General features: G+C 43.0%; 13 protein-coding genes, 1 long non-coding RNA gene and 1 pseudogene across 15 annotated transcripts; 8 read left to right on the top strand and 7 right to left on the bottom strand.

The window, feature by feature from the left end:
• Window positions 1-1,276: 1,276 nt before the first annotated feature.
• Window positions 1,277-3,792, bottom strand: LOC102711460 (aspartyl protease family protein At5g10770-like). The gene is made up of 2 exons (XM_040527515.1): window positions 3,462-3,792; window positions 1,277-3,004 (listed from the first exon to the last, which is right to left on the bottom strand). The coding sequence occupies exons 1-2, from the start codon at window positions 3,616-3,618 to the stop codon at window positions 1,659-1,661; spliced, it is 1,503 nt and encodes a 500-aa protein (XP_040383449.1). The 5' UTR covers window positions 3,619-3,792; the 3' UTR covers window positions 1,277-1,658.
• A 2,089-nt stretch (window positions 3,793-5,881) lies between these two features.
• LOC102711182 (probable folate-biopterin transporter 6) lies at window positions 5,882-11,182 on the bottom strand. Its single transcript, XM_006661184.3, has 5 exons — window positions 10,768-11,182; window positions 9,543-9,802; window positions 9,344-9,442; window positions 8,704-8,877; window positions 5,882-6,912 (listed from the first exon to the last, which is right to left on the bottom strand). The coding sequence occupies exons 1-5, from the start codon at window positions 11,180-11,182 to the stop codon at window positions 6,310-6,312; spliced, it is 1,551 nt and encodes a 516-aa protein (XP_006661247.2). The 3' UTR covers window positions 5,882-6,309.
• Window positions 11,183-12,903: 1,721 nt separating this feature from the next.
• LOC102717366 (pentatricopeptide repeat-containing protein At4g30825, chloroplastic) lies at window positions 12,904-16,946 on the bottom strand. Its single transcript, XM_006660574.3, has 2 exons — window positions 16,776-16,946; window positions 12,904-16,571 (listed from the first exon to the last, which is right to left on the bottom strand). Exons 1-2 carry the CDS (start codon window positions 16,791-16,793, stop codon window positions 13,674-13,676), a joined length of 2,916 nt encoding a protein of 971 aa, XP_006660637.2. The 5' UTR covers window positions 16,794-16,946; the 3' UTR covers window positions 12,904-13,673.
• A 3,806-nt stretch (window positions 16,947-20,752) lies between these two features.
• LOC102710903 (putative leucine-rich repeat receptor-like serine/threonine-protein kinase At2g24130) lies at window positions 20,753-24,264 on the bottom strand. The gene is made up of 2 exons (XM_040527607.1): window positions 21,365-24,264; window positions 20,753-21,280 (listed from the first exon to the last, which is right to left on the bottom strand). Exons 1-2 carry the CDS (start codon window positions 24,249-24,251, stop codon window positions 20,862-20,864), a joined length of 3,306 nt encoding a protein of 1,101 aa, XP_040383541.1. The 5' UTR covers window positions 24,252-24,264; the 3' UTR covers window positions 20,753-20,861.
• Window positions 24,265-25,286: 1,022 nt separating this feature from the next.
• LOC121055398 lies at window positions 25,287-27,386 on the bottom strand. The gene is made up of 4 exons (XR_005812526.1): window positions 27,297-27,386; window positions 27,008-27,158; window positions 26,729-26,869; window positions 25,287-25,443 (listed from the first exon to the last, which is right to left on the bottom strand). It is a non-coding gene; the product is annotated as an uncharacterized LOC121055398 (long non-coding RNA).
• Window positions 27,387-34,115: 6,729 nt separating this feature from the next.
• Window positions 34,116-39,968, top strand: LOC102717091 (AUGMIN subunit 8-like). The gene is made up of 7 exons (XM_006660573.3): window positions 34,116-34,311; window positions 36,123-37,440; window positions 37,842-37,961; window positions 38,605-38,721; window positions 38,832-38,921; window positions 39,237-39,344; window positions 39,484-39,968. The coding sequence occupies exons 2-7, from the start codon at window positions 36,196-36,198 to the stop codon at window positions 39,547-39,549; spliced, it is 1,746 nt and encodes a 581-aa protein (XP_006660636.1). The 5' UTR covers window positions 34,116-34,311; window positions 36,123-36,195; the 3' UTR covers window positions 39,550-39,968.
• A 599-nt stretch (window positions 39,969-40,567) lies between these two features.
• On the bottom strand, window positions 40,568-45,385 carry LOC102716805 (cellulose synthase A catalytic subunit 9 [UDP-forming]). Its single transcript, XM_006660572.3, has 11 exons — window positions 44,991-45,385; window positions 44,666-44,895; window positions 44,147-44,243; window positions 43,919-44,048; window positions 43,189-43,801; window positions 42,837-43,100; window positions 42,530-42,742; window positions 42,217-42,421; window positions 41,940-42,136; window positions 41,488-41,841; window positions 40,568-41,358 (listed from the first exon to the last, which is right to left on the bottom strand). Exons 1-11 carry the CDS (start codon window positions 45,259-45,261, stop codon window positions 40,771-40,773), a joined length of 3,162 nt encoding a protein of 1,053 aa, XP_006660635.1. The 5' UTR covers window positions 45,262-45,385; the 3' UTR covers window positions 40,568-40,770.
• A 20,956-nt stretch (window positions 45,386-66,341) lies between these two features.
• Window positions 66,342-71,684, top strand: LOC102710618 (putrescine hydroxycinnamoyltransferase 1-like). The gene is made up of 2 exons (XM_040527400.1): window positions 66,342-66,843; window positions 70,515-71,684. Exons 1-2 carry the CDS (start codon window positions 66,409-66,411, stop codon window positions 71,394-71,396), a joined length of 1,317 nt encoding a protein of 438 aa, XP_040383334.1. The 5' UTR covers window positions 66,342-66,408; the 3' UTR covers window positions 71,397-71,684.
• A 1,248-nt stretch (window positions 71,685-72,932) lies between these two features.
• Window positions 72,933-75,917, top strand: LOC102710329 (translation initiation factor IF-2-like). Its single transcript, XM_040527828.1, has 4 exons — window positions 72,933-73,090; window positions 73,308-74,143; window positions 75,169-75,470; window positions 75,612-75,917. The coding sequence occupies exons 1-4, from the start codon at window positions 73,000-73,002 to the stop codon at window positions 75,727-75,729; spliced, it is 1,347 nt and encodes a 448-aa protein (XP_040383762.1). The 5' UTR covers window positions 72,933-72,999; the 3' UTR covers window positions 75,730-75,917.
• A 1,730-nt stretch (window positions 75,918-77,647) lies between these two features.
• Window positions 77,648-78,681, top strand: LOC102710050 (annotated as a pseudogene).
• Window positions 78,682-81,050: 2,369 nt separating this feature from the next.
• LOC102709768 (UBP1-associated proteins 1C-like) lies at window positions 81,051-82,991 on the top strand. The gene is made up of 3 exons (XM_015841131.2): window positions 81,051-81,114; window positions 81,455-81,639; window positions 81,864-82,991. Exons 1-3 carry the CDS (start codon window positions 81,051-81,053, stop codon window positions 82,812-82,814), a joined length of 1,200 nt encoding a protein of 399 aa, XP_015696617.2. The 3' UTR covers window positions 82,815-82,991.
• A 134-nt stretch (window positions 82,992-83,125) lies between these two features.
• On the bottom strand, window positions 83,126-84,888 carry LOC102716526. Its single transcript, XM_006660571.3, has 4 exons — window positions 84,348-84,888; window positions 84,014-84,084; window positions 83,661-83,859; window positions 83,126-83,572 (listed from the first exon to the last, which is right to left on the bottom strand). Exons 1-4 carry the CDS (start codon window positions 84,489-84,491, stop codon window positions 83,381-83,383), a joined length of 606 nt encoding a protein of 201 aa, XP_006660634.1. The 5' UTR covers window positions 84,492-84,888; the 3' UTR covers window positions 83,126-83,380.
• Window positions 84,889-94,142: 9,254 nt separating this feature from the next.
• LOC102709488 (phospholipase D alpha 1-like) lies at window positions 94,143-97,751 on the top strand. The gene is made up of 3 exons (XM_040527626.1): window positions 94,143-94,343; window positions 95,148-97,044; window positions 97,118-97,751. Exons 1-3 carry the CDS (start codon window positions 94,224-94,226, stop codon window positions 97,567-97,569), a joined length of 2,469 nt encoding a protein of 822 aa, XP_040383560.1. The 5' UTR covers window positions 94,143-94,223; the 3' UTR covers window positions 97,570-97,751.
• A 1,114-nt stretch (window positions 97,752-98,865) lies between these two features.
• Window positions 98,866-113,211, top strand: LOC102708925 (kinesin-like protein KIN-7I). The gene is made up of 31 exons (XM_006661178.3): window positions 98,866-99,089; window positions 99,202-99,291; window positions 100,154-100,272; window positions 100,734-100,847; window positions 100,924-101,005; window positions 101,083-101,150; window positions 101,232-101,306; window positions 101,433-101,578; window positions 101,668-101,770; window positions 102,652-102,732; window positions 102,827-102,895; window positions 102,971-103,030; window positions 103,113-103,274; window positions 103,540-103,596; window positions 104,301-104,525; window positions 104,631-104,798; window positions 104,874-104,978; window positions 105,688-105,777; window positions 105,937-106,086; window positions 106,694-106,807; window positions 106,887-106,973; window positions 107,045-107,248; window positions 107,407-107,574; window positions 108,797-109,003; window positions 109,116-109,205; window positions 109,282-109,419; window positions 110,055-110,152; window positions 110,585-110,654; window positions 110,902-111,021; window positions 111,105-111,176; window positions 112,429-113,211. The coding sequence occupies exons 1-31, from the start codon at window positions 98,963-98,965 to the stop codon at window positions 112,657-112,659; spliced, it is 3,690 nt and encodes a 1,229-aa protein (XP_006661241.2). The 5' UTR covers window positions 98,866-98,962; the 3' UTR covers window positions 112,660-113,211.
• Window positions 113,212-115,394: 2,183 nt separating this feature from the next.
• LOC102708647 (deoxyhypusine synthase-like) lies at window positions 115,395-119,799 on the top strand. Of its 2 annotated transcripts, none has more exons than XM_006661177.3 (7): window positions 115,395-115,726; window positions 116,315-116,482; window positions 116,633-116,851; window positions 117,480-117,563; window positions 118,148-118,253; window positions 118,331-118,566; window positions 119,225-119,799. In XM_006661177.3, the coding sequence occupies exons 1-7, from the start codon at window positions 115,478-115,480 to the stop codon at window positions 119,333-119,335; spliced, it is 1,173 nt and encodes a 390-aa protein (XP_006661240.1). In that variant the 5' UTR covers window positions 115,395-115,477; the 3' UTR covers window positions 119,336-119,799. The 2 variants fall into 2 exon arrangements, with proteins under 2 accessions (XP_006661240.1, XP_015696476.1); XM_015840990.2 differs by having other exon boundaries at window positions 118,085-118,253.
• The last annotated feature ends 2,097 nt before the right edge of the window (window positions 119,800-121,896 follow it).

Genomic DNA, 121,896 nt, shown 5'->3' with positions numbered 1-121,896 from the left:
AATAAATCTACTAATAAATCTACTCTAACTCCAGTATAATACATTAGTGAAGTATACTCCTTAAACTTCAGAGAAACTTTAATGCCCCAAAATCTGAGTAAGCCTCCAAACCAAGAAGCTTATGTTTATATACTACTAACAAAAAGAACAATGAGCTGCCTAATCAGTCACTCCCTGCCTTAACCTGATGTGCATGCTGAAGAACATGCATCCTGAGCTGGAGGATGCATATGTTGTTTGGCACGTCTCCAATGCACGCAGCCTGATCCACCAGCTGTGTTTTCTTGGTCTCTTGTGCTGTCCGCGAGCACCGAAAGGCCAGCCAGCATGTGGGTTTTGGGTGGATGGATGCTGTGTTTAGGGCGCCGCATGCCATGGCATGCCCGGCCGGGACACTGTCAGGTCAGGTGGATGATGAGCTTTCTAGTGCTTAGCGCGAGACTGTACCCTGCACTGGTTTTTAGATTCTGAATCCGTGATTGTACTACTTCTGTTTTGTATTCTATTAAAGAAAATATCTACTCTGATTATTCACTATTCTTTTTTCTGAATGGATATATCAATATATGGATCAACCGATCCCTTCTCGAACTCCTAATCGGTATAATTTTTATAGAACTTTTTATATATGAGAGTATGATTTTGGGTCTACCTTTTGACTTTATAATAGTTAGTTCATTCGTTTGCATCCTTAAATAGTTATCACAAAACAATCATCTATTCAGTCCTTTATTAATAACACACAGACATACCATGGTATGGTCTAGCTCAGTGGTTAAAACTGCTTATTTGTGTGACAGTTTCTTCTTGCGTTCTAGCCAAAACAAATTAGATAGTTGAAAGAAAAGGTGAAACTTTTTGACAGGCATGTAGTGGATCATAGGCAAATTTATCTTGTTCATAAATCATAACTACCAGTGATTTTGGCAGTGCTCATGAGAATAGCATACCTGTAACCACTGGTGCTCACATTCCAATTGGGTGATGTGAGAACTGAGAATGAGATTCTAGCCTTCTATATTCTTTTTTCATTTTTAATTTTTTTATATCTGTAACTCTGGCGTACGATTTGATCTGTATCCTGTAAAAGCACATTCTGCATAGTGTATATTCTCTGTCTGCTGTTTCTTGCTGATGTCTTCATCAGGAAAGGTCGTGCCGACCTCATGTGTCGTGTCTGATTACTATAGGATCGGCATGTCCTGATCTGCTTTCCAGTCACATTAATTTTCTAATACTGCATTTTCTCATGTGATTGTAGAATGGTTGTGCGTTGCTCACTTGTGCTTAATTTCTTTCATTAAAAAGAATCATAAGCACTACTGCTTTTCCTCTAAATTACAAGTTGGTATTGTGCTTCTTGCTGCCAATATGCATTGGATGTTCTACTATAGGATCTGGAATTACAACAGAGTTAGGAGCTAATGAAACAAGAAGAACCAAAAAAATCCACTTGCTTCTTGCAAAGATATTAATCTAGGATGAAGCACAAAGAAACAGCAAAGAAAAACGGACAAAGCAATTATAGATGCTTGTACATTTGACAATAACTAATACTGTACTACCATTGCCAATCACCAGAGGTAATCTCAAAACAGATTTCCAGGTATAGGGATATTCACATAGCTCATGCCCCCCCTTCCCCCCTCCAAATCATGTCAAATATAATCACAAGTCTCTTGAGCAAACCCAATTTGAGATCCTAGAGTGTCAAATATGACCCTCAAGTTCTTCTGCTGGTAATTACCGACGATTGAAGTTTCATATTCAGATTTCAGTGAGGCCAGAGCCAAGCACACCTGGGAAGAATCACTGCTGACAAAGTAGAGCACTCCACTGGAATCCACCTCCACTTCCACATTGCCCTCAAACACAAACTTCAGGCTGGGAATCTGCACTTCTCTGAACCCTGCCAAGTTGAAGCAAGTGTCAAGAATGGAGAACCCTGGCGCTTGCGGATACTCCGCGAACTGGCTCAAGAACTCTGCCTTGACTGCATTGTACACCGAAGGCACGAGGCTCGTGATGATCGTTCCCGAATCGACGATGACTTTGTTAGCCGAGAACCCTGAAGATTGAACCTCCTGGCCTCCAATGGTGATCCCGGTCAGGTTAACAAAGTAGAAGGGTCCTTGCAATGGGTCAGAAACCATGGATGTGTACACAATTGGGGTTGAATTCCGGTACACCGAGGTGTCGTCGCCGAGGACGAGAGATCCTGATGATTCAGACTCCTTGAGAGGCAGGCAGTAGGAGAAGACACCACCGAATTGATCCATGGTTTGTGATATCAGTGAGAGCTGGCTCCGGCCTAGCCCCATCAGCCCGGAGGTGCCACCGAATGGCCCCTGGTTGCTGGTGCCGCAGCCGAACACGAAGCCGTCGATGACGTCGCCGGCGAGGCTCAGCTTGTCGTGCGCCAGGACGCCCTGGGAGTAGGAGCCGTCACGGTAGCTGAGGGTGTAGCTGCAGGAGGAGGAGGATGGCTGGTCGCCGCCGCCGCACGCCCCGGAGGCCGAGCCGGTGGCCACCTGCAGCGCGTCGCAGGAGGAGGAGTTGCACGGCAGCACGGCGTAGGACGGCGACGACGACGGGTCGAACAGCGGGTCCTGCTGGTCGTGGCACGACGCGCACGGCGCGCACTGCACCCAGGTGAGCTCGCTCGCCGTGTCCACGATCACCGTCGCCTCGCCGCCGCCCAGCCCGACGGTGGCGACGTAGTTCAGCGTCCGGAGCCTCGCGCCGGAGGTGACGGGCACCCGCCCCTCCGCCCTGGAGGTCGCCGCCTCGTCCTCCGCCCAAGACCCGACCTTCATCCCCTGCTCGCCGCCGCCGCCTCCGCCGGCAGCAGCGACGCGCCGCTGCAGCGACGAGACGCGCGCGGCGTCGGAGGAGAAGAGGCCCCCGACCTCCTCCTCCCTGCTCCTCCCCCTGCTCTTCCCGGAGCTGGAGTAGCCGCCGCCATGGTGCCTCAGCTCCAGTATGGTGGCGCCACTCGCTGCTCCTGAAAAAAAAGGAAAACTTTCAAAGCGTCAGACCGTCACCAACCACATGGAAATTAATCCGCCGGCTCACGCACTATTCCCATCATTGTTTATGCAATTCTTCCCATGGCTGAAGGTTACATTGGAGGCGTACTACTTTTGGCAAGCTTCCCCAGCCGCTGACTGACCAAAGAACACCGCAGACGGAAGGAATTCACATTCATGGCGCCGTCACATCTCGGCAATTCGCATACCTCCCATCTCCTGCCAAAATGGCTCATCTTTTTCGAACGATATGCTGCACTGGCAAAATCTAGGAGACGCGAGCATCATCACACCAACACATTGCAGCTTACCGTGCTCCAGCACCACCGCAATACACAGTGAATCCCATTCCATCGAGGAGCAGCAAGAGAGTAGAGGAGAGAAGTGGACGAGGGCAATGAGCAAGAGGGGATCAATGCAAAAGAGACTCACTTGACCTCAGGTGGTACCTCCCCTGCTGCAACTCTCTCCTGCTCCTCTTCGCCTCCAGGCAATGCACGCCACCACCACCACCTCCGGCAAGAACCACCGCCACCACCATCACCACCAGCAGAGCGACGGCATTCACGGCGCAAGCACCCCACGCCATCACTCAGCCTCACCTCACTAGAGAGCGAGCGAGAGAGACGGAAGAAGAAGACGAAGACGAAGACGACGGGAGCTTGGGGGGAGAGAGAGAGAGAGGAGATTCTTGGGGCTGGACGGGAGGACGTGGGGTTTCTTGCGGCGCATGGGAACAAAGGCGCAGGAGCTGGCTGGGCGGAGGAGGAGGCCGGGGGGGCCCCGCGGCGAGGAGGAGGGGGTGGTGGTGGTGGTCGCTGTGGGTGAGAGAGAGAGAGAGAGAGAGAGAGAGAGGAGGAGGAGGAGGAGGAATTATTGGGTGGGGGGGCTTCACATGCATGTCCTCTTTCTTGCTCGGCTGCGGCGGGCGGCAGCAGCAGCAGCAGCAGAAGGCAGAGCTCGCAGTCGCAGCGCGCGCGGGCAAGCCGCACACGAGCCCCCCGTCCCTGGCAAGGTGGGGCCGGTCGTGGGCCCCACGGGCTGGCACTGACTGACGCAGTGGCGTTTATTTTAGTGGCGCTGGGGGTGGGGGTGGGTGGGTTTTATTTTGGGGGAGGGGAGGGAGGGGCGGAATTGAACACGGGGCGTGAAGAGGCATTGATGGCTTTGTCAGCGCAGCAAGGGAAGGGGAGGAGGGGTCAGCGTGGCACGGCGCCGGGGATCCAGATCCTCCGACGTAGTGGATTTCTATGTAAGAGGGACGTCCAACGCTGGATCACCGTTCCTCATGCATCCGACGGCAACGTCAGCTCTGGTTCATCCTCAATCATTGGAGCCCACAAGCAACAAACGTATTGTCCAGTTTGCTTCCCTCGGGCCATTGCAGCCAGGAATCCGATCATCGTCGAGAAGTTCCGGCCGTCATTGGTGGCGATTGATCTACTCTAGAGTTCGTCCTTTGTTGATTCATGGCTAGAGATTCGTGGGTCAACAGCTGAACTCTCTTGACGTATTCTTACCAACAGGAAAAAAATTGTCGATCTTTGTCATTTTTACTGCAAACCACCCTCGCTCGCTAAGCTGCATTCTACTGTGAATTTGTTAGCAATTTTTCTTTTTAGTAGTTTCTGGAACATTAATAACAAAACGAAGCCCCTATCATTATTTTACATTTCAACCAAATACTGCTTTCATGGGAAAGAGAAATCTTAATCAAGTTTGAAGCAACCTGATGGTGGAACTTCGATCTAGTGTGGCCCGTCCTAGCGGGAGGAGGCACTGTATGTGGGCAACATCAACGACGGATGCACTCCACCAGCAAGAGAAAACTTGAGCAGTCGACAAGTGGCTCCGCCGGCCAATATACCAGCGCCGCCGCTCCCCGGCTGTGAATGGGCCAAACAAGCATGCTGAACCCCGCGGTGCTGGCCCAAACGACGGAGAATGGAGTGGAGCGGATGCTACCGTCGGATGCGCGAGGAACGGTCATCGGCTTCGGACGTCCCTCTGACGTAGACCTACGTCAGAGGATCTGGATCCCGGCGCCGGTGCAACTTGGAGGGAGCTCGGACCAGCTCAAACCTCAGTGCACGTATCGGCTCGTATCAAGCGGAATCGACTCGAACTCGTACTCCTAATTATTTTGACGAGCTGGAGCATTAGCTCGTGAGCATAAGCCTTAACGAGCCAGCTTGCGAGCTACTCGTTTTAGCTCAAAAGCAGTAAAGATCGATATTTTCTCGTTTCATACCATAAGACTTTTTCGATTTTATCTAGATTTATATATGTACCAATAATTTTAGACACATATAAAACATATTCATTGATAAATGAATAGATATAGACAAACCTACAAAGTTTTATATTATAAAACTAAAGGAGTATATTTTATATATTTAGAATTTATTAACTAGTGTTTAGCCATATAATCATATCCAAACTATTATATTGAGTAATTTATTAGTTAGTGTATATTTTTATGTTTATATATAATAAAATAATAAATTTATAAATTATAGAGATAATTTTAATGAGGCTTAGCTTGATAACATTTTAGCTCGAGAGATGAGTTGAGCTAGGCTTTTTAGCTCGTTAACGTTTACGAGCTTGAGCCCAAACAAGCCAAGCCAGCTCGTTATACACCCCTACAGCAGGACGAAGAACAAAACGTCCGAGGTAGGAGTGAATAGAAAGAAATTTTTGATAACTCAATCAATGATAAAAGTTGAGGTACCAAGTTATATTGCAAATTTTTTAGAACTCAAGATATCTAGTACCTAGAGGTACAAAGTTTTTAATTAAGGAAATGTGATAACTGGCACTATTTCAAAAATAATAAAAAAAACCCATGCATTTCATGACAGTTGTTATAAAGCAGGGATATACTGTGACCTGAGATCCAAAGTTTAGTGCTACCGAGTATGCATCTGCCAAACACTTTCTGGAATAGCAATATCATTTTTGAAACAAAACGAGAGTTCAGTATCACTTCACAAACTTTTCCATGGTCTTCCTATGAATTTACCAAGCTTACAGAAACAGAAACCGTACGCCCCAGGCTCGCAGCTCATCTTTGCACTCCGGGCTGTCCGTACAGAGATGCCATTTTTGTCACCGGGCAACGTTTCATCAGAGTTTCAGAGACATGCATGCGCGCCATGAACGAATCTCTCAGAGCTGCATCGTCTCACCTGACACTGACAGCCACCACACCCACTTCTGCACTTCACCGGAGGCCATTTTCCTTTTGCACGGATGCAAGATTAATGTTCAGCTATGTTCAGGCGTCGTCGTCGACGTGATCAGTGAGTTTCGCGAGCTGTAGCCTCTCCTCGTCGTCGACGGCGGCAGGAGAGGAGCCGAGGAGGAGGTCGCGCGGCAGCAGCACTTCCGTCTGGTCGGACGTGGGGACGAGGGAGATGGCGGCGAGCGTGGACAGCCGCAGCAGGTTCCTGACGAGGACGGCGAGCCAGAGGCGGCCGAAGTCGGTCCTGGTCACCCGCAGCGCGCGCAGCACGGCGGCGCCGCCGGCCTTGGCCGCCAGCATGCCGACGCTGTCGATGCACATGAGGAGGGCGAAGAAGGTGCCCTCGGCGCCCGGCGGGCACAGCTTGGTGCTCAGCACCATCATCGGCATCAGCCGGACGCGGCCGACGACGCGGGAGCAGCACTCCTCCAGGGTGACGAAGACGGCGTCCGGCACGCCGAGCAGGAGGTTCCACCGGAGAACGAAGGTGAGGTCGAGGAGGCCGGACACGCCGTACAGCAGCTGCGCGTAGAAGAGGATACTCCGGAAAGGGTAGTCCTTGAGGTACTTGTGGTACACGAGGACACCTACCATGGATGCAACTGCACCGATGGCATGGACCATCCCAACGAATTCCTGCATGCAATGGAATAGTGCTACTTATTTTTACCATTTTTGCTATTGATCAAACGTTTGATTTATTTTCTTTTGTCAAACACGCTTGTAATGCATGGGGATAGGGGAGAGGGTGTATGGAATTTTTGACTTATGTATATGTCTTTATATTATCATGCATCGGCAGTGACTGGATTTGATCGATAGAATTAAAATTTTTTAAATATTTAATCACTACACGGACCCTATTTTTACTCTAGTGAAAGCCTCCGCATTTGGCAAACAGAAAGCGATTAGATTTGATTCCCTTCCAATTAGGCAGGAAAATTATTATCGAGTTTTTTTACCGTCCTTGAAAAAGTTTTTAGTGTAAAAAGTGTGGTAGGTATTTTTTAAAATGATAAAAAAACCCTTATTATCCCATAGATTTCTATAGCCCCTGCCAATTACAAGGGATCGAGCTACTGGAACTAATTTCTATTCACCTCTAACAAGGATGAGGTTTTTTACCATCCTTAAAAAGTACCTCAAGTTACCACACTTTTTAGTGTAAAAGAGGTTTGCTTCAGTCTAACAAAAAGTATCTCAAGGTACCGATACCTCGCGGTACAAATCGTTTCTGATCATTGGATCTAACAATACACATTTTACTCAGCTAGATCTAATGGTGAAAAATGATTTGGTACCTCGAGGTACTTTTTGTTGGACCGGAGTAAATCTCAGTGTAAAAAGTGTGACGTCTTAAGATATATTGTACCTTAAAATACCAAAAATTTATACTAAAATTCATGGTACCTTGAGGTAAAAAAACCAACAAGGATGAATTCCTATTCACCTTAACAAAAGTGTGAATTTTCACGATAAACAATCTCCTTTTTAACCCTTGTGAGGGATGCTTTATGCATTTGTTTTCACAATTCACAAAACATACTCATCATGCCTTGACTTTATATTTGTTATCTTCCAGCATAAATGTCTAGGAATCTGGAGAAAACCCAGCTCTTCAAATGGGACCTGATTGCCTGAGCTTTAAGGAACAATGCTATTGTAAAGTTTCCATGCAACACTTGAACATGGAGAGTGTGTACAAGCTCCAGATCTGGGGCTGGAGTTGATTCATGAAGATTAAGGAATGGTTTTTATGTGTTAAGCTTAGATTCTGAGATAAGGCAAAGCAAATGAAACATTAGGATAATATAGTTTATCTAATACTGAGGCATCTTTTAGAGACATTGAGGACAGCATCATGGACCAAGCAAAATTGTGGGGACAGAACCTGCATGAGTGCACCCTAGATTCCCAGTTTCAAGGAAAGGGCACCCTTTTCTCTAGGTTTTCTTTCTGATATACCCTGATTGTGTTATTTTCTGTTGTGCGCAAGTGATTGGTGATTAGTGAGTACACTCAACGTAGCATAACCTGTTGCCTCTTTGCCTCATTTCTATTATTTTATTGGCAAGTATAAACAAATCCTTTGAGCAAAAAAAAAAGGTAAGTACATATAACAGAAAGTAAAGGGCATTATAAAGATATGATGTGAACTTGAGAAGCAATAAAGGAAATTGCTGTTTCAAAGAGCATCTGTTAGCCTATGAGGTCCATGGGTTCCGTATTATTATCATGTGTAGAAGTGTTGAGAGAAAATCACACATTGTAAACTCGGTTTTCCCAGTCCAGAACTCTATGATGTTGTTTCAAACTTCCAATATGAAGTTGGGTTAGGCCTTTTGTCCAAAGAAAAGTTCTTAAATTTCTTTGTTCAACCAATATGCTAATCAGCAATAGCATTAAGATCAGAAACAAAACCCTTACCTGAGAAAATCCAGGATTAGGTGGTTTCTTGTTAGTATACCAGTAGAACTGTCCCTCATGAGTGCTGATACTAAGCGCCAGCGAAAGAAACATGTACAAGGATGGCTTCCATACTACTGGGTACTTTATTGTTTGAGCCATCCCTTTCACTGCGGTATGAATCTTATTCAATACCTGCACATAAGCATCTCGGTGAGAAACTAACATTCTGTATATTTTGTATTTCTTTCATCATTATATTTTGTACCAAGATACTTAGTTCTGCCTATGCTTTCATACACAGTCCGTTGAATTCATTGATTGGGTTTGCTTGAGGTTCAACCAGTAAGTTTTGTTTTATTCAATAAGACCTTTGATAAATATCTGTCACTCAAGCATTGGATTCATTTTATTCTGAACTTTGATAACATGTTATGCATGCAAAGGCCCACACATTTCAGGTTGGCCAAGCCCAATTAGCATGTGGCAATAACAAATAAACCATCCTTTATATGTCTGACCATATGAAGACACCAAAAATATATATTCAAATTCAAAACCTGATAAATTTCAATGCAGGCGAATAAAACATGTCACAAGTGAAGGGAACAAAATTTCAATGCAGTAAAATAAAACTGTTTTGCTTTTCACTTCAGCATACCTTCTCTTTCGCATTATGCTGGTACATTTTCAGCTCATATATGAAAAATCCTAGGAAAACCAACATTGCAGGAGGTAAAGCCATCACTCCTAATGCCCCCTACAAAAATATCATGCAACATTTAAACTACCAATGAGGCAACATACAAAAATGAAACTTGGCAATTCAATAAGCTTCAAGAATTTAGGCTACAAGCGACCTGTGCTCCAAGATGGTGGACAAACATGCCGCTTGTAGCATAACCGATAAGTGCGCCTAGAGATGATGAGAACGCACAAAGGCTTTGCATGTCTGGGACTAATGATGGCTTATCAATACCATTCTTCGCAATGCATGCATCTATTGTGACATCTGCAATGGCAACTGCCGTTGATATTCCCACAAAAGAAAGTATAGCGGAAGTCATCGGCAGTCCATTAACCATGGCAACAATAGCAGCTGAAGCCGTTCCAAGTACTCCTGCCAGCACCAGAAATAAATAAGGATTCAGTCGTCAAGTCTATAACTGCTGCAAAAATCGACAATATGATAGTAGCATATAAATTTCTGAACAACGTGTGACCATGCTGGTTGATCCTTGGTCCCTGTATTTTGATTGAAGAAATAAATGGTAATTGCTTATGCTCCGTGTCATGTTTGCTACTTTCTCAGACTCACATTAAATACTTGCTACAACAACAACATGTTATAAATGATCATACCAAGCGATTTTGTGAAGTGCAATAGCACAGACACATCAACTGATACTTCAATTGTTCTAAGAATTGGCAAGATATCACCTTATTTCAAAACTTGCACCTGCTAATTAAGATCTGGCTTGTAAAAAACAATGTATATATATCTTCAAACAAACTCAACATGACAACATGGTAGTTGAACCAACACATTGTCATCCCCCACTTTCATCCTATGAGCCGCGAATACCTTTTGACCCCATAGTACCTAAGGATAAACAGATCCTCCCTTGCCTGGAACTACCTCTCCACTCAACATTTCTCCACAAAAAGTCTAAATGTCAGTATCACCAAGGACACATATAAAAGCACACCATCTCTATCCATTATTACTGAATTATCAATTCTGTATTAGCCGCCAACATTTTCTTTAACCTTTTGGAAAAGCTGAACTAGCACTACCTTTTCAGTTATCAGCACATCAAGACCAAAATACATTTACGAAGAACATGTATGCCTACCAATATGTCATCGTCTCTGCAACCAAAGATTTCTCTGACGCTATGGACGCCAGATGAATACAATTCCACAGCGTCCTTACCAGCAACTGCACTATTGAAATTTTCCTGAATTTTTGTTCAACCATGAACATACTCTTATCGACAGACAACAAGATTAGCCTATTTATTATCTATGCACGCAAATTTAATCGCATCAATTCTCATGTTCAATGCGGATTCAATGGCTGACCTGCAAAGAGGAAGTAGGGGCGGCGGCGGTAGCCGCGGACGGGGAAGACGTCGGTCATGATCCCCCAGAGAGGCTTGAGGACCCAGGGGATGAAGAAGAAGACGGAGAGGAACTGCACGGTGGACGGCTGCACGCGCTGCACGTCCTTCCAGTAGTAGTCGGACGCCACGCGGAAGAAGGAGCCCGCGAACCCCTGGCTCAGCCCGTACACCAGCACCACGCCGGCGACGAACGTCGCGCCCAGCTCCCGGCACAGCATCCGCACCCACCGCACCGGCTCCAGCGCCGCGCTCGCCCATCCGCCCCCGACACCGATACCGCCGCGCCCGCGCGGCTCGCCGGCGCTGTCGCCGTGGCCGCCGTCCGCCTCCATGGCGGCGATCCCCTCTTCCTCCTCCTCCTCCTCCTCCAGCATTGACCTCGGATTTCTTGCTCGGCTTCTTGGAGAATGGAGAATCACCTGCTCGTGCGGGTTCTTCCGCACGAGTGCGGGCTAGGAGACGGATATGGGGGCACGGGTGCGCACGCGCAGGCGCCTCACCGACGAACTCGAGCACTGCGACTGCAAGCAAGGTCGCATTTGGATTAGTTTGTCGGGGGGAGGAGGAGGAGGAGGTGTTCACCGGGGAAGCCTTGAGCTCCGGGAGGTGACGCTCACCTCACCTGCATCTGAGGAAGCCAATGCGTTGACTAAAAGGCATGGAGGCGACGTCAGACGTGGGACCGAATTTTCGGCCAAAAATTTGACCTTTGGTATGGATTGCCATTGCTGTCTCATCCTTTTTGACCATTCATAGGAAAGTTTGGAAATTTGATCATGGTAAGTCAAAACCAAGCGGAAATGTACGACTTCTGATGAAAATCCTGAATGCGTCCTCTGGGGACAGTTGAATTGGAGTAAAACTGATGAAGGAGACCACACGACAAATGTAATGACAAAAGAAAATAAGCATCTCCTTTTCAGAACAAGAAATTGCATATATATAAACTATTTCCAACAAACTCAGAAGCATCAAGTGCTGCATGCAAACTCTTCTTTTTGTTTTTCGTTTCTGCCTATTGCTTAACCTCATCTCTTCGTTTTTTATTTCTGTCTATGCTTAACCTCATCTTTTTGTTTTTTATTTCTGTCTATTTTTATGCTTATTGTCAAAATTTTAATTTTTAATTTGGATTTCATTTTGAGATTTTTTTACCAATTTTATTTTTTAGCATTGGTTTTTAGATCGTTAAGAATATATATATAAATGTTATTCATAAATTACTTTTTATTTACAAATATATCATTTGACTTTTTTTATAAAAAACAAAATAATCATCCCAACAAAAACACAGATAAGCATTTTGGCGCTCTGCCCGCACATTCATAGCGTCAGCAAGGTACGCTTCAACAGCAATATTTACTAGAAATGCAAAATATACCAAACAAGCCAACAATTGGACATGGCCGATGCAAGCGGAAGTATTCCTCGATCCCAAAATAAAACAATCTTTCATTTTTTATGTATAATATTTGACTCTTCATCTTATTCAAAAAATATTTGCGATCAGCATTTTTATTTTTATTAGATGATAAATCATAAATAGTACTTTACATGTGACTAATTTTATTTCAATTTCTTAAAAAAATTTCAAATAACGTGGAGCACGGGAACCGAAAGTTTGGTTTATTAAGGGACGGAGGAGTAACATGTGCAATTTTTATATCCTCCTAGCCTGCATCAAGGGTCTAGTGGGATCCGTTAGGTTCAACCCATTTATACACTTCAACCTAGTTTTAGTAGATTTAAAATAATGTTTTTAGAATTTAAATGGGTCCATGGTTATAACATTAAGAACCTCGGATCCATTTATCGATACTTTCCGTTGTTTTACCCATTTTAGCCACTTTGTTCATACTAAATACCCATTTAGTATGTATAAATTTTGATCTAAAATTTTTAAACTCATGTTCGTATTATAAGATTTATTAAATTTACTAAAATTTGATGGGGTGATTTATTATGTAAAAGGAAATTTGTACAAAATTTTGATTTGCTTTACATATGGAACCTATATATATCTTTTCTCCTACTAATTGGGTTATCCATGCATAACCTATGCAGAAAGTGAGCTCGGCATGAATTAACCCTATTATAACAATTATTCATGAACTCAATAAAAAAAATTTACATTGATCCATATCCTAACCATTTTCGTACCTGCCGGTACAACATCAGTAGGTACTACATGAAAAGGAGGCAAAGTTTAATTTCAAATGATAATCTTTTTTCTTTGGCAGATGCCAGACAGTGTAAATGGTCAATTTACCTTTGTCTATTCTCTTTGATCACCTGAAGTGCTCTCGGAACGGCGAGACGATGAGATCCCAGCGTGCTTGTGTAGATTTATGATGGCTGTTTGCAGGCAGCGTTGGGATTGTTCGCTAGGAGGTCGCCTCGTCGCGCTGCAAGACGACGGTGGTGTCCTCCACCTCCGCCCGGCGGCGCGCGCCGGGGCAGGAGCAGGACACGGCGGCGTAGTGCTGAGCCCGCCGGCGAGAGGCGTCCGGGATGGAGGCTTCCCGGATTTCTAGAGCATCGTCTCACCGCGCGGCCTCTGCCGGAAATGTTGCCCGAATTCATACAGCAGAAAAGCACGCGGATTTCACAAAACAGGAGAGGCACAGAGGATATGCAGCTTGGGTTTTTCACTGAATCTTTGATCCATTATCAGAAGCTCAGACCAGTTTGGGTAAATTTACAAATTACAATTTTATGAAAGGTATGACAAAAAAAGCTCCTATCTTGATTTACACTTGTTGAGTTTCATCTAGCAAGAGAATGGAATTTCTGAATCCCCCAGTCCCCACAGAAGAAACTGTAGAACAATCAGAAATTGTTTCTGTACAATGCCACTCACATGTATCATGCAACTCCTGTTTGCTTCATCCAGAGAGACCACTTAACTGCTTCCAGGAAGTTTCCATTCCTCTGCAGAGCCGCTATGAGGTTAGTATAAGTTATTCGATCAGCGGAAATGCCCTTAAGCCTCATCTCTTGCATCAATTTAACAGCATCTTCAGGCATTCCCGCTATCCCATATACTTTTATCAATGTGTTGTAACTGTACAGATCTGGTTCAAGACCACGACTCTTTAGCTCTGCAAGAACATTTGCAACTCCTTCGATCCAACCCCTTCTCCCATATATATTGATCATAATGTTGTAAGTATAATGATCCAGGTCGCATCTTGCTCTCTCCATTTTTTGCAAAACAGCAGCAAACTCCTCCAGTTGTCCTGTCTTGCCATAAGCATCCAGCATACAATTGTACGCCTCGAGAGAAACAGGAAATCCTGCCTCTTGCATCCTCTGGACAAAATAAGTCATGCTACGAAAATCCCCATTTTTTGCATATGCAGCAATGATGGTATTGTATGATATAATATCTGCCAGCCCCTGCTTACGAGCCATGAGAAATACCTTTTCAGCCCTATTAAAAAGACCGGCTTTGCCATATATATCTAGCAACACATTGAGGGTGACAGTATTGGCCAAGTGCCCTTGTTGGATCATTTCATCAAAAATCCTTGAGAGCTCATCAACTGGTATTGCCCGACCACAGCAGTTTATAATGCAGTTGTACATGGCTTCATCCAATTCAACTCGACTCTTTAGTATCCAGTAATATGTATCAGACAACTTCTCGAGTAGGCCACATTTTTGGTATGTCCGAAGCATGTCAAGGAAAAGGTACTTATCAGGAACTATTTCATTTTGTTTCTTCATGTCTTCCAAAACCAAACAGGCATCTTCTGGTCGCCCAGCTTTACTATACATCCTCACAATTATGCTGTAGGCAATCATGTCAAGAACACAGGACGATGCTTTCAGTTCAACATATAAAGTTTCAGCATCAGCAAATCTATCCATGATGCTGAAAACATCAATCATACTGCAGTAAATACGTAGATTTGGATGTGTTGCAGACTTAGGCATCTGATTGTATATCCTGACAGCATCATCACAACTGCCAGCCTCTTTGCAAGAACAGATCAACGTATGATATAGATTGTCTTCAAAATCAGAATCTCTCCACTTCTTTTCACGCAAAACACACAGAGCTTCTTCTATTAAAGAATGTTGAACAAATGCTGTTACTAAAATAGAGCATGAGGTGGCATCAAACAAAACATTCTTGTAGAAACATGCTTGTAGAATCTGAAGAACTCTATGCATCCTTCCTACTGATCCATATGCCCGGACAAGAACAGTGACAATTGATGAACACTGGCAGCCTGCTGCCCTCATGTCCTCAAGAATCTCTTTTGCACCTTCACTGTCATCATGTCTTGCTAGTAGGTTAATCATTGTATAAAAGTTGGATGCATTTGGTTTAAATCCAGATTTTCGGAGTTTCTGGTAGTATAAAATTGAGTCTTTGTATTTGTCTGCTCTACCTAAACCTTCAACCATTGATCTATAGGTTGTCTCGTCAGGAGCTAAACCTGCACTCTTAAGCCTATTAAACACTTCCATTGCTTTCTGCATGTCAGAAACTTTTCCATAACCTGTAATTAAGGTATTGTATGCCACAACATCCAGGTCGATTCCTTCATCTACCATGGATCTTAATACCAATTCAGCCTCTTCCATTTTGCCTTGTTGACTATAAGCATTTAGACGCACTAACCAATTTTCCTTGCTTGGAACTACTTCATCATATTTCATCAGAGTAATAACCTCCTCAGACTTGGCAAAAAGGCCTGCCCGTGTATACAAAGTAATCATCGCTGAGTATGCATTAATACACTTAATGCTACAGTTTCTCATTTTTGCAAAAGTAAATTCAGCTTCCGGAAGGTTTCCGGTTCTCTGGTATAGCCCCATAAGCATACCGACTGTAGACACATTAGGCTGCACCTCTCTTTCAAGCATCATATGAAACCACTTTGTCCCCCAAGGAACAAGCCTCCTTTTTGCACAAACATATATAAGACCATTAAATGCTTGAGCGTCCAGTGTGCAACCTGAATCAGCAACCATTTCATGAAGCAACTGTCCAGCTATTTCCCAGTCCTCCTTCCAGGCAATCGCTTGAAGAGCTAGGTGATATGCCTCAGGATTTCCCTTCAGCTTGCCATTAGCTTTCATCCACTCAAAGAAACGAAGAGCTGTCTTATCATTGTGCTTCTCGAGACGTATGAGAACAGAATTGCACTCCTCGATGCTAGATTCATATGTAACACTGGACAAGATTGCACTGATATCATCCTCGCTCAAGAAAACTCTCTTATCTTGCCCACTCTTTCCATTGGAACGCCTCGGAGCAGTATACCGTGCCAGTTTGTTTCCACCCTGCACTCTCCTCCTGAATTTCATTCCCTTCTTTCCTGCAGAACTTCTTGAAATACCACCAATGCCATCCACCACGTCTCGAGACGGTGCTAATTTTCCACTGAAGCTAGCATCTTCAGGTGGATCAGACACGCATAGCGTAGACTCCCTGCTGCCACTGTCCTCCAGAGAGGAAACCCCACCATTCACCAAACTTGCCCTCGGATAAATCTTCCTCCTTCCACTGCCAACATACAAGAGCCCATGGCAAGTAGCAGCTCCACCAGCTGCTTGTCTCCGGTCCACGGCATATCCGGCGCTGATTGGCAGCACCCAAGAACTGAACCCAACCGAATCCGATCCAAACTGACCCGCGCTCCCAGCCGCAAGATTGCCTCTTCTGGGCTCCGGAGCACCACCTCGCTTGCAGATCCGCAGGGCAGCCATTCGGATTGGGGGAATAACATAGACTCTGGATCGAACAATCTTGCAAATCAGAAAAAAAAAATCACAACAATGTGATCAGCGAGACAGAGGAAACGAGATCACCAGAACAGGACCAAACCAAAATACACATAATGACAAAAAAAAAAGATCGACTCTTTTGAAAGATCAGCCGGTCAGCTCGCACATTCGGCCATTCGGGCTCTTCTTGGCACACGTACAGAAGGGTCTCGGTGCGGGTGGTACCTGAAGGCAGGCAGGCATGACGGCGGACGGCCAGCCGGCGCGGAAGAAACCGGGGCACGTCGGAAGCGGGCGGACTGAGGCGCTGGCGTATGTGGGGATGGCCGCGGCGGCGGCGGCGGCCGGGCGGAGGACGAGGTGAAGCGTGGCGTGGCGCGAGGACGCGGGGATGGGGAGGGTTTTGGGGATGGGAATATGGGATAGCCGGATAGGGAACGGGTGACGGAGGGAAAGAGTCAAAGCGGGTTGGAGCTACGGATATTTAGGCCGTTTCGGAGCATCTCTAACAGCTCATCTAAATTTGGTTATTTATATTTTAGTTTGGATAATTATCTAAAATAGTTTTATTCTTTATATATTTATGTGTTTCAACAAATCATCCATATTAGAGCATCCATATTCTAGTTTATTATATTTTATTGATACATGTAACTACCATGTATTTGTTTTATGTTTTATAGTAACCAAAGTGGGGACAAATGAGTTTTAGATGAAAGGAGTGTAGATGTTCTCTCAGTAGATGTTCTCTCCTAATATAGAGGATATCTAAAAATAAAATAAAGGATGTAATAGATGTTCTGTTAAAACACTATTTTTACTCTTCATCAATAGATGATGGGATAAAAGAGCTATTGGGATGCTCTTAGTTTCCAAAATTTTAGCGTTCATCCGTCACATTGAAATTTTGTCATATCTATAGAACATTAAATATATTTAAAAATAACTAATTATATAGTTTAAAAGAAATTTATGAATAACCTTTTGAGTCTAATTAATACCTGATTAGCCATAACTGCTACAATAATTCACATGTCCTAAGGCTGGATTAATTAGGTTTAAAAAATTTGTCAAGTGATTTTCTAGCACTCTATGTAATTAGTTTTTTAATTAATCGTTGAAGTATTCTTTTGACATTCGGTTAAATATTCAATGTGACACTCGATCAAAAGGTTTCACGAGTTAAACAAGGCCTAACTATACGCATTTAGATTTGTCATTTGACCGATGTATACAGGACTAAATATGTGGCAAATATATAAACATTGTACTGTAGTAGTGGTAAAAAATCGAGTGCTGGATGCAGGCGAGTCGGGCCAGCTCACCAGACGTCCTTAAATTTAGAGTTTTTTTCTTAGTTTTTTTACATTGAAGTATATTATTTTAACTTTGGCTTTTAGATCATTAAGAATAAGCATAAAAAATTATTCGCAACTTATTTTCTTTTACAAATATATTGCTTGGCTTTTACATAAAAGAAATCAAACATTCACCCCAACTTTACATAAAATAAAGAATTTTTATTGTTTTCACCCAAGTATATATATACAGTGTGCTCTAAGAAAATATTACTCCCTGTAGTTTTTAGTTTTTTAGTTGACGTCATTGACATTTAAATCTAGGTTTGACTCTTTGCATTATTCAACTTTTTTAATAAATATGCAAAATTATAAATCATCAAATATAAATATCTATTAAATAAAAATGAGTATTTGAGAATCTAGAAATATTTTGTTCGCATCATCTTTTCATGTGAAATGAGTAAATTTCTTAATCTGTAAAATGATGCATCACTGCTGAATACTTTTTTAATCGTTGAATGATATATGCACTCCCTAATAATAATGAACGGGAAACGTAACTTATGAAAATAGTAATTTCACTTTGTTAAAAATTATCATATATTTTTAAACTAAAAATATGTTATGTGATAAATATTTGTTAGGTATTATATGATTACTTAATATTTGATTTAAGTATAGTTTTATGTAATATAATAACACACAACACAATTTTGTTTTTAAACTCATAATTTTTTTTTGACTTTGGATTATGTGTTGTTTGAAATTGCATAGTTGTTTGGTTCATTTGATATATACAAACGTAAACAAATTTTTATTTATTACAAGAAGACAAAAGATTACATTGGATATAAAACATGATTTTATAAAGTAATTTTCATTAACTTTAGCTTTATAGAGTTTAGATTTTAAAATAAAGTATTTAATTAAAAATATCCTTACAATGTGTGAACTTGATCATGTAGTGATTCAAATAATATATCAATTTGTTGTTGCAATATTTGTAAAATTAGTGTATAAACTTGGCCTTGCAAGTCTAGAATTGTTGTCCAAACTTGAAAACTTATAATTGCAATCATATAATTAATTCTGCAAAAGCTACGATAGTCATTATTAACGGGGGTCGCTGCTATTTTATCAGAGTTTATTTAAATAATAATTAGATTAACAAATAATGGATAGTCAAACTTTGAATGTTTGATTTATATGATTGCATTTAAAAGAGTTTATGATATCTTATTTGCTTTACTCGATTGAATCGTAACATTAGCACATGTATATTATTAGTTTATAGAAGTGGCTAGAAGGGGTAATTAGTGGCATGTTTCTAATTCTAAAAAGATACCCTGACATTGTTGCGAATAATAGAATTGTAACTATATTTTTCTAAACCAGCAAATCTGTATTGACTCGAATCGGATTAACCAGTATTTTTCGGGGGAACCCACAAGGCCTTAGCCGCATGTTGTGCGGGCTGGGCCACCAGTTAGATGGGTCGATCCAGCTCACCTTCATGGTCGCTGGTTTGCAGCTGTGGCGAGACTTGCCAGCAGTGATGATGAGTGATCAAATCGCTAGTGGACCTTGATTCTAATTCTGTGTGAATTATGATTTCTGAATTTCTGATGGGATTGAGAAGCCTGAGAGCAAGATGGAATGGACCACGAGAAATGGCCTATATTTGCGTAATACATGCTTATAAAAATATTGCGTGAAAAAAAAAAGTTCACCGGGCTGGTTGAAGAAAAAAAAACTGAAAAAAAACTACTTATGCATCATCTAGATATTTTATCTCCGGCCCAATCATCCAAGAAAATACTTTTGTGACGAATAAATGTACATGGAAGCTTCAGCAATGATCAAATTTCACTATGGACATGGAAAATAGCTTTAAGAATATCCAACGAGAATCCTCATTAGTGGACCATTAGTAGACTAAACATGTGGTTTGGATAAGACCACAATAATGATATGCATTTTCTGCATTAGCGGATATGCATGATCAGGTTATTGCCCTCTACTGTATTACTACTATATTTGCTAGACTGGTCCATTTTTAGGCATTGCTACCACACCACATCCTCAAACGTGCTCATAACGCACGCCTCGGTTTACTTGAACAACGCATACAACTTTCCAATAACCAGCTTTGTCACCAGCCTATTCCCTTATATATATGTGCTTAGAGTCGTATAGACCAGAATTTGGTCTGAAAATTTTATGTGCAGCTATACCCTGTCACTCCTGACCTAACTCTCTTTGTAAAGCCTAAGGAGAGAGGTGTCAAAGCTATTAGATTTTTTTTTCAACCGGCCTTTCTGCTACTCATTTACACTGAGACTAATTTTTGTACGCCTAAATGGAGCATTACAAATACATAAATATTTAAACTAATTACATAGTTTTGGAGGAAATCGTGAGATAAATCTTTTAAGCCTAATTAGTATATGATTAGTCATAAGTGCTACAGTAACCCGCATACGCTAATGACGGATTAATTAGGCTCAAAAGATTCGTCTCGAAGTTTTTTGATGGAATTTGTAATTTATTTTGTAATTAGACTACGTTTAATACTTTAAATATGTGTCCGTATATCTAATGTGATGTTTTTAAAAAACATTTTGCAAACTAAACGGGGCTGATGTTTCTTGTTAGAGGTGAATTGGCATGGGTGGCTTACTTTATGTTCTTCAGTGAGAACACCAGATTGAACAGAGATAGGAAAGGGAGAACATACATGAGCAAGACAAAACTTGGGACTAATTAACTCCATCGATTATCAGTGGTGAAAAATAAATTATGAGTAAAACTTTTATTTTTCGTTTATGCTTATAACCGAAGCTCACACTATATGATTAAATCAGATACTTCCAAAGAATCCTATAAATTCGCAATTAAATATTTCTGCACAATTGCACGCCTTTTTTGGACAAATCTTCACGTCTCTTATAGCTAAATCCCTAGATATTTACACGTGCATTACGATCCATGCATCCATAGGGAGTTGCTGCTACTCGTCGAAATCTTCAAATGTTGTGGACGAGAAGCCCAGCGACGAGGCGAACGTGGCCGTGGTCTCGCCGCCGATGTACCGCTTGAGCCGGTCCAGGTCGTCGGCGGCGTCCATCATGGTCGGGCGCACGGCCGCGCTCTCCTGGGTGCAGAGGATGCCGAGCTCCAGCAGCTCGCCGATGGCCACGTCGGACATCCTCTTGACCTCCGGCGTCTGGTCCCGGACCATGCGCGCCAGCGCCTGGTCGACCACCGCGTCGGCCCGGCCGTGGTGGTGGCTCTTGACCCACTTGTGCAAGCTCAGCCCGGCGTCGAACATGTCGTCCGTCGGCTTCTTCCTCGTCACCATCTCCAGCACCAGCACGCCGAAGCTGTACACGTCGCCTTTCGTCGTCGGGTTCGAGCCATAGCCGTACTCTTCCCGATCATCAGACAAGAATTGATCAGACCTCGCAAGGAGAGTGAATTTGTCACAAGAGAATTAGTGGATCTTGTGGTTACCTGGAGGGATGTATCCGATGGAGCCGCAGAGCATGTTGGCGGTGGAGGCGCCGACGTCGGCAGCGTTGGCGACGCCGCCGACGCTCATGACCAGGCGGGAGATGCCGAAGTCGGAGACGAGGGCGGTCATGTCGTCGTTGATGAGGACGTTGCTGGGCTTGAGGTCGCAATGGATGACCTTCACCGGCGAGTGGTGGTGCAGGTAGGCCATCCCCTCGGCGATGTCGCTGCAGATGTTGACGCGCTGCACCAGGCTCAGCTCGGCCGGCGGCCCGGCGTAGAGGCACCGCTCGAGGCTGCCGTTCGCCATGAACGGCAGCACCAGCGCCTTGAAGTCCGGCAGGCTGCACGCCGTGACGATCCGCATGAGGTTCCGGTGGCGTATGCGCTTCAGCACCTGGCACTCGCGGTTGAAGCTCTTGGTGGAGTTCCCGGACTGCAGCTGCAGCACCTTCACGGCGACCATGGTGCCGTCGCGCAGCGTGCCTCGGTACACCCGGCCGTAGCTGCCCGTGCCGACGAGCCGGTCCGGGCTGAACTCCTCCGTCGCCTCCACAAGCTCCCGGTACGTGATCCGCGGGAACTTGTACTTCATCACCGGCGACGAGCCGCCGCCGCCGCGTCGGCCCCTCCTGAACTCCTCCCGCACAACCGCCAGCCGCTCCCGGATTTTCCGGATGCTGACCGCGCAGAGGATGGTCAGCGCGAACGCCAGCACGGCGGCGCAGATGCACATGACGGCCAAGAACTTCCGGGACTGGTACCACCGGTGGTGCCTCCCGCACCGGCGCCGGACCACGGCGCCGCAGAGCCGTGGGTTGCCGAGGTACGACGTCGAGTTGAACCGCGTGAAGACGCCGGTGGTGGGCACGACGCCGGCGAAGTCGTTGTACGACAGGTTGAGGTAGGTGAGCGTGGTGCATTTGGTGAGGGTCGACGGGATCTCACCGGTGAGGGAGTTGTCGGAGACGTCGAGGCGCTCAATGCTCTGGAGGCCGTCGAGCGACGAAGGGAGGACGCCGGTGAGCGAGTTGTGCGACAAGTCGAGGACCTGCAGCTCGGCGCAGCCGCCGAGCTCCGGGAAGATCGTGCCGGTGAGATTGTTCCATGACAGGTCGACGACCTCCGCCTGCTGCAACATGCTGAGCCCCCTCGGTAGGCTGCCGGCGAGCAGGTTGTGCGAGAGGTTCAGCGACCTCTTGGCAATGCCGGCAACCACGTCAGGTATCTCGCCGGTCAAACGGTTGCCGGAGAGGTCGAGGCGGAGAATGCCGCCACACCGGCCGAGGCTCGCCGGTATCTCCCCGGACAGCTGGTTCCCACGCAGGGAGAGGTAGAGGAGCAGGGTCAGACTGCCGATGCTGCTCGGGATGTTCCCCGACAGCGCGTTGCTCGCCAGCTCCAGCTCGCCGAGGCTCGCGGCGTCGCCGATGCACGCCGGCACGGGGCCGGTGAGCCAGTTGTTGGACAGGTCGAGCTGCTGCAGCTTCTTCAGCCGGCAGATGGACTCCGGGATCGTCCCGTTGAGCAGGTTGCTCGACAGGTTCATCAGCGTGATGTTTATCACGTCGCCAATGTCGGCCGGGATAGGGCCCTCGATGGCGTTGAGCTCGAGGTTGAGGTGGGACATGTTCGGCGGCAGCAACCAGCCGAGGAGGCTCGGCAGCCGCCCGCGGATCTTCAACGACGCGGCCTCGATCTCCAGTATGCTCGAGCAGTTCGACACTGCCCTGAAGAACGGCTCCAGGTTGGTGTTGCCGTCGCCGCTCGTGAACCGGACGTTGTAGGACAAATGCAGGTACGTGAGGTTCTTCTTGCCGGAGATCATGGCGGTCGGCAGCTCGTCCTCGAGCGAGTTGTTCTCCACGTCCAGCAGGTAGAGGATAGTGCAGTTGGCAAGCCACCGGGGAAGCCTCCCGGTGAGCCTGTTGGAGTAGAGATTAAGGACGGCAAAAGTCTCGGCAAGGTTGGGCGAAGCGTCGCCGGGGATCTCGCCGGAGATGTTGTTGTCGCCGAGGTCGAACACGCCCATGTCCGTGCAGTTCGTAAAGATAGCGGCGGGGATAGTACCTGACAGGTTGTTCTTCTCGAGGCTGAGGTAGAACATCCGCGCCAGCTCGGTGAACGACGGCGGTATGCCGCCGACGAGATGGTTCTGGCCGAGGTTGAGGGCTTCCAGGACGCGGATGTTGGAGAGCTCGCCGGGGATTCGACCTGTGAGATTGTTGTTCGACAAGTCGAGACCCTTGAGCTGCGTAAGGTTGCCGAGGGATGGCGGTATGGCGCCGACGAGCTGGTTCTGGCTGAGGTTGAGGTCTGCAAGGTCGCGGATGTTGGAGAGCTCTGCCGGTATTTCACCCCGGAGAAAATTGCCGGACAGGTCGAGGTTGACGAGGCTCGTGAGGTTGCCGAACGACGCCGGGATGGCGTCGGAGAGTTGATTCGCGGACATGGAAAGATCCCGGAGCTGCGTGAGGTTGCCGACGAACGGCGGGATGGCGCCGGAGATGTGGTTGTCGGAGAGGTCGAGGTACCGGAGGTAGGACAGACGGCCGAGCGCCGGTGGGATGGCGCCGATGCTCATGTTGGTGAGCTTAAGGCTGACGACGTGCTGTCGCCTCCGGTCGCAGGCCACGCCGGTGAAGCCGCACACGTCGGCGTTGGACTCGTTCCAGTCAGCAAGCAGCCCCGGCGAGAGCATCGCGAAGCCGCTCTTCATGGCCAGCAGCGTGGCCTTCTCCTGCATCAGAGCCTGGAGCCGCCGCCGCCGCCGCCACCGCCCGGCGCTCGCCCCCGCCGGTCGGTGCTCATCCACCGCCGCAGCAGCAGCTGCGAGGAAGACAAGCGCAAGATGCAGGAGGAGGACGGCCGCGCGCCTCACGACCATGGGAGGAGGAGCCCTCGCCCTCTCCCGCAAAGCCATGTACTTAAGCCAGTGGTGGTGCGCTAGTGATGGACGTACTACTACTACTACCACCACCACCTCACTACTGCTATCTACGTAGCCCTAGCATACTAGCATCTAGAGAGAAACAACATCGATGAAGAAGCTCTTGTTCATGCACACTAGGAGAGAAGATCAGAGGAAGGCATTGAGGGTGAAGAGCTGCACAAAAAGATGGAGGAGAAGGTGGTGATACGATGTCAATGGCGAAGGGAAGGGAATGGAGGAGGAGGGGGTGTTCAGCGATGGCTATGATTGTGCTGCGCACGATGCGTGGTGGGGCTTTTTGGCGTTGGGTTGTGCATGATGAGTGGGCTGCCGGCCGGGGACGGGACGCGAGTCGCGCAAGGGGATCGGCCGAAAGGGACGGGGCTCGGCGCGCATTCACGGCGACGCGCGGTGGGCTCCGGGAGCCTGCGCGCGCGCGCGGCCGCAACGGCATTGTGGGAGAGGGAATGGCGCGCGAGAGCTTACCTGCAGCCTGCGGGTGGAACGTGTCATCTAAAAAATTATTAAAAATATGAAAAAGTTGATAAGATATATTAATATGAGTTATACCACTTCACAAACATGCAAGCTCAAATTCGACTTCTACATATTGTAACAAAAATAATTATGAATATACGTTTACTTAGTATCAGATTTTGTTTTTATATAATTTATAGAAGTTAAATTTAAACTTACTTATTTGTGGAGTGATATAAGTCATATTAATCTATCTTATCATTTTTTTTTTCATATTTTTAATGATAATTTAGATGACATGCAAGCACACAAATAAACATCCACAGGTGCGTTAAAAGCTATTTCCCATCTGTGGGTTTGTTTCGGTGTTTAAGATACCTGAGATTTGAATTTTTTCAATTTTTAATAGCTGTTTGGGTATATGAACATCTTAATTAACTAATGTAAAGTGAAAAGCTTATTTTAGCTAGAAAGATCGTATTACGATCGAACTTTTATATAGAAATTTTTTACTCAAAATATGCTTAAAATGCGTACCCATAAAAATCGATATTCCATAATCGAATAAGAACGCAGCCTTAATCTTGGGGCAGACCGCACCTTCGCGCGCCCACACTTCGGCAGTGCGTCAAGCCGGCTTCGGTGTTTGCCGTGCCAATTGCCAAGCAGCCTGCAGGAATTAGACAATTAGTTTTGTGCTGCCTCCATCAATGCACTCTAGCTTCTTAACTGGGATTGCACTAGTGATTAATATGATAAGAAAATATTGGAGATCTTAACTCTTATACCCATATGCATAAATTCACTTGTGATCAACACTTCAACTGCCAGATAGAGCTAATCCATAATCGATTTTAGATCAATAAGATTTCCTTTTATAAACTGTCTACGCTAGGATAATCGAGTCATGGCTGGCCTAGATAGTTTGAGCCTAAACCAAACCATAAAAAATCATAAAAAAGCAGTGAAAATTCAGAAGTAACTTTTCCCTCCCACGAAGGAGGCAAAAGGAGGACCGAATTATAGCTCGTTGGCGTTACGTATCTCAAACCATTATCTCTCTACCCTCTTTTTTCTTACTTCTCAATTCCATTTTTAGGGGTTTATCAGTTCATTTTTTTTTCTCAGGCAGCATTCATGTAATATATTGCATGCGTGTCAACAACTTAGGAGCACAAATAGACATACCCCTGGGTCACACATAAGCTGGCTTCAACCAACTGAACTATCAGGGGATCATCATTTATCTGTGCCTATTGGCATCAAGACCCAACTTCGCAGGGTATGTCTATGGGGCCCATCCATCATGCCAAACATGCACACTCATCCCTATGTCCAGCAAAGACTTTCATCTTTCAAAAGGTTCACATATGATTCACTATCAGATTTTCAACGGTTTGGCCCATGATGTAACTTGCAATTCTAGATTTTTCAGGAGTATAAATTTCAGCCTACTACGAGAGTGACCTTTGCTGCTACGCACGAGCGGTGGGCCAAAGGTTAACCTATGACACTCCCCTTTTTTTAACACCTAGGTGATCAAGAAAATGTCAAAGAATGATTAGCACACTTTGATATGCAGGAATGTGTAGCTAGAAAGATCTGCCTACATGTCTAAGACAGTTATTAAATGATTTGTTAGGTACATCACGACAGCCCTTTTAACCAAATCTAGTGGGGCACTCCTGAGAGTTGAGAGTGTTTCATTTACCCCTTTTGAGTTCCTAACCAAAAGAAAAATGTTAAATTTGCACATTTCTGGCACTATTCCATGATCAAAGATATGGCGGTTGTGAAGAAGATTGTGCATGCTATTTATATTGAGAGTTGCATGCTGCTCCCATGAGCTTATACAAAGAGAAAACACATGCCAGTATGCCACTATCTTTCCAGAGTAGCTACTTCATAGCCTTATCGGTGACCTACAAGATAAATTAGCAAATCCTAGTTCTGACCTTTATAGTGGAAGTGATCCATATTCACAAGCGTGTGACTGTGTGAGTGGGCGTCCTTATGTGCTGTCAACCACTTCAGAACGAGAAAATTGCACCTTTTGTTCCCTGCCAAGAAATGTGATGACTTGGTAGGAGAAGAACCTACATAAGGGAAAAGAAACTCCTAAACAGTCCCATTGCATTATGATAATCACAAATATATCTACTGAATATTGAACAATGATCATAAAATTCCCCGCCGTCTAGTTGAAAAACAACTAAATTTGAGAAGCCGGTAACCTGAATTTCCTTGAAGGGTCCGACAAAGTAGCAGTTCCATGACTCCACGACAGAGACCAAAGCCCAGCAACGGCTCTGCGGTGAATAGGACGGCACTGGAAGCACACGTGAATCATGACCGCACTCTTCGATGACTTGGTAGGAGAAGAACCTACATAAGGGAAAAGAAACTCCTAAACAGTCCCATTGCATTATGATAATCACAAATATATCTACTGAATATTAAACAATGATCATAAAATTTCCCGTCGTCTAGTTGAAAAACAACTAAATTTGAGAAGCCGGTAACCTGAATTTCCTTGAAGGGTCCAACAAAGTAGCAGTTCCATGACTCCACGACAGAGACCAAAGCCCAGCAACGGCTCTGCGGTGAATAGGAGCACACGTGAATCCCCCCCCCCCCCCCACCCCAACACCAATGCGCGTAAAACAGGTAGCGCCACTGTGGCCGGCTCTGCTCGCGCATTTGCACGAGCAGGTGGCGAGCGTCCCAGGGTGGGCGCCCGCGCCCCGGCCGCCGGCATCTGCGGGCGGGAGGCTGAGGCGCGACAAAGCCTCATGGGGTTTGTGGTGGTCTGCCTTCAACCGCGCCGCGGCGTTGCGCCCGGCCCACGCTCGGCGGCGCAGCTACTCGTACCACCGGCACGGCGGCGAGCCGGGGACTCGCGCTCCTACCCGGCGACTCGGCGGCTAGACTCCAAGCCCATCCATAAAATGCTGTTTGGTGGGCTCCCAATCTACCTGAATGGGCCGAATTTTATTGGCTTATTGGGCCGAACAGTAACTCCTCTAAAGTCTGTTGGGCTGTGTGAGTTAGTTGGGCTTGTTTGCTCTCTCAAAAGTAAGTTGGGCCACTTTGTTAATCGAAAAAGGAATTGGGCTACGGTTTGCTTTAAGTTTTTAGAGAGAGAAAAGAAATAAGAATGGTTCAATTTTTTTATCATGTACATAAAAGAAACGAACGCATGCACATAAAAGATTGGATTATGGTCTTATCATGTAAAATCAAATAATTTCTTAAGCTAACTTATGGACTAATTTCTAGTTCTTTCTCACTTGTATATATACGTGTGTTTCGAATTTTATTTATTAAATAATTTATAGAATTAATTTCTCATTTTAAAAATTCAAAAATCTAACCTCCTATCGTCCTCCCGGGGGCGGAATACCTACGTGGCAGACGGCAGGTCGACCGGCACGGACGAGCGATAATAATGGGTGGCGATATTTTTCATTTAGGCCTGGCAAGGGGCAGACTACAAAATTATTGCACGAGCCTAATTTTTGATTGAATTGTGGTTTGATATATTATAACGTATGTAATTGTTTAATCATAAGTTATCTCAAGCTATCAGTTTTATTTTCTAAGAAAAGAATATCATAAGCTGATACTCTTTTAAAAGCATATCATGGTTATCCCCATGCATGAAAAGAAAACCATAGGGATGCATGCATGCCATCATGTGAAAGCTGGGTGCCTTAAACCAGCACGATCGATGATTACTCTTGTAATATATCCAAACAAAGTGTCAATGCTTTGACATGGTCTGGGTAAGACTGACAAAGAGATCAGCATCCAGGATAAGTTAAGAGATATGCACCCTCGTCTTTTAGTATTTGCTTATGCTTGTAAGCTAAAATTTTAATTTTTAGTTTTAAATTTATGGTTGATTTTGAGGTTTTTCTTATCAAAATTTATTGTGCAGTCAAAGCTTTTAAATCGCTATGAACATATTTATAAAAAATTATTCACTAATTATTTTCTATTTATAAATATATCGTTTAACTTAAAAAAAACCCAAAAGATGATCCTACGGTCAGGTACACAGTGTCATTCCATGCACGCGCTCGACCAAACTTTGATTAATTTTCTCTCATGAGAAATGCATGCATTCCTGGTGGCATCTGGCATATCTGATCGATCACATTTCGCCCAGTGACGATCAATCCGTTCACGCCATTGGCCACGACTTCAGGAAAGAGAGGAGACAAAAACAGAGAGAAAACAGAAGAAAAGACAAGAATGTACTACTATAGATCGTACATCAGCCACGCTGTGTCATCAAGGACGGACCGCGGCGATAATTATGGTTGCCGCCTCCTTAATTTAGATTGCCGTGTTGTTTCCTTTGCTGCTGTGCAGTACGTACTTATTAAGCATCAATGCGTTGTGTGTGCGTGTGGGTTTTATTTTTCTTTTTTCTAAAGGAGCACGGGGATAATCATAGTGCCGTGCACGTTGGTTCCGTTTAGATCACCGTATTTTCATTTATGCTTATAACCAAAATTTAAAATTTTTAATTTTAAATTTAGATTTTAGGGTTTTTTCTATCGTTGTTTATTTTCTAGCATTGGATTTTAGATTAGTATAAAACATATATGTATATATATATATACACACATATAAGTTTTATTTATAAATTATTTTTTATTTATAAATATATCGTTTGTTTTTCCATAAATAAGGTAAATAATCATCATGCTAATTTGTTCTCCATTCTCCATCCCAAAAGGTAATACTACTATCGAGTACTCGAGCAAACCCCGGCTTGTCTACTTGTGTACAGTGATCCCATGAAACACTACACGTGTGTAATAGGCCAAGCTCGTGGGTTTTTTTCATAACTCTATTTAATTCTTAAAAAAATTTAACTCAAAATTTTGTACAATTTTATTTTTTAACACGTTTTAAACCCAATCCTTAAATTTTGTAGGTAAAATGATTGGGTCTATTACACCCCTAGATGGGACGCAAAAGATCGGGCGCCTGTCCTCACCGTTCAATTTACACCTCATCCATCCATGATCTCCAATCTATGCATTGTTTTATTATTGATTTCAAAACCTATATATACATATGCATGGCTACATGCAAACAGGAAAATAGCATATATATGCATGTATACCTCCTGCTTTAGTAAAATTTTAAATTATGATTTCTTTAAATATATTTTTGATTTTTAATCCAATTGAAGTGTTATAGTTTGTTGTAATTAATGCTTTCCAACAAGATCTCACGTGACCACATTTCGGATCCCTAAAGGTTTATGTTTCATCCCATATGAAAAAAAAGTTCAATTATACACTGGAAAATTTTTCAGCTGTTAAATTATGGAAACACGGTTGCATACTCTAAAATAATTTTTTAAGGTATAGTATGAATAATCAAGTTCTATCTATTTAAAACAATATGCATTATCCATCAAAACAAGGAAAAATAAATATAATAGAAAAGTCATTGCAACATTTTAACTTAACACGAATGAACATCGAAAATATATTCAATGAAACATCAGCAAATTGCAAAGAGTAATATTTCAGATTTCGTTCTTACTCGTCCGTAGTGTGCATGCATAAAACCTCATCAAAAATATATAGTAGAACAGTCTAATCCAACCCAAAAGAACATCGAGTCATACCTATTGAAACATTAAAAAAAAACTTACTATAAGCCGCCGCAACATTTTAATTTAACACAAGGGGACAAAGGAAAAACATTGCCTAAACATCACAAAAATAATATCATTTCATATTTGTCTCTTCCTCTTTTCCATTGCCTATGAAACATCTATTGGAGCATCTTAATTCAATAAAAAACATATACTTTGTTTTCTTATAATATAATTATATAGTATCTTGTTATTACGAGTTAATTACCATACATAGAGTGGTCAAATCGGATCATAGGTCGGATAAGTAGTTAAGAAGAATATATTCTTTGAAGTTTACTAACAACTTAACTGCATAAATGCACGAGGTCGTTACAAGTACACGTATAAAAGGCTCTTGTTACCGTCTCTATCACTGTATGCTCGCTAACGTGGAATAGAGAATATTCATTGACGTGGAAGAGAGACGACAGGAGAGAGAAAAATGTATTTTGCATAGAGTGAGCAAATCATCGACGAGAAGTCAACCAGAAAATCTGCTTCGTACGTGTGCTGACTTTAATCAGAGATACCGACCAGATAGAATACAAACGAGGAATTAATTAGTTTATAATTATAAAGAGTCAGCTCGAGAGACTATCTTTTGTATGATAATTTTTTTTCTGCTGACGTGACTTAAGATAAAGCTCGTAATAGAGGCTACCATTTCACATGCCCTAAAAGATCCTAAAAGATGGTAGATGGTTGCATGCATGGTAAGCAAAAAGAGCCAAATAGCAGAGCTGTATGCACAGGTTGGTGGCGCGCACGAGAGATGTATTCTGAGCAGATCGCCCAGTTCTTTTAAGCAGCGTCGGACAATCGCTCAAATCATTATCGGACAATCGCTCAAATCATTATCGGTATATGTGTTGTTTGATTCCATGAAAGTGAAATCGGCTTTGTCGTTAATTTTAGAGCACGGCTAGAGCATGGCATCTCGTTGGATGGGATAATTAAAAAATAGGTATACAACAGTCCAGCGTCGGTGCATAAGACAGTTATTAGCAAAGTCATTTAACAATCCCGTCCGAATGGAATGCCGTTCTTCAGTCTTTCTGTTAATTTTAATCTTTTTGTTTCTGAGAACTTTATTGTATTTATTGTATAGTAAATCATTAGGTGATCATATGCTGGTCACATTAAAGCGTCGACGATACAAATATTTATACTTCTCATAATTCTCTAAAAAACAGCGGTGATAAATCTACCGTCCCAACTACTCCTTTTATCTATTTTGCAAATTACCGTCAGTTTATTAGAAGATAATCAAATCTAAGTTATATAATAGTTTTTTTATTTTACATTCTTTTATCCGTACTCCGTAGATTACTAAACTACGGGTATTCAGCCCGGTTGGGGGAAGTGGGCGAAAGTTTCAGCGATGGATAAAGCCGTCGCTCTGCGACAACGGGGGGCGCGCGCGCGGCGCGGTGCTGGTCGTCTCGTCGACCCGGTGCCCGCGGCGAGCGATGATCTGATCGGGGAGAAGTGCGGCGGCGCGGCGGGGCGGGGCAGCATGTGCGCGCGCACAGATGGAGGCGGTGGCCCTCCGGGGAAACGGGGCGGTTGGCGACGGCGGGCGGACGGACGTGGCCGCCACGATGGGGCCCTCCCTGCCGGGCCCGCGGCCTAACCGCCTCGCTGTTATGGAGGCACGTACCAATGTGGCCTGATTGGAGCAACGGCCGGGGGCCGGCCACGTGTGTCTGCTTACTGTTCTTCAGTTAGAAACATCAAAACATGCATGTGGTGGTATAAATTATAAAACTAATCATTCTTGGCAGTGATATTGTATATATTTATAGGTGTTCCGTCGTTCTCTAATGGCAGGAGAATTAATTAAATCATTTATTTTTTCAATTCTATTTATATTATCATGTTAACTCTTTTTTATAAACCATAGAACTATAAATTAGCGGTCAAAATTCTTATACCGTTGATAATGGAGTGCTAATAGTGAAGAGCACGTAGACTCCGTAATTAATCTCATACATTTAATTATCCAGTCTACAAGCCAGATGTCTTCGATAATATACTAATATCAGTGTGTGCGTACAGTATATGACTATAAAAGTTGACCAGCATAAGTATACGGTGTCTACAGGGGGTGTTTCCTTTTGATTTGGATTCTTCGTTGAACCCCCTGTTCCTAAAATGCGACCAGCCGCCTGGTTTACTGGCAGGCAATTGAGTGTGTCCCAGCGATGATAAAAGATTGAAAAGGTTATCGTGAAAGTAAGGCGTTTCTAGCTGGGATTAGGTCAACTAATGAAGCCTACCGGCATAATTGACTAGGCTTTGTTAAATCGTGTTAATTACTTTTGGTCCAAGGAGATGAGCTAATCCGGGAAGAACTTGCTTGCTTTCCTTTTCCTGTGTTATTGCTTCCGTTGAGCAAATCAGTTATGATGAATGAGGTCCCACATTTCTAGCTCCAACTACGAATCTATACAATACTATTCCGATTGTCCCTTAAAAGCATAAATGTTTAACATTTATTTATTATGGTTCAATTTACCATTAAAGTTATTTTAAGTATGACATGATTGCACAAGGTTGGGCAATTCTTATATGGTGGGCTGTAAACATAATCCTCATGATTTGACTGTGTTTATGTGAGAAAACCGTTTCAATGCTGTATAAACAGTTAAAAATCTAACACAGTGACTCTAATTTACTTGCTCATCTCTCCATTTAGGCTATATATATGTCTTATTAGTGTACATACGAATTTGAAAATGCTACACCATCTTATAACCTAATAAGTGGTTTTCAAGTGATTTGTGTTGCGTAACTTATTATTTGAATTTGAAGTTCGGCATTTAACATTTCTATGTGATTATATTGCAAGGATATCATTTTGTTTTGCTGGCGTATATTTTCTGTATCAATGAGTGATGATAAATCTTATAGCATGTTTGGTATAGCTCCAAATCGGAAATAGATATACAGTAAGAAAAAAGTAACTCCACTTTCCCAATTACTTTGTTCTCGAACAGAAATTGGTTTGGTTCACATCAACAATAAAAATATATATCTAATAAACTTACCTACGAATTTAGAGTTAAATATAATTTCTTAATCTACAGCACAAAATATTTTGTATCACTCTTAATTATTTTTATCTATCTTGTGCAATAAAATTTATTTCAATAAATATTTAGAGACAATTTTAAATCATTGTTATCATGTATACTAATAATTTTTGTTTTTTTTCTCTATATCGTCGTTTTTACTCACACGACGATAAGAAGAGTTAGTTCATATAAACTCCAAACTTCTGTATACGTGACCTTACGTGGCTTCGTTTCTATTTGCCCATCTATACATGAACATTAGTGAGTCTTGTGAGGCAGTCCTCCAACTCGTCGATCATTGTCTGTGCACCAATAAACCTGCCGTTAACCACGGTGAGACAGCCAGCCAGGAGGGGAGCGCTCTGGGTACGGAGTTGCGTGTGCACGAGGGAGAAGCGCAGGTCCACGGGCCCACCTGTGCCGCCGGCGTGGTCTCCGCTGCCACTCAGCGCACACCCGGCGGGGTGCACGGTCGGGGTACACGTACCGGATCCCCCGCTGTGAAGGTGGGGCCCGCTTAAAGGTAATTAGGGAGCCGTTTGGTCTCCTCTAAATCTGCACTTTGATGAGTAATAAACGCACGGGGCTGAGCGGAGTACCGCCCCGCTGCAACCGCCCCTCTCCCTCCTCCTCCCGCGGCGCTGCGGAGTGCGGAGCCCCTCCCCTACCCTCTCCTCTCCTCTCCAAGGGCAGTAGTGGCGGCGAGGCCCTGACATCCCACGACGCCTCGCTGAGGAGGAGGAGGAGGAGGAGGGGGACCAACTAGTTGGGTGTTGCTGCGAGGGGAGTTCTCGAGGTGAGGCTTCTCGTGCCCGTTCGGTTCGGTTTGATTCGGCGGAGCGGAGGAGCTGCGCGATTTTTATTTTATTTTTGATGGAGCTTGTTTGGTGCTGCGGGTTACGGTAGTTTGATTGGTGTGGGAAGAAGCGACGCGGGTGTTCTGCGTGATGATCCGGTTGAGCTGGGGGTGGAGAAGAGACGTGGGGGTTTGGAGCTCGGATGATTTTGGATGAGCCCCGCCGCGGCGTGGGTTTCGACGGGGAAAGAGCATCGGCGGATCCGGCTGGCTTCGCTTGGGGTTCGTCGTCCGTCGCTGTGCTCGAATGATCCTGTCGCGTGGTTTGGGTTTCTCGCGGTCGCGGCGGATTCTGGGGTTTTGGTTCTGTCCTAGGGTGTTATGGGGCGTTAGCACTGAGGAATCTGGTTTGGCTGGCATGGTTTCCCTTGGATTCTTGGTTGTGTCCCTGTCTAAATAATTTAATTTCACTAAGTGCGCAGTAACCTCTGCTCCGTACGTTGAACTTTTAGGTTATTTTGATGCTTGCTTAGAGCATCCCCAACAGCTCATCTAAATTTAGTCATCCATATCTTTATTTCAATAATCATCTAAAACACCTTCATCCTTCATATCCCTTTGTACTCCAGCAGATCATCTATATACGACATCCTCTGTATCTATTTGGAGGATTGTAGAGAGACCATCTAAATATATCTAAATATAGAGTTTCTCTCTCCTAATATGGATGACATCTAAAAATAGATGATGAAATAGATGTTCTATTGGAGCTCAACTTTTACTCTTCATCCTCTATTTCTAGGATAGAGGATGGGATGGATGAGCTGTTGGGGATGCTCTTAGTCTACAGTGCATTCTTAGACACTTTATGCTTGTTTTTTTTACAGCACTTGATGATTGATTGCTAGTTGAACTAATTAGGTGACTTCTAGGCGATCGAGCCGTACAAAACCCATGTCGTGAATCCTTAGAGCCGGGGATATGCTTCCATCCATTCTATACGTGTTGATTTGCTCTTGCTTGGTGAATTCTCTTAGTAAGGATTATCTTATTTAAATCTAAGCAAATGCCAGCATATGTTGTTGCCTTAACGTTGTTTTGCGGTTTGATCGAAGAAAATTCCCGGCAACTTCAAGTGAACCATGCAATTTTATTTGATACTATGCCCACTGTTATATTTTCCCCTTGTCTGTATTGGAGCGAACAAATCTCAATGCATGTGCATGGTTCATAAGTGGTAAGCATTAAAAAAGGCCCCTGTTTCCCATTCTGCTTCTGATGAGAAATTATTAAACTTATAGGCAAGAGATTCGTCTCTCATCTCATGCATGTGAATTGTCCTGTCTGTTCCAAAACCATCAGAATCTCCATAAACAGTTTCTTTATTTTCTTTGTCCTTTCTCGAATGCTGCATGATCCCATGTAGCAGCTTCAATTTACCCAAAAAAATCCTCTTTTTTATGTTATATGATGGATGTGTAATGTATTTATAAACACTTCCTCCCTTGCTTCCAAGCATCAATAGATCACCTCCCGTTGGCTATCTGGTTTTGCAATCCCTGTGAGAGGAATTGCAACAACACAGCTGTAAACATTTTTGGTTCTGCTGGTATAACATTATTTCAGTACTCAAATCAGCTATCGGTGATATTTGCATTGGCTAGGATCAATTCTTTGGTTTTGTTAATTTGGCGAATTTCCTTTTTACTTTGTATGTTGGAACTTTCTCTTGATCATTTCAAGTTAAATAGATGGATGATTTTTTTACTTGAACCTTCTGATTGTTGTGTTCCTCTTTGGATGTTTGGTAGATCTTGGTTTTTCACGGAGATCAAGTTTCATGATTCATCTTGACGGTGTTGCTACTGGAAGCTGCTATTCTTCATGGATGCCCTCACGAGTGATGTGAAGAAGGCTGCTCTTGTCAATGAGACTAGACCGCCACTAGTTCCATCTGAGAAGCATAATGCATCTCCAATAAACCGTGGAAGAGATGTTGCTTCTAGGTACAAGAATGGTCTATCTACTCATTCTGCTGCCGCCACAGCAAGGAGATGCACATCTCCAAGTCCTGGGCAGACCTCTGCAACTGAAGGCACAACAGAACAAAAAAGAACTCAATCAGCAGACAGAAGAAGGCCGTCAACACCTTCAAGGCCTTCTTCTAGAGTATCAACACCCTTCACCCCTGCATCAAGGTCTGTCACACCAGTTCGTAGTACTGTTACAGAGGGACAAAAGAATTCTAGGTGTATAACAAGTACAAGGAATCCTGATGGCTTGTGGCCAGCAATGCGAAACCTATCTTCCTCCTTCCAGTCAGAATCTATGGTGACCTCCGGTAATAAAAAGGATAAAGTAGTCTCCAGCGGATCTTTGGATCGAGCAAAAGGGCAAACTAGTGTTTTAGCCGAGAGGAAGAGGAGTCCGCTGCGAAGGAAGAACATTGCTGAACATTGTGAGAATGCTCAACCTTCAGAGGACTTGCCTAGGAGGGTAATGGAACAACAGCGTTGGCCAGCCATGCTTACTGACCGTGTGACCAGCAATATTTTGTCAAAAAGTATTGACATTTCTGACAAAGCTAGCAGATCAGTCCCTTTAACTACTATTTCTAGAGGTCTTTCACCAAGGAAGATGCCTGATTCTGAAGGCATGGGCAAAGGGTTTAATAAATCATTGGATGAGGTAGCAAGGAGATTGGCTATTCATGCAGGTTTAAGTGATGCCAAATTAGACTCTGGCTGTGATGGTGATTCACAGTCAACACAGAGATGCAAATCTGTTAACCGTCCAAGTAGGGCAGTTACTTTACCTGTTCCTGTTCTTCATCACTCATCTGCACCAAGCAAGGACTTGTCAGTTACCTCCTCTATTTCTAGGTCCTTTCAGAGCCCATCTCGGAGAAGGCCTTCGACACCTAGCCGATCACAAAGTGCTGGAAGTATTCAATCAGGTGTTTCTTCTCCTATTATTAGCTACATGGTTGATGCAAAAAAGGGAAAGAAGAATTCCAGCCAAATTGACAATATCCACCAACTGCGCCTGTTTTATAATAGGCACTTGCAATGGATCTTTGTAAATGCTTGTGCAGAAGATAATATTTCTTTCCAAAAGGCAACAGCTGAGGTAAAGTTAGCATTTTTGTGGCATAAGTTGTTTCAAGTTATCCTGCATCATGTTACAGTCTTCCTTGTTCCAATCAATTCCTCGTTCTATGGAATATGGATACCAACACAACAAAGGTCCATAAGTATGTTTGTGCAATAATTTGCTTCCTGTACTTTTCTTATGATCAGTTCAAATATGTTTCCAGACTATAAATGCAACTAAGTAACAAAACATAAGTTAAATCTACAAGTGGACATTTTTTTTACTTTAAAACAGAACAGATTTTGCATTGAAATTTGTTCATGCAATGGCCCCTTCGGTGTATAGTTCATTAGGTGTACTCTGTTTGGATATTTGTCTTTCTTTTTTGTGTTATCTTTAGTTGTTAAAAGTTCTTTATATGTTGTCATATAAAACAGAGTGTTATCTATAATGTTTGGAGGAATACTTTGAACTTGAGGGATGCTGTTAGTATGAGAAGAATCATGTTGCAATGCTTAGAGCAAGAGTTGAAGCTCGATGGCATTCTTAAAGGGCAGGTACGCTCCATTCTCACTCATTAATGATTTTTATATTATATAATCTACCAAGGTCATTGTAAATTCAATTCATCTCCCATTTACACATAATCCCAATTTGTGTCAAGTTCACATGGACTTTCTATAATGCTCATAAATTCACAATCCAAAAACAGCCAGTGAAAGTGAATACAAACAATTTGCTATGTGGTCTCTTCTGTGAAAGATAATGACTGACTACACACAGCAGCAGAACTCTTTTGATGAAAATAGGATAAACTTAGGATAACTTAGCAATGATGAAATGTATACATTGAACTGCAGAATAGGGGACATGAGATGTGAAGGTAGGGGTTTATAAGATTTCATGTAATGATCATCCTCTATTGAATGGCGTAGAGATCATTTTATTAACTCCAGTGGGTCATATGACAACACTTCCGTGTCAATCTTTGCAATCAAAGCAGTGTCGGGAATATTCAAAATAATGTGCTTAGAAGGCACAAAGGTTAAATATTGTGTTGTATCAGGGAGGCATCGGTAATATATACACATTTCAAGTATGAAACACAATAATTGGTATCTACAATAAGTCAAAAATAGGAAAAACATAAACTGTCAAATGCATACGACAATATTTTAATGTGCTGTTATTTTGATTCAGATTGATTACCTTGAACAATGGCCAGCACTTGAAAAGGAAAACAATATTTCATTATTTCGTGCAACTGAAGCTCTAAAAGCGAGCACATTGCGTCTTCCAGTTACATCAGGAGCAAAGGTATGTTGTAGAAAGTTGCATTAATTAAATTGCAAACAGTTTTGCATTTTCTTCATACTCAACTACCGCTTTGTGATTCTGGTTAATGGCATTAATTGTTTTGTTAACAGGCTGATGTAGTTGCTCTGAAGAATGCTGTAAGCTCCGCTGTTGATGTCATGCAAGGTTTGGGTTCAGCAGTTTGTTGTATGCTTCCAAAGGTCAGATAACAATGTACATACAACTGAAAATGTTATTGTCCATTTCTCTCTCTTAGAAAGCAAGATATGTTATCCATATGAAACTGGTATCATTAGCTTGTTGTTTAGTTCATATTCTGAGCAATAATTACCTTTTATAAGGAAAACTGATCTCTGGTAACATGTTATGATGTTCCATGCCCATATGTAGTCATCTTTGTGACAGTTAGATATCTCCAATTTTTTTAGAAATAAAAAAGGACCCCTGCCCCTCCATCTTCTGTCAAGTTCTTTACATGGTTCCTTAGTTTCATATTATATATATTATGTTACCAGGTTGAGGACAGGACATATTTGGTATCAGAACTTTCAGTTATAGCAGGACAAGAAAATGTCATGCTTGATGAATGCAGAGAACTCTTGGCTATGGCAGCAAAACTTCAGGTATTTACATTGTAATCTCATGTTATCTTTTCTACATGTAAGCAGAGCCCTTGAGTGTCAATAATATAATTTCTCTCCACCTGACTCTGAACTGGCGATGATAGACAAAGCCTTATCTAGCTGTTGTATTTTTGTTCAGGTACAGGAGTCCAGCCTGCGGACACATCTCACACAACTGAAGCCTGTGCCTGGTCATATGAATTGACGATCTGAGTATGTAAAAGTCCCAGACCAACCTTCTGAACAGGTACGACTCTGCAAGTTGACCGCGGCAATCTGAACATATTGTGCAAACAAGCAAGGAGTCTGCAGAGATGAAATAATAGGCCAAACAAATGTTAATACATCCCCTGGTGATCATGGTGTGATGCTGTGCAGCTCACAATTCATGGTGCGTAGAGAGATAGATTTACTTAGAATGACTCATGTGTAAATGGTTCTCACCATATAGACAACTATCCAGGTCCCACCCACCTCTCTTTAGGTTTTAAAATTTAAATTTAGTTATTACATTTTTCAATGATAGAGCTTTGTTCTTGACTTCTTTCCAACTGTAACTTTTTGGCATCTGGAAAGAAAATACAGATATGAAATGAAAGGGCTAAAGTAATGAAAAATATATTTCTATTTTTCTCCACCTTGCACTTTTGTTGCTAGATTTATAGTTCTGTAGCTTTACTCTCATTGTCAGCTTAACCAACTTTACGTTGGGTGAATGCTGACATCTCACTCGTACCAATATTTATTTTCTTTGAATTGCAGTTTACTCCAAATAACACTGGTGCTGGACACATTTCAGTTTGTTGAAATGTCGAAGTACCTTGTGTAGTAGTTGTTGAACTTTAGAACAGAAGAGTTGAATTCTTATGAGATGACCTTATGGGTTATTGGATGCTCTCAGGTTCTGTTTACTCTTCTCCCCTGTCTCTATTTGTGCTAGGCCTTGCCTAACTTCTTACCTAGCTTCAAGACTCACAATTCTAGTTATTCTGCTTAGAGGTGCTTTGCTGACAGTGGCTGGCATGCCCTTATTTTAAAAGCAAAGCTACTGATGCTGCAGTCTGAAAGCCATACTCCTTGTAAGGATATTAATTAGCCCTTGACCAAATAGATTAATCTAATTTAAAGCAAACACACTACACCGATTTTGCTCCAAATTAACCAACCAGATACCACTACACCAGCAGTAACAATGAGCAAACACATCTGCAAAAAATATCTAATAAACAAGGAATGAATCACAGCAGCTGTTGATTAGTAACATTAAAACCTGGTCCTTTGTTCATTTCCTCTCCAAAAGTTTTAAACCATTTCTGGGCCCCAAAATATTACGGAAAGGGACAGCACGAACTCAACATGAGCCATACAAAACTTTTACAAATTGATCTTGTTTGTTTGTCCCTATGCACAAATCTCCAGAAATCGCTCAGCAGTTGATGCCACACTGCCTGACGTCGGGCCCCTTGGCCTTGACGGTGAACGGATCGATCCTGACCCAGAGCAAGGAGAAGATGGAGGCGAGCAGCACGGACCAGATGACAACAATGGTGGGCGTCCTGTTCTGCCTGCCCATGAGGCCCTTGAGGAAGGGGTAGAGGTGGACGATGACCCAGAAGGCGAAGAAGAGCTTCCCGAAGAGCGGGCCCCACGACTGGTACCCGTTGTTGATGGCGTCGGAGATGCCGGCGACGACGCCGATGATGTTGAGGATGAGCAGCGTGGTGGGCGGGATGAGGAGGGTGGTCCACTTGAAGGCGTAGAGCTCGGCGAACTCGTCGTCCTCGTCGCCGGTGGCCTTGGACGTGACGGTGAAGTTCGTGTCGATGCCGGCCAGCACCTTGAGCAGGCCCTGCACCACGGCGAACAGGTGCGCCGACACGCCGCCGATGACCCAGAACTGCTCGTTCCTCCACCACTCCTCGATGCTCACCCCGCTCCACCTCATCTCGAGGATGCCCGTCGCGAAGATGGAGATGAAGAGCGCGATGAAGAACAAGCTCGCGAACGTGCTAATCTGCAACATGTTACCACCAACAACACAAACACGTCAAACATTTTGAACCTGCAGTTTTGGCGGCAACAGCCACGAAAGAAGAAGAAGAAGAAGAAGAAGAAGAAGAAGAAGAAGAAGAATGGCACTGACCGGAGGCATGATGAACTTGCCGGTGAGGAGGCAGACGGCCGGGAGGGTGCAGTAGGCGAGGAGGGGCAGCGAGGTGAAGGGGTAGATGGTGGTGTTGATGTAGGAGAAGCGCTCGAGCCACTTGAGGTTGCCGTTCTTGTAGCCGTAGAGCAGCGGGCTGTGCCGGCTGAAGAAGATCTCGACGGAGCCGAGAGCCCACCGGAGCACCTGGTTGAGACGGTCCGACAGGTTGATCGGCGCCGACCCCTTGAACGCCGCCCTCTTCGGCATGCAGTACACCGACCTCCACCCGCGGCAGTGCATCTTGAACCCCGTCAGGATGTCCTCCGTGATCGACCCGTAGATCCACCCGAGCTGCATCCATGGCGTTCACATCGATCGATCGATCACCCATTGCGTTCGTTCACTCGCAAGAGATTGATAATGGCGGTAGTGTTGGTTAGTTAGGTTACCTCGAGGCCCCAGTCGGTCTTGTCCTCGTAGCCGCAGCTGATGACATGGATGGCCTCCTTGAGCAGCGCGGCGGGGCTGGACGACGGCGGCACGCCGCCTTCCTCCATGAGCGTCGACGTCACGAACGCCGCCGACTGCCCGAACCGCTTCTCAAAATTCATCTGCGACATGAGAATCTCCTTGTCGCTGTCCATCCCTGCATCACACAAACTCTGTCCCGTCAACATCTCCATCAATATCCATTTCCTTACCTTGTTGCTTTGGATTGGGACTCACCGGCGTCGGCCATGGTCTCCGGCAGGCCGTCCTTGGCGTGCTTCCGCTTCTTCCGGCCGAAGCAGGGGCAGCAGTCGCAGGTCACCATCTTGGGCCTCTTGGGCCCCTTGGGAGGGTTGTAGCCGTACAGCGCCTGCCTCCTGAACACGCATCCCGTCCCGACGTACACCGGGCCCTGGATCCCATCCAGCCCCTTCATGTTGATCTGTGGTCTCAACAAGACAAAGATTTCAGTCACATTTGCTCGTTGGATCTGGATCAATTGAAGAATGTTCATCAATATCTAGGTAATTAATTAGCTGGAGGGGCTCACGTCGAAGAAGACGGTGTTCCGGTTGGCGTATCGGTCGTGGATGTCGATGCCGTCGAACCTCTGCGGGAACTGCACGTAGCACACCTTCCGGCCGACCTGCGGATCCATGAGGAAGCACATCGACTCCCGGATGGCCTTGCTGTTGTTGATGTAGTGATCGCAGTCCAGGTTGAGCATGAACGGCGCGTTCGTCAGCACGGCCGACACACGAATCTACCAAGAAAAAAAAAGAAGTTTTTTTTTTCATAAAGTCGTAAGCTTTTTTTAAGTTTTAGAGAACAGTGTGGTGTGGTGGAGGTGGGCGTACGAGGGCGTTCATGGCGCCGGCCTTCTTGTGGTGCTGGAAGCCGGGGCGCTTCTCACGGGAGACGTAGACGAGGCGGGGGAGCTCGTTGCCCTCGGTGTCGTGGCCGCCGCTGTGGCCGAGGAACACCTGGATCATGCCGGGGTGGTCGCGGGTGTTGTTCCCCGGCCACGGCGTGCCGTCCTTCATGATCCACCCCTCCGCCGGCACCTTCTGCGCCTTCGCCACCAGCGCGTTGATCCTCACCTTGAACTCCTCGTACTCTCTCTGCTCGATCGAAAACACGGCCAGAATGTGTCAAAAGCAATGCTCCGGCATGCATGATCGGGCAATGGCGACGCGGCCGGCTACCTACCTTCATGGCGCGGCGTTCTTGGACGAAGTTGGGGTGGACCTTGTCCTTGAGGTAGTCGACCTTCTGGGAGAAGTAGAACTCCGGGGCGCGGGGCTCGATGCTGAACTTCTTGCAGAAGGGCACCCACTTGCGAGCGAACTCCGCCGTCTCCGACAGCGACTCGAAGGTGAGCATGGACGCGCCGTCGTCGGAGACGTAGCAGGACACCTTGTCGACGGGGTAGTCGACGGCGAGGATGGAGAGCACCGTGTTGGCCGTCACCAGCGGCGGCTCCTTGAGCGGGTCCACCGTGCTGACGAACAGGTCCACCGCCGCCAGCAGCGACGGCTCGCCCTCCCGCTCGTACCGGAGGGAGAGGCGGTCGAGGTACGTCTCCCGGTCGATGGGGAACCACTTGGGGAACTGGTCGAGGATCCACGAGAAGGCGAACCAGATCTCGCAGATGATGGAGGTGAGCCACAGCGGGATGGCGTCCGGCACCGGGTGCAGGATGCGGTACCGGAGGAAGAAGCCGAGCACCACGAGGCGGAGGATGATCACCATCCGGTACGGGTTCACCTTGCTCGACGCGATCGCCACCTTCCTCGACAGCGGCTGCCTCGCCTCGTCGTTCCTGCACGTTCGCCGCCGGCCGTCGCAGCCAGCCATGCATGGCGCGCTAGGTGAGTGAGCAACAGCTCGTGCAAGCTCGCGTTAGCACGGTAGATGATCGATCGGTCAGCGTACGTACAGTGGCACGTCGGCGTCGTAGTCGTCGGGATCGGCGGCGCCTCCGCCGGCGACGATGCCCTGCTTGGACTTCCAGTCGTCCATCCTCTCCTTCCAGCTCACCTCTTTCTTCTCGTCCCACTTTGCGCTCCCTGGTCGAATTCATCGGTAGATGATCCAGTGATCAGTGTGTGTTCATCATGAACATTGATCAGTAATTCAGTACACTGGATTAGTGATAGGTACTGACCTGGCTCAGACACTGGGTAGGGATGGATGCGCTTGTGCAGCGAAGACGAGAACTCGCCATGGCCATGGCTGTTTGATATCGGGAACTCCCCACTCACCTGAAATTTTGCACGGTGAACAGGTTTGTGAAGGGTTCAATCTATCAATATTGTGATTTATTTCGGGGTACCGAAATTCCGAAATTTCGGAAATTTCGAAAATATTTCGGAAATTTCGGATGAAGTTTTCAAACAAAATTTGATTTTCAATTAAAATTCGATCGAATTTTCTGAAAATTTAATTTTAAATTAATAATCCATCAACTTCCTAAATCAATGATAACAACAAACAACATTTGGATTCATAAAGTGCATCAGGAATAAGAAAATATAGGTTTCTAACCGAAATTTTTGGTCGAAATACATTAGCTATTGGGACCTACTGTAAACCCGAAATTTCGGAAATTTTGGTCCGAAAATTTAAACACCCGTGGTGAGAAGAGTTTTCCGGCGGAGAGGATTTGACGGAGTGAGGTGTGTACCGGCACGGAGCGAGCGCCGGTGATGATCGGTGGGAGCGGTGTGCTGTTGCCGTCGCCGTCGTCGGGGCCCCTCCCGTAGCTCATCTTGCCGTGCAGCATCGCCTCGGTGATGTGGCTGTTCTGCATGCCCTCCTCCTGTTGCAGCTGCTTCTGCTTCTCGTCGATGTTGAACTCGTGCTCCAGGTCGTCGATGTCCTCCTCGTCGTCGTCCCCGGGCACCCTCGGGCTCCCTGAACAAAAGAAGATCACAGCGTAGAAGCAGCAAATCAGCGGACCTTGCGATCGACATCAATGGCGAGGTGTTGGGGTGTTTAATTAATTTTACCCTTGAGGCGCTTGTAGCGGGTCTTGCACTGGGGGCAGTTCTGGGTGCCCTCGCGGCGCTCGTACTCGTAGCAGGGGCGGCACACCGGGAAGCCGCACTCGTTGCAGGCGACGAAGAGGTCGCCGTCGACGGTGAGGCCGACCTCGTCGCCGCATATCTCGCACACCTGCCCGCTCAGCGCCCGCAGCGGCTTCGGCTCCTCGTGCCCCCGGATCAGCACCAGCTCGTTCCGGTTGTGCGACCCGGCCACCAGCCCGGCGCTCGCCTCCATGGCCGCCGCGCCCGCGCCAAGCTAACCCCGCACTACCGGCAACCCGCAGCTAGCCTGTGGCTGAGCCGTCGGGCGACGGAGGAGGACGGAAAGAGGGATCGATCGCTTGCTCGACACCGCTCATGGCAGGGGCTATATGAGAGGGAGATGGGAGTTTCTTTGGCGGGTGGGGGGGAGAGGAGAGGTGAGCGGTGGCTGTTCGCTCGCTCGCGCGTCGCGTCGCGTCCGTGGGCGTCGGCGCGCGGGCGCGTGTGGGAGACGACGGAGGAGGAGGACGGTGAGCCGGAGGTTGGGTGCGGCGTCTCCGTTGCCGCCAAGTGAAGCGAAGAGCTTGCTTGCTCGCTCGCTTGCATGGCGCGCGCATGCGTGCGTTGGCTGCAGCTGCTGCTGCCGTTGTTGTCAGGCGGCGTCCCGGACCAACCCTGGTCACCAACCGATGCTTGGCTTTCCCGTCATCTCCACATTTTTTCCCCTCTTCTCTTTGCTCTTTTTATTTAAGACAAAAAATGTGTTGTACTACTAATAGTATTAGTGAGTGGTAGACTATTAGTAGTACCTGTGTTGAACATTTAAAATTTGATGCCTGGGTGCCAAGTAATTCTCGCTCGAGATTTGCTTCCTGATTAGTTTGAGTACGGAAATTTGTTTTTTTGAGGTCCTCTAGCTAGGCACAATGTTAGACTCACACATCGACGTAACTATGCGTCTAAGATAGTACAAGGGAGTGATGGTTCGTTTTTTAGAAAAAAAAAGAAATAAATGACATATTTATAAATTAAAAAATAATTTATGAATAAATTTTTTATATGTATGTTCTTAGCAATCTCGAAGTTAAGGCCGTAAAAATAAACTACATAAAAAAACTCTAGAATCAACATTAAATTTAAGATTAAAATTTTAAATTTTGATTTATAAGTATAACTAGAAGAAAAAAAAGAAGATGATGCAATTTTTATTTATTTTTTTTTACTTCTGGTGCACAAATAGTCGTTTCTATCACCTGAAACCCAACTGAAAATTGCTGTTCATCAAAGTCTAGAGTAGGTTGGTCTGTCCAATGCAACCCACGTTTCTGGCCATCGATCATCTTACAGCATTGAGCCAGAAGCAAACGAGGCATGGATCCACCCTTTTTTTCTCTCTCTCTCTTTCTTTCTTTTGACACCCCCAGCGATTCAGAGAAAGGTGACCAGGCACCTTAGTTTGGTAGCATCATCCATCACACACACCCCCCTTCCAGCTCGCCACCAACCACACGTTGTGATCGTGTAGCACACACGCACAAAATGCTTCCATTTGGCGTCTGAATGTGCCTTGATCGCCGGAGAGGAGAGGAGAAGAGAAGAGGAAGCCGTGACGAGGAAACCAGGCAGATGCGTCTCGTGCTTTCACCCAAGGTACGCAGCACCGCATCGTTACGGTTCAGTGACGACCTGGAGGAAGAAACGTCCACATCCTGGATGTGAAATGCAGGTGAGCAGCGGCAGCAGCTAGCCTGATTGCCTGAAGCATCTTAGGACGCAAGTTTTGATTGTTTTGCTGCTGGCGATGACCCTCTGTCGTTGTTGCAAGATCTTGCCTCGTGTTAAAGCCAGGTATCACTGTCGTTGTGGAACGCTGTAGCTTAAGTAGGCTCTGTTCATGGAACACTTGTTGTGGTGCTATATAATGGGCCGGCCGTTTGATGTGTGCTCTCTCCTATGGCTGTAGTGTTGCTCGTGTTCTCAGTTCTCATCTCTAGTTTGCATTTTGAAAGCGGGCCGATGTATTTGCCAAGATGGTTATGCAGTTCTACACTGTGGAAGCTGCTGGTTTTGCGCGCCAATTTGACTGGGGGGATTAGCACATTGCAATGTGCAGTCCATTCCCTCCATTGTACCATAGCACCTACAGAGATGCAGCACCAAACCAGGGGGGAGGTGGAGAAAAGGTTGGGGATTCATAATTTTGGTTGATCTGGACTGAGAGTCAAAAACCAATTTTTGAGTTTGGGAACTCTGGGCTTATTCGGTTAGGAGAAATTTCGACCATCAAAATTGAAAAAGTGAAGGAGGAATACATACATACATTAATTCATATGATTTTTTCTAAGAGGCTTGAGTGGATGAAAATTTTCAATGTTTTTCTCTTGACAACTTGTAGGAAATAAAAATTTCTCCTAGTTTTCCTATACTTCATTCTTATAAACAAAATAACACGTAGAAATTAATCCTTAGAAATCCAAATAGTTTTTAGTTCAATGGCAATGGCGTCACCTTGGACATGGGTAGAGTAAATCCATGTTTGACCTTGTGCCGGACCTCACCCACCCAACCTACGCCAATAGGGTTGACAGTTAGGGCTTCATATAGTAGCCATGCTGAGTGGACACGGTATACCTTGGTGGGTTTCATATCAATAATATCTCAGTAGATAGGTAATTTAACAAATAGTATTTTATTATTTATAGAAAAAATCTACAAAATACTATTGACAAACGTTGAAGTTGAAACGTCATTTACGAGCGCGAGTTCTATGAACTGTCATTGTCCAACGATTTTATCTAAGAAATATCATTACCGTTAGGTTTTTGTATATTTCATATCGTTAAATACACTGTTCATATTATAGACTTAGCGGAGAAATGCTAACAAAACCCTAACGACAATAACATTTCTTAAACAAATTCGTTTGTACAATGATATAATGATATATTGTATAACTTACACTCGTCGATGACATTTTTTAGAATTGAACTGTTTGTCAATGACATTTGTTAAATTTTCTCTTATTTATAAATGATATCCACGTACCTTTTTGCTAATTATGGACGAAGACTTAGTGATAACATTTGTTTTTAATTATATCTTCAATCCAAATTACGTTAACGCTATTATATTTCTTTTTTTTGAATAGGCGCTATTATATTTCTAGTGAAGGGAAGTAGGGAACAGAGATGGATGGCGATTGACAAACAAAAACCAAAACGGAGACCGAAACGAAAACCGAGACCGGGGCCGAACCCGCCAATCACTCGCCCGTGAAGGCCCGAGAGGCAGCCCGCACAGGCCGAATCCGTAGCTGCACGGGCGCGGTTGTTAGCCTCTTGGGCCATTGCCGCGGTTTGCTGTGTCTCAATGTCAAGGCCTTGTTGGAGGGGGACGCTGCAAGGGCCCGGGATAATAGCGAGTGAAAAACAGGCGAGCAGGCTGACACGGCCCAGATGAATACCTGCCCAATTCATTTGTGACGAGTTTGGACAACACCTGGCACTGGCAGTGCTTCATGCCTTCGTCTGTTGATCATCGACCCCCCCCCCCCTAAAAAAACGAAGATGTAATAAAATGGAGCTCTATGAATCAAAAGACTTTTTATTGAAAACCGAAGTTAGATTTTTGAAATTAGCTTCATAGTCCACTGATGTGATACAGCTAGCCGCATTCTTATCTTCTTTCTAGTCTGTGAATTATGAAACTATAGTACTCCTTTCATTTCCATTTATTAGACGTTGGTTGGTTTAAAACTGAGATAACCAACATCAAATATGTACTAACTATAAACATAGTCTCCGCCCTCTTCCCACCTCACGTGATGCAAAAACAACCAGTTCTTCATACCCCATGTCACGCAAAAAATCATCACTTCTCAAAAAAAAAATCAAATGATTTTTTTAAAAAAATCTCTTTATATGGTCATATGCACTTGCGCAGGGATTATCAATTATATCTATAAATTGTAATGCACGTGTATATCTATCTATCTATAGATCTATATAGATATATAGATAAAGACAGGCTTGAAAGGAGGCTCCACGTTTACTCTGGGGACTAGAAATTAACAGGTTAATTGGAGAAAAAAAATATGAATCATTAGATCATGGTGGGTCTAGATTATAACGGCGTAGATTAGTCGGAGAAAAAGAGATAGGTCCAAATTATAACGGTATAGATTAATCAGAAATTTCGTGTGGCGCTTCATCTTATTAGATTAGAAAGAAAAAGAGAGAAAAGAGTTCCGATTCGGTGTTTTCCAAAATCATGAATCGGATACTGATACGTGATGTGGAGCTAATACTGACTTCTCTTTCCTAACGTAAAAACAGGAAACAGACGGTAAGAAAAAATAAGAAAAAAATTGCCAAGGTATGATTTGGTATCCGATTTGAACGTTTGCTCTCTACCCCTAATAAATATCAAGCATCAAGGTGAGTATAATTTGTGAGAAAAAAAAATTAGAAAGATTAATGTGTTTCAATTACCACATAAATCGAAAAAAAAGGAAAAAAAAACATCGACCACTAGATTATAATATGATTAGAATTTAACAATATAGATTAGAAGAAATATAAATAATTTAACTTATGTCCGCTCTACATACATACACTAGATCATGAACTTAATCGATTGATGGGCTAATTAGCTACTATAAGTACATGTACATGCCGGACTCGATCGATTTGATCGGCTAAGGAAATATGTCATATAATATACAGATAGCCTTGAAAGAAGGACCACATTTGCTCTAGGGGCTAAAAATTAATATGTTAATCAGATAAAAAGAAAATATATATATATACCGTTAGATCACGATGGTTCTACATTATAACGGTGTAGATTAATCGGAGAAAAAGAAAAAACATGCACCGTTAGATCACGGTGGGTCTAGATTATAACGGTGTAGATTAATAGGAGAAAAAGAAAAAAATCTACACCTAGATCAAAATATTTCCAATCGGTATCTCTCAATTTTTTATTAGGATTTTTCCACATACCACAAATTATATAAACGGTATAGATTTACGAAGAGATCCAGTGGAGAAAGAGATAAGAATATTATTTGGAAGCTAACTCTTTCGGTGTCCGTGTATTGTTTTTTTTTCTAAACGCCTTATGGAGAAAGAGATAAGAATATTATTTGGAAGCTAACTCTTTCGGTGTCCGTGTATTGTTTTTTTTTTCTAAACGCCTTATTGGATTCAAATTCGAACTATTCTATGCGATGTCAGATCGAACAAAAAGGAAAAATCTACACTGTTGATCTCATATTTTAACGATTAAAATCAAATAGCATAGAAAAAATTATGTTAAGAGTTGCAGGAGTAATCAAATACATTAACTAAAGAAAAAAATATTAACAGTTAGATCACATACCCTAAATTATTTATAGGGTAAAGATTTATTAAATAACCTAAATAACAATCAAAATCTATGAAGGAGATTGAAAGGAAAAACATAAGAATATTATTGGGAAGCCAATTCTATCGGTGTCCGTTGTGTTGTTTTTTCTCACTACCTTATTCGATCCAAATGCAAACTATTATAAAAGAAAGCATCCTTTAGGTAAAAGAAAGCATACTTTAGGTATTTTACATCGTGAGTTTTTAGAAGGAAAATAGAAAATAAAAAAACTAACAATAATATAGATAGAGTGCTATACTTTCAATGATACAAAACTTTGTGATATATACACACAATTAATATATGCTATAACCGATTTTACCGGTATATAAATCATTAATAGAGTTATTTTAAAATAACAAATAATTGAGAGAATTAAAAGTATAATGAGAGTTTGAAAAACAAAAGAAATCAAAACATAATATAAGTAAAATAAGTAACTAAATTAAATCTAGCCGCGCAAATACGTGGGCCACCCAACTAGTTACTAATAAAAAAACATAGAGAAAGTGTTTATCAACTATTATGAGAAGCACACGTTACGCATTGTGTCTTGTGCAATCGTGAAATCGCCCGCTTATGTGCAAAAGCATTTTGTTTGCGTGGGCATGCTGTTTTGTTCTCCTTTGGCAAGTTGTTTACCCAGGGCGAACTCAATTCCGGTAGTTGGCTCACAGACCAAACTCTCAAGGCCTTCGTGGCCACTTGTGCTGTTTAAGTATGAGTAAGGAGGTGTACTCGTGTCGACGTCTTGTGTTCCTGTCAGGTGTCACACTTTGGGTTAGTGTCACTGTGCGACCTTACTCCGGGCAATACAAACACCATTTTGTTCTCTTGTTCCTTTTGCACATGTCTGAACTCAACGCCAATTATTTTGTTTTCTGTTTATGTTTATAGGTCAAAATTTAAATTTTTAACATAAAATTTGTAGTTTACGTTGGGGGTTTTCACTAATATTTACTTTTCAGCCACAAAATTTTTAGTTATAATTTTTTTAATAAATACATCGTTTAATTTTTTTCTATAAAAAAGACAAACCATCCCCATGCTAGTTGACCAAGCAACTCTAAATGCATCATCGATGTCCATTTTCAGTGGTACGTATGTCACACCGTTTTCGCTACCAGTACTAGTACCAGTACCCACGCAAGTCCGTTTGACGGTACGAGATGCATGACGGTATCCCCTTGCGATCCACGGCATTGGAAGGGTGGCGGGTTTTGACCTCCAGCGATCGCCATGAAATACACGGCACTGCACGTACTGCTGCTGCTGATACAGCGATCTGTGTCAGCGACGCGAATGCGAAGCGAAGCAGTCAGCGTCACCCCCGCCCTATCTCCATCGATCCATCGACGGATCGCGCGGACCGCCGCTGCGCCTGCGCGGCGCAGCTTCTGTTTTGTTCTGTTCTGTTTCCGCTTCCGCCGCCCGGCTGCAGGCGGCGTGTGGCACGACGCGTCCGCATGTCTCCACGTCGCGGACGACGCCACCACGACGTTCTAGGCCGAGCAGCCACCGCTGCATCACCACGCGCGCCGTGGCTCGACCTCCACGCGATTTTTTTTTTTATTATTATTTTTAAACCTCAGTACTCTTTATGAGATTTTGACTTTTGTTAATAATGTTTGACCACTCATCTTATTAAAAAATTAAAAATATTATTTTTTATTATTTTGTTTATTATTAAAAGTACTTTAAGTATTATTTATAAGTTTATATATTTACACTAAATTTTTAAATAAGACGAATGGTTAAAAATTACAAGTAAATAGTAAGAATTTCATATAATGTGAGACCGTGGGAGTAATAATAATTTTAGTTTATTAAACCCGGAAGAAAATATTTCCACGCGAAGTTTGGTAAGCACTACCGGCATTTGCCGCCTGTAGCCCCGGGCACGTACGTCTGGTCCAGGCCGAGCAGCAGCCAATAAGAATTCGATGAAATTTGGTAGGATCTAAATTTGAATGGGAGAATGTAAAAATTGGAAACAAATTCCTGCAAATACTACGATGATTGTCGTATTGTATAGTAAAAAGTGTTGGTGAAAATGTAACATTACTCGACTTTCCGAACTTCAACCAAGTCGGATAGTTTTGTTATGTTGTTGGTGTAATGGGTCAATGGGACATCACAGTATTAGCAGTACTATGTTTTCACGTTATATTATTGAGCAATACTATAAATTTTTAGAAAATTTGCTACTCTATATTAAAAGTTTACATAATTTGCAAGAGTGTCTTGCACGGAGACATGAATTTAAAACTATTTGGTTGTTACTATAAATTATTATTTGTGTGCATTGTTAATTTTTTTCACTTATGTTGACATTTTTTTTCTCATTTTTTTTTGTTGTCCTACATTTTTCCTCATATATATGTCGAGTCAATTTTCAACCAAAATTGGATCGGTCTGCCTTCCATCTGTTTTCAATAGAACCAAGCTTGTTGTTCTCAAGCAGCACCAAACTTATAATCTATTACGGAGTATGTGCCATGCAAAGATGACACCATACATTGATACATTTAAGTTTTTTCATTTTAGTATTAAATCTTGCTTATTAATTAGGTACATGAACACCTGACATATAAGTTCAGTGCTGTTTTGCTATATATACTTTGTTGCACTTGGATAGTTTAGTTATGTTGTTGATGTAACGGGACATCATAGTATTACTAATACACTATTTTTTTTTACTTTATATTGTTAGGTGATACTATAATTTTTAGATAATTTTGCTACAGTATTATTAACACCAAAATTTGGTAAATTTTTGTATGGGATTCGGACAAGGAAAGATGTAATCGCCGATAGATATTTTATCTAGAAGAGTTCGAATTCGATAGAGAATCGTAAAGACCAAGGCTTGGCAGCGTAAATTTATCTATTAGAGTTAGGTAGAATTTATCTGAAAGAGATTAGAGTTCGATCGGGACTTGTTTGTTTTCTTTTTATCTATTAGGAGTTGTATGTCGTGTCCAACACGACCTAGTCTCAACCCGAGAGTATAAATATGTATGCCCGGGGTCATTGTTTTTTATCTACATCAGTCAATAAATCAACTACTTTCGGCGCATCGCCACCTTCTTGTCCGAGGTTTTCAACTCCGGCGAGACTTGGCACCTGACGCGGGGCTGCATCGTCTCGTTCTCCAGCGGAGGGGTAAGTCCATCGTTTCGTCGGGCTACAATAATCGTTCGACTAGATTAGAACTGTCTCGGTTCAGTCTGATCTTCTAATCTAGTTGCGTGATTGCTAGTTATCGTATCAGTTTCAACTTAGATCATTTTCATGTTTTGAGTTGATCTGGTCGACCACTTTGGACGATCTATGTTGGTTTGATATTCGCTATTTGACATATTTAATCTAGTACAGTCTCAGTTCAGTCCGATCTAGTAGATTGTGTTTATCAAATAGTTTATATCAGATCGATGTATATTACTTATTGTTTTATCGGAGTACCAGCCGATAAGTTACCAGTCATCGGCTCATTGGCTTGATAATAATCTAGATCTGTTTAGTATCTATCCTGACATTACTAGGTTTAATCTTGAACTGTCTCGGTTGAGTCCGATCTTTTATGATTATTCTTAGCAATCTGGGCTAGGTATTTTATAGATCTTGGTTGTTTGTCTGTCGTCTATAGCCGATGATTTTTGCCGATCTACATGTTTATCATATTTACATCAATAGAGTAGCCGATTGTTTATTGCATTGTTTTTATACCAATCAGCTTGATTTAGATTAGATCAGCAGTTATTTATGTTGCATCGGCTTATGAGAATTACATGCAAGTTGGTTTTAGTCAATCGTAACATATGATTCATTGTTTATTCCAAGTAATTCGTCGGTTCATTTATTAGCCTTATCGATCTTCATGTTTTTTATAATCATATCATGCTCGACTGCATACTGTCTTGGTTAAGTCCTATCTCTGCACGTCTAGTTCGATCTGGTTATAGGGGCTCGTCTGATCGACTAAGATTAATAAGTAACTTGGTGAACTACGTTGATCTAATATTTAATTCAAGTCTGTTTCGATCAAGTTTCTAGCCGATTCAAGCTTTTTACAGCCGATCGTTCATCCTATCGACTAACCGTCGTAACATCAATATCTGATCGGCCGGATATTTAGTCACCTATCGGTTCGATAGCCGATTGGCTTGCTTTAGTGTTTATCTTGTCAGTTGCTGGATCAAATTGACTGGCACGCCCGCACACCTTCTGAGATTTAGGTCCTGCACTGGAGCTGTCTAAGATTGACTCCCAGATCTTCGTGTGTGACATGTCAGATTATATTTTTGACGTCAACAAGTATACACAACGTTCACTGGTCTCATATTTTCTCTTATGTTTATGTTTATATGCTAAAATTTAAATTTAAAGTTAATTTAAGATTTTTAGTCGTACTTTATATTTTATATTCAAAAATCAGCGTGATCAGCGTGCTCACCACATACCTGGCTAGCCGACCGAGGAAATCGTCGCGATCGGTCGCGTGTTTCCGTGACCATTTCCAGTCGTCCGTGTTCGTCAGCACCAGACTGCACAAAGGAAATATCTGCACTTTGAGTAAAACACGGGGGTTTGAGAACACAAGTGGACTTCAGATGGTACGGCTCAGCTGTATATCCCTATCAACGAATCAAAAACAAATCAATGTTCCAGATTTGCTTGTACGGAGGGGGCAGTTTTAATTATCTTCTGCGTGATGCAAATCTATGCAATTAGCATATGGCCATTGACTAGAATTATCGTAGAGTATAGCAGACGCTATGGTCGAACACTCGAACATACCATGTAAAGAAGGCCAACTCGATCTTTAAACTCTTGAAAAGTTGAAAGAGAGTGTTTGAGATAGCTTGAGATTAAATGTTTCGAGAGTTATCTAATTTTCTATGATAACTATTTGAGATATAAAAGATTGAATTAACAAAAAACTTTACTTTATAAATATCAGAATTCTATTACTAACACCCCAAAAAATATTAGACAAATAATCACTCAATTATCTACCAGTTGCCTAAAGCAGTCGTAAAAACTTAAAATTTTGCCACATAATCGGCGTGGACCCTTCTCAGCAAATTTTTAATAGTACTGGTTTGATTCTCGCCCAATTGCAGGGACAGACTCACTCCTGACCGAAACCAGAATACACTTGTTATCTACTACTCCCTCTGTTTTACTTTTATACTACTCCTTCTGTTTTACTTTGTAAGACTTTATAATCTTATCTAGATTCGTATGAATACTAATAAATCTACATATATATATAAATTATATATATTCATCAATTGATGAATTTAGATAAGGCTAGAAAGTCTTACAATATGAAACAGAGGCAGTAGTTCTAAGAGGTTAACTCCGGTGCATTTTACTAGTAATAGAATTTAATCCACACCGTTGATCTATTTTTATCGGACGACTGTGATTAAATTATACTACCAACAATATTAGGTGTAGTAGAAATTTGAAGGGACGATATCGTCCTTTTTATTGTGATCTTCATCGTAAAAAAACAAAATTACAAAATACTGCTAATCAGTTACTACCAGTAATTAGTAATTAATAAAATATAAAAATAGCATTTTTAATCAATAGCTAAGATTAGTTCTATGGTAGTATAATACGCAGTGAAATGCACCGGAGAATTGCATTAGTTCTAAACATGCAACAATGGCAGAAACAGAAACAAGAAAAGGCCAAGGGAATTATTTTTAAAGAAAAACATATTTGCAAACGAAAAATAATTTGTGAATAAAAATTTTATATATGCATTTTTAGCGATCTAAAAGACAAATCTAAAAAATAATTTTTAATAAAAAAATCTAAAATAAACTCTAAAATTTAAATTTTGACTTATAAACAAAAGTGAACAGGTAACGTGCAAATAACTATAAATAGCAATCAAAGAGCACACATGGGAATATCAGCGTACGCACCACTTGCCTGGCTGGCCATGAGGACCTGACATGCTCGAAACTGAGGAAATCGTCGTGAATTGCTCGCATGTTTTCATGCATATTTCCAGTCTCCGTTCGTCAGTGAAAATCTGCACAAAGGGAAAAATCTGCACTTTGAGGCAAGTGGACTACACATGATACGGCTCAGTTGTATATCCCTGTCGTGAATCAAACAAATCGATGTTCCAGATATGTTTGTACGGAGTGGGCAGCTTTATCTTCTGCGTGCTGCAAATATGTGCAATTAGCATGACTAGAATGATCGTAGATTATAGCAGACGCTAGGCTAATCATACTCTTCGTCTCGTAAAAACTAAACCTACGAGGATTTATGGGTTATCAAAATTCGTTGTAATATGTCGTATCTCCTCATAAATTTAGTTTTTATAGAACAGATGTAAGAATGTTGATTCGATCTTTAAACTCTTGTTAAGAGGGCGGCTTAGATAGGTGAGATTAAATGTTTCAAGAATTATCTATTTTTTAAGCTATTTGAGGGTATAAAGGACTGAATTAACTAGTAAAATTTTTACTTTACAAATACCAGATGAGAGGCTTAATTTTATATGATTTTTTTTGTTGAAATATGTTAGTATTTATGAGCCTAAAAAGCATGTTTAAACAATCGAAAATCGCTTAGTGGATGCTAACGCAGCCCAAGTACCAGTAGAAAATTTCCCAGAATCAAAGATGAGCAGATAACTTATATATATGTACATTGAGTCACTAAAAAAACAAAAATACTAAAACAAATAAGCAAGAATATTCCCTGTCTAAAAAAAGTTCAGAAAGAATTCACAAATAACAATTAAATGACCAATTGGACAGACGATGAATATGTGCATTAGCACGATGGACATCCACTTACAGATTACCAAAGACCACAAGAATCAGTTCTTAATCAATAATCTTCAATTAACTATTACCCAGTTTGATTTAATATATTGATACCGATCCTGTGGCGCGAATGGATGGCTGTAAATAGATGCACGAAAGCAACAATGGCAGCTGGGCACTGACCGGTACTACTCGACCAGACAGTGATGGATGAGAATGCTTAATTAATTGATAAATTTTATGGTTATTATTATGAAGTATAGATACTAAATTTGTGTGCAAAGTTTTAGCACCGAAGTTTTATAATAAAAAAATTATTATGATGCGTTCAGTTATTTCTTAAGAATAATAAAATGGTCCTAATTAATTAGCCTGATTCTCTGAGCTAGCTAGCTTATTTAATCCTAGACCGATGACAAATTCAAACCTGTGGATGCCTCATGCCATCGCGAGTTGTGCTTCTTTGTCCGCAATGACATAAAACTCCAGAGAGTATATTATTCAATTAATATTGAACATATACTTGTCCGTCACATATACTATACTATATACGTAGTACCTGTACTACACAAAGTTGAATTAAACACTGATTCTGCGAATCGATGATGTCGAATACCACAAGGCAGCACGCTATGTATGCCCGTATTATAATGTTGTAATAGCCAAATGAGATCATCTGCAGTACTGTATGTTGACATATGAGCCTCATAGCCATAGACCTATATATCAGCGTACAGTACTGCATATATAATACTGTAGTCTGCAGAGGATCTGGACTCGACGGCAGCCGGATAACGATGTGCTAGTACTACCTCCGTATTGTAATTTTAATATACTATATCACTAGTCTTTTTGCATATATTTGATTATTTATCTTATTAAAAATTACATAATTATTACTTAATTATTGTGATTAATTTATCATCACATGCATATTAATTATAGCTTAAAATTTTACATATTTGTGTACCGCTTTCTAATAAAACAAATAATCAAACATATAAAATAGGTCAACATTATCTATTAAAATAAAAAAAATAGTATTTAGTTGCTAGGGTTCTTAGCTATGTCTAGATCAGGGTTTGCAAAACCGTGAAAACCACGGCGATTACCGCGGTAACCGTGCTCTCCGCGGAGGCACGGTTTCGGTAAGCCGCGGTAACCGAGTTTAAATTTGAGGAGAATTTAAAAAATTTAAGGAAATTTAATAAAAAATATATGTAGTATATGTTGATATATAGTGTAGTTTTGTCAAAGAAATTAATGAAAAAATGTATTCCTAGCGTAATTAAAAATCATAAACGAGTATTTCGGAAAACAAAATTAAAAAATAGATTATTGCAAGTAATATTTCATAGGAAGATGGTCAAGAATATTTTGTGTTGAGTCATTATTAATTTACACTAGACACTAGGGTACATAATGTTAAAATACAAATATACAACGATGGATATATGGAAAATATGTATAAAAAAAAATTATACGTGCATCTTAGTAAGTACATAATAGTTTTATTCGTAATAATGGGTAGTAGGTATAGTTGTGACGCAACAATCAAAATGAAGTTGTTATTACTTGTTATTGGAGTGAATTATTTGGTGAAGGGTGATACGCTGGTGTATGTTCGTATGTTACAATATTAAGAATTTAGAAAATGTCATGCGAAAATTTTCTCATTTTCCTATAACATATCCTATTGTCATAAATATAGTCACAAAATATTTTCCTATTTTTCATGTATTTTTTTAGATTTTTTAAAGTTTTTTTGCATTTGACATTCCACCCGCGGTCTCCTCGCGGTAACCACGGTTTCGGCTACAAAAACCGCGCGGTAAGCCACGGTAACCGCCGTTCTCATGTGTTGTTTCAGCAAATAGATACCGCGGTTTTCGGGGCTTACCGCGCGGTAACCGCGGCAAACCGCGCGGTAAACCGCGAAAACCACGCGAGTTTAAATTTAAATTTTTTGGATTCAAATTCATCCCGGTTTTTGCGGTTACCGTGCGGGTACCGCGGGGAGCGTGGTAGGGTGGTTTTGGCGGCTTGCGTGGTAAGAGAAACCCCTGGTCTAGATTAAGACTGGAGTATCACCTTGAAGTTTCTGTCGACCGGAGATGGATGCATGCCCGGCCGGACGGACGACGGAGACCGGCACAAACAAGGCAATAGATTCCAACCGAAGGGAAAGAACAAAACCACGTCTCGGTATTTTGTACCCATCCGATATACTTTCCGAAAGCGCGGCGTCCTGAGATTGTGCTATTGCAACCATCCAACACCTTCCGAGTTCCGAAAGCGTAGTGACCTGTTTTCTTCTCCTCCTTCTTCTTGTTTCATGTCGACGTCGGCATCGAGCTATTTTAGAGAGAGGGAGAGGAGAAAAATAAGTAGCTTATTTTCAAGATTGATTTTTTGTGTTTTTTTATCGTAGTTTATGTTTCAGTCTTGTCTTATAGAATACGTATAAAAAGTTCTATTCATAAATTATTTTTTATTTAAAAATATGTCGTTTGTTTTTTCCTAAAAGACCAAACAATCAGCCCCGACTATCGATACTGAAGGCCCAAAACCTGAAAAAGCCCAAGAAAGAAGGCATTTAACTTCTTGCCACTCTTAGAAATGACATCTAACATATTTGTCATCTGCTATCTATGACATGTGGGCCCTCATGTGTTTATGACATGTAGACCCAGTGACAAATATGTAAGCATTATTTCTAAGAGTGGCAAAAAGTTAATTATTCCGTATATGTATGGCTCAGGCTAGGCTCAAGCCTAGGTTTTCTGGCCGTTTTTTCCCTATCCTTGCTGGGTTTTAAACCGGCCTAGTGGCCGCCACTATAGGTGAAACTGGGTCGGGTACGGTCGGATAGCATCCTTCCCGTATACTAACCCATATTTTTTTTTCGGGATCGGGTCGAATACGGATATTGTCGAATACAAATACGAAGACGGATAATATCGGGCACAAATACGAAACGGATACGAATGATCTCGGTTACGAATATATGTTCGGATATCAAATCAAAACAACAACTATATATATCACATATATAATAGCTATTCAACTATTTCATAAATCTTAAATACAACTATATCATGGAAGTAACAACTAGCATTAGTAAAGCTTGTAAGGAAATATAATTGATTCATTAAATTATATTATTAGTATGTTAGTATATATGAACAAGAAGTATAAATAAAGGTAATATACATATATATGGAACACTTAGAATAATGTTTTCTTGTTACTGGATTTTAATTGTATTTGAATGTAACATGGGCTTTTGATGGGCTATAACTATCCGGGTCATATCTAGATATTTAACCGGGTAGTACCCGTTTTTTTGCCGGGCATCTCGTATCCATCGGATACCACGTTTCCGAACCCGTATTTCTATTTGAGAAAAAAATACCCGAACCCAACCCGAAATCCGTATTATCTTCCGGATACCCGATTTGGTGACCCGAATTTATCCTAAATTAATTCGGACGGGCTGACGAATGGTAATATCCGTTCCGTTTTCACCCCTAGCCACCACTATCGATCTTGTCCTCGGTCATCGACCTGGGGCTCCATATAGTCCGTTGGTGGTTACTACACGAAGTAAAGGGTCAGGAAGGTGGGGACTGAAGCATGGAGGAGCAGTGGCGGATAAAAGAGGAAAGGTCGGTAGGTTGAGAGCTCGCTAGAGCCCAAACGACTCAATGGCCAGGAGAAAGATGAAAAGAGAGTGAGGTGGAACAATCGCTAGGCAAGGGCCTTGCCAGAGCCTGAGGCACCTCATCGGTCATGAGAAAAATGAAAGTGAGTGATAGGGAGAGATTACTAGCTGGAGCTCGAGGTGGCTTGTCAGCTAGAAGAAAGATGAAAAGAAAATGAAGAGTAGAAAGAAGACGAACGGTGAAATCTAGATTGCACATCCAATGCCACGTCATACGGGTGATGTGGCACACACGTGATATTATATTGTATCCAAAATGACACTGAATCCAAAATTTGTTGGGTCTCATAAAAAATTTGAGAATCAGTATTGGGAGTGTGGTATTGAAGAGGATGGTATAAAGTCTAAAAACCCCTTTGATGGTGGCTCCAATTGCTTTTGACTACATTGAGCTCGAAAGAGTGTGCATTACTCATATCCTTATAGGACTTTTGAAACAAATATAATTGTACATTAAAATTTAAGTTCAATGTTTAAAATTGGTTTTGTCTTTAGTAAACCACAGCTCTAAAAGGCAGGCCCCAGTTAACAGCATGCCTAACACGTTCTTATTTCGTGGCCAACTTAATTTAAACACCAAAAAATCAATAACAATTTCTACGTAGATAATATTTTCATCCAATCTTGGTAAAATTAAATATAACGATATGCTGGGCAGGAGTGAAATGTTGCGGTGCTCATGGGCCCCAAAGCCTAACTAGAAGAGAAATGTTTCATCGCACAATCATCGTACAAATAGTACATAGAGCAATGCTCAAAACCAATAACTAAAGGACATGTCAGCTCTCCTAAAACTCCATTGCTGCAATTAACCGAGCGGCCAAACACCGAAACACGTCTACATGCATCCTCGTAACAATGCAAATAGTACAGCCAACCGCCGGTTACAAAGTCATCCATTTTTTCTTCTGTGCTTATACTTTAAATTTAAAATTTAAATTTAAATTTATATTTATAGTTATTTTGTTTTTTTATTGTAATATATTTTTCAGTCTTAATTTTTAAATCGCTAAGAATATTTTATGTGTATGTGTTTCACATGTTAATTATTTTTAGTAAGTCATTTTGCTTATGTCTTCTCAGCGAGAAGAGAGCTGAAAATCTCCATGTCAGCTACGGGAAGGATAGGAACGGAGGAAAAACCGGGACACGAAAACGAAACCACAGATAAAAAGGAAACATTAGTACGCACGACGATAGGTACTGGTGCTGTTAATCGGGACAGTCGACAAGTTCCCCTGGCGCAGCTTAAATCTTACTTAAAAACCATCCGCAAAGACGGCAAATTTCAACGGGCGCGGGGCGCCCGGCAATCGAGCACCGAAACAGAGAATGATATTTTTATATCTTTATATCCACTCAAATATATACAATAATTTTTTATTTTGAAAATTTTGAAACCTTAGCCTAACTAGGAAACTTTAACTCAATCTAAAATCCATACTCATATAAAGATTTAAACACGTAATCTTACATGCTAATCAGGTTGTGTGAGGTTCCGTGGGTCAGTAAAGTACAGCGAAAGGTTAATTGATTAATTACTCTCCCGCTAGAGTAAGCTGCATAATCTTTGTCGAAATTGTGATCCGACGAGTCATTTTTTACTAATGACCTTCGCAAGCTGAGATGAAACGAGGTTGCTAACGTGAAAAGGCTTAGGGAAATATATACTATACTAAAATGGCATATTCTTCACGTGCTGTATAAGTTAAATCAACCGTCTATCACTGTAAAACAGGCGTGTTTCACGACAACTGTAGCTTGTTTCACTTCAGAGAGAAAAGAAAAGGGAATTGGATCCTCTAAACTTTGCAAAGCAAAGTGAGGGAAGGACAGGGTTATGCCTTCGATAACCCTTTGAAAGAATATTAGCCTTATGTTTGAGATAAATAACTATATATTTCTTTGTTACAGTGATACGTTACTGTGTAAAATAGTAATTTTATGGTTCTAGAATTTTTTAGTGTAAAATTTTATCACTCTCGGTGACCATAAAATTGTTCTTATTTTTGTTGCTTTGCACGTCGATTTGCTATATTACTGTACAGTGAAGCTGTTATAGTGCTATGCCGTTTTTTTCTCGCTATGCGTCACTGCATTAATCTAACTTTACTTTGTAGTAATGTCAGAGCACGTGAATAAAATAAGCGCCAAGGCTATGACAACATTAAAGCTATTCGACCGACCCTCAGTTAGGTAAAAAGAAAAAAAAGAAAACAAAGCTTGGTTTATTATGTTATAAGTGTAAACAAAAACTATTATTCCCTCTGTTTTATATTATAAAACTTTCTAACATTGGCTAGATTCATTTGTGCACTAATGAGTCTAGACACATATTCAAAATATATACAAGTATACGTAAATGAACTTAATTAAACCCAAAAAATCTTATAATCTAAAACGGAGGCAGTAGCATGGTGTCAACATATATTGATGTGGAAGGACATCAACCATGGAAAGTACACTAAAAGATCGACTCTCCGATATGAAATCATGCACCATGGTATTTTCACTTATGCTTATACTTATAAGCCAAAATTTAAATTTTAAAATTAAATTTAGAATTGATTTTGAGGGTCTTTTAACTGTAGTTTATATTTTAGTCTTGACTTTAGATCGTTATATATATATATATATATAAGTTTTATTTATAAATTATTTTTCATTTGCAAATATTATGTTTGGTTTTTTCCATACAATCACACTGTGGTCATTTTGCCAGTGCAAAGAAGAAAATTTGTCAAGATGGCTAGTAAAAGGCAACTACATGGGTCCTTCAGATGCGTTGGGTTTATGGTCAAGGTATAATGAGATATAGTCATTTATATTTTTAAAAATATATATGGTAATCCAACTTTATTTTGTTGGATGAATTAGATAATTCAATTTTTTATTTAGTTGGATGAATGAGCGTGGATGGATGAACATATTGAATTACTGATAAATCTTATCGTAATTAGACAAATTAACAAGAAAATATATGTATGACCCTTATTAACAGGAATTTAAAGTTGATAATTACTGATTAATGATAAAATATGCTAATTATTACTAAATAATCATTAATGATCATTGTTAGTGAAGGTAGATGAGTTCATCCATCCATTTTGTCCGCATACACTCATCCAACATCTTCGTAAAATATTTTCTTTCCCGACCGCCCTATTTATCTTCCTCCACAAATCAAACTCATTCAAAAACTAAGTAGTCATATTTCGTCCAGAGATACCCGTCAACCAAACACAACCCTAACTTATGTGCGATAGAGTAACACAATTTGTCTGTAAAGATGAAAGCATAAAGCATGTCGGAAAGTGAAGAACTGCAATGAGAATTGGTTCCACACTTAAAGTAGCTTAACCGCAAACTTCTCAAGTTTCTTGAGACCCGGTACGTAACGTCACCTAGAGAAGAAAACGTGATACAGAGAGACAATTTTCACAAAACAATTAAAGGCTTAATACAAGTACTAAGGTACAAAACCGAAACGAAACGAAAATCGGTTCTAGTAGAGTTACCATCGACAAACTTTATAAGCTTCTTTTAATGCACGATACAAAATAACGTCACCTAGAAAATAAGAAGCGTGCCGTCGAATGGAAATATCGACATTTTAAAGACTTCTATATTTTTAAAGGAACTTTTGTCAATAGTTATGTGTGGAGAAAATGTAAACAATAGTGTTTTAAATTATCATGCTTATGAGTGATAAACTTTTTCTTATAATGTCTTTATGATGACAAAGTTTCAAATTTAAATTGTACTCTTATATTTGTATATCAACTCAATGTAAATCCCTTAATATTCCAACTTTTTAAGGATGCTTAGGCAGCGTTCTTTTGAGGGGACGGTAAGTTAACTTACTCGGCACGAAAAACGTATTAATAGATTAATACATGATTAATTAATTAGTTATTAATTATTAAAAATATAAAATAGATTAATATGATTTTTTAAAATATCTTTTCTATAATTTTTTGTAAAATATACACTGTTTAATAGTTTAGTAAGCGTGCGCATGAAAAACGAGGTAGATTAGTTAACTTGACAGGGCAGCCGAAAGAGGCCTTCATCGGTTCCAATTAACCCGGCTACATGGGATTTTCGGAGAGCAGTATGTAAAACCTAGACTATATTATTCATTTATTCGCACGTACATTTCTACATCCGAACTTTTATACGAAGTTACAAAGAATCAATACCCACTTGATCAACGGGCAACAACTGTAGTTAATAAAAAACTTTTAAAAATTATTTGATTTTAAAATTAAATTTTGATAGAAATTTTTTATTAAAAAATAGTATTAGCATTTTAGAAAGCATGTTAATAAAAGAGATGAATAGTTGAGCCAAAAGGCCGGAAAGGATAGTGCCTTAAACAATTATATCCATGCTTAATATTGTATTCGTTCCAAACTAAGATCATTTTTTAGTCATTCTGGTTTGTTCCAAAAATAAGTTTGTTTTTGAGTAATCCATTGAAGTGTGTGAAAGCAAGTAATAAATGCACTGAAAATAAATAATATATAAAATAGTTGTATTGAGATTTGATAAAATACATGATATTTTAGTCTTTTAGTTTTTTATTGGTAAGTGTAAGGTGAGTGAAAAATAAAGCTTTCGTAGGATGAATAAAGTAACATAGTGCATAAATTGTGTTTATACCCGTAATGAAATTTGCAGAAGTAACTCTTGTTATTAAAATGTTTTGTCATATTAGATTGTTGATTTGGTTGTATTTGAGACGAAAGATTATTTATTTATTTTTATAGTTATTTAGGGTATAAACGATGAATTTAATTCAACTCAGTAATCATTACTTCATCGGAGAAGGTGAAACATGAGAAAGTTAAAGTTATATCGGAAATATAACACGATAAAGTTTTATATAATGTTTTTAAAATACACATCTAGATACCATTCAAAATGGTTACCCACACGAGCCAAAGAAAACGGACAGCGTAAGGGATTCTTAGATTCGAACGATTGATATAGAAATTTTATAGGATTCACAGTCCTATGAATATTTTTCTATGTATACCTTTGATTAATAGGAAATGAAACAAAATATTTCTTACAATTGCATTACTATAGTTTATTTTTACAGGAAAATAAGAAAGATGTCTAATCTCTTTGGAAACTTTCTGAAAAAGAAATCATGTGTTTTTTCTATAGCACTATCAAAGGCACGTTTTATATTTTTTTTATTTTTTATACTACTTCAATTTCTATGTTTTTTTATTCCTGTGTTTTTCTACCATGCGAACCAAATGCCCTAAAATAAGTTAATTTCATCCTCCATTAGAAACACTATTTTATTTTAAAAGAAAAGGAAAGAGAGGCTAGTCGCTTCGTACTTCTGGCTACCTCTGCTTATAAACCCTCACGCCCCCTTTCGCTTGTCTGCACCGTACCACACAAAACAACCCAAGCAAGGCAGATAGAGAGAGGAAAGAGAGGCGAGATGAAGGTGGAGGTGGTGGAGACGACGCTGGTGGCGCCGAGCGAGGCGACGCCGCGGCACAGGCTGTGGCTCTCCAACCTCGACCTCGCCGTGCCCAAGACCCACACCCCGCTGGTCTACTACTACCCCGCGCCGCCGGCCGCGGAGCCGGCCGCGGGGGCGGAGGCGGAGGGGTTCTTCGCGCCGGGGAGGCTGCGCGACGCGCTGGCGAGGGCGCTGGTGCCGTTCTACCCGCTGGCTGGCCGGCTGGCGGCGGGGCCCGGCGGCCGGCTCGAGATCGACTGCAACGGCGAGGGGGCGCTGTTCGTCGTCGCCAGGGCCGACTTCACCGGCGACGAGATGTTCACCGACTTCGAGCCCTCCCCCGAGGCCCGCCGCATCCTCGTCCCCTTCGCCGCCTCCGGCGAACCCCCCTGCGTGCTCGCCATGATCCAGGTCCTCTTCTTACCAATCCCCACTTAATCAATTACTCTTCAATTAATCACCCCCCATCACGGTTAACTTTCCCCCCAATTTTACCCCCCCCCCCCCCCTCTCGGTTAATTTCCGCGCTTTTTCCACGAAAAGATTATTACTGTTAATTAAATCCGGTAATAATAACATCCTTGTTTGCGCGCGGCACGTCGGTTGAAAAGTACGGGCGTCCCGGTCGGCCTCATAAATATCGCCTCGCTGGCATGTGGGGCCACGTCCCGGTGGGCCCACCTGTACAGTGTATCGGGTCTCGATGCGTTAACCCACCGGATGACGCGGACTCGCAAACTGTGTCCGGAACAGGACGCTTTATTACCTTGGATGGGTGACTGTCCATAATTTTGGGCAAGATCGAAACAGAAACGAAAATGTTCCGCTCATCGATCTTTGCTATAGCCGCTGGTCTCGCGTCGTGTACGTGTTGTTGCTTTCTGGAGTGACCCATGGTTTATCTCACGACGTATATGCCGCTCGCTCTTAGAATTTAAATTTAAAACTTAAAGAGTCTCGTTTTCCTTAACTTATAGCAAAAATTTAAATTTTTAATATTACATTTGGATTTGATTTTGACGTTTTTATTGTAGTTTATTTTCTATTATTTGCATTTATATCGATAAGACGTATATAAAAGTTTTATTTATAATGTATTTTTAGTTTGTGAATATTTCTTTCTAAACGATGAGCTTTGATTTTTGAATTAATTTTAGGGATTTTTATGTTGTTCTTTTTTAATATCGGTAATTGGCCTTCAGACAGATCCTGAATTGGTATGCTGCTGTGCAGCTCGTGACCCTCTCCGATCCGATGCCCTGCTTCTAGATTCTCCTTTAATTAATAGAGATTTGCAAGCAAGATTACCTTGCAGCTAGCTGCGTGGTGTGGTGCTGTTGCATTCTTCCGTTAGACCGGGTAGTACATTACATACATGTCGACATTGACCGTTTCTGTAAGTTATCGATCCGCTGTCAATTATCGCCGGGTCCCACCTCGCTAGATGTTTCCGGCGAGCTGTAGCCTGTATTGTAGTACGTATGTAGTGTGTGCGGATAAGTTAATTTCTAGGTGTGCAACTCTGTCATCGTTGACAAACATGTAGAGATACTCAAATACATCGTCCATTGCATAGGTACTACTGGATATGTATTATGTATATTAGTTTCTTCATGCATGAGAGCATGATACTACTGTATACTGGATAGGACATGCATCTTGGTTTGGATTCAATTGGGCTCGTTGTTACTAGTATTATTGGAGAAGAGGGGTTGACTTTGTGAGCGATCATACAGCCTATAGTGTTATTCTGCACCGCCTTCCAGAACACCTTTTTGTCTATCACAAATGGTGTTTGGATAATGGGCAATATGGTTCACTAATTATATCACCCCCTGTACTTTGTCTGTTGTTTATATTTATAAGCTAAAATTTAAATTTTCAATCTTAAATTTAGAGTTAATTTGGAGTTTTTTTATCGTGGTTAATTTTTCAGTCAAAGCTTTTCGATCGCTATGAACACATATATAAAGTTTTATTTTTAAATTATTTTTTGTTTGTAAATATATCAATTGGTTTTTTTCTCTAGAAAGAAAAAAAAAAGACCCCACATGTCACTGTAATAGTACTGCATAGGACCAGTGATTAGCCAACTGTCAGCTTTATGCTCTTCAGATATTTGTAGTGCTCCAGTACAAGTGACAGTAGAAAATTTTTTGGACATCACATTAGATATTAGATGTTTGATCGGACTTTGGAAGAGGTTTTTGGACACGAATAAAAAAACGAATTTCACGACTGGCATTTAAACCGCGGGACGAATCTTTTGAGCCTGATTAATCCGTCATTAGGGCATGTTGGTTATTGTAGCACTTATGGCTAATTACGTACTAATTAGGCTCAAAAGATTTGTCTTACTATTTCTCACATAACTGTGCAATTAATTTTTTATTTTATTTATATTTATACTCTATTTAGGTGTCCAAAGATTCGATGTAATGGTTTTGGGTTGAAAAATTTTAGAAACTAAACCGCCCCTAATACAAAAAGGCGAAATCAATCAAGCCTGAGATCTTCTCTCTGTCCTCTGTGGACAGCTGTCAGCAGTTCAGCACTGCAGATGGTCCATTCTGAACATGGGTGACCATGGCTCTCATCGACGCTTTCGGTGTGTAGTTTTGTCTCCTGGCGTCTCTTGAGGATACCTTTGCTTAGCACACTGTGATAGTTGTTCATCAAGTTGCATAATTTTGGAAATCCCTGATGCCTTGCCTGCTACACTACAGAAATCACAGAAACTATATTTTGTAAAGACACTGATCCTATGTAAACCAAGAGCTAATCATTGTGCCGTGACTGCACACAGTCTTTCTTTGATTTCCTAGCTCTTATCTTTTCCATTGCCCATGATACCATGAGATAATCACATATAGGAACACTTGCACCTGGTCTGAATCATTGAGCTAGACATGTGGTGTCCCACTGCTCCCGTTTGCGTTATCGCTTCGCGCTCCGATCGAATGCGATGTTTTTGTAGCTTTAGAGTCGTCCATAGCCCATGGTTCTTATCAGGATGTGGCTTTACTCGGATGAAACGAGTGAAAATTTTCTTCAGATTAGCATCGGCGTGAAGGTCCCCATCTCAGGGGCGGATTTGGCATGGGGGCGGCGGGGGCTCAAGCCCCCGCTACCCCCGTTTAAACCATTAGAGGCCCCACGAAGCCCCCCCTAAAATTTATGGCAAAGATCAATAGAAAGGAGGCTAAAACTCTATCTAATTTGTTCAGACCCCCCTAATATCGCTGTCTAGATCCGCCACTGCCCCATCTATCATTTGATTTGAGCTGAAACAGAAGACAAAACATGCCAAGATGGCCATGGGCCCATGCCAAGATTGTGACAGTAATGTTAATCTACTGAATCAGCCGCATTCTGTATTGGAGACGCATGTGGATCTTGGCGTGATTTTTTGGCTGCAACTAGGACCTGATGTTGCTGTCATGATGCAGTCTCTGGGTCTGTCTGGGGGGTTTTAGATTATGAGAAGCAGCTGTTTGTTAGCTAGCTTCTGAGAATCTAGAAAAACTTCTAAACCCAGCTTCTCCAGATTCTGGATTCTTAGTTCATTTTTCAGAATATGTAACTATTGATTCTCAGAAACTATGGACCGTTTGGAGCAGCTTCTGGCAGAAGTAGCTTTTAGGAAAAACTGCAGCTGGAAGAAGCTCTCCCAAACAGGCCCTCTCAGGCCCTCTGAATTCTGAAAGGTTGGATGAGTTTTAACTGCCAACCGTTATGTAGAGACAAGGGACACGATCATGATGCTTAGCTCGCCATTGTTGACATTTTGGAGAAAGTGGAGTATTATATCGATGTTATTAGGGTATGGTTGTCTGGTGACCTCAAGATTACAGTAGAAAAGTTGTGAACTGGGCGGCTGCTTGATGGACCTGGGGAAGTTTGGCACTCCGAAAGACACATAATTTTTAATCTTTAGTCAACATTTTGATGCAAATGAGATCAAATGCACAGAATAATTTAGCTTTAGCGTGAATTTTTATGTCATGGTATCAGGATTGCTGATTCGTGTTGATTTAGATGGGAATTTTTTCTAAAAAGAATTGAACTTTGGATTGGTGCAGGTGACGTTCCTCAAGTGTGGCGGCGTGGCGGTCGGCACGGGCATGCACCACGTGACGATGGACGGCGCGGGCGCGTTCCAGTTCATCCGGACGTGGACAGGGCTGTCGCGCGGGCTGGATGCCGCCGACTTGTCGCCGTCGCCGCCGTCGCACGAGCGCACCCTCCTCCGCGCGCGGTCGCCGCCGCACGTCCCGTTCGAGCACCCGGTGTACTCGCCGAGCTACCTGAACGGGCTGCCGCGGCCGTTCGTGACGCGCGTCTACTCCGTCCCGCCCAAGCTCCTCGCCGACATCAAGGCCGCCTGCGCCCCCGGCGTGTCCACCTACTGCGCGGTGACCGCGCACCTGTGGCGCGCCATGTGCGTCGCCCGGGGGCTCCCCCACGACGCCGAGTCGCGGCTGCGCGTCCCGGCGAACATCCGGCAGCGCCTCCGCCCGCCGCTCCCGTCGCCCTACTTCGGCAACGCCATCGTGCGCGACCTCGTCACGGTGACCGTCCGCGACATCCTGTCGCAGCCGCTGGGCTTCGCGGCGGAGCAGATCAAGCGCGCGGTGGCGCGCGTCGACGACGCCTTCGTGCGGTCGGTGATCGACTTCCTGGAGGTGGAGTCCGAGAAGGGGAGCCAGGCGGCGCGCGGCCAGTTCATGCCGGAGACGGACCTGTGGGTGGTGAGCTGGCTCGGGATGCCCATGTACGACGCCGACTTCGGCTGGGGGCGGCCGGGCTTCGTGGCGCCGGCGCAGATGTTCGGCAGCGGCACGGCGTACGTGACGCAGGCCCCGGACAAGGACGACGGCACCGGCGGCGGCGTGTCCGTCCTCTTCGCGCTCGAGCCGGAGTACCTGCAGTGCTTCGAGAAGGCCTTCTACGGCAGCGAGTGACACGGTGGCGGTGGTGCCCGGAGCTTAGAGCAGAGATGACGCCGAGGTGGTGCTACCGTTCGGTCGAGCGGTGTCGACGTGTGCTGCCTCTTGTGTGTCATACTCTCATACAGTAAACATAATGCAAGATTTGCATTTTGCAGTGGTAATAGTATTAGTACTATAATGCTGGTACTGTGCAAAAGTGCAAGTGTGATGGGTTGTTGCTGCCTTGTTGGTTAAGTTCCTATGTACAAAAAAAAAATCAAATGGAAATGAAAATGACTAGTATGAAGAAGGAAGGTCTCACCTCACTGGTGTGGGTCAGTCGTGTATCTGATGAAACCTCCCCTTGGGTTAAGGCGGGTGCTGCTAAACTACGTGGGGTAATAACCAGTGAGGGAGAGATCACACCTGCATGCCATGTACGTAAACTGTAACTTGTACGTAGTACATTTTCTTCTCTATCAATACATGTTCTAGTAGAGTATCGAATTACTAGTACGAAAGAATATGGTTTGGGCCATATGCTCAAACAATGTCGGCCCATCACTGGCATTAATAGCAGCTCTCGGGGCCTCCGGGTTGGGTTTCTACGCTAGCCCTGTCCAGTCCACCCCAGCTTTTCTTACTAGCTGTTCAATGCGCGTCACATCATACTCACCATGGTAAAAAAAAAAACTAGTAAGAGCATGTATAAACATATTTTAAAAAGATAATAGATAAGAGAAAGAGATGGGCTACAGTTTTATAGCTAGTTGCAACACGTATTTCTAGACATAATGTGTGCATGACATGTGAAACATTATAGTACATGTTTTGTTGGTTGGCATTGTATGAATTGACTATTAGATTGACTATAAATAAATTAGAGCTATTAGTTGGCTATACTATTAAACTTGCTCTAATTTTATAATTTAAGGGTCAAGGGAAACTTCACCGCTAGTTTAAAACGTTATTAAAATATCACTGGAAATATCATTGAAAAGTTAATTGGCATTCATGTAATTTAGAAAAAACTAATAATAAATTTACAAAAGCTCATAATTTTAATGCTTCTCAGTCTCAAATAATGAAAAGTTCTAGAGCTCGGATATCATTATAAAATTATAGCAATAATAAATACGTTTCAACCATCGTTACTCTCCTCTATTAAGGCTTGGTTTGGAAGTATTTTATTCAGTAGAAACATGAAAAGTGGACGAGTATAAATGCAGATCTGAACTTTTTTAAGAATGGCCCAATCTTTCAGCGCTACGTATTAAACTGAACCCGTCACTTGTGATGCTATAATACTAAAATTGAGATTTTGTAGGTGCTACATAACCAATTTTGCCAAAAATAATCTATAATAAAAAAACTTCAAAATCAACTTTAAATTTAAATTTTAAGCTTATATAAGTAAAAAGTTTTGGACTCTTCATTATCTTTAACCAACGTTCATCCGACCTCATCACGTACGAATACGATTGCCTCACAAACGGGTACCAAATTTCAAAACTTCCCAAAAGATCGCGTGTGCGCAGCGCCGCCAGCCCGCCCCACAACTCGCCCAAATCACCGGCAACTTCTCGCCGTCTCGCCCAAATCATAAACGAAGCCGCTACCTCCGTTGGACTCGCCAATGGAGTTCCCCCGCCGTGTCCAGTCGACCCAGCTGCCCGACGGCGGCGACGACGACGGCCGCCGCTTCCCGGACTCCACGCCGCCCAACGGTAATGGCTCTACCCTCGCCGTTTCCCCCTGTCTCTCCAGGCGAAAAAAAAGAGACCTATTTTCTTGTGTCGCAGGTTCAATCTTTTGTCTTTGTACTCTATGATCATAGGGCAAAGGATGATGTGATGATAGATTTAAAGGTTTTGATGTTGCAGTAAAAAATATCTTTTTTTAGTTCTGATTATTTGATTTGATGATGATCTGGCCATTCGCAAGCACGCGAACCTAGCCCGGCTCCGGCGCAGGGGGACGCCTTGGCGGCGGCGCTGGCGAGACGGAGGGAGGAGCTGCTGTGGGAGCTCCACAAGATGAAGATCCGCCGGGAGATGCTCCGGTGCGAGCTGGTCGAGACGGAGCGCGCCATGGCGTCGCGCTTCGCCGCGGCCCGCCACCAGGCTGGGCCGGCAACGCCGCCGCTGCCCTGGCCGCGGGGCGACTTGCTCGCCGCGGCGCCGGAGTACGCGTGGCGTGGCGCGCCATGGGAGGGGGGGCAGTCGCACGCCCCCGCGGCGGGCTCTGGTGACCAGGAGTCCCCGTGCTGGCGCCGGAGCCCCTCGGCGGTGAGGATCCCGGTCTACCCGCACGTGGAGCGCTCTCCGTCGCCGCCGATGCCGCAGGGACGGCCGGCCTACGACGGCGACCGGCAGGAACGCGGCGGGCCATCTGGCTCACCGGCGGTGGCTCCTAACGTGGAGCAGTCCACACCATTGCCGACCAGAAAGGGGCGGCCTACGGCAGTGCCAGTGGAGGAGGCCATTGCTGATGTAGGCCAGGCATTGCTCGGCCAAGGGGTGACTCCAGGGGGGAGAGCTCTCGTTGGTCAGGTGAGCGAAGAAGGTGAGATCGCTGTCGACGGCCATGGCATGGAGCTTTTGGGCGAGAGTACTGCAAGCAAGGCCATTGGACCGACGAAGCCCGTGGTGTCCATCACCGGAGACCAGAACGATGAACGTGTTCAAGATAAGGAGTCCATCACCGGACGCCAGACCGATGAACGCGTTCAGGATATTCCAGCATTGGACGAGCAGAAGCGAGTAGTGTTCAATGATGAGGTCATTCACTTCGGTTACCATTCTTCCCCAGTTTGGCTGCATTTTGATATTTACCTATATCAAGATTGTTGGATTAAGACCCTGTTTGTTTCCAGAGACTTTTTTTAAATTCCTATCACACCGAATATTTGATACTAATTAGAAGTATTAAATATAGACTATTAATAAAATCCATCCCATACTCTGGACTATTTTGGAGACGAATCTATTGAGTTTAATTAGTCAATTACTATGAATATGATGGTACAGTAAATATTTGCTAATCGTGGATTAATTAGGCTTAAAAAATTTGTCTAGTGAAATAGCCTTTATTTATACAATTAGTTTTGATATCAGTCTATATTTAATACTTCTAATTAAGTCCAAACATTTGATGTGACGAGAACTTAAAATAATTCCATTAATCCAAACAGCCACTAAGTTTGCATGTGTCCATAGTCCATATTTCCTTACAATGCCACACTAGTACACAAGATACATTTCTTTTTTATTGATCTCTCACCATCAGGGTAGCTTGTTCTTTTCACATTCACAAGATCTTAAGCACTTAGGAATCAAAATGCCATTTATTTAGGACTCCAGCACAATATCAAGAATAAGCAGCCAGCATTAATGCTTTCTGATTGGGAATTGTGCATTAATCCTTTCTGATTAGGGGTTGTGGGTGGAGAACTAGACTCCATCAATTTAGTTGCTTTAGTAGTGACTAGTGAGGTTTAAAGTGGTATATAACTCACTGGGTGAACTAAATCAGTTTTCATATTGTTTGCCTTTACGGGCAGATCGATGTAAGCAACCGGGCAAGGGGAATTGTAAGGCCTAGAACAAAATGTCTAGCGATATAAAACCAGCAAGTTTATCTTAACCCTTATCATTAGTGTTGCAGAACAAGGGTTTATACTATTTGGATATTAACTTAGTTGAACTGTACCATTACCATTGTTTACACATATTTGCTTATTTAACCTACTTATTTGAGGTGTATTACTGTGCTGATTCTTCAGAATAAACTTGCTCTGCAACAGCTAACAATATCCTCCGGCGTGAAGAGGCAGCTGACTGCAGGAACCTCACCGGCAAAGAAGCCGAGGTCCCAGGAGATGATCAATTGCTCCCTCTGCAATGTCAGCGTGACCTCTCCCCAGGAGCTGGTTAAGCACCGGGCATCCCTCCTGCACCGCTCCAACCTCGCGCCATTGCAATCGGGGAACAAGGCCACGGCGGCGACGGCGATGGCGATGAACACTGAAGCCGCACAGCACGCAGAGAAGAAGGCGGCCGAGAAGTCAGAGCTATCTGAATGGAGCGGCGGCAGTGCCTACCACCAGCAGCAGCAGCACTCGCACCTCGGTGGCAGGAAGCACCGGGAGAAGCCGCGCGCCGGAGGAGGAGGAGATGGAGATGGTGGCGGCAGCACTGGCACCTCTGATCGCACGGGCGCGTCTGACCCGGGCAGGAAGACGGTGAGCCATGGTTGCCTCTACTTCTGCGACATCTGCAGCGTGCGGTGCTCCAGCGTTAAGATGATGGAATCGCATCTCGCCGGGAGGAGGCACCGGGAACGGCAGAACTCCATGTTCATGTAATGATGTGAATCTTCGTTCAAAACTTCAAATTGTTATATGTGGCGCAGTTGTGTGCTACTATTCTGCACGCTCGTACCTACAGTTGGTCTTGCTTGCGGCTGAAGAGCCGAATTATATTTTTGTCTCAAGAAAGATTTATGCTGCGGCATGTATTTTTCGCTCGAATAGTTCTATGAAGTTCTATTTTTCCGCCTATTAGTCATTTTTATTGGATAATAATTTAAAGACATGCATGCAAGTCAAAATATCATACACGTGCTTCCCTCAACCTCTTGCATACATGATGCATTGCTTATGTGTTTGATAGAAAAATAAAAAAAATCAAATGTTTAATCAATAGCAAAAGTGTTTTTTTTTCTTTCTTCGCGCAGACCTTTTCTTTCTTTGTGCGTACTTTTTCTTTCCTGCGCCCTTCCTCCGTCCCCTCCATCCTTTGGCTGCCTCCACTAATGCCCAGCCTCTGTATTGCTCGCCTGCCTCGCTGTACGTGCAGCCTCCTTCCACTCCCTCGCTCACCGCCTTCGCCGTGCACATCCACCGTCCATGGACTGCCTCTACTCGCGCACCGAGGGGGTGGGCTCTGTCCAGGGTGGCCCTTCTATTTTTGTAGCGCGGGCAGCTGATCCGGGAGGAGCTGCTCGAGAGTGTCTTTGGCAAGCCGGGCCTATACGTGTTGTTCTCGCTTAAATTGACCGACCCAGCGTGCCCAAAGGCGGTGCGATTGCGAAGAGGTGACGCGTCCGTTGCGATGCACGCGAGCAAGGTGGTGCGTGTGTCTACCGCAGGCGAGACGGCGGGTAATGCGAACACACATAGGAGAAAAAAAAAATCTTGAACCAACTACCGGTCCAACCACTGCCTACCTTGCAAACTAATTAATTTTGGAAATCTAAATATAAAAGCACTTTGGAGCTGGCGAAGGTTTATAGGGGTAATTATTTTGGGGCAGCTCCTAATAAAACAATTTTGAGAATTGATTTGTAACAATCTCTTGAATGTACTCTAAGAATGTGAGAATGACATTTCTAAGAGCAGGTACAATAGCAGGCTATAAGCCAACTATAAGTATATTTTAAAGATATAAGAGGGTCAGCTGCAGCATATGCTTCCAGATACGGCGTGTGTATGACATGTGAAGCCATATATTAATGTTTTATAGGTAATTATTATATAAATTGACTATTAGATTAACTATAGAATAATTAGAGCTAGCAGTTGGCTATACTATTGAACTTGCTCTAAACCCACAGCGCATTTTATGGATCTTTTCGCTATTCACATAAGCGCCAAATTTAGTTTTTCGTTCAATGAATAATATTCAATAGCAGCTCGCCCCCAAATTTTTATTTACACTGCCCCCATTTAAAGTTTGACCGACGCCTAGTTACCATAGGATTTTGCAATTCCATGGCTTCTCAATTACGTGCAGATGAAAGCATGCTGGCCAATGAGGCCATGAGCAGTTCGATGATTTCCCATGCCTAGAAGTTTTCAAGCGTCATGCGAACATAGTTGATGTGTGAGAACTGAGAACAAAAAAATGCAGCCGTTTTAATCTCCGTAATAATTAACATCCATGGCTTTCACATAGAAAAGCTCTTCTTCCCAACGTTAACATCCAGCCGGTTTTCCTACAAAGGCTTTGCTCCAACGATTTTGCTTCTCATTTGGTCCTCAGATCCACCAATGGAGCTCCCCAGCCGGGGCACCGCCGACGCTCCGCCGCCGCACGGTATGCATACATCGAAGCTCACTGCTCTCTCTCTCTCACACACACGCACTATCTCCATGTTTGGTTTATTCGTTGGAACTTATAGGACAGAGCTCGATCCGGTGGTGGAAAGGATGATCATGATCCCTTTCGTGTGCTTCTAACTCAGTTGACAGATTCATGGCGCGCGAACTTATAGGAGACCCGATGGCGGTGGTGAGGGACGCGCTGCTGTCGCAGCTCCAGCACGACCGTCTCCGGCAGGAGGTCATCGTCGCCGAGCTCGCCAAGATAGAGCTTGCCATGGCTCTGCGCGATGCCTCGCCGTCGCCGTCGCCGCCGTCGCATGGCGCCGCCGCCAATGAGGTAACAAACAAAAATATGTATCAGCATACTTCTTCGACTCAACCCTTTCTTGGTCTCTCATATCTATGTCCCAAACATTTTTTTGTCGCCACAAAGCAAGTTTTTCCAAGACAGCAACATGCTTTATCACTCTATGCACTAGCTAGCTAGTTTACTTGTATCTTTTCTCAGAATTTTCATTCGCTGATGTTAACTGAACCTGCATATTGAACAGACTATACAGCCCAAGAAACCGTCGTCTTCAGAGGAATCTGAAGCGGCGGTTCAGAAGCCAATGCAACCCTCGGCATGGATCTGCAACGTGTGCGAGGTGCGAGCAACCAGCGAGCGCAACCTGCGGGATCACCATGGCGGGAAGAAGCACAAGTCGAAGGTGGCAGCTTTAGTGAAGTCGAGAACCAAAGCCATGGCCAGACAGAAGGCGAAAACGACGGCGAAACCTTCTCCTGCAGCAGCTGGGGCAGAAAATCCATAGGAACAGCAGATGGAGCTGCAGCATCTGCCAGGTGAATTGTAACGGTGAATGGCATTTTGATACCCATCTGAAGGGCAAGAGGCACCAAGCAAACACTCAGGCCCTGCTGGAACAAAGCAAGAAGAATTCACATGGGACTAAGGTGCAACCGAGCATTGTGGTGAGTGCAAGTTCAGAGACGATGGATGAACAGAAGGCACTGTATTTCTGCAAGGTTTGCAGTTTGAAGTGCACCAGCGAGAGGATGCTCTCCGACCATCTTCGAGGGAAGAAACACCTGAAACAGGAGGAGCTGATGGCGTTCTGCGAGGTTTGCAATTTGCAGTGCAGCAGTGGGAAAGTTCTTGCAGATCATCGCTATGGGAAGAAGCACCGGGCAAAGCTCAATGAAATGAAATGACGATATTTGTCTGGATTTGGGAGGTTTTCAAGCAAGAGGCTGGCATTATTGGCCAACGATCATTTGAATTACGCGATGGCGTTGTATGAATTTGAATCTGTTGTTCCTCATGTCAATCGTTGATTTCGGAGGTTATAAATGTGCCTTTGCTATAATTCAGGTTGCTTTATATTCATAATTCACTCGTACAAATAATTTGGGGGCACTTCGGGATGATAGTCTGTCAATATCAAGAGCACATTTCACAATAATGCGCATGGAACCAGTTGGCTTCAGGCCTTCACTGACCGTGCACAATTTCGCCTGCACAAGTGCAGACTCAATGGGTACCATATTTTTATTTCTGTTTATATTTATAAGTTAATTTTTTTAACTTTTAACTTTGAGTTAATTTGGGTTTTTATTACAGTTTATTTTCAGCATTTGTTTTTGATTACTAAGAGCACTTCTATAAAAAATTTTATTCATAAATTATTTTTAATTTATAAATATCTTGTTTCTCTTTTTCTTTGAAAAAGCGAAAAGATGACCCTGCATTTTGCATGTGATGATGTGAAGATTCGTTGAATGCTGTAGGTGACACGGTTTGTTTCACTTCCATCCGCACACAAATACACAAGTTGTTGTGTCTACTGCTGCATTGTTTTGGAGACCGTAGCTAGCTGATCTTGTCCGTTCACTTCAAATCGGACGTCTAAGAATACCAGGAAGTCACCCCTACTGTTTACAACTCACTTTATTCAACTGAAGTCGGAGGATCCTAATCCCTTGGAATTGGTTTTGACAAAATGCCACTCGCAATTGTACACTTCAAAATATCATTCCTTACATTTGCCTGTTTATTTTCTGCCATTTTGAGGGCGACATTGCGTTGAGGTATGGGCCGGCGAGTCTATTCTTTTGTGCTAAATGGTTAAATGGCTAAATAGCAAAATGATTTTGCAATAATTATTTAAATGTACAAAATGACTGAGTTAACTATTCTAAAGTTAAAAAATGGATTTAACATAGTATCATAAGATAATTATATATTTATTCTTTTTTACAAAAATCACATCGTTTATGATTCGGGTAAAATACCGCTGAATGGAATAATTACATTCCTAGAAAAAGAAGTGGGCTTACTGTGATGATGTGAGGGAAAATAGATGAGGTGAGAGAGAGAAAAAAGTTCCAAAAAGTTATCTATCACAACATCTAAAAATATAGAAACTCTAAATATGAATGTCATCTTTCCTCTCTCCATATCTCTATCTCAACATCCAATCATAACAGTAGGCAGCAATAACAACATGTTATTAAAAGATGGTAACAAAATATTAATAATATATATATAGATGGTGTAATATCGATATTTTGTTAAAGTGATAACTAATAAATAGGTTATCCTTTTTTCTTTTGATTTTTTACCGGGGGGAGAGTTTCCCCACCTGTATTCAAATTTACATAACGAGAGTGCGAGTACAAAGGAAGGTTACACTGCCGTATTAGCTACAGCAAGGTTAAGGACAGATTTCCAGAGATCGGTTAAATAGGTTATCCAAATGGTAATATACTCTTACAAAAATTTAGATAAGCTATAAAAATGCTCTTACATCCGCGGATTAAATCATGCCACCAGCGGTTCGATGATTTCCCATGCGAGATAGTACTCCACACCACACGTATCAGAGGTACTTTGACCGACGCTACGAGTAACAATGAAGCCAGCCGTAATCTCCTCTTGAATGCACTCGCTTTCCCGGCCAGGCCCGATTGCCCGACGAACTTGAATTAAACGTGAGCATTTTCACGTTCATGAGAGGGTTCGTTCCTGCCTTTTTTTTTTGTTTTTTCCTTTGCCACTAAGTTTCCCTGTGAACATACTACCGCCATGTTTGCGTGAGAACTGAGAAATGAGAATAAAGCCGCCATTTTTAAATCACCATCACCATTATTGGTTGGTTCCGCGGTTCAATTAGGTTATTCCCAACCCAATGACTATAATGGTGTTCATAATATTAATTAAATTATCATCTAAGATAAAAGATGATATGATAAGTGAATAAATGAAGAAAGAGAATAAAATCATGTCTTGCATGGGACATGGTTTCTACGCAACATTCAAGATATCATGTGAGATAAATAGCATTAAATTGAAATATGGAATAGGGATGTTTGCATTGGAACAGTTGTATCTAGTATTAGTTCTTAATGATGTGAAGTTTATGAAAACTACATCTAGTATTATGGGTTGAGAATGTTCTTAGCGTCCGGCGCTTTATAAAAGCCGCCTCCTGTTGTTTTGCTTTTGCACTCTTGCTTTTCATTCCTATGCTAGCTCGCTTTCTCCGGTGCACTGCTCGTCTCCTTCTCTGATAGATCGACCGATGGAGCTCTCCGGCCGTGGCCCCGCCGGCGGCAGCCGCTTCGCCGGCAACCCTCCGCCGCACGGTATGCATCGAAACCTCTCCTCTCCACCCTCTCTCTTCGTGTCCCGTTGGTCCAGACGGTCGGATGCAAAGGCGATTCGTTTCTTGTGCTTTGATGCCAAGATTCCGACCCTGCATTCATGACGGATGAAAATCTACATTGCACTAGATAAAAGAAAAATGTAAATGTTACTAGTATTACGTAGCACAAATCTGCTTGTGTGATGTGAAAGATAAAATCTGATTAGAAGATTACTTTGAAACTGTTTGTTCATCTTGCATCGGCAATTGACAGCGATTGATTAGGCCTTGCTAGTTCTTAATTAGCTTAGTTTTAGGTGTGGATTTGTGGATGCCTGCAGATGCAGGAGACCCGATGGCGGTGGTGAGGGACGCGCTGCTGTCGCAACTCCAGCACGACCGTCTCCGGCAGGAGGTCATCGTCGCCGAGCTCGCCAAGATAGAGCGCGCCATGGCTCTGCGCAATGCCTCGCCGTCGCCGTCGCCGACGCCCCGGTACGGCGCTGCCGCTGCTGCAGCCACTGAGGTCAGAAACATACGTATCTTTATGTTTTCTTGAGCTAACATACGGATCAGTCTATACTTCGTTGTTTTTCTTAACATTAATGCAGTGTTCTCCCAAACTCGTGCATATGCGTATGGTATTAGTGCGATCTTCATATATTGCTAATGCTAGTTTACTTACATTTTGTCTCGCAATTTCTTTTGCTAATGCTCTGCTGAAACTGAACAATTTTGTCTCACAAACAGACTGTACCAAACAAAAAGCCGTCGGCTTCAGAGAAGCCTGAACCGGCAGTTCAGAAGCCAACGCCAGCATCGGCATGGAGCTGCAACGTGTGCCACGTTCGAACAAGCAGCGAGCGCAACCTGCGGGATCATTGCGGAGGGCAGAAGCACCAGGCGAAGGTGGCAGAGCTGGAGAAGAGAGCCAAGGCCATGGCCGGTCAGAAGGCGAAACCGACGGCGAGATGGAGCTGCAGCATCTGCCAGGTCAGCTGCACCGGCGAGTGGGACTTCGACGTGCATCTCAAGGGCCAGAGGCACCAAGCAAGCACGCAGGCCCTGCTGGAACAAAGCAAGAAGAATCCAGGGAGTTCAGAGAAGAAGACGACGACGACGACGACGACGGCGCCATGGATCTGCAGCGTCTGCCAGGCTCTCTGCACCTGCGAATCAGACTTGCACAACCATCTCAAGGGCAAGAGGCACCAGCTGAAAGTCGAGGCCTTGCGCGAAGCAGCTGCCAAACAAGAGAGCAGCGATCCTCCCAAGCTCGCCAAACAAGAGAGCAGCGATCCTCCCAAGCTGCCAAATAAGCAACGCTCTGAATGGTTCTGCAGTGTGTGCCAGGCCAGATGCAACTCTGCGTCTCAGCTCGAGGATCACTGCAGGAGCACGAGACATCAGCAGAAGGCAGAGTCCTCAGATGGCTCTACTAGCTTCACGAGTGCAAGCTCGGAGAAGACGCATGAACAGTCGAAGGCGCTGTATTTTTGCGAGGTCTGCAGCGTGAGGTGCACCAGCGAGAGGATGGTCTCGGACCATCTCGGAGGGAAGAGACACGCGAAGCAGGAGGAGTCGCTGGCGTTCTGCGAGGCCTGCAAACTGCAGTGCAACAGCGAGAAGATGCTGGCCCATCACCGTGCCGGGAGGAAGCACCAGGCGAAGCTCGAGGAAATGCTTCGGGGAAAAGCTTGATGCAATGGAATGAAAATTGTGTTTCTTGACCACCGAGCTTTTCATTTATGCGATGGCGTTGTATGAAACTGAATCATATTATCAAGTTAATTTGGGAACTTAAACTTTTTGTTTTATATATTTTTGTATATTACAGTACAGAAATAAGGGGCTCTTCAGGATGCTGAACAACTTGCTCAGCGACATGTTTGCAATGGAGAGCCTATGCGTTGCTTTCTGTTCAATTATTTCATACATGAACGGTAATAACAAAAGCATTGAACTAATCATTTAAACAAAACATGATGTTCCCAAAAGGACACAAAAAACACAATCTGAGTGACAAACACAGTCAAAGCGAGGCAATTCAAAATTTCATCGTATCACAATGTCAGATCGAGCTTGCCTCGAGGCATGTAAAACCAAATGATACACCAAGTTATGTAACAGGGGTATTACCTGAAGAATGAGTATCCTTAACAATTGTTTCTATACAAAGCAACTGCAAAATGTTTCAGAAAAATCTAGGAAAGTGCGGTTAATCATCTGAGAAGGATGTAATTTCATAGACACATCTACGGAAGGGACTAGACCTTCACCACTACCCGGTCTTGCCACGCAACACTCCTCTTATCATCGCTTGCCGGCGAGTTCCCTGTATCCCTACAGGCTGATAGGTTGACATCAGCTGCCACAATATCATCATCTAATCCAGCCTGGGCAGGCCTTTTAAGTTCCAAATGGTTGTGGTGCGGGAGGAAATCAGCAAGCTCATCATTCTGCAGGCATAGGAAAGCAATGTAAGATGTCAGAAATACGCCGAGTTCCTTAGATATCCATAACCTTCCAATACACATAGTTACATACCATTGCAGAATCTTGATTTAGGTCTAAATTTGTTCTTTTACTGGTAGATGGAAATTCAGTGGTTCCTCCATAATGTGCTGAAGCATCATTGCTTCCAACATGATATGGAACTCGCGGGGTTTTCTTCTCCTTCAGCCGGTAATGTGCTTTCTGTAAACCATCATCCTTCATAAAAGAATCGTACTTCTTTCGCAAGAACCTTATTAAAAAAAAAGTGCTCACGGTTAATTAGATGAAACCGGATAAAAGGGCCAATACTACTGTTTACAATGAAATTTGCACAGCGTGCTTTCATTAACGACAAGTAGATGGCAACATGGAGAGTCAAGAAAGAATCAGAAGTGCTCTCATACTTGACTTCAGCAAGCAGGCCAAGGTTTCGCTGCCTCATGCTCTCTAGCCGCCGCCTCTTCATCTCAGTGTCCTGCATCGAAACCGCTATCAGATTCAGTCTAAGAAGTATCTTCATGAATATGTAATTAGCCATTGCTGCAACCATAACCAATTCTGAACAACCCTAATTACTACCAACATCAACTACGCAATCAATTCGTCGACTCCGGAGTTTACAATCAACTGAATCAAGTGGAGCACTAGAGATACTACAGTATCCTGGGCGGGAAGATAGAAAAATAGGAGATTCATCGGCTAAAGAGCAAGAGGAAACATAGGAGCAAACCCCTTCACCTTGAGCAAATCGTGATAGTCCCGCCGGAGCGCGTCGAACCTGCCCCTCGCGGCCTCATCCCTCTCTACCACCGACGGCGCAGGCGGCTGAGGCCTCTTCTTGCCCTTCCTCCTCACGAGCCGCACCTCCCCGTCGCCGTCCATCGGAGGAGGAGCACCGGCGGCGGCGGCGAGACCAACAACCAAGATTCACCAGGGACGAGAGGGGGCGCCGTGAGGAGGGGGGGGGCGAGATCCAGACGGGGGAGAGGAGGAAGACCGAGGGGTAGTCAGGGCGGGTTGAGGCGAGGCAAGCGCGGAGGGTTGGGGGATTTCGGGGAGGGGGGAGGGGAGACGATGACAGCGAGGAGAGGAGAGGAGGGGAGGGGACGCCTTCCTTCCTTCCTCGCCAACCCATATCCGTCTAATCCGATACGGGTCGCGGCCGCATCGTCTCCGCCTCGGACGAGGCGACGCAGGCGGGCGAGAGCGCCGCTTCTTTTTCCGCCATAGATTGGTTGGTGTCCGTCGACGACGCGGTTGGTTGATTGCCTCCTGTGCTGCGTGTGCTTTGTGGTCTCATGGAGCTGAGTTGAGCTGGGTCATGAGTCATGAGCCATGACCGATGACGATTGGCTGGGTGCTTGGGCCACATGGAGGCCAGCTTTGGCATTCTACTTTGTTTTTTATTATACGACTGTAAATTTAAGTGTTATTTAGATTTTAGCAACCAAAAGCTCCTTCAAATAGCACATTTGTCACGTTTCTCTTCCTCCTTTTATACCATCCATGGTTTTGGCTTTTTGGCCTTTTTTTTCTAACTTCAACTAATTTAGTTTCACCTTTTTTTCCTTCCATTCTTATAAAAAAGAAAAATGTGATTAACTTCCCATTATTTTTAACATTGTAGCTTTTTAAAAACGAATTTCTTAAATAGACAGTTGAACATCTTATTTCAGGAATGGATCCTTTTTCTCGCACCCAGGTCCAACGTCTTGATGCCATGGTAAAAAAATTGGACAGGACTGGCGGTTGAACCAAAAAACCAAAACCGGTAAACTTGGTGACTCGGTTCTGCTCAAAGACTACCAGTGCAATTGAACCGGTAAAAAAAACCGGTGAACTGGCCATTTTTGGTGAATCGACGGTTTTTCATTGAATTGGATGGATTTTTATAATCAGACTGATTTTTAATTTATCCTATGGCAATATTGCATTATAAATTTATTAGAGCAACTCCAACAGCTCCCCGTCCTAACTTACCATCTCTGTTTTTTTGGCAAATCGTAAAAAAATTGCCTCCAACAGTTTGCCATTCCGGTTCCTAAATTTTAGCAAGTTGTCATATCCTCTCGTTTATGCACATATATGGAAATCCGAATTTCACTTGGCATCCAGAAAGTACGACGTTGGGTTTTTCTCACGTCTCCACCCAGAAAATTCACGTGCTTCGTTCTTCTTTCCTGTGTGTCGTCCCATCGCCGTCCCTACGCCGCACGGCTGCCGAGGCGCCGCCGTCCAGCGTTCCGTCGTCGCCGCCCGGCATCCCGCGGCCGCCGGGTTCCGTTTTCGCTGCCGCCGGCTGCTGCGTCCCCGCGGCAGCTCGCCCACCGGCCACACCGCCGCTCGTGCCCCCGCGGCTCCTGCTGCGCCCCCGGCCGTGCCTCGTCGGCGGCGCCAGCTACCCGCTCATGGACTGGGTCCTAGTCTGGTGGTCCCCTGCACGCACCAGAACCTGACGTGGACGCATCACGCCTTCAACAAGAAGGTGGACGAGCTCCGGCGATCGCCGTGGACGCGTTCGCGCGTCTCAAGGCGCGGTGGGCATGCCTCCAGAAGTGCACGGAGGTGAAGCTCCAGGACCTCCCCGTCGTGCTGGGCGCCTGCTGCATCCTGCACAACATCTGCGAGACATGCGACGAGGTGCTCGACCCGGAGCTCCGGTACGAGCTTGTCGACGACGAGACCTCGCCGGAGATACCCATCCGCTCCGAGGCCGCCAAGCGCTCCAGGGACAACATCGCACACAACCTCCTCCACCGCGGCCTCGCCAGCACCACCTTCTTATGACGATCCATCGATCGATCGGTCACACCGCCGCTGCTTCTTGATTGGTTTCGCATTATCATTCCCCCCCCCCCTTGGTACAAAATTCGTATTTGGGCAGGTTTTGTTTTCAAAATCAAGATAAGATATATACAGTTCAATTTACAACAAGGACATAGAAAAATAGACAAGATTGAATTCAAGAAATACTTACAACATCTGCATTGTTATCGTGCTATGTGAGAATGTCTGCAGCTCTATGCTTTGTCGTGAGAATGTCTGCAACTCTTCAATTCTTCGTATGGTGTTACGGAGTACTACTGTTAAACCAATTTGCTAATGTAAACTAAGCTAATGGCACAGGATGGCGCGGCGGCAGCGCGGCGCGGTGTCACGCCCGGAGTTTTATCCCAAGCCTAAAATCGTAAAAGAAATTCGTAAGCAACAATTGGCTTAATTAACTCAGGAAGAATCCCTCTAAAAGGAATTAATTCAATTAAATCGAGGCTCGCAAATCGACTAACTGGATTTAAATTTAAATTGCAGAAGTATAAAATTTGGCCAAACAAATTAATTTAAAACTCGGCAAAAGTGGGGTTTTCCTTTTTCCCTCCTTTTTCCTCTCTTTTTCCCTTCCTTCTCAAATTGGGCCGAAGTCCAATTTTCCTCCCTCTTTCTTTTTCCTTTTTCTTTTTCTTTTTCTCCTTCCCGGGCCGGCCCAGCCGAGCCGGCCCACTTCCTCTCGGCCGGCCCAGCCGACCGGCTCCGGCCTCCTCCGCCCGCGCGCGCCCCGCCTGGGCCGCTGCTCCGGCCCAACTCGCCGCGCCCGCGCCCGCGAGTCCGCGCCGCCTCCCTCCTCCCCTCGCGCCCCTGACAGGTGGGGCCCACCTGTCAGCGACCAGGTTTCGCCAGCGCCCCCGCCTCCACGCCGCGCCGCGCCGGCCGAGTCCGCCTCCGCCCCGACACCTCCGGACGCCGCGCCGCTCCGCAACCGCCGCCGCCGAGTTCGCCGCGTCGTCGACTCAGTCTCCACCGGCCGCTCCGCCCTAGCCGGCGCCGCCACCTATAAAATCCTCGCGCCGCCGCCCCGCCGCCACTTTCCCCCTCTCCGCCGAAGCTTCCCTCCGTCGCCGTCAGCCGCCGATCTCCCCGTCGGCCATCGGACGTCGCCGCCCACCCGCGTCACCACCTCCGCCTCGGCTTCGCCGACCTTCCGCCGGCCTTCGTCGCCACCGGTGGTCGCCGAGCTTCGTCACCGCCCCTTCGTCCCTCCCGCCGCCGTGCCCCGTCGTCTCGACGCCGTTGGCCGGTCTCGCCACCGAACGTCGCAAGCCGTCGCTCGTCCGCGTCTCCACCTCCGCCTCTTCCTCGCCGACGTGCTGTCGCCTTCCGTCGCCGCTGGTGAGCTCTCCTCTCCTCTCTCCCTCTTTCTTCCCTCTTCATCGCCGCTGCAGACCTCCCCGTGCCGTCGGCAAGCGCCAGGAGCCACGCACCGCCGCCGCTGGGTCGCCGCCCGACGTCGTCGCCGTCACGCCGTCGTTTTGCTGCCCCCGCTTTCCCGCACCGCCGCCCTGCTGCATCCCCCCTGCTCTTCCTCCGTGCGCGCGCCGCCCGGCCGACGCCGCCGTCGCCGCGATGCGCCGTCACCGCCTCCCCACCATACGCGCGGTAGCCGCCACCTCAAAATTCCCCTCTCCCTCGCGCCGCCGACGCTGCTCCGCCGCCGAGTCTGCCGCGCCACCGTCGCCCAGCGCCGATCGATCTCGTCGCATCGGCCGTCGTCGCCGCGCCACCCCGGTGAGCCCGCTCTCCTCCCTTCCTCTGTTTCTTCGTGCCACCGCGAGTGCGCCCCGCCGCTCGCCGTCGGCCAACGTCCTCCGCCGCCACCCGATCCCACCGACTCGTCGTCGCCGTTCTCATCGCCGGTGAGCCACCGCCATTCTTTTCCCCTCTTTCTCCCCCTGCGGGCACCACTGCCAAGCTGACGCAGCCGCCACGCGCGTGCGCGCTCTTGTTGTTGTCGTAGTCCCTTCGCCGTCACTACCTTCTCCGTCGCCACCGTCCGTCCCGGTGTCGTCTCCCTTGCCTTACCATCGCCGACGCGACCCCGCCGTTGCCAGGGTGCACCCGCGTTCGCCGTGTCGTCGCTGTTTCCGCCCCGCGCCGTCGGCCGATGTCCTCCCCTCCGCGCCGCCCATCGGTCGTCGCCCTCCGTGCGCCGCCGCCCGTCGGTCGCCGCCCACCGTGCGCCACCGTCGCCATCTAGTCGCTGCCACAGGGGCCCGTTGCCGCCGACGCCGGCTGCCGCCCACCGCCGCCCACTCCCCGCGCCGTCGGCCGAGCTCTCCACCCCTCTCCTCTGCTCTGCCTCCCCTCTGGTTGGCAGGGCCCACTAACCAGCCACCACCTCTCTCTGCCATGTGGGGCCCGCTCCATCAGCTCCCTCCATCTCTCCCTTTCTCTCTCCCCCTGGGCCCCCTTGTCAGCCCCTCTCCTCCTCTTGTCTCACTATCCAGTGGGACCCGGATGTCAGCACTCCCTTCCTCTCTCCTCGCTGACGTTAGCAGCCCCATTAATTGCGCAATAATTGATTTAGGATTTTTCTGTTTAGCTAAAAAACCCAGAAAACTTCTAAAATTCATAAGTAATTCATCTAGTCTCCGTTTAGGTCCATTCAAGTTTCATTAAATCCAGAAAAATGCCAAGAATCCATTAAAAATAGTTTCTTTCCCTGTTTCAGTAGTTTTATAGCCTGTTTTGTTGGTTTTGCCTTGTTTGTCGTAGGTTTTGACCCCGTCGCAGCGCCGTTCGTTCTCGAAGTCGTCGCCGAAGTTCCTGGTGGGTCTAAGCAAGGCAAGTGGCACCCTTCTTTGATCATATTGAACCTATGATTATAAAGTCCCCCCCTTTTACATTCAAACATGCATTGCTTTATGCAAATCTATTTATTGTATTTATCTATTGGGTATTTACCAATATATCCGTTGATTCCCATTTATTATTGTCATCCCAGGGTTAATTTGACTAGAATTAGGGTTAGTCAATGCTTAGCCATGCTTAGTTCAACTAGCTCAACAATTCTTATTTATTGATTAAACTTTAATAGACCTTTAATAGTTGCTACCATTATTCATTTCCCGTTGAGGATTAATACAACTAAAATATTGCTTATGGTGGGCTGTGGGTGCATGGTTTTGAGAGTCGTGCCCATGGCAATTAAGGACCGGTTCTCAGGAAACCCTGAAGGTCTTACACGTACTAACCACAAGCCAGAATGGGCAACGGTGAGACTCGTAATCTAGCTTGTCCCTATTCGACGTACCCAGGCAAGGGTAGGCGTGATGGAGTATGGACGGGCAATCGTGATGTAACGAAAGCTTCTCCTGCTTCCGGATCTACCAAGGCACAAGAGGGGACTGCCCGACTTGGTGTAAAGGAGGGGGTGAAACCTGAAGTGTGGTGCGATTGTCTAGGGAGGGTTAGGTGAAAGGTCTTATCATGGTTTCCGTACTGAGGTATCGTGGTGATACGTTGGGGCATGGTAACATGCTTGGCAGCCATGTCTTGTGGGTAAAGTTGTACACCTCTGTAGAGTAAAACTATTCGAATAGCCGTGCCCGCGGTTATTGGGCGAACCGACAGACTCATTGGGATTAGTTGAACCCCTTTAATAATTTCATTAATCTTGGAACTGGTTTGACCCTGCGCAATGTGGTGTAACGTTGGCAGTGGTTTGGGTCTGTCGCAACGTGGTTTAACGTTGGACAGAGGGTTGACCCTGTCGCTACGTGGTGTAACGTTCGACAGCGGTTTGGGCCTGTTGCAACGTGGTGTAACGTTGGACAGTGGATGATTATTTTAAATGTTTACTTTACTTTTATTTTAGTCTATTCTATTTACTGTTTTGCTAAATTACTGCAGCTTTTGTGCAAGTTAATCTTAGCCTATCCTTGATACCCTGTTGCATTCATTATTCTCCTCTCTTGGGTGTTACTTGTTGAGTATGGTGGTTTGTACTCAGCCTTGCTTAATTTTTCCCCCACCAGAGCAAGTGCCAGAGCCTGTGTCAGAAGAAGGTTGTTCCGAAGATTGAAGTAAGGTTCAGTTCGCCGTCGAGAGTGCCTGTGGTGTGGAGCCGTCATCGACAGCTGAAGCTGAAGATTAGATGGTTTAGTTTGTTTTCCTTTTCCGCTGCATTTCGATAGATAATTGTTTTTATTTGTTTTTTAAGACGTGGAACTGTGTATTAATTTGTCATAGTGTGTACTCGGGCTGATGTCTGGACCGAGATTTAATACATGCTATTGTTCAGAAATTTGGTGTAAATTTCTGGGCGTGACACGCGGCAAGGGCGGCCACGAGTAGAGCAGGCGGCGCGGCGTGGGCCACGGGCGGCGCGAGCGGTGGCACGGCACGGGCGGCCACGGGCAGCACGGGGAAGGGCGTGGGGGGCGTGGCCGCGTGGGCGCGTGAGCAGGGACCCGAGCGGCGGCGCGGCGCGGCGCTAGAGGGTGGCACGGCACGACTGCTTCGGCTTGGGCGACGAGAGCGACAACAAAGACAGCAACATGCGATCTCCTCACGTCAGCTACCAACTGTTTTGATGACTAAATCTGTTTTTGGCAAGTAGAATTTGGATAACTGTTGGAGATAAAATAAATTTTCATTTGTCATATTGTTTACAAAGTTGCTAAAACAGCAGATTTAGGAAACAGAATTTGGGTAACTGTTGGAGTTGCTCTTAGGTTACCATACTATAATTATTTTTTGATGCTATAGCCATATAACAATAGATATATTGGTTTATTTATACATATTTTATCTATTTATGATGGTTGTATATCAAAAATAATATAAACTTAGTATAATATTAATAAATAAAAACTAGCGATTTGACCGATGAACTGACAGCCAGAGCGAGTCAACCTCCAGTCCGGTTTTCTGTACTATGCTCGACGCCAACAACGCTGGCGTAGACACCTTCACCCCCCATGGCCGCTAACATGGGCCTTGTTTGTGGTGGTTTCAATAGATGCGGCTTCACATAAAATCTCCAAAAGTTATAATTTATCCCAAACAATATCTAGCTTTTGAGAATCTACTATTGCAAAATCCAAAAGTAAAATGGACTATAAACCAGAAGCTAGAAAACTCGGTTTTCAAGATTTTGAGAAAGTTGTCTTCTCAACAATTGTTTCTTATAATCATAAGTTCCCCTAAACATGGCCATAAAGAGAGTCAACACCAAATAGATTGGTGTTGATGATCTATTTATAAATAATTTAGTTTACAAATAGGTTATCGATGCTAAAGACACCAACACCGAGGACCGAACGACTGATTTGTAAAATTAGTTATTTAGTTTTGCCACTTTTGAGGTCCTATTTATAAAATAAGTTGTTTACAAATAGGTCATTGGTGTTTGTCTCTTTGGTGCTAACTCCCTCCTCGCCACCGGTCCCTTTGGCTCAAGAACTTGGACTAAGGGCACTCCTAATGCTAGAAACTACCATGATTTCTATACTCTAGAACATCGTGTCAAGAAATCAAACATAGTAAATACTTTGGGCGCTGCAAGAGCCGGTCTGATCTAATCTCTACTTCTTCCCGAACTGCTAAACATAGTAAATCTTTTGGACGCGTTTTTTCTTAAAAAGTTTATACGAAAGTTGCTTGAAAGTTTCATATTAATCTTTTTTAAGTTTACAATAGCTAATACTTAATTAATCATATACTAATGATATTTCTCATTTTACGTGCACCATTAATTCCAACCCCAACCCATCCTCGCTAACGCACCCTTTGAACCGAAGACATCTACAATAGCCAACCCAAAGGAACCCTAAATACTTCTTTTTTTTTTCCTACGGATACCATCCATCCCGAATGAACCATATACTTGCAGTTTACGGCCAAAGACAGTACCTTGCTATCCCCTGATCAAGCAAGTGTTGTTTGCCCAAAACTCAAGCTACTAGTAACGAAAATTCTTCTCCTTATAGGAATAATCATGTCGATATCGCTTTTCCTGTGGTTCTCTGTTCTGTTTGTGGTCTTAGATTGTGAATTTGTCTGGTTACAAACTCTTCTTTCCCCCCCTTAAAATTCAAAGGAAGGTGACTTTCCACTTGTCTAGCTAAAAAGTTTCCTTGAACATTTGCGAAGTTTGTCATGGATGTATATGTAACAGTTTTTGCTGCTTGAGACGTGTTGTTGTGGATCACACCGTTAGGGTGTGTTTGGAGTTCGGTATTGAACCAAAGAAGATGTTCAGTTTAGTGCCCTCACTCTCTGTTTTTCATTCGTTTGGTATGGTATATCCGTATGTGGAAGTTGTTGTCATTTGCATTGCTTCTGTGTAACCAGCACTCTAATCCTGTCATGATTGAATGACATCACACATTCAATCTTCTGTTCTCCAGGTATGTTATAGCAATCTCCTTCCTTCAATATGCTAAAACAGTTTGAGCTTGTAAATCCATGGACTGCCAAAAAAATTCTGGTTCAAAAAGAATCAAACATAATCAAAATTACTTTCATATCTGGGAAAATCCAGCATGTATAGTTTTACTGCAATCACTTGTTGTTATAAGCCATTGATTTTTTAAAGCAATTTTACCGTACTTGAGAAAATATCAGGAGGTACCACCGTTTTCTACGTAAAATTTGATACCTTCTAGTATCCCAAATTTTACGTAGAAAACAGTGGTACCTCATAATACCTTCTCAAGGATGAAAAAAAATGCTCGATGTTTTATAAGTGGTATTGTCATACTAGGGTCCTGTAAAAACACAATATTGATGATTACCGCACTGTGCACCTGTAGCTAGCAAACTGAAATAAGCCATACTGCCATATTGCATCTGATTATTGGGGGATCACCGATCACAAATTTTTATCCACCGTTGTCTAGCAATAAAATGACATGCTCCCAACTGCTGAATTTGAGTGGGTTGATTTTGGAAATACTCTAGTTACATGAAAACTTCAAATGGCGCATTATTCATAGGAACCTAACTTTTGCCTGCGTCTTTGATCTGTAATCCTGAATTAGAGTGCCTTGTGTTCCTGCTTGGACCACTACCGCGTTTGGTCGTTATTTTTTCTCCATTTCAACCTGTTCATGATGCTGCTTAACCAATCCAAACCATCATAGTCAATTAAACTCCTACAACAAAGTTCTCCCGATGATTTAAGCATTGAAGAATAAGCTTTTGTGGCCGGCACCGTTGCCTAGGAATTCAGGGAAACGTCCTTTCTTACACGCTGCATTGTCGTGTGGATTGTTGTGACGGATTAGCCCATACATTAGGGCTGCTCAATGTTAATTACATTTGGCTAAGTAAAAATTATCGAGAGATTAGCAATATGACTACTACTACACAATGTTAATTACATTGGCTAAGTAAAGTTAGTAAGGAATCTGGTTGTGTTCTTTAGAAGATTGTTGACGAAAGATTATTTGATTTTGTGATAGCTATTTAATGATATGAATGATATAATTAACTACTACAAAACTGAAAATATTTCAAAAATAATGAATTTCTCTATCGAAACTTTTTTAAAAAAATATCCTATTTAACCGTTCAGCAAACGTGCGTGCAAAAGCCGAGGTAAAATGTGAGGAAAATCTGATTTTGTGGCCTGATACCGAGTTTTCATGGAAGAGCACAGTGGAAAGGCGATGGAAAGGGACGTGAAGCGAGCATAAAAAATGAAGTTTTCTCCTCGTCGAGGCGGCTTTCAGAAGTGACCACAGGCTGTGCAATCTTCTCGTTATAAAAAGGGTTTCTCAGACGCGGCGGCGTGGGAGGAGGTGGCAGAGGAAGGAGTTCTCAGCCATAGCCGGCATGGGCTCGCGTGAGGTCGCCGGCGGCAACGGCTCCGTCGACCACCTCCATGGCGTCCTCGAGCTGACGGTGTTCGAGGCCGACGACCTCCACAACGCCATCCATGGCCGGATCATGAAGGTGCTGTGACATCGACGCTCATAAGCTCTTCTTATTCTTTTTTTTGTGCCATTCTTTTGGCTTAGTTTAGTGGTGCTTGCTTTGCTCTCATGGTTGCTTCTTGCTTGTGAGCTAATGGATTGGCCGTCAAGGATGCCCTTCTCCCTTTTGCAGTTGGAGATCACCTACTCCACTACCACTAACTGTTTGTTTGGTCGATCTGTTTGTCCCAATGCTGCAACTTCTCTAGAAGATACAAAATCCTTATAATCCTCTTGTCGACATCTGCAATGACAGACAAACAAACAATTAAAACAACTGGTATGAACTCATGCAAAAAGTCGTTTTAGTAGCCAAACGCGGGGAACTCTTTCTAACGAGTGATATCCGCTCGTTTCTGAATGGTCATAAACAATTTTAAATTATTTAGTAGTATAGATTAATATGTAATATATCACTGTATAAATATACACATAAAAAATCACATTTGACTCCTAAAAGTTACAAAAATAAATAGACAATACTTTAATGTCTATAGTAAAAAGAAATTAATTTATTCTTTTATTACAATTTATAAAAGTCAAATTTGAATCTATTTATAAAGTAATATATCATATATTAACATATATTATTATTTTTAAAAGATTTTTATAACTATTTATATGGCATGAAAAAATCGAGGGATATTATCTCTGAGATTAGAATCCATTTCGCTGAACATCTCTAGTATTACAGTGACAGATCGAATAGGAGTGAAATGTTTGCGAATGGTTTTGTGTATACTGATGGAGCGATGGTGGTGCGACGTGGTTCGCCGGCGAACAGGCGACGGAGAACTTGGAGGAGTCCCTGGGCGTGCATTGGCTGGGGCACAGGATCTACGTCGACGTCGATGTCGGCGCGGCGAGGGTGGCGCGCACCCGCGAGGTGGAGTTCCACCCGACCAACCCCGTCTGGAACCAGTCGTTCCGCCTGCACTGCGCCTACCCCGCCGCGCCGGTGGCGTTCACCGTCAAGAGCCAGCACCTCGTCGGCGCCGGCGTCCTCGGCGCCGCGCACGTGCCCGCCGCGCGCGTGGCCGCGGGCGACCCCGTGGAGGGCTGGCTCAACCTCCGCGGCGGCGAGCACCGCAGCCACGGGACGCACACCCCGAAGCTCCGCGTCCGGCTGCGGTTCTTGGACGTGGAGGCCGACCCGGGCTGGGACGCTGGCGTTCGTCTCCCCGGGTTCGCCGGCGTCAGGCCGGCGTATTTTCCGGAGAGGAGCAACTGCCGCGTCACGCTGTACCAGAACTCGCACCTGTCCGGCGAGTTCGACCCGGGGGTCCGCCTCGCCGGCGGGCGGCGGTACCGGCCGGCGCGCCTCTGGGAGGACCTGTACGTCGCCATCCGCGACGCGCGGCGGTTCGTTTACGTCGCCGGGTGGTCGGTGAACACGGCGATCACGCTCGTCCGCGACGCGGCCCGGATGATCCCCGGCGCCGAGGGCATTACTCTCGGCGAGCTGCTGAGGCGGAAGGCCGACGAGGGGGTGGCCGTGCTGGTGATGCCGTGGCAGGACAAGACGTCCGTCTCCTTCCTCGGCAACGACGGCCTCATGAAGACGCACGACGAGGAGACGCGGCGGTTCTTCGAGGGCACGGGCGTGCGGTGCTTCCTCTGCCCGCGCAACGCCGACGCGTCGCTCACCATGGTGCAGCACGTCGAGGTCACCGCGGAGTTCACGCACCACCAGAAGACGGTCACCCTCGACGCCGCCGCGCCGGGCGACGCGGACGGCCACCGCCGCCAGATCGTCAGCTTCGTGGGCGGGATAGACCTCTGCGACGGCAGGTACGACGACGAGAACCACACGCTGTTCGGGGACCTCGACACGACGTACCGCCATGACTTCTTGCAGAACAACTTCAAGCACGCCGGCCTGCAGCGCGGCGGGCCAAGGGAGCCCTGGCACGACGTCCATTGCAGGCTCGAGGGCCGCGCGGCGTGGGACGTGCTCGCCAACTTCAAGCAGCGGTGGCGGAAGCAGGCGCCGCCGGAGTTGAACGACTGCCTGCTCGAACTTAGCCGGACGGAGTTCCCTGATCCCGGCAGCTTCGCCGACGACGACACGTGGAACGTGCAGGTGTTCCGGTCCATTGACGACGCGTCGGTCGTCGGGTTCCCCTCCGACCCGGCGGCGGCTTCGGCGGTGGGCCTGACGACCGGCAAGGACGTCACGATCGACCGGAGCGTACAGGCCGGCTACCTCGAGGCCATCCGCCGGGCGCGGCGGTTCATCTACATAGAGAACCAGTACTTCCTCGGTGGCTGCGCGTCGTGGGCCGAGGACCGCGACGCCGGCTGCCTCAACCTGGTGCCCGTCGAGATCGCGCTCAAGGTCGCCGCCAAGATCCGGAGCGGCGAGCGGTTCGCCGTGTACGTCGTGACGCCGATGTGGCCGGAGGGCGAGCCGGCCGGCGACTCCGTCCAGGCCATCCTGCGGTGGAACCGCCTGACCGTGGAGATGATGTACGGCATCGTCATGAAGGCCATCGACGACGCCGGGCTGCGCGGCCAGGCGCACCCCTGCGACTTCCTCAACTTCTTCTGCCTCGGCAACCGGGAGGCTCCGCGTCCCGGCGAGTACTCGCCGCCGGAGACGCCGGAGGAGGGCACGGACTACTGGCGCGCGCAGGTGAACCGACGCTTCCCCATCTACGTGCACGCCAAGCTCATGATCGGTACGCGCTCTCTTCAACCTCCGTCACCACCACTTTTTGCCACGCGAGCTCTCACCGTCTTCGATCTCCGCAGTGGACGACGAGTACGTCATGGTCGGCTCGGCGAACCTCAACGAGCGGTCGCTGGCCGGCAACCGGGACAGCGAGATCGCGCAGGGGAGCTACCAGCCGGCGCACCTGAACGGGCCGAGCGGCCGCGCGCGCGGGCTCGTGCACGCCTTCCGGGTGTCCCTGTGGCACGAGCACCTCACGGGCCACGGCTCCGCCGGCGGCGGCGAGGGCGTGTTCCTGGAGCCCGAGAGCGCGGAGTGCGTGCGCGCGGTGCGGCGAGCGGCGGAGTCGCTGTGGGACGCGTACACGCAGGACAGGGCGGAGGACCTGCCGGGGCACCTGCTGCCGTTCCCGATCACCGTGTCGGAGTTCGGCGAGGTGGCCGACCTTCCGGCCGACGGGTGCTTCCCCGACACGACGGCGCCGGTGAAGGGGAGGAGGTCGCTGAAGCTTCCCGCCATTCTGACCACATGACACTGTGTCGTCCACTCGTCCGGGCATGTACAAAAGTTGATGCAACGGTCGTCCCTTCACGAATGCGAACAACTGAACACGTGTGCATGTTGGATCTCGCGATGTCACTATTGGAAAGAGCTACTAGACATTCACCGTGCGTTGGAATCTGATAATTGGATGCCTAAGTCCATCTTTAACTATATGACGCTATTGCCTTTTCGACGTGACATTCCATCGTTTCGTTGTTTGGATCAACAGTACACATGTTGCTATGATTAAATGTAATTACGGGTGACTTATAGTTTTATATATTTATAAAGACGAGAGATCAGCCGTTATGTATAAAAATCAACCGCGCTATATATTTTAAAAGCTGAGAGAATATTACTGTTAAGACTCCGATGGACATAATATCTTCACTTTTTTATTTAACACCGTTGATTTTTTATTGACGTTCGATTATTTGTCTTTTCGAGAACATTTATATAACTATTAATTATTTTATTATAATTTGATTTATTACCAAGACACTTTAATTTTGCATATTTATAAAAAAATTAAATAAGATTAAGGGTAAAATATAGATTTAAAAGTCAATGATGTTAGGTAAAAAACTGAGGGAGTACAAAATAATCAAGTTTATCTCAGAGGAGGATAAATTATTATTTTTTGGCTGCGTTCGGCCCCTATAAGTTAACTTATCCCACTCGTTTTCCGTGCACACGCTTCCCGAACTGCTAAACGCTGTATTTTTGAAAAAAAATTTCTATAGGAAAGTTGTTTTAAAAATTCATATTAATCTATTTTATATTTTTAATAATTAATAATTAATTAATTATATAATAATCTATTACTACGTTTTCTGTGCTAGGGTAAGTTAACTAACCAACGCTCATACGAAACGCGACCTTTGTATAACATGAGATTTTCTCATGATATTTGTAAAGGTTGAACTGATTTGTGTGTGTGTGAAAATCTAGCATAATTCCTTTGAAATCCTTATTGTGAAAGTCAATGAGGCCTTGTCTGGATTTCGAAAAATTTAACATTTTGACACTCGTAGCAACAGATTGTTACTCTCTTGTCACAGTTGTTGTGAGAAGGATTAAACGTTTCTGCTAAAAAGTGACCAGAAGTTAAAAGCCCATTGGATTTCAGCCCAGCCCATCAAACAAGAAACTAGAAGGACGGACCTCGTTGTGGGCTTGATGTGATCCATTTCAGCCCATTTTATTTTCATCTCGCTCTTTCCTTTCCTTTTTGTAGGTCACCTTTTCTTTCTCCGAGCGGGAATCCCAAATTCGGCTTCACCCACGCGAAAATTCGAAACCACCCCCGTCTCGCCCTCCTCTCCGGCTGAAGCCTCCTCCGCCGCCGCATCTTCCCGGCGCGGAGGCGGACTGGCCCGGCGATGGAGCGGATCCACGTCTCCGTGCGCGCGCGGCCGCTCTCGGTGGAGGACGCTCGCGGTAGCCCGTGGCGGGTCTCCGGCAACGCCGTCGCGCTCTCGACCCAGCCCTCCACCCGCTTCGAGTTCGGTGAGGAGCTCGCACCCTTCCGCCCTTCCCCCTGCCAGCCTCGGTTCCCTTTGCTTGAGGTGTGACCGTGTGAGCTTTACTTTGTGTGTATGTGTGGGGCTCGTTCTCGCAGACAGGATCTTCGGCGAGGAGTGCCGCACCGCCGAAGTCTACGGGGCCCGCACCAAGCACATCGTCGACTCCGCGGTGCGAGGTTTCAACGGTAATCTGTGCTGCCTCCGCATCCTATTGCTGCCAGTGGCGTTTTATAGGGAATGCTAGTTTGGTCCGATTACATTTCAGGAATCCATGGTGCTTCTCATAGGTGCGTGTGGTGCGTCTTCATTGCGATACATTGTTCAGGTGTCCTATCGCAGATTCGCAGGTTCTCAGATGTGCCTGGATTATGAATCCTGGAAAGCCCAATTTGCCAACTTATCTTTACTATTATAAAAGACCCCAGTGGTGGTGGCAGTGAATTTGCCACTCCACCAAAGATTTAACAGAATTTACAAATTGATCTCTAATACATGCTGACATTATGAAACGTCCGAATATTTGGTTTAAACAAGTTAATATCAATTTTTCTGAATAAGCAAATAAGTGATGCTAACATATTTTATTTCACCCATAGCAAAGCATGGGGCATTTCACTAGTCCTAGAAAGGCGATTTAGAGTTCAGATTGCTACGTCCTATAGCTTTGTTTATGCATTCCTATGACACTATTCAAGCCCTGATCCCCACGGCACAGCATGCCAAATTTCGTCTTCCCTTGCATGCTATCTTGCCAGCTAACCATGGTTCCCATGATTCTCTAGCTGGTTTGGTTTATAGCTCTCAGCATATCTAGGAGTTGTTGGTGAAGTATTTGTCACAGTGTGCTATTCGGTTTCTTACTCAGTACTGTCCACTGTTCAGCACGTTTTCTCATTGCTACAATGAACGGCATAGGGTGAACACTGTTGTTTCTAAATTGGAGTATTTATGTTAGTTGTTTTTCTTAAATATAGATACAGTAGCTTCTTTTCTCAACCAAGCAATATATGCATTAAAAAATCAGTCATATGTTTTCTCGTATAACAGGCACTGTTTTTGCATATGGACAAACTAACAGTGGCAAGACCTATACAATGAGAGGATCTGCTAATGAACCTGGGATAATACCTCTTGCAGTTCACGATCTATTTAAAACTATTGAGGAGGTAAACTCGATATAAATTACCGAGTAACAAATCTTTATTCTTATTTGTGTTGCACATCAGTTAGTTCACAGCAATGGAATAGCATCTGGAGTTTGTAATTGTCATATCTTTTGGGTTTCTGATGATGTAGGTATGTATGCATGTTTGGTTGCAATCTTCTAGCACTTAGGCCACTCCCTAAACTGATCCTGATATTATTTTCCTCATCACAAAAATAACAAGTTTACCATCTTTGAGAAAGTACTTCTAGGTACCAAATCAACACTAGAAAATGTGGGTACCTCTCCCGGTACCTTTTTCAAGAATGGTAAAATTGCACCAAAATAGAATTCTGATGTAACCATTCCAAAAGGCCAATAGGACTTGCTACGTTTATGCTGCAAAGGCTTTATAAAGTACTCTTACCCCATTATTCTCCATATTTGGTATATTTCTAACTGACATCTTTTGCTATTTTATAGCATTTGGACCGAGAATTCCTTCTCCGTATGTCTTACATGGAAATTTATAATGAGGAAATAAATGATCTTCTTGTCCCAGAACATCGAAAGTTGCAGATACATGAAAGCATTGAGGTGAATAATCCACATTTTCAATCAAATTCACAAATCTTCCATTTTAATAACGTAACAATGCTGTTCCCTTTTGAAGAGGGGCATATATGTTGCTGGTTTAAGAGAGGAAATTGTTACATGTCCTGAACAAGTACTGAAATTTATGTCATTTGGAGAATGTAAGCTTTTCTTTATTGCTTGCTTGCAAAGCCTATTCACGATTAATCAATTTTAATAATTATTAGCACAACTGCAGCTCACCGTCATATTGGGGAAACAAACATGAATGTGTACAGCAGTCGTTCTCATACAATATTTCGCATGGTATGCTTACTCTCCACTGTATTATCTGTTGTGTTACAAAACAACATCATACTTTAAATTTTCATGCCATTAATTACTCAGGTAATTGAGAGTCGGGAAAAAGTTGATGATAGTGACGCAGGAGAATCGTGTGATGCTGTTCGAGTATCTGTTCTGGTACAATTGCCCACTATTACAGAACGAAACTAACCAGCTTGTCTTGTATGGGAAGTAGTACTTATTTAACTATAGGTTTTTGAGTTTTTTTGTCACATTGTAGTTTATATTTGTTTACATTTTTAGAATCTGGTAGACTTAGCTGGTTCAGAACGTGCCGCAAAGACTGGTGCTGAAGGTGTCAGACTTAAGGAGGGCTCTCACATCAACAAAAGTCTTATGACCCTTGGTACGGTCATCAAGAAGCTAAGTGAAGGGATAGAAGGTCAGGGGTAAGTTATGTACTTGTTAATTAGTGGTTTTAGTTGCTTTGTTTTGGTTTTTGGTGGTTAATCTACTTAGTAATGGAATTTGTCATCAGGGGACATGTTCCTTACCGGGATAGTAAGTTGACAAGGATTTTGCAACCTGCTCTGGGTGGAAATGCCAATACGGCTATCATTTGTAATATAACTCTTGCACAGGTACCCTGCATATCTTAGCTCTCTTCTATTTATCATATTCCTGTATTGTTGGACAATGGAAGTACAAATCAATTATTCTAGATTTCTCTCCCTCATATGACAGGTGGATTTGTTTAAAATATGTTTTTTTTCTCGAAAACGCAGGAGAGCTGCATTTCATTTCAAAAGGGGAAATAAACGGAACAGTACAAATAGAAAACAGAAAACAGGAAAAAAACAAACAATCAACTCACTCAAAACAGAACCACACTAGCCCAACTTGCTACAACTAGCTATCTAGGATAGCCGCCCTGCTAAGGAGCTTTTGGAGAGCAGAATTTCCTGCCACACACCAAAGATAACCTTCATTTTCAACCACTTGTACGACCGTCGCAACTCTAGGGCTGGCTCCATTGAATACACAGTCGTTTAAAATATGTTACCACAGTAATGTACTCCTACCTCCGTCCCGAAATAAGTTCATTTTTCAGTTTTTGGATACAATGTTTTGACTTTGCGTCTTATTTGAAATTTTTTTGCGATTAATATTTTTATTGTTACTAAATGATAAAACATGAATAGTACTTTATGCGTGACTAATTTTTTTTAGTTTTTGTACAAATTTTTCAAATAAGACGAATGGTGACACAAAAATCAAAAAATGAAGTTATTATGGGATGGAGGTAGTAGGTATTATCTACACAGGATACTGCTCAAATGATATGCTCAAGCGATCTGTTAATGTGCAAAACTATGCTTAAGCAATTGATCTAGTAGCAGAATTAGGATAATCCAAGTATTTTGACGTAATAATGAATATTATAGCCTTAAATCCAAACATTGCTGTTTAATTTACATCTTAATATTTTCCCCTGCTATTTACTTTGTTTTTTCTGTTACAGGTTCATGCTGATGAGACCAAAAGCAGCTTACAATTTGCTAGTAGAGCGTTACGTGTTACAAATTGTGCATGTGTTAATGAGGTATTGATACATCTGTTAATGGCAATGCCAATCTTAGTATTCTTTCTGTGTAAAGAGCAAAATACATACATTTTAAACGCATATGTCTGTAAAGATTTTAACAGATGCTGCGTTATTAAAACGCCAACGGAAAGAAATTGAAGAACTTCGAGCAAAACTAAGGGTATGTATTGCAAAATGCTATGTTTAAATCAGTACAGCTTGAACACATAAAACTCATACTTTTTTGTGGTAATAGAACTCTCAAAGTGATCATTGGGAGGAAGAAATTCTGAATTTGCGGAACACACTACTACAGGTTCCTTTTCTATTTTGTTAAGCATCCTTTATCTCTGTCACTGGCTACATGGTGCCTTAAATAATCTGACTATTTTGTCTAGAGTGAACTGGAAAAGGAGAGAATAGCTTTGGAGCTGGAGGAGGAAAAGAGAGCCAAAGAGCAGCGTGATAAGAGGTTGATTGAGCAAGCAAAGAAAATCGAAAACCTTAGTTCATTGGTATTAAATTCAGAAAGGGATGACAGAACTACTGTTTCTAGTAAGGTAGGAATGCAGTTTTTTTTAATCTTCCCAGTACTTGCCACAGAATGCACTTGAACATCATTTATTTTTTCTTGTTGGTGCTTCCTTCCCATTTATGTTTATTGCTTCACTCTGCTTTCTGCCAGAAGTTCGATGCATATATATATATTTTTAAAACAAATAGCCATAAGAAGTATACCTCAGTTACAGAGAGGAACACCAATACATATGTATCCAGTTATCCACTTAATAGTCTTATTGCTTTGTACTTATGCACTTCAAACAGAACAAAAGGCGGTTGACCTGGTGTCCTGGACTACGCTCAAGGCAATTTGATGGTCAGGTATGATGTACCAGTGATGCTTACTCGCCCGTTTGACGAACATCCTGAGAACATAAAGTTTCACTGTTTGTTTTGGATAAATATGGCATTGTTGGTTCATTGCTGCCATAATACTTGCAAATTTCTGTTTAAACATCCTCCCCAAATTGTTCATTTAGATTGCATGATGTGGTAGATTTCATGATTCCAACTTTTTGGTTCTGTCCATTGATACATGCAATGCATTTTGTAAATGCTCATGCTATTACTTTCTGTTCATGTTTGATCAATGTTTGGGCTCGTCAAATTACATAGAACGCTCAATCTTGTGAAGAGCTAGATGACACCTCGTTCTTTGCTGCGGAATATATGGATGAATGCATGTTAAATATGTTGAAATGGTGGATGAATATATTTGTTGTGGGATACATGAATAATTGTATATTAAATATGTTGAAATGATGTGTGAATATACGTTAAAATATTATGAAAATGATATAGATGATGATGATTTGACATGCTTGCATGAGCTTTAAATATAATATTGTTTATGGGTGATGACATGACATGTTTGCATGTTGAGCTTATTTAACATGCTCGTGTGAGCTTTAAATATAATAGTTGCTAATGGACATGACATGCTTGCATGTTGACCTTTAGAGCTAGTGGGTAAGAACTATATATGAAGAATAGATATCATATCAAAGTTATCCACAAATATCTAGGTTTTAGAACCTGTCCAAGAAGGCATTTCAAGCAGCATGGTTCGACATGGACGTAACAGGGAGATGCCACTGTGTTTTGAAGAGCTAATAGAGGAAAATTGTGATAGCAATATTGAACACTGTGCTGATGCTTGCTTATCTGGTGATTTATCCAATGAAGATGATTCTCTTCCAGATTCACATGCTTTGTTACATGTTACCAGTCGAAGAAAGCCAAATATGACGGTGACTGACTCTCCTTATTTTTATCAATGCAAACACATTATTGTTGACTCTTATATTTTCATTGGTCACATATTTCCTGAATGTTGAAACGTGTGGTCTTGCCAGAAGATATCAGATCAAGAACAACTTATGGGGTTAGCAGGCGAACCAATGATAACCCAATACCCTAATGAATACACCAGAGAATGTCAGGAAAACATCAAACATTGTGTTAGCAGTTTATCTGCTCGAGAGTCTGAAGCAATTCTTGTCATTAAGCAACTTGAAGATCAGGTGCCTATTTCCTCCTTACTATTGTCCTATTACGCAATGACTTTGCAATAAGCATATCCTAAAAATCTAAAACAGATAAAGTTGCTGGAGTTAGAGAAGGCTTCTATTCAAAATAACTTGGACGATGTTCTTGAATTAGCAACTCAGCAGAAGGTTTCTTTCAGTGAGAAGTATGAAGAGGTGAACAGTCTTAGCTTCATTGTTAAATTCAAACATGTCCAGCATGCTAGTCCCACTTGTTGACTGAATTACATCATCCAAGTTGTTCCTTGCTTCTTTTTTTACAGGAATAGTTGTTTCTACTTCCTAAAGAAACTTATTTTAATAAGTTCCTCTTCAGACTTGTGAGAGGCATCATTTGGGAAATATTTATTTCTTCTTTGCCTATTAAATGGGAACAATTTTTATTGGCATAGCAGTTCAGTTATAATAAAAAAATGCAGCAAACATCCCATCTTGTTAAATTTTTCTGTAGGCTGATCACAAGCGTTAGTTAACTTCACCTATTCTCCTATCTTGCAAACCTTCAATCTGGAATCAAGAATGTTTTAACCTGATGTCCTTGCAAAACTACATATTCTTTTGAGAGTATTGTTGCAGTGTTATGATGACCAAAAAAAAAAATTGAAGACAAATGCTTTAAAGTTGTTCTAATAATGTGTCATCTTTCTTTTGACATATTATCTTTTTTACTCTGAAAATACATTCAGTAACTAGTTGAATGCTTATTAGTCACCAGTGTTCATTTTGCCATACCTACCTAGCATTGTCTTTATTATGGTTTACTCTCATTGTATAACTGACCGCTCTTTAAAATGTAATCTGTTTAACATGAAAACACATTATTCTTGTTAGTCCTACATTGTATATATTCTTTACTTGTTTGCAGCTTCAACAGAATGCTCTTGTGGCACAAGAACAAGCAAAAATTGCTAACGAGAAGCTTTCCTCTCTATGTACTACAGGAAAATTCAAACAAGTACTTTCTTATTCTCTTTCAGTTATAGCAATTCTCCTTTTCTCACAAAGAGAATGTTTTGGATGCTGAATCTGTTTTCTAATCCTATCACAACCATTTTAATTTCACAGTACGATTTATTAACATGACTAGTTCCTTGAAACATTTGTATCATTCCAGGAAATAGCATATGAAATCTTCACTGGTATATCTGTGGAGATTGAAGGCATAGCTGTGCAAATGGATCAATCAACACACTCAGTTGACAGTGCTCTTTCTTTTATTGAAGAACTCTTCAAGAATCTCTTCATGATGGCCGAATGCATAATTGTATGGCTTAAGTTCTTTGATTTTTATGATAGCATCTCTGTAGTCCATTTCCAAATTTCTCAACTATCATGCCCTTTGTTGAATGAGTTCTCTGTTTAAGTTCAACATTGACAGTTAGCAATCATTTTACTCCATTATATCCCCTCCATTTTAAATAATTGACACTGGGCACTATTCATTCTTAAACTCTAATCACTCATTTTTTTTGCAAAAAATAAAGAAAGACACCATATTGTCAAAGTTTATAGCATGCTAAATATAAATATGAAGTTCTCAGAGATTGTATTCTAATAATTTAGTAAAGTAATTGGTGATCAAAGTCAAAACAGTGATAGCATCAACCCTTTTGGGTCATGAAAGAGCCATTTCCATAAAATGCCAGTATTATACACATTGTCTGATAGAAATGCACTATACTGAAAATCCAACGTGAAAATGATCTGATGAAAATGTCTAAGTATAGAACCCTTTGTTATGCCCGTTTTTCATTTGCATATGAATCTATGTCACTATCTTACACTAGTACTATAGTTAGTTTTCTGTCATAACACAGTGTTCTGTCGTAAGTATAAATGTTTTAAATGTTATGTCATTGGTCTTTCTGTAGGAAGTAAAACAGTCTGTTTGTGGAGACATTACACAGTTGAGTTCTGTCGTTAGGGATTACGAGAACATTTCAAACTATTTGAGAAAAAGGATCAGCAAACTTGAAATGGAGAAGGTATTGATTTTAAGCTCTTTTTTGTCCATTGTTTGACTTTTCATTCTAAACAGCTCTTATTTGCTTACATTGATTGTAGAAACTATTAGATGACCAATCTCTTGATCAGAAAAATGAACTTCAGAGGTTGAAATCCACTCTGGAAAGTTGTGAGAAAGCTATGGAGGTCTCTTTTTGCTTAATCATTTTTTGATGAATAAATGTGTATATGTTCTAAAAATCATTTCCGGCTCGCAGGATTGTAATATTCAAAACGAGCTGGAGAAAGACAGCATTCTATCGGAACTATTAACTCTCCAAAAGGAAGTCACATCCTTGTCATCATCTTCTTTGATGAAAGAAAAGGAGTCTATTCGAAAGGAACTTGACAGAACAAGAACAAAGCTAAAAGAGACTGAGAACAAACTTAAGAATTCCGTTCAAGAAAAGATAAAACTTGAGGTTAGCTTGTTGCAATTACAATTACTATTATTAATTTGAGGGATACTTACAATTCGCTAGTGCTTTTATATGCACAAAAAAGAAAACCTTGCATTATTCTCCAATAAAAACCAGTGTTTTTTTTGCTGATAATCTATCAATACATAATTTTCCCTCAGAGTGAAAAAGCAGAGGCCCATAGGGAAATAAAAAAGTTGCAGAGCCAAAGGACTCTTCTTGAACGTGATTTACGGAAACGTGATTCACTCACTGTTGACAAAAGACATGAAATGAATGTGAAGACGAAGGAGCTTGCTGGTATCTATGATCAAGCAGTTCAAATTCAGGTTTTAATAATCCGTTGTATTACTTTCCAGTCAACTTGTCGTGCAAGCATCTGATTTGTTTCACTGGCATTGCTGCAAAAATAATCCTCATAAATCACTAGTCACTCGACAATAATTTGACCAATGTATTCCCAACTGCAAATCATCTCATGTTGTGGTTCGAGATATACGTTTTAGATAGTGGCGGTTTGAAGCTAGCAAGTGCTAATGTGGATTCAGTATCACCAGTGCAGGGTTACTGGTTCATAAAAATTACTAACTCTCTGGTTTCTGGTAGTTCATTGTTCTCAGAAGTCACAATCTGGCAATTTGCAATCCTGGAAAAAATCCATTTCTTGTTCTCCACAGCTTTTATTTGCATCATTGCATGTATATTATTGCTGCAATCTCTTTCCTCAGCATCCAGAAAATTCACCTTTTCAGTACTGACGTGGATTAACAGTCCACAACTACTGAAGAGCATTATTTTTTTTGGTGCAGTTGCATGACATTAATACCAGGCACCCAATTGTTCTTGTCTATGACAATATTACATTAATAATTTTGAAATATGAAGGTCATTGCTGACAGTGGCCTAGACGCCTAGTCAGTAGACTAGGCTGAGTTGTCGATGATGAGTCGACTCGATCAGGGGGTAAACAGTGAATTAGTTGGTCTGACCAATTAATCAATCAAAGTTAGTCAGGTGACTAATCAGCTAAATGGGCTAACTAGGATATAGAGAAGTGATGTGGGCTGAAAATTTGGGCCAGAGACGTGGGCTATCGTTATGACCTCTCTATTATTCCCACTTGTCATGCTTTCACTTGCCTCCACGCCGTCTCTCGCTTCCTGTGTGCCCTCACAATAAGTTTAATGATGATGGAAAGTTGTATACCTGAAAAATACGTTATGCTTATCAAATCTCAGTTTTATATTTCTTTGGGTCTTTTCAATAATCAATATCTGGTACCCACTAGTCTGAAATATACTACAAAACATATCTAAAATAGGTAGTACCTGTGAGCAAAAATTTATCGATTAACATATTGCATCCACCGACTAGTCTAGGTGAGCGCTGTTTCTTGATATCATTTAGGGACTGTGACAAAGATGCCATGTTGATGTGAGAGAAATAGAAGAAAATTCATTGATGCTATCCATTCACATATCATGCCAACATATTTTTTTTTGCATAATTAGGACGAACTAACTAGCTATGCATTGTCTGTATCTTTTTCAGGAGGACTATGGGAAGCTTGAGATGCATGCTTTTGATATGGAAGCTGAAATTGCTTCGTTACAAGAAGCTTTAGTTACTTCAATTGCAGAAAAGGAAGAAGCATTATCTAGAGTGGACCTTCTCACATCGGCACTGAAAGATCTTGAAAGTAGGTTAAATTCCGCAGAATCAGAGACTAATTCCTTGGTTGAGGAGATTGCTGTCTTGGTATACTTGACTTGTCTTTGCATATGTTTTTTATTTTTCCAGATTTGTTTTCCATCTATTTGTCTAATGCCTGGTATTTTGATACCATGAAATTTGCTTCTCTCTGATGCAGACTAAGAAGTTAGATGCATCTGAATCTATCTCTAAAGATCTTGAGGCTTCTATCAGTTCATTAACAAGGGAAAAGGAAGATATGGGAATTGTATAGCTCTATTCTTTTGTCAAATTAATTAATGTTACTTGAAACTTATGGCATTTCTGTTTGCTGTTAAATGCAGCAACTTACTGATGTCCTTCTGGAAATGGAGTCTGAAAGATCAATGTGGGCAGCCAAGGAGAAAGTTTATCTTGAAGCCAAACAAAAACTGGATATCTGCAATGAGAATAATTGCAAAGTATCAGAAGATTTGGTTAAGGTAACATCAATAGAATTACTAGAAGTTCCCCTATCGACCACTGCACACCTGCTGTGTGTTGTGTGCTCCGTTCATCTTATGCATGTACTGATTGCTCAATGCATAAGGTTGGCACTTATTTTGTAGATAACGTGGATTTATGGATAACTCAATATTGTTTTGTTTTGGATCGTGCTATGAATATAATCAGTGTCACATGCAATGCTACATTTGCCCATTTAGTGGTTTTCTTTGGTACTATTTGTTTAAACATCAAGGGCATGTTTCTTTTCCTTTCCACCCTTGCCTAGCAACGTCGGTGGGCAAACATGTTTAGTTTCCTTGCTTGGTTTTGGGCAAGGATTTCCATGATTTTAAGGGAGAGAATTTAGCAACATAGCAATTTTGGCCTGTGTTCGAGAAAAAATAAACTTAGCAATGTTACTCGTGTCTCCGTAAAGAACTATGCATGCATTTATTGTATTGTACTGACTCTTGAGTTGACTTGTATAAAGTAGTTAGAGGGTTGCATGATGAATAGTTTCAATTTCTTTTTGTTCAAAGTAATGTTTCCTAAACCATTTCCATTTCTTCCACCAATAATTTGAAGAACTTTTGGTATCTCCTGTTACTAATCTATAGCTATACACTACTAGGTGAGGCAAGAATTGAAGTGTTGCCGAGAACAATACAGTATTCTTGAGGGCAAAATGATGCTTTCCAGTAAGAATGGCACAGATGAGAAAATCTGCTGGTTAGTCCTGTAGTAACTCTTCATCAATTTGGCATATTGTGCTTTAATGTTGTATGCCTTGGAACATGACCAACCATGTAATAGCAAGTACTTAAGCTATTTTCAATATTTCTGTGCAATACTTTTTAGTCATGAGCCTAAAGTCTAAAATATTATTTTACATGAGTTGCTCTGAAAAATATACAGATGGACAAACTTGAGTAGCTGTGCGTTACATAACAAGTGTATGTATCTTCAATGTGCTCAAAAACATCAGTTATAGGGCATAGACAAAAGTTTTTTGGATGAACAGCTGGTAGTGAGCAATAGGAACAAATTTGGTGAAATTGGTCTACTAGTAAGGAAATATAATATCACGTTATTCATATGCTTTAGGCTCAAATATTTGGCCTGCTGACTTACTACTGGCAGTAAAAATGTTTTGTGCAACAGGGAGATTTGTGAAGAATCAGAACCAGTCATGAAGAAAGAAAGAAGCATCGACAATCATGTGAATGAAAATGTAAGTCTTCAGTTTCTGTACATTGTGAAAACCTTTTTGGGAACATGAGAAAACCAAATGGAATAATTGGCATTCTACATTATATTGGCTTGAGTCATGATTAAATTACTGTACAGGTGAGAAACCATCAGCTGGGAAGCTATAATGTTTGATGTTGGAGATTCCTTCTTTTCCTTAGTGAGGAACAATTGACTGCATTGAGTAGGAACTTATCGCCCATTTTTTCTGTTGATTCTATTTTGAGCAGGAGCTTCGCCAACAACTATCGATGATCACAGAAGAACGTGACAAGTTACTTTCTGAGACAAAGCATATGAGTTTAGTCATCAATGAATCAGAGGTTTTAAAAGAGAACTACGGTAACAAGGTAAGTTATGTTAATTGTTGGCCACCTACACTTCCTCCCTGTAGAATAGGCGGTTTGCTTATATGCTTTAATTGTTTGTGCAGTTAATGCAGGCCAAAGCAAATATAGACGAGTTGAGTTCTAGGATATCTACCATGGAAGCCAAGATGAAAAGTGTAAGCATTGATGTACTAGTCGTTTTCTGCTGTTGATGAAAGTGTATTATTATTTCAACTGATGTTTTAAAGTATTGGATCTTCCAAATGAACTGTTTGGTTGTTTTTTTTCTCAAATATGCAGGAGAGTTGTGTATAATACCATTAACAACTGGAAATAAATGAATGTCTTGTGAATAGGTTCCATGTGCAGCCTCTCATAGGAACATGTGCATTTGTTTTATCAACAATTATATCTAATTTTATTCATTTTTAGACAAGGTTATCACAAACTTCTCCTAAACATAGTAGTACAACTCCAAACCAAAAAATATATAAAAATAAAAGGTACTAGATGAGTTTGAAATTTGAATTGAACAACAGAACAGAAACACTAAAATTTGGGTTGACATGTATTTTCAGGGAACATACTTAGGAGTTTTTTCATTATCAAAGTTGCTTGTGTTGCACACTGGAAGTATTGTTCCAAATTTCCAGTGGACTGTCACAAGCATGTTTCAGAATTTCATCATGTCACAGCACTTGTATGCTTGAATTTTCCTTTCTATAGTTTCTTGGAATTCTAAACAGTAGTGTCGCTGGTCCCTGCTAGGCTGCTAGTCCTAGCCTTATCCTAAATTTATAGCTGTGTATGTTTTATTTTTGGTGGCTTTTGTGATGGAATACTGGAACTGATGTTCATCCAATATTAAAAAACATGGAAACTTGACATAATACAGTTAAAGGTCTGCCAACTTAAAATCACCAGTTTGAGTGAACTGGTGGTCTTGTTTTTTGTTGGAAATAGTTTTGCAGCCTGGTCTGCACATAAAGTTTTGGATTCATGTAGGAGCTTAGTACAGATTGATAATCATTGTATGGCAAAGGGTAATTACCATGACCTGGATAGCTAGTACTCCTATTAGAAAGAACGTTAACTCACAACTGGCTCTGCATTTAAAAATATTTTTTGTTGAGTAGTGCTAGTGCCTATATCATTTCTGTTTTGTTAATTGTCCAATGATGTACAGAGGAAAATCATTTTCAATTTAATATTTAGTTACTTTATGCATCTATATTTAGTTTCCCATGCCATTTAATTTTCAAAACAACCCCAATGATGGCCCTAGTTGTGCCACTTGGAGTTGGAGAGCAGTCCACTTTTACTCTACTTATTGTGCAATTTGCACCTTTGTGTATACTGTAGTGTCCAAAGTGCATACTGCATACCTCTCTATATATATCGTTTGTCATGACTTGCTTTCCTTTGTAGGATGCTTTGGCTTATAACAAACAGAAGACAAAGCTTAGCATGCAGATTAGGAGGATGCAGCCAGAACTTGATGCATATCGCGGAAGGCTTAAAGAATCAATAAATGAGATGAAGCTCATGGACACGAAGTATCAGGAAGCATCCGCCAAGCTGAAGAAGGAGCTTTCCTACTACTGTCGCGAAGTTCTGAAGTTGAGAGAGAAGCTTAAAGAATCACAGGATACAACTTGACGCTGTAACACCTTTCTGCTGCACAATTCATGTGTGGAGAGACTCGTGGTACTAACCATAGAACAAGCAATTGGTATTGCCTCAATGCCACTTCATACATCAACAATAGTTCGATAATTTCCTGTAAATCATTGCTTATTAATGTTCCCGAATATCAAATTACCAAGTAGTGGACCTGTCTACTGCCTTTAAGGCTTTAACAGCTTTGCTCACACTGCAGTATAGATAGGGTGAGCTATTCAGATTGTAGACAAAGTTCCAAAGACGACATTTCTGGGCCTCTGTAGCACTGGAAAAATTAAGGTCGGAATATGCTGTTCCATAATATGGTTTGATATTACCATGTAAAATAGGTTTGTGCTTATAGGATGCTGCTCCTGGTTGTTAGTAACTTATAGGGCTCCTTTGGAACGGAGAAATTTTAGAGGAATTTTGCAGGTTATGAATCCTTGGTCACTCTCTTTCCAAATTCCTATTTGATTTTCCTGTAAAGTAACCAAATAACATGATAGAGCAATTTCTGTGTTTTGGTATTCCATAGGATAAAGTTTGCACGGCATCATAAATCATATTTTCTTATTCCTGAATTTCCTGTGTATTTTGAATCCTACATTCCAAAGGAGTTTACTGCTATTACCTCAAAATGAAAAAGGCGTGCATTGCTAGCATATGTGTACTTTTTTGATCTCTAGCTCAGCTCTCCTATATGTGTTGCTCCGTTTGTCTTAAAAAAAATTTGGATTCATATAATTCCAATACAATATTAGTAGGAGATACCAAATTATCACTCCCTAATGTAAAATATAATATTGGTCGGTGGTCGGATAAGAGGTATTGAGCGGATAAACTTTTTCGATAAAAATTTAAACTCTACAGATTCATTTAATTTTTAACGGAGGGAGTAGTTAGCAAATCCACCTTACCGAGCCGGGCCGTGTCTCGTGGGCTCAGAGGTTGGGCCTCCTCCCTGAGGGAACATGAGCTATTTATTTGTGCCGACTAGGATGTCATGTCACCAGGAATACATACTGGCATAGGACTAAAATTACATGGTTTTGTATAATTTAGTGGCGAAGATTTCTGGTATTTGGGTTTATTGACATCTCGTAAATTTGATGTATAGTCGAGGGATGGAAAGTGAACTTATTTCTTCCATTGTCAGGTGGGCCATATTGCAGCAAGCCGCTGCGGAACCTGATTCTTCTTTAAAAGAAGTCCACTTTTGGTCCTTCAAACTGATGGCGAGTTTAAAAATCATCGTTTGACCAGAAAACCAGGTATGACCCATCCCTAATCTGTTATTTCCCGTTTATCAGAGGTCCTAAGGCAGTATTGAGGCTGGTTTGTGTGACGTGGCAGTTTGACTGGAGTCAACATGGCTGAGTCAGCAAGGTAGTCTTGTTCTCTTGTGCTGAGTCAGACTGGTTATTGGTGGATAAAACCATTCGTGCTCCTGGGCAGTAGTGTAGGCGAACAAGAGGGTGGCTTGGAGCTGGGCTCGGTGGAGGTCGCGGTGGCGCGGAACAAATCAGACGCAAAAAACATCAGGTTATTTGTCATATATATGCACCTAAGACCAAGTTAGCCATTTTACAGAGTGTATATTGCTTCATTCATTTAATTCTTTTTTAGAACTCACTGATAACAATTAAAATTATTGCACAAGCTTTGGTTTACTTCAAATGGAACAACACAACATATATAGGCCACATTGTTCTACACTTAATTCTGCCCAGATCGAAAAACAACAAAAACATAGATGTCAGCAAACATAGGACCAACACATATCTCTCCTTCTCTACCCTATTGTTCTTCCCATTCAAACCAACTAATTTTGCTTCATTCGCAGCAGCCAGAGGTAGTGGTTGCCAGTTTATTCCTCGTTGAATCAAGAGCCTGTGTATGTTCTTCAATCTTCGCTTGGCATTTTTTGACCTCCTGAAGAAGATCTTCCTTATCCCTCCTCAGTGAGTACATAACATCTTGTAAATCAGTCAGTAACTCCCTCTAGAAACTGGTCGTTGGTCCGTCGCACCAAGCAAAAAAATCACACCCTCCCGCCTGCACCAAAAAACCAAATAGATCCCAAACTGCTCCAGATTTGAACCACCAAATCAACAAAAATGCAACAATACCCGAGCAGTGCGACACTTGAAGTAGCGGCGACCGCGATTGTCATTGCTGTAAGATCGACAGGAAGATCCACCGTGTTGCCTTCGCGCGACATAGACACATCACCGCCGGCTCATATTCCAGAAGACCAACCCGAAAAGGGACGGGAGAGCTGTAAGATCGACGGGAAGAAGAGCATGACCCGTCGCTCCTCGAGCTCGCCATCGTCGTAGCACCGCTCTTCTCTTCGCCGCCGCCGAACCCTCGCCGCTGAACCCCCGCTGTCGTCGCCGCCAAACCCCCGCCGTCATCGCCGCCGAACCCTCGCCTCCACACTGCTATGCTACTCTTTTCCCAAACGGGGATTAGATGAATGACGTGGGTTGATATTAGCTTTTATCACCCAACTGCCTTGCTGACTCAGCCATGTTGACTTCGGTCAAACTGTCACATCATACAAAATCGACCTCAATACTGCCTTAGGACCTCTGATAAACGGGAAGTAACAGATTAGGGACGGGTCATACCTGGTTTTCTGGTCATAGGACGATTTTTAACTCGCCATCAGTATGAAGGACCAAAAGTGGACTTCTTCCTTCTTCTTTTGCTCCCTCTCGCTTTCTTTTTCGGAGAAAGGGGCTTCATTCGAAGCTCATAGCTCGCGGCGGCGGCGGCGGCTACTGCTCGGCCTCCAGCGTCGCGGACGATGGCCGGGGCAGGAGGCAGCTGCGGCTCGGGAGGAGGAGGAGGAGTGCGCGACATGGACGCGCTGGAGGGCGTGCGCTCGATCGTGCTGAAGCCCTCGGAGTCCCTCGACGAGGGGCGGTTCGCGAGGATCGCCGGCGCCGACTTCGACGACGCCGGGCTCGGGCTCTCCGGGCTGCTCGCGTCGCTCGCCTCCACCGGATTCCAGGCCTCCAACCTCGGCGACGCCATCGACGTCGTCAACCAGATGGTACGATGAACCACCATCCTCTCTGGCCCTGCTGCCTTTTACAAATCCGTGAGAGAGACGAAGAAGCAGATTGGGTGGTGCTGTAGCTTGAAATTGTTGTGTTTCTAGATCTGTGGAGTTTCTGAGGAAGTGCGCTTTAGACTCGATAGGCATATGGCTGTGTTGTGTTAGTGAGAGACGGAGGTGAAGTCATGTACGTGAGTGATGCGATACCTGTGGTTGCTGTAAAATGGGAACCTTGTGTCTATTGTTCATCCCAAGGGTAACACTCCACTGTTAGTTTTCTCGATGATTCCCGTGAGATGAAACTGTTAGCAAATTGAAATGGAGTATGTGTGTAAAGAATGCTACCAGATTCACTTATTTAAATTGGGAATTTTATTGGGTAAATTCAAAATGTATAAATTAGGATTTTCTCTGCTGTGGCCTGGAGGTAATCCAGATAAAGAATTATCTCTGTTGTCATCTTACGTGTGTGTTCCTTAATTTTTTTTACTACCTTTATGCTTCTACTGATTTTCCTACATGCCTTCCAGAGGTTCTTATATTTTCTAACCCCTTTTTTTTCTGCACTTGAATGCACTGAAGTTAGAATGGAGGCTGTCCCATGAGAAGCCAGACGAGGACTGTGATGAAGCTGAGCTTAACCCTACATATAGAGAATCTGTGAAGTGCAAAATATTCCTGGGATTCACGTCAAACCTTGTTTCTTCTGGCATTCGTGATGTTATCCGTTTTCTAGTTCAGCATCATATGGTGAGTACTCCTTTTTGCAATTTCCTTTTATGAACTGGTTTGCTAGACACGTCTTGGCATGCTATTAGTAACACACTAGCATTATTAAAAACATTGAGATCTCATGATTATGATTTAGCTAATTCCTTGTGGGAAAAATGTGTTATTTAGGTGGATGTTATTGTTACAACTGCGGGTGGTATAGAGGAGGATCTTATCAAATGTCTTGCTCCCACTTACAGAGGGGAATTTTCTTTACCTGGAATGCTGTTGCGGTCAAAGGGATTGAATCGGATTGGAAATCTATTGGTTCCTAATGATAACTACTGCAAGTTTGAGAACTGGATTATGCCACTTTTTGACCAGATGCTACAAGAGCAATCCCCTGAGGTACTATAACATTTTTCTTCTGGCTGAAGCACAGTTAGCTTGCAGCAAGGTGTTTGATTCTATGTAAAGCACATGTCCTTATTATTCATTAGCTGTGATATGAAAAAGGCCTAGCTGACAGTGCTTCGGAGGGAGGGAGCCTAAGTAATGGTACATGCATAAATCCAAACTCGGTCATCGTTTTGCTTATTTTAAGCATAAGCAAAATGGTTTATTAATGATTAAAAAATAATTTATGGGTAAAACTTTTATATACGTGTTTTTAGTGGTCTAAAAGCAAAGGCTGAAAAATAAACCACGATGAAAAAATCACAAAGTAAACTCTAAATTTAAGTTATAAAATTCAAATGTTGGCTTATAAGCTTAAGCGTAAGCAAAAAGATGATGGGCTAAATAGCACCGAAATATGAGGCCACCAGCTATAAGTTTCTGTACAGCTGCCAAGAATCAATAAACAGAAGTTCCTACACTGGTAAATACTTTTTGTAAGCTTTACTGATGTTCCCTTTTTATCCAACTATCAATTATCACATATGCATCTGTTCTTTCTGAAGCAATTCTTCAAACTACTTTTATGCTTCTCTCTCTCTTCTGTTCATGAAGTGCAATGAGTTTTACTTACCTGCAGAATGTTTGGACACCATCGAAGGTCATTGCCCGTCTTGGCAAAGAAATAAATGATGAAAGTTCCTACCTTTATTGGGCATATAAGGTAACATGTTTGTCAATTGCACCAGCATATCCTTGCAAAATGCGGAAGAATAGCAGAAGTGGGAGAATGCACCATCAATTCAGTTCATATAGTACACACTACACAATGATATGCTAGGTAGTCTCGTTGAAATTGTTTCTGAGTTCCCTTGCAATTAAATAAAAAACAGTATTATATGAGTTATTTTTGTCTGTTTTAATGTTGTCTAACTGTGGAAAAGTGGAAACCCCTTACAGTAATGCCATATGGACATTTTTTCCCCTTGGAACTAGTGCACTATCATCCTATAACTTGAAGTTGTCCTGTTAATCTAATGTACTTGGTGTCCATAACCCCCCCTTTGAACCTTTATTTTGACTGTTAGAGTGAGTTATATTTGAGTGGATTTAATCAAGACACTTGTTTCTTTCCTCTTGATGTTACAATAGCATGCACTTTAAAATTCTCTGGAGAATATGACTCATAAATCTGCATTGATATTCTTGTGTTCCTTGGTTTAAAATTTGTATGGCCAAGTGCAGTGTTATGATCTCTGTAACTCAAAGACTGAAAAGAGACATACTGACTCCCCAAAACTTGATCAGAACAATATTCCTGTATACTGTCCAGCATTGACTGATGGGTCACTTGGAGACATGCTATTCTGTCATGCAGTCCGCAATCCTGGCCTAATTATTGACATTGTACAAGGCAAGTTTGTTTGCTTGGTTTTCTTGCATTTGCTTTCATTTTTTTTCGTTCTCATATTATGCTTGAAAACTTGGCAGATATAAGATTGATGAATGGGGAAGCCATTCATGCAACCCCAAGGAAGACAGGGATCATAGTTCTTGGTGGAGGTCTACCCAAGCATCATATATGCAATGCCAATATGTTTCGCAATGGTGCAGATTACACAGTCTATATCAACACAGCTCAAGAATTTGATGGCAGTGATTCTGGAGCACAGCCTGATGAAGCAGTTTCATGGGGAAAGATCAAAGGTTCAGCCAAACCTGTCAAGGTATGTTTCCACATCTTGAACAATTTTCATACGATTTCCTTAATTTTGTACATGCATTTAGGCAGTCAAAAGTGTTCTTAGTAAAAGATCATGCTGCACGTAGAAATACCTTTGTTAGTTTCGCCTGTGATGAGATATCAATGATCTTGGACTAGATTCTAATCCTAAAACCATCATAGACACCTTTATTCATTTATATAGCTTTTGCTCCGTGTAATAATACCAAATGTGATGCAATTTAGGGGGTGATTGTTTGGCTTTTCGAGGGACCGAAAACCAAACAACACATTTACAAATAAAAAATAATTTATGAATAAAACTATATCTATATATATATGTTTGCAATCTAAAAACCAAAGCTAAAAAATAAACTACGATGAAAAACTCAAAATCAATTCTAAATTTAAGTTTAAAAATTCAAATGTTGGCTTATAAATATAATCAAAAGTGAAAAAATGGGCTGGTTAGGCCGAAGCATGTATCTATTTTACTTTTGTTTAATGATTTTATGCAGTTATGGTTGACATGATTTTGTTTTGCCTGGTATAGACGACCAACTGTATAAGAAATTATGACGAAAAGATCGTAGGAATGCACTTAACTCATCATACTCCACGATTGAACCTGTATCTTAATGCCGCGACTCTTGGAAATGCAGGTGCATTGTGATGCCACGATCGCTTTCCCATTACTCGTGGCTGCAACATTCGCACGCAAGCTTCATGGTGCAAAAACAAACCTAATGAATTCTCTGGGTGCTGCGAGCTAAATCGACTCGTGTCGAGCTCCTCAACGGCTGAGTGTTAGACTGCACTTTTTTGCAAAGATGCAGTGGATGCTTACGTTGTACGTACGTCTAGAACACTGCAATTGTGACCGGTTGGGTGGGTGATTCTGACAAGTGCGAGACATGAAGTGATATTTAAGTCATCATTACAGGTGCATTTCGGGTACTTGTTGGCTTGCGCAGCTCGTCAGCTGCGCCTAGACGCAACGGAACTACGGAAGAGGGGAAAGGTTATTTTTATGCCCGGCCCACTTACACTCGCGGCCTATCCATCCCAGCCCACTTATGATGCGTAATTATTTGTTCCATTGTGTTCTTTTGCGCTGCATGGCCGAATACATATATGAGACTGCCTCCTTCTACAAAATCTTAATTATTTCTCTAATTTGAATTGTATGAAAATATATGTATTTTTATACTACCTCTGTTTCATTTATTTGTCATTTGTAACAATCAATGTTTTTACTTTGACCATTAATAACTTTTAAATGATTAGTTGATGATTACGGCATATTTTAAACATAATTTTTAAATCACACATTACTAATATAACATAATTTTAAACATATATAATATTTTTTTCAGAAAATGTGAGCGGTCAAGTTAACAAATAACTAGTAACTAATGACAATTATTTAAAACCGGTGGTCAATCACTTTCCATTTAATTTTTTCCCTATTTTATCCCAAACTACACTTCTATCCCCATTTATTGCTTACTTATTAAGAGACATCTTAAATTTTTTCTCTTAAACATTTACCTCTGCTAAACAATTTTGAAATGCTTATATTTTTGGATGCATGTAGTATATGATAAAGCTAAAAGACAGATTCAATAAAACTCCAACGAAAGTTTTTTTTTCAAAGAATGTACCACTTATAAACTTGAAAAACATAAAATGAGTAAATTACAAAAATACCATCGATAAACGTTCAAAATTCAAAAAATACCATTGATGAGTATGTGTTCCGTAAAATATCACAATACAAATAACTTCATTCCATAAATATCATCAATGTTATGGTTTTGTCTCATCTCTTGTCATTAAACGTATTGTTTGTCTTATAACACTCACCGGAAGATTGTTATAACAAGTATAATAGTAGGCTGTAAGCTGACTAAATATTGATGTGGAGGAGAGGGGGAGGAGAAAGAGGAGAAGCGGGTTGTAATCTTATAGCTAACTTGGACATAAGAAAAAAAACTTTATGAGAGAGACATGTGGTTCCTACATTAATAATAAAGAGCTAACTACTATATGAGTGGACTATGTGGTTCCTACATTAATAATAAATAGCTAACTACTATATGAGTGGACTAAAGGTAGTCCCAACCCATAATTTGTAGGGACGGTTTCCAAGAGATAGATAACACAATTAATGATACTAAGAAACCATCTCTCCCAACCCACATCTTCTATAGCAGTTTTTATACGGAGGACAATTTAATGTGTCAAAAAGAGAGCAGGATCAGTTGCGCATGAAGAAACTTAGCACATGCAGCGAGGCGAGCGGAAGAGAGCGAGGGCAGCATCGATGGAGAGGCGTCTATGTGCAGAGGATTTGGACGGGGTTGGAGGAAGAGCTGAGGAAACTATGAAGGAAGGAGCAACGCAAAAATATTGTTTCCCTTAGCCTTGGTCAACGAGAGGACGTTGTTTTTGATATGAGAAACGATTTCTACTGTTCTCTTCTCTCTGTTTCTTAAATCAGGTGTCACGTTATATTTTTTCTTAGTTGACATGGTATTTAATGTTATGGAAACTAGTAGTTTTAGGTTGAGATTGTCCTAAGAGAAAGACTATAAATAATCTTATAGTCAGCTTTTTGGCTACATTATTAGCCTTGGTCTTAATGAAAATTTAATGGTGATGCTATTTCTACAATAAAGTCGACTTATATGGTGATATTTTTTTAGAGTTTGACACTTGTCAATGATGATTCTTATTTTTTTTCCTACGAACATATTTCTTAGGACATTCCTAACCCATAACACTAGATATAGTTTTCATAAACTCCCTATCATCAAGAAATAGTATTAGACACTACTCTTCCAATGCAAACATCACTGTTTCATACTTTAATTTAATGCTACTTATCTCACATGAGATCTTGGATGCTGTGTAGAAACCATGTCTCATGCAAGACATGTTTTCATTGTTTTTCCTCATTTATTCACTTGTCACATTATTTTTTATTCTAGGTAACAACTTATTTAATACTATAGATACCATCCTAATCATTGGATTGAGAATATCCTGAGTTTTAACCAACTCATCATCTGTTTGGAACTAGAGCGCGCATGACGCATGGGGGACCTAGGCAAGCGACGGTACCGAGGAAATCAGTAGCAGCCTCCAAGCTGCAATTCTCCAAAGCCTGCGCAACATGACCCAACGGTGATCACCTCCACAATGATCAGCGGCGGCATGCAGGGCAAGGTGACCGATCGAGAAACTTTGTCGGTCGTTCGATTCCCCCAACGCGAGCGTGAGAACGGATGGCCATGATTCACGCAATCACTTCACTCCCCGGCCCGCTGAT

Source organism: Oryza brachyantha, chromosome 9 (genome assembly GCF_000231095.2).
Source record: "Oryza brachyantha chromosome 9, ObraRS2, whole genome shotgun sequence".
NCBI classification, from domain to species: Eukaryota; Viridiplantae; Streptophyta; class Magnoliopsida; order Poales; family Poaceae; genus Oryza; species Oryza brachyantha.
This window is presented reverse-complemented; position numbering and strand designations above follow the sequence as displayed.

Bases quoted from the DNA above. Each gene is read 5' to 3' on its own strand.
- LOC102710329 (XM_040527828.1), top strand. From the start codon at position 73,000: ATGGAGTTCCCCCGCCGTGTCCAGTCGACCCAGCTGCCCGACGGCGGC. The intron at 74,144-75,168 runs GTCATTCACTTC...GCTCTGCAACAG, and splicing joins GAGTAGTGTTCAATGATGAG to CTAACAATATCCTCCGGCGT. The intron at 75,471-75,611 runs GCAGCAGCAGCA...GAAGACGGTGAG, and splicing joins GGCGGCAGTGCCTACCACCA to CCATGGTTGCCTCTACTTCT.
- LOC102710903 (XM_040527607.1), bottom strand. From the start codon at position 24,251: ATGGTCGTGAGGCGCGCGGCCGTCCTCCTCCTGCATCTTGCGCTTGTC. The intron at 21,281-21,364 runs GTAACCACAAGA...ATGATCGGGAAG, and splicing joins CATCGGATACATCCCTCCAG to AGTACGGCTATGGCTCGAAC.
- LOC102716526 (XM_006660571.3), bottom strand. From the start codon at position 84,491: ATGGACGGCGACGGGGAGGTGCGGCTCGTGAGGAGGAAGGGCAAGAAG. The intron at 84,085-84,347 runs GTGAAGGGGTTT...GTTTCGATGCAG, and splicing joins ACTATCACGATTTGCTCAAG to GACACTGAGATGAAGAGGCG. The intron at 83,860-84,013 runs GTATGAGAGCAC...TTTTTTAATAAG, and splicing joins GGCCTGCTTGCTGAAGTCAA to GTTCTTGCGAAAGAAGTACG.
- LOC102709488 (XM_040527626.1), top strand. From the start codon at position 94,224: ATGGGCTCGCGTGAGGTCGCCGGCGGCAACGGCTCCGTCGACCACCTC. The intron at 94,344-95,147 runs GTGCTGTGACAT...GCCGGCGAACAG, and splicing joins TCCATGGCCGGATCATGAAG to GCGACGGAGAACTTGGAGGA. The intron at 97,045-97,117 runs GTACGCGCTCTC...CGATCTCCGCAG, and splicing joins GCACGCCAAGCTCATGATCG to TGGACGACGAGTACGTCATG.
- LOC102708925 (XM_006661178.3), top strand. From the start codon at position 98,963: ATGGAGCGGATCCACGTCTCCGTGCGCGCGCGGCCGCTCTCGGTGGAG. The intron at 101,151-101,231 runs GTATGCTTACTC...TTAATTACTCAG, and splicing joins CTCATACAATATTTCGCATG to GTAATTGAGAGTCGGGAAAA. The intron at 111,022-111,104 runs GTAAGTTATGTT...TTGTTTGTGCAG, and splicing joins AAGAGAACTACGGTAACAAG to TTAATGCAGGCCAAAGCAAA.
- LOC102709768 (XM_015841131.2), top strand. From the start codon at position 81,051: ATGGAGCTCTCCGGCCGTGGCCCCGCCGGCGGCAGCCGCTTCGCCGGC. The intron at 81,115-81,454 runs GTATGCATCGAA...GGATGCCTGCAG, and splicing joins CGGCAACCCTCCGCCGCACG to ATGCAGGAGACCCGATGGCG. The intron at 81,640-81,863 runs GTCAGAAACATA...TCTCACAAACAG, and splicing joins CCGCTGCTGCAGCCACTGAG to ACTGTACCAAACAAAAAGCC.
- LOC102708647 (XM_015840990.2), top strand. From the start codon at position 115,478: ATGGCCGGGGCAGGAGGCAGCTGCGGCTCGGGAGGAGGAGGAGGAGTG. The intron at 116,483-116,632 runs GTGAGTACTCCT...TGTGTTATTTAG, and splicing joins TTCTAGTTCAGCATCATATG to GTGGATGTTATTGTTACAAC. The intron at 118,254-118,330 runs GCAAGTTTGTTT...AAAACTTGGCAG, and splicing joins AATTATTGACATTGTACAAG to ATATAAGATTGATGAATGGG.
- LOC102711182 (XM_006661184.3), bottom strand. From the start codon at position 11,182: ATGCTGGAGGAGGAGGAGGAGGAGGAAGAGGGGATCGCCGCCATGGAG. The intron at 9,803-10,767 runs GTCAGCCATTGA...TGGTGCTGGCAG, and splicing joins CCCCTACTTCCTCTTTGCAG to GAGTACTTGGAACGGCTTCA. The intron at 8,878-9,343 runs GTATGCTGAAGT...GCTTATGTGCAG, and splicing joins AGCATAATGCGAAAGAGAAG to GTATTGAATAAGATTCATAC.
- LOC102710618 (XM_040527400.1), top strand. From the start codon at position 66,409: ATGAAGGTGGAGGTGGTGGAGACGACGCTGGTGGCGCCGAGCGAGGCG. The intron at 66,844-70,514 runs GTCCTCTTCTTA...GGATTGGTGCAG, and splicing joins GCGTGCTCGCCATGATCCAG to GTGACGTTCCTCAAGTGTGG.
- LOC102716805 (XM_006660572.3), bottom strand. From the start codon at position 45,261: ATGGAGGCGAGCGCCGGGCTGGTGGCCGGGTCGCACAACCGGAACGAG. The intron at 44,896-44,990 runs GTAAAATTAATT...TCTTTTGTTCAG, and splicing joins CCGCTACAAGCGCCTCAAGG to GGAGCCCGAGGGTGCCCGGG. The intron at 41,842-41,939 runs GTAACCTAACTA...CCATGGATGCAG, and splicing joins AGACCGACTGGGGCCTCGAG to CTCGGGTGGATCTACGGGTC.
- LOC102711460 (XM_040527515.1), bottom strand. From the start codon at position 3,618: ATGGCGTGGGGTGCTTGCGCCGTGAATGCCGTCGCTCTGCTGGTGGTG. The intron at 3,005-3,461 runs GTGAGTCTCTTT...CTTTTTTTTCAG, and splicing joins GAGGTACCACCTGAGGTCAA to GAGCAGCGAGTGGCGCCACC.
- LOC102717091 (XM_006660573.3), top strand. From the start codon at position 36,196: ATGGATGCCCTCACGAGTGATGTGAAGAAGGCTGCTCTTGTCAATGAG. The intron at 38,722-38,831 runs GTATGTTGTAGA...TTTTGTTAACAG, and splicing joins CAGTTACATCAGGAGCAAAG to GCTGATGTAGTTGCTCTGAA. The intron at 39,345-39,483 runs GTATTTACATTG...ATTTTTGTTCAG, and splicing joins CTATGGCAGCAAAACTTCAG to GTACAGGAGTCCAGCCTGCG.